The sequence below is a fragment of the Dipodomys spectabilis genome, unplaced genomic scaffold (genome assembly GCF_019054845.1).
Source record: "Dipodomys spectabilis isolate Male_0828 unplaced genomic scaffold, ASM1905484v1 ptg000016l, whole genome shotgun sequence".
In the NCBI taxonomy this organism is placed as follows: domain Eukaryota; kingdom Metazoa; phylum Chordata; class Mammalia; order Rodentia; family Heteromyidae; genus Dipodomys; species Dipodomys spectabilis.
In genome coordinates, this window is record NW_024870693.1 from 661081 (window position 1) to 805259 (window position 144179).

The window sequence follows — 144179 nt, forward strand, 5'->3', positions numbered from 1 at the left end:
ATCACTGGGAAGTAGGCCCTGAGAGGAGACTTGAGCTCATTCAGGTTCTTTCCAGACTTTGCCTTTGTTTTAGGGATTTTAGAAAATAAAAACTTTAAACAAGGTTAACTAGACCTTTGCTCCAACCAGTCCTGTTCCTGGAATTGAAAGAATGCCTCTAGGTCCCCCTCCCCTTAACAACCTAACTCACATTGATTGTTGAGTTAAAGACTGACCTATAAAACAGATGGTTGTAATCTGGCTCCAACTACCTGACACCACGGGCTTATGGTGGTAAACCCTGCCTTTCACACATGCTTACAGTAAACTCTGCCTATTGGTCACCTATGTGTGATCTGGTAGGTCCATGCAATCCTTTTGTGTGTTATGATCCCATTGGTCACCTGTGCATGACCAGACTCAACCTCATGAATTTTGCCTTTAAAAACCAAAGAATGGGGGCTTCTCAGAGTAGCAGTATCAGCTCCTGAGCCTGTGCTGTGGCCCTGGCCGGTCAGTGTAGGAACCTTCTCAATAAAGTTGCTTCTTTGTTAACAACTTTGTTGTGGTGGACTCTGTTATTCCAGACAACTAGGTGTGTTTGTCTGCCTGCATAGGGTTCTTCCTAGTACACACTGAGCTTCTGTTCTGAGCTCATGGTCAGTACTCAGGCCCTGTGTTCAACCTGGAAACCTAGCCACCCAAGGCCCAACTAGGAGAGGGCAAAGGTTTCCAAACCTGATGAGCTTCACCAGCCCTACATAACAGGGAACATTGTGATTTTGCAAATGTGCTTAGATGTAGCAAGCTTACGAAAACCTAGGTAGGCACCGATGCCAATAATGAAACATTGCATTAGGTTCAGCTCCCTAGTTGTTGTCTGCCAGAAGAAATCTTGAATTAATTGTAGCAGTTTTTTTCAACACTGGAACATAGTCTAACAAAGACAGGATAAGTGCAGGGAACTTGACCTGCCCCAGGAAGTGGCACAAATGAAGGCTTTCTGTCAAAACAGAGCATTGGGGAGAGAGATATCTTGGGGTACAACGAGGCCTTTTTCTCCTGGTCTTCAGGGCCTGCCCACACTCATCATCACTAGTTGGCCCGGATAGAGTTGTTTATTACAGAGCTGTACAGGAGTGAGGCCTTTTGTCTGCCTGTTCCAACAAAGAGGGAGACTTCTTCCAGAAGCCTGGGGTGTGGAGAAAACCCTCAGGATACACTGGGAACAGGGAGGGGAGCCCTGGAACATGCACTGTCTTGAAAGCACCCTTGTTGCTATGAAATCATTCTATTCAAAGCAAATTTCCTAGCTGGTTGCCTTTCTTCATAGTGACTCTGGATGTTCATCGATAGAAATACATTCACACATACACAGACACATGGAGTTACTGGCTCTATTTTTTTTTTTTTATTTTTAGTATAGGTTCTGAGGCTTGAACTGTGAGCTTAGACATTGTCCCTGAGCTCCTTTTGCACAAGGAAGCACTTTATTGTGCCTTAAACCATGATACATCATTAAATGAGGGCATAATTTAATACCTAATAATTATTAGTAATATATTACATGTAATTTAATGATATATAGACATCTCACATTCTATAAATATATTTATATATTTACATATACACTGGAATATACATATACATCTCTCTTTCTCTCTCACTTTCCATGCATATATATGTATTTGCAGCAATTTAGGCATCTATCTATTTATATATTGGCCACTCCTGGAGGTTAAACTTAGGTCCTGGGAACTCCCTGACAGTGAATTTGTTTGAGGCTGATGTGCTTACATTGATCCCTTGATGAATTGGGTATTCCAGGCCCTGAGTTCAAATCCCAGCATTACCAAAGACAATAGGTGGAGTAAAAAGCCAATATTGACCTATTCTGCTGTCTGTGAAAATATTGTTTCCTAGGTACAATATGTAATACCTATGCAAATACATATATATATATATATAAAATGTACATTATAAATGCATATAAATACTATTTTTCTAGTCCTGGGTCTAGAATTCATGCCCTGGGAAATGCTCTTGACTTTCTCTTATTCAAGGAGGGTGAGCTTCCACTTCACCCACAGCAAAATAGAGTTACCCAGTCCCTGATTTCAAATCCTAGGTATGGCAGATAAAATGTCCCAAATTCCAAGCCAGGACCTTAACTTTTGTGGGTGGGGAGGCAGGCACGGGGCTTGAACTTAGTTCCTCATTTGTTTTCTTTGCAAGGTGAATTTCGTGGGTCTGAATGACACTGCAGAAAAGTGTTGGAAACCTGGCATTGCTGAAGGCTGGAGGGCTACCGGGGAAGCCATAGGCCAACACGGCAACATAGGCCCTGGGTTCAAAGCCGGGTCCTGACCCCTACAAATGGCGGGAGATCCTAATAGTCTCGTTCCTATTCATAGGAATACTGATGGAAGGTTATGAATGTCAAGGTTGAATAAGTTGTTCCTGAATGAGACTATAAAATTAGAGTTATTTTAGGAGGCCGATGGATTTTAATGAATATTTTTGACACATTAAAAGAATACTATTAATTACATGGACGCAATGGTTTCTGGACAGTGGTTGATTTAATTAACAATTCATTAAGGATGAAAACAATAATATAAATTACATGGAGGCATTAAAAATACCCAAATATTGGTAGGAATGTAGCCTATTTAACTGGATAATGTATAGACATCTCTGGCACTCTATAAAGATCTATATTTATTTGTGTACTACCATCTGCATGTCAATCTGTTCTTATTTTGTCAACCCCTGGGGCTTGATCTCCGGTGCTGGAAACTGCTTGTCAGCTCAATATGCCCCAGTCTGGCGTACTGACACTCACCCATTCATGAATTAGGCCTTGTAGGTTGTGAGTTCAGATGCTAGCACTCACAAAAATTGACTCATGGAGTAAGAAGCCCATGGTGACACAGGTTTTCCTTTGCTGTGAAAGTCCTGGAAGTCAGGTATGAAGTTCCATACATAGGCAAATCTATCCTATGTAATAAACGTAATAAATAGTCCAAGTGTAAGAACAATCAATAAAATAAATGGTAAATAAATGAATAAAACAAAAAAATGAATAGCTACACTAAGCACAATATGGAGTCAATATATGGGGCTCGATCTCAGGGCCTGGTAACAACCTGGTAGCTGAATTGGCTAGAGGCTGCTGTGCTGGCAGCCACCCATAAATGAATTGAGCCTTCTAGGCCCTGAGTTTAGATCCCAGCACTGCCAAAAATGTAATCGTGGAGTGGGAAGCCGAGCGTGACACATGATTTTCTTTTCTTTGAAAGTGCTCAGTGTAAGGTAGGATATATAATTCGGATGAAAATTAATATGCTATGTAAATAGGATGTCACAAAGGTAAAAAAATGTCATAGGTGGAAGAATTGTCACTACAATAAATAATAAACAGATTGAATTAGTAATGAATCATTCTAGGATAAAATTAGATGCAGTAATTATAGGACATGGATTAAGTTTACTTAATAATTTATTAAGTATTAACAGAATAAAAATTGCATGGAGACATAAATACCTAATAATTGGTAGTAGCACATGATGCTAAATTTAATAATATATAGACATCTGTCTCATTCTATAAAATATTTAATTATATGCATAGATGTATGTACATATGTGATAAACAATAACAGGATATTGAGTATTAATTAATGCTTAATTAAATGTTAACTGGAACACATCATTAAATGGAGATATAATTTAATACCTAGTAATTGCTAATAATATTATCTATAATGTAATAATATAGACATCTCTCTTTTGTATATATATTATTTATATATACAACAATCTATCTATTTATACCTCCTTTACTTCTGGGGCTCAGTGATTGAGTTCTCGCCTAGTAAGCACGAAGTCCTGGGTTTCGTTCCTCAGTGCCACATAAGCAGAAAACCTGAAAGTTCTGCTGTCTTTCAATCAATTGAGTGCTAGCCTTGAGCACAAATGCTTAGGGACACTGTCTAAGCCCTTACTCAAGCCCCAGCACTGCCACCAAAAAAAGGTAGAATGTTCTAACTGCAATTATAGAAGGACAGGACTTCAAATACCACATCACAGAACAAGCTAGGAGTCTGGCACTGACAGTTGCCACCTAACCTGACTTAGGCATGTGTAAACAGCTGCAACCCAGTTCCACAGAAGCATATGCTGCTGGCTTATCCCCATCATCCTGGCTGCTTGGGAGCTTTAAAACCAAGCCCTGGTAGATAGTATGTGAGACTCTTGGAGATGTGGCTTTAAGTAGTAGAGCCTTAGCCTTGAGCAAATGTTATTAGAACAGTATCCCCATGCATTGAGTTCAAGCCCTATGGGTAGCCTTCCCTCCTCCCCCGCAAAAAAAAACACCCCCGCTAAACCATTAGAAGTTAACTTGTGTGATTTGTGAAATGTTCCTCAAAGAATGGTGATACTGATGAAAGCAACCTAATTCCAATGACAGCTTGTGGAATAGAGCTATGTTCTGAGTCCTTCATAGGGTGCTCTGTGCTGAGTCTGGCACAGGGTGCTGTGTTCTGAGTCCTTCACAGGGTGCAGTGTGCTGAGTCTTGCATTGGATGCTGGGTGATGAGTCTTCACATGACACTGTGTGCTGAGTCCTTCAAAGAGTGCTATCTGCTCTGTCCTTCACAGAGTGCATTCTTTCATATGGTCCTTGTAAGAGCTACACCACTGAGATGATTATGCAGACAAGAATATGGAGATGCAGATATGTCCCCATGGCAGGGACAAAATTATGTATTACTGAAGAGTGGGTGAGTTGTCTACTGCAGACAATTGTTTTGTTTTGTTTTTTTCTCAATCATGATCCTTGAACTGGCATCATAGGCACTGACCCTTACCTCTTGGGCACATGGCTAGCAATCCACCACGTGGAGACAAGGACCCCCTTGCAGTAGAGTGCCACAGCCTTGGTGTCTATAGCTGAGGTCTGCCAGCCTGCCTTTTCAGGAAGCTGAGATCTGAGGATCTGGCTTCCAAACTATGCCAGACACAAAAGGTCCCATGAGACTATTATCTCCAATTCACCACTAAGAAACCTGAAGTGGAAGCTGGATGCTTGTCACCCATGCTTGTCATCCTAGCTCCTCAGGAGGATGAGATCTGAAGATCATGGTTCAAAGCTAGCTTGGGCAGGAAAGTCTTTGAGACATTTAGCTCCAATGAACCATGAGAAAATCTGAAATGGTGCTTTGGCTCAAGTAGTAGAGGCACAAGACTTGAGGGACAGCACCCAGGCCCAGACTTCAACTCCTACAAGCAACAACAATAAAAAAGAAACAAAATAACAAACATGAAGTAGAGCGCTGGGAATGTGCCTTAGGGGTAGAGTGCTTTGCATCTATGAAACTCTGGACTTGATTTCTCAGGTACACATCACTAGAAAAAAGCCTGAAGTGGCTCTGTGGCTCAAGTGGGAGAGGGCTATTCTTGTACAAGAGAAATTAGGTACAGTGCTCAGGTTCTGAGTTCAAGCTCCAGGACTGGTGTATGTGTGAACACACGCATGCACACACACACACACACACACACACACACACACACACACAGACTAGTAGTAAAGCTGTGACACAAATTGGTAAAGCACTGGGCTCCTGCACTGAGCTCATGGTCACCACCCAAGTCCTGTGTTCATCCCCAAAACCTTGCCACCCAGAGCTCACCTTGGAGAGGTCAAAGGTTTCAAAACATGATGTGCTTCAGCAGTCCTAGATGACAAGAAGCATGGTGAGATCAGACATGTGCTTGGATTTCCAAAGCTTCAGGAAACCTAGCAGAGGCATCATAGGCCCATCAGCACCCTCAATGAAACATTTCTTGAGGTTAAGTGCCCTAGTTATCTGCCAAAAGGACTCCTGAATTATTTTGAGCACTGTATGTGAACACCAGAATATAGTCTCACAAAGGCAGGATAAGTGCTGGGAACTTGGCCTGCCACCGGAGGTGGCAAAAATGAAGGCTTCCTGTGAAAATGGACCACTGGGGAGAGAGATAGCTTGGGGTACAAAGAGGTCTTTTTGTCCTGACCTTCAGAGCCCATCCACACTCAATCCTCACTAATTGGCCCAGATGGAGTTGTTTATTACACAGCTGTACAGGACTGAGGCCTTTTGTCTGCTTGTTCAGACAATGAGAGAGCATTCTTCCAACAGGACTGGGAGGCAGAGAAACCCTCAGGCTGCACTGGGAACTGTGAGGGGAGTCCAGGAACATGCACTGTCATGAAAGCAGTCTCTGTGTTATGAAATCATTGTATTGAAAACAAAATTTCTAGCTTGATGCCTTTTATCATAGCTACTCTGGAGTTGCACCTATAGAAATACATCCACACATACACTAAGACATGGAAGTAGGTCCTGGGGTTGAACTATGAGCATAGGTGTTGTCCCTGAGTTACTTTTGCTCAAGAGTAGTGCATTAACCTTGAGCAACAGCCCCACTTCTGGGTTTTCTGTGATCTCTTAGAAATAACAGTGTCATGGACTTCCCTATGCTGGTTGGATTCAAACTCAGATTCTCTACATCTCAGGATCCTGAGGAGCTGGGATTACACTCAGCAGCCACTGGCACCGGCATTTCTTTTCTTCATTTTTTAATCTGGACAATCTGACCACTTAACAGCATCATTCCAATGTCTTGAATTTATAAGTAAACTACCCAATGTTCTTTATAGGTGCTTTCTCTGAGGAGGATTTTCTCTCCTCCTCTTCTCCTCTACTCACAGGTTTGAAGCCAAAAGTGAGAAATGAGTGTCACATGATTTTGGCAGTAAATGTCCACAGGACATGCCAGTTCAGTCACTTAGCATTGAGCTGCAGTGAATTTACTGTCTCAGCACGAGAGGACCAAAACCTGGAACGATCCTCATACTGTCTGCCTATAAAATTATCTAATAATTTTCAGTGTTTTGTGTCTCCAACCTGAAGTATCTAGAAAATAATAGAAGCATCTTCATGTTTCCTTTTTTCTCTAGTACCTCTCGAGATTTAGACTAAGGATTTGTGTGGAGCAGATCCTCGGCGAATCCCTGAGAAAAGCCACTTGAAGTCTCCTCAGGAGATCTCTGTTCAAAGCCAGCCCGAGCAGGAAAGTCTGCGAGACTCTTATTTCCAATAAACCACCAGAAAACCAGAAGTGTATCAGTGGCCCAGAGGTTAGAGCTCCAGCTTTGAGAAAGAAAGCCGAGCAGGAGATACAAGCCAGACCAGGCAGGAAAACCTGGCAGGCGCATATGTCCAATTAACCCAGATGGCTAGAAGTGGAGCTGTGGCAGTGGTAGAGTCTCAGCCTTGAGCAAAACAGCTGAGGAACACATAGGGCCCTGAGTTTAAGCCTTGATATGGCCACCAAAAAAATTCAAAAAGAGAAGGCCAAGTTTATGTATTAGTGTCCTACCTACTTATGTGTGCATATTACCTCCCTGAGTGAAAACAGATTGTATGCAATGTTTCTCCTTTTATGTACAGATTTATTTTTCAGATAGGTTTGTTGTACATACTACATCGTTCTCTTCTTTTCAGGCCCATGGCTTTTCTCTTCCATAGTTCCAGGACTGTGTCCTTATATGGTGCACACTTAAGATCTCAGCAGCTTTTGTTTACATTTTATTATGAGGCCAAGGCAGGAACAGTCACAAATTAGGCAGGGGAAGAGAAGATCAGGGTTTTTGAAATAACCAGTATTCAGAAAATTAAACTTGGGGGATGTAAAATGGTAGCATACTTATGTAGAAACTACCATTAAGAAAAAGATGAGAGGGCTGGGAATGTGGATTAATGAGAGAGTGCTTTTCCCTGCCATGCAAGAAGCCCTACAGAGGGTTTGATCCCTCTGTAGCACATGCAGAGAAAAAGCCAGAATTGATGCTGTGGCTCAAGTAGTAGAGTGCTAGAGACAGTGCCCAGGCCTTGAGTTCAACTCAAGTACAAGTAACTTCTCATCACCAAGGGAAACCCAGGAAGCTCTTGAACATCTGCCCTTTCAGAAGTGGATGTCAGAAGGTCATAGACTTTTCTGCCCTGGCTGGCTTCACCTTGTGATCCTCAGACCTCAGCCTCCTCAACAAGGGTGATGGGCCTTAGCTACTGGTGCTCTGCTAGGTCAGAAGTGTAATGACATTGACAATACAAGTCAACTGCTTATCACAAAGGGCTTGGGGAGCATATTAAGCCTTTCAACAATGGACCTTTCAGAACCCTGTAGGACACAAGGTTATAATGCTAGTGTCTGAGAGGCTGGGCATATGGATCTGCTGAACTTGAACCTTGAGCTCTGACTCCAATTCTGGTGTACATCAGCGTCAGCGTTCATTTTCCAGAGAATGTTCTCCTAATTAGCAAATAGGAAAAGTAATTTGTTTAACCCTCACTTTTTTCCCATTGTGTGTCTCGAACTGAAGCCTGGGCACTGTTCCTGAGCCCTTCATCTCAAGGTGAACTCTCTACCATTTGAGCCACAACACCACATGGGGTCTTTTGGTGGTTCATTGGTGATAAGAGTCTAACAGGCTTTCCTTGCCTAAGCTGTCTTTGAATTGTGGTCTTCAGATATCAGCCTCCTGAGCAGTAGGGTTCCACGTGTGAGAAACTGGCATCTGGCCTATTGTTTTTGCCAGTGCAGGGATTGAACTAAGGGCCTGGGTACTGTCTCCGTGCTTCTTTTTCTCAAGGCTAGCGCTCTACCACTTGAGCACTCCACAGCTTCTGGCTTTTTCTGAGTATATGGCACTCAGGATTCAAACCCTGGCATTCATGCATGCTGAGCAAGCTCTCTACCACTAAGCCACATTCCCAGTCCCACCCTTACAATATTATCCCTCAACTTGCCTATCCTCAAGGAAAGGCTTCTGAGTATAATTCATCTAAAGAAATCCCTATAGGAAGGTGTTAAAGATAAACAAGACAAAGCTCATATGTGGGAGAGACTCTAAACATGTGAAGACTGTGACAAATGCCTCCATTTGATCATGTATCATGTTTCAACACTTAATAAAGTATTAATGAAAAATGAGTCAATGACCTAAATTATTGTGTATAATTTTATAATAGATGTGCAAAATGTAATAAATATTATGTGTATAATAATACTAATACAATAAACAATAAGTAAATGAATAAAATATAGAAATACAGAAATACGAAATCAATAATAAAAAATCATAGTTTGTAATAAACATACACATGTAATACGTAGCATATATTACACATGTACATGAATATTTTTTTCCATTATAGGGATTAATTCAGGCCCTAGGAACTCTACCTTGAATTTCTTTCCCTCAAGGACAGTGAGCTTCCCCTTCACCTACGGTGCAAAAGAGTTACCCGGATGGTGAGATCAAATCCCAGCAGTGGCAGAAATACTAGCCCCAGTTCCAATACAGTGACTTAATTATTTTTAATGGAAGCAGTTATGTTTATTCAGTTCCATACTCAACATTTTAAAAACAGCAGTGTATAATTTTCTGTATCTATTCAGACATCCTTCCCTTACCTGCAAAGTGCTTCTCTGAGCTCTAAATTGTTTCCTTTTTTGTGCATTTTTTGTTGTAAAAATGTTTTATAGAGGGGTTACAGTTACATGAGCAAAGTAATGAGTACATTTACTATTGAGCATTGTTGCCTCCTCCTTTGTTTTCCCCTTGCCATCCCTTCCCTCCCACCTCCACAGCTATCCCCCCACCCTCCAGCTGAGGTCAGTGAATTAATTTTTTGTTTTTGTCTTGGCACAGGATTTGAACTCAAGTCGTACAAACTCTGCACCTTCCCTCACATTGCTACAGATTTACCAAGATCCTGAGTTCAAATCCCAGGCTAGGAAAGAAAACTGGCAGAAATTGCAAACCAGGGGGATTTTTTTCAATTTAGTTAAATAATTAATTAATTTTTAATTTATTCTATTTTTTTTTGCCAACCATGGAGCTTGAACTCAGGTTGTGGCAAATATACCTCAACTCTGATTGCCTTAGAGTGGACTACAGCCTCTCACCCATAGTCGATCCTGGGATCCTAGGCCCAGAGGGCTTACAGGAAGAAAAAAAAAAAGTGGGACAGCACAAAAAGTAGAGAGCTGCAGAGGCCTGGGTGTTTTACGTTATTTTTTTCTTTGCAGGGTGACCATCCTGAGTCTGAATGACACGGCTGCAAAGTGGATCTGAACTGCTATACTGCTATTCCTGAAGGCTTGTTGGCCACCAGGGAAGCCATAGGCCAACCTGTCAACATAGGCCCTGGGTTAAAAACCTAAGTCCTGATACCTACGAATGGCAGGACATCACAAGAGACTCGTTCCTATGCATAGGAATACTGATTGAAAGAGTAGTTCGTGCATCAGTCGAGTCTAAAAGGGGATGTAATAATCCTACGATGCTGATTGATTTTAATAGATAGTTTATTAAGGATGGAAAGAATAATATTACTTCAAAGACAGTATAATAAATACCTAGGAGTTGGTAGGAATGTAGGAGCCGTCATTCAGTCAGATAGATGGCTCTGGCACTCTTTACCAATATGTATTAATTGTATACCACCATCTGCCAATCCATGTATCACTGTTTTGGCCAAACCTGGGGCTCCATCTCAGTGCCTGGGAACCACCTCACAGCTTCATTGGCTAGAGGCTGCCATGTTCACCCTTAACCATTCATGAATTGGGCCTGCTAAGCCCGGAGTTCGGATCCCAGCACTGCCAAAAATTTAATCTTGGAGTAAGAAGCTGAGTGTGACACGTTTTCCTTTTCTGAGAGAGTCCTGGGTGTCAGGCATGATAGTGAATACATCTACAAATCTAGATGCTATGTGATAGGAAGTAAACAATGGAATAAACGGTATAGGTGTCAAAAGAGTCAATAAAATAAATGGTAAATAAATGAATAAAACAAGAAATTAAATGAATAACCATACCAAACATGATATTGTCTGACTATATGGAAGTATAAACCCTGTCTTTAAAATGTAAACAAAATGTATATAAGGAGTGTGTTTTCCAGGACTGAGGCTTGAATTCAGGCCTAGGGAACACGACTGACTTTCTTGGCTTCAAATATGGTGTGATTTCCCCTAGCCCAACAGTGCTGCTATTTACCCAGACCTTTAGTTAAAATCCCAGGCCTGGCAAAAAAATGGCACGAATTGCAAAACAGGGAGATAAATAATTGTCATTTTAATTTTTTAAATTGTTTAATTTTTTAATTGTTTTAATTTTTTCAATTTAATTTTGTTTTTGGCCATGCATGTGTCTTGAACTCAGATTGTAACAGCTTTGTCTCAGCTTCCATCACACTAGCTTGGCTGCAGCCTCCAGAACCAAAGCCAATCCTGGAATCCTAAGACCCGATGTCTGACAGGAAAACAAAATGAAAATGACACTAAAACAAGCCATGAGCCGCACATGGTAGGCGGTTTCTTGGCTTTGGTTCCTTGCACGGTGACCATCCTAGGTCTGAATGACATGGATGCCATGCACAGGTAACCTGTCATTGCTCAAGGCTAGCGGACTGTCAGGAAAGCCATAGGCCAACCCCGCAACACAGTCCCTGAGTTCAAATCCTGGTCCTAACACCTACCATGGCAGGAGATCCCAAGAGACTCCTGCCTGTGCATAGAAATTCCGATGGAATGGTATCCAACTTATGATTGAATAGTTCGTGCAGCTGTGTGGACTCAAATTAGACGCAATAATCCTAGGACGCTGATTGAACTTAATTAATGGTTAATTAGGCATGAAAAGAATAATATTCCTTCAATGGAGGCATAATAACTACCTAAGACTTGGTAGGAACATAGCAGATATCATTGAATACTAGATACACGGCTCTGGCACTCTGTACTAATATGTATTTATTGGTGTACTACCACCTGCCTATCCATGTATGGCTATTTTGGCCACACCAAAATAGAGCCTGTCAAAAATTTCATCCTGGAATAAGAAGCCAATTGTGACACCTGTTTTCCTTTTCTGTCAGAGTGCGGGGTGTCAGGCATGATGGAGAACAAGTCTACAAATCTAAATGCTATGTGATAGGGTGTAAACAATGTAATACATGGTTAGGTATCATCACAATCAATAAAATAAACAGTAAATAAATGAATAAAACAAAAAGTACAATGAATAACCACACCAAACATAATATAGACTGAGTACCTGTCTGGAATTTCAATCCTATCTTTAAAATACATGTAAGGACTATGATTCACACGGTTGGGGCCTGAATTCAGGCCTAGGGAAGAGGCCTGACTTTCTGATCTTCAAGCATAGAGAGCTTCCCCTTCCCCAGAGTGCAACAGAGTTACCCAGACCCTGAGTTCAAATCCCAGTCCTTGCAGACAAAAAATAGCACACATTCCAAGCCAGGGAGCTTCATTAGCTTTTTTCATATTTTTTAAAGTTCACTTGGCCTTTATTTGATACATTTTGATTTTATAACATGAGAGTTTTTATAAAAGAGGTTTAAATGCTTATATTTCAGCATAGCACAATGGTGTTTCCATTTTGACCATTTGCCATGAAGAGTGAGAATGAAAATGAGTACATCATTCCTCCCTAGAGGGACAGTAGATGTTATTTCTATTTAGAGTTATTTCTATAACTATAAACTCTCTGCAATTGTATCATGTGAGTTTTCCTCAGTGCCTACCACAAAATACACTAGGGAAGTCCTCATACCACAAAAGGTTGGGTTTCTGAATAAAAACTCACTTCTGTGAGGACAGTAGGTACTTGTAAGCATTTTGGGAATAAAGTGAATTGTAAAATGAAAAACAAAAACATTGGGACTGGGATGTAGCTCAGTAGTGGAGTACTTGCCTAAGGAGCATAAGACCCTGGAAGAAAAGGAAGACAAATTTCCTAAAGCTCAGAAGGTTAGAATTTTATGATCTGTATGAACAAACTTCTTTCTTTCTTTTTTTTTTTTTGTCAGAGGTGGGGCTTGAGCTCTGGACTTGGCTACCTGCCTTCAGCTCTTCAACTCATGGCAAGTGCTCTACAGCTTGAGCCACAGTGCCATTTCTGGTTTATTGGAGATAAGCCAGAGTGCCGTTTCCGGTTTATTGGAGATAAGAGTCTCATGGACTTTTCTGCCCAAGTTGGCTTTGAACCGCCATCCTCAGATATCGCCTCCTGAGTAGCTAGGATAATAGGCGTGAGCCACCAATACCCGGTGCATGAACAAACTTCTTAAAGACTGATTCTGAGGAAAGAAACTTGGAATACACTTTTAATAGAAATAATTTATAATGCCATGGTTAAAACACTAATTCAGAAGTATTTATTCATTGGCTGGTTTCTTAGTTTATTTAAAGATATATATATATATATATATATATATATACATATATACATTTTTAATATATATATATACGTATATATTATTAAAACATAACTTTGTAGTGTACCTAAAAGCATATGTGCTCATGTAAAGTTATACAACTACACAAGCTTGATTTTTTATTTTCAGTTTTTTGGTACCATAAATTAGGTGGGATGTGTATACTGTTGTTTTGTTCTCAGTTTTTGGAGGATTTCTCTCTGCTTTCTTCCCCTACCCCCCTCTCTCTGCACTTGAATTGAGCTTGCTCTTTCTTAGCTTGATTGTTCATGGTTGATTTTCTACCACTTCAGCCATACTTGTAGCCTGGCTTTTTGCCAGTTAATTGGAGATGTCGTCTCTCAGGCTTTTCTGCCTGGATTGGCTTTGAAACTTCATCTTCCAGTTCTCACCTCTTGAGTAGCTGGGATTACAGATGTGAGCCACTGGGGTGCCTAGGGATGAATTCAACTTTGGTTGGTGTATTCTTTCTGTTTTTCTAAGCATGGGATCATCTACTATAGAATTTTTGTGAATGTCCTGGGTCTGAAGTAAGATATATAATACATATGCTACTCTGTGTAGTTCTCATAAGATGTAATCAATTTAATAAATGTTATAAGTGTAATAATAGTCAATATAAGAAATAAATGAATGAATAGTGCAAAAAATAAAATAAATACAAAGTAAAATAATATGCGGTAAACATAAGTATGTAGATATTAACCGTTATTTCAAATGTGGATGAATATTACTTTAATAGGGCTGGGGATTGAATTCAGGCCTAGCGAACAGGCTTGAATTGCTTGTCTTCAAACATGTTGAGTTTCCCCATCCTCCACAGTGCATTACAGTTACCCAGATTCTGAGTTCAAATCCTAGGCCTGACAGTAAAAAAATGCACAAATGCCAAGCTGGGGAGCTTCATTAGTATTTTTACAATTTTTTTTTTCCGTGGGACTTGAGCTCTGGCCTTGGGCACTGTCCCTGCACGCTTCAGCTCAAGGCGAGCGCACTACCACTTGAGCCACAGCACCACTTCTGGTTTTATAGTGCTTTATTGGAGATAGGAGTCTCATGGGTTTTACAGCCTGGGTTGGATTTGAACCACAATCCTCAGCCTCTTGAGTAGCTAGGATTACAAATGGGAGCCACTGGTGTCTGGCTATTTTTAATATTTTAAAATTTTATTGATTGATTGATTGCCAATCACGGGGCTTGAATGAGGTTGTGGCAACACTGCCTCAGCTTCCAGCACCCTAGGCTGGGATAGTGCAGCCTCTGGACCCACAGCCGATCATGGGATGGTATGCATCAGAGGCTGACAGCAAAACAAAATGAAAAGAGCACCGAAAAAAACGGCGATCTGTTGATGGTCGGCGGTTTCTTGGTTTTCCTTCCTTGCGTGGTGACCATCCAGGGTCCAAATGACACGGCTGCAACCTGTAGGTCGCCTGGCACTGCTGAAGGCTGGCAGGCTGTCAATGAAGCCATAGGCCAACCTGGAATCCTAGTTCCTGAGTTTGAATCCCAGTCACACCACAAAGGGCTGTGGAGACTCAGAAAATATTGCCTGTCCATTGGAGCATCAGAGGAATGTGAACAATGTCATGGTTGGATGAGTAGTTCATCAATCAGTCTAGCAGAAAATTAGACCCAATAATCACAGGACACCGACTAATTTTAATTCATAGTTTATTATGCACTAAAAGAATACTATTTCTTAAATGGAGTCCTCACTAACGACCTGAGAATCCATAGGAGCGTAGTATGTGTCATTGAATACTAAATAGACATTTCTGGCAGTATGTAAATATCTAAATTTATATTTATTTGTATACCATCATCTGCATAGAACATTTTTGCTATTTTGGCCAAACCTGAAACTTGTTCCCAGTTCTTGGGATCCACTTGGCTCCTGCATGGGCTAGATGCTGCCATAATGAGACTCCTTCATGAATTGGGCCTCCTAGTCCCTCAGTCAATGTCCCATCATTGCCAAAAGTTTCTTCCTGGTGTAAGACTCCATGTGTGACATCTGTTTTCCTTTTCTGTGCAAATGCTGGGTGTCAGGTATGGTGTACATATTATGTCTGCAAAGCTACATGCTATAGAATACATTGGAACAAATGTAATAAATCTTATAGGTGTACTTACAGTCCAGAAAATAAATTCTAAATCAATCAATCAATCAATAATAATAAAATATAATGAACCACTCCAACAAACACTATTTAAAATGAATATAGAGATATAACTCAAATATTTAAAATGTCTATAAACGTTACGTTTTTCAGTACTGGTGCTTGAATACAGGCCTAGGGAAGAATTGAGAAGTTAATGCATGATTCGCATAAGAAATAATAGGCAAGATCTTATTTAAGACTGCATGAAGTGTGACAATAATACTTTCATTCAGAAAATCGAGGCATTGGGAAAGATCCAAGAATCGGTAGTCACATGAAAGATAGGGTTCCAACACAGCTCGCCACATCTCCTGCTCTAAACAAACAGGCCTTTTAGCATATTAATTTCAGCTTATGAATGGATAAATATGGTGCTCCACTCCCACCCCAGTATTAGGTCTCAGGTCCTTGGAATGGTCTAGCTCCTTAGTGGCTCACAAGCTGGTGTGCTCATGTGGACCAATTTGGCAGTTGATTCTGCCAGTCCCTGAGTTCAACTTCCAGCACTGCCAAAAGGTTCATCCTGATGTGAGATGCCAAACCTTGCAGATGTTTTCCTATCCTGTGCAAGTCCTGGGTCACAGCTAGTATCTAGAAAGCATAGGCAACTCTATACCCATGGGAATAGGTTGTCATCTATGTGAGCACAGTTATATATGTCATCCTATACTCAATAAAATACACAATACATAGATGAATAAGACACAAAATAAAAAGATTAACTATACTGAAAACAAGGTGCATACCACACTTGTATGTAAATAGAGACCCTATGTTTAAAAGGGGTGGACTTGTCCAGTACTGGGGCTTCAAATCAGACCTAGTACCAGGTCTGACCTTTTAGTCTTCAAGGACGGTGAGCTTCACCTTCCCCCACAGTGCAACAGAGTTACCCAAACCTGAGTTCAAATCTCAGCTCTCCAGTAAAATGGCAAAATTCTGAGCTAGGGTTCTTCGTTCATAATTTTTAAATTTTTTTTTTTTACCTGACCCGGGCCTTGAACTCAAGTCGTGGCAACTCTGCCTCAACTCTGATCATCCTAGGCTGCAGCCTCTGGACCCACAGCCTGTCCTCGAACCCTCTGACCCTGGGGCTTGCTGGAAGAAAAAAAAAACCACGAGAGGAAAAAAAAGCAGTGGAAGTTCCACTTGGCACTTTTATGTTTATTTTCCTTTGCATGGTGACCATTCTGGGTCAGAATATGTCTGCCTGCAGAGTGAAGTTGACCTGGCATGGCTGAAGGCCTGCTGGTTTTTGGTGGAGCCACAGGCTAAGCAGATAATGAAGGCCCCGAAGACGAAACCCAGTCAGCCCTGTTACGATGAAGTTATGGCTGGAGATCCTGGGACACTCGTTTCCGGACCTAGGAAAAGTCGTGGAATGCAGTCAATCTCATCCTTGAATGAGTAGTTCCTGCTTGATGTGAGTAGGAAATGATAGGCAAGACTCATGGGGTATCGATTATTTTTAATGAAGAATTGATGATGCATGACCATAATCATCACAGTCATGAAATGGAGGCATCGGGAAGATCCAAGAATTGGTAGTCACAAGGTAAATTCCATCACAGGTTGCCATCTCTCCTACACTTTAAAACCATGTACTTATTTGCATACTAACTTGCACTTATAAATACATGTCTATTTTCCCCCTCCTCCCAATCTCCTCTTCCCTGGGCTGTATCTCAGGTCCTGGGAGTGGCCTAAGTCCTTAGTGGCTCACAGGCTGTGTGCTCACCTTTACCCATTCACCAATTGGGCCTGCTAGGCCCTGAGTTTGTATCCCAGCACTGCCAAAAGATTATCCTGATGTGAGAAGCCCATCGATCCATCTGTTTTCCTGTCCTGAGAAAGAACTGGGTCTCAGGAAGGACAGAGATTACTACATAGGCAACCCTATACCCAAGGGAATGGGTTGCCATCCATGTCAGCACAGTTATATCTGTCATCATAATCAATAAACTACACATTGCATCCATGAATAAGACACAAAATAAAGAGAACGAGTACACTGAATGCAAGATGTCACCCATCCATGTATGATAATATAGATCCTGTATTTAAATGATGAATTCATGACTATATTGGTACCCCCCTTCCAGGGCTCAGTCTCAGGACCTGGGTAAATCCTAGCTCCGAGTGGCTCACAGGCTGGTGTGCTCAAATTGGCCCAATTGGTGAATTGAAGTCAGCTAGGCCCTGAGTTCAAATCCCAGCACTTCCAAAAGATTCACCTTGATATGTGAAGCCTATCGATCCACCTATTTTCCTGTCCTGTGAAATCCTGGGTCTCAGCGAGGATGGAGAATGCTATATAGGCAACTCTATAGCCATGGGAATAGGTTGTCATCCATGTCAGCACAGATATACCTGTCACCATACTCAATAAAATACACAATACATCCATGAATAAGACTCAAAATAAAAAAAAGATAAGTACATTGAATGCAAGATGCATACCACACTTGTATGTAAATAGAGATCCTATGTGTAAAAGAGGTGGGTTTGTTATTTTTGTCCAGTGCTTGGGCTTCAAATCAAGCCCTGGAACAGGCCTGACATTCTAGCCTTCAAGGATGGTGAGCTTCCCTTTCTCCCACAGTGCAATGGGGTTCCCCAGACCTGAGTTCAAATCCCAGCTCTAGCAGTATAACAGTGTGAGATCTTATCTAGTGTGCTTCATTCATTATTTTTTAATTTAATTTTTTTGCCAGACTTGGGGCTTGAACTCAAGTCATGGCAACTCTGCTTCAGGTCCGATCAACCTAGGCTGCAGCATCTGGACCCACAGCCCGTCCACAGACCCTCGGATCCTGGGGCTTGTTGGAAAAAAAAAAGCCACGAGGGGGAATAAAAGCGGTTGGAAGTTCCACCTGGCACTTTTGCATTTATTTTCTTTTGCATGCTGACCATGCTGGGTCCAAACACGTTGGCCTGCAGAGTGAAGATGACTTGCTGTGGCTGATGGCCTGTTGGCTATCAGAAGAGCCAGAGGCCGACCCAGAAACTGAGGCCCCGAGGTCGAATCCCAGTCAGCCCCCATACATTGAGGGAATGGCAGGAGATCCTGAGATTCTCGTTTCCGGACCTAGGAAGAGTCATGGAATTCGATGGATCTCATCTTTGAATGAGTAGTTCTTGCTTGATGCTAGTAGGAAATGATAGGCAAGACTCATGGTATATCGATTATTATTAATGAAGAGTTGATGAAACATGACCATAATCATCACAGTCATGAAATGGAGGCATTGGGGAAGATCCAAGAATCGTTAGTCACAAGGTAGATTGGATTCCATCACTGGTCACCATGCTTCTCTATACAAATATGTACTTATTTACATACTACCATCAGATTTTGAATGGATGACTATTGTGCTCCCCCTTCTCCCCCCTCCCTCCCCCACCCCGCGGGGCTCAATCTCAGGTCCTGGGAACAGCCTAGCTCTTTAGTGGCTCACAGGCTGGTGTGCTTACCTGGACCCATTCGCCTCTTGGTCCTGACAGTCCCCAAGGTCAGATCCCAGCACTGCCAAAAGATGAATCCTGATGTGGGAAGCCAATCGTTGCAACTGTTTTTCTGTCCTGTGAAAGTCCTGGGTCTCAACTAGGATGCAGTATGCTATACAGGCAACTCTATATTCATAGGAATCAGTTGTCATCCATGTCAGCACAGTTATAGCTGTCATCATATACAATAAAATACAAAATTCATCCATGACTGAGGCACACAATAAAAAGAATAACTACACTGAATGCATGATGCATTCCACATCTCTATGTAAAGAGAGATCCTATGTGTAAAATAGGTGAGTAAATGATTTTTGTAAATTCTGGGGCTTCAGTTCAAGCCCTGGGACTAGGCCTGACCTTGTAGTCTTCAAGGATGGTGAGCTTCACTTTCCCACACAGTGCAACAAAGTTACCCAGACCTGAGTTGGAATCTCAGAGGTGGCAGAAAAAATGGTGACAATTCTGAGCCACGGTGTGTTAATATTATTATTATTGCCAAGCATGGGATTTGAACTCAGTTCATGACAACTCTGCCTTAGCTTCGATCACCTCAGGCTGGCGGGCTCCCATGGGCCCATAGCCGATCCTGGGATCCTAGGCTCTGAAGCTTTGCAGGAACAAATGACAGAAAAATGACAGAAAAATGTCGCAGGATGGATTTTTTATATTTTCTTCTTTTGCATGGTGACCACCCTGGGTCTGAATTACACGACTGCAAAGTGTACTTCACCTTGCATTGGAGAAGGCTAACGGGCTATCAGAGAAGCCATAGGCCCATGCGGCAACATAGGCCCTGAGCTTGAATCCTGGTCCTGACACCTACCAGTGGAGAAGATCCCAAGATACTTGTTCCTATGCATGGGAATAACAATGAAATGTTAGCAAACTCATGATTGTATGAGAAGTTTCTGCGTGCATTGTTCTAGTCCAAAATTAGATGCAATGATCCTAGGATGATGATTCATCTTAATGAATGGTTTATTAAGCATGAAAAGAATACTATTCCTTTAATGGTGGCATAATAAATACCTAAGAGGTAGTAGGAATATAGTTGATGTCATTGAATCCTAGGTAGATGTCTCTGGCACTCTGTACAAATATATATTTATTGGTGTTCTACCACCTGTCTATCCATGTATGGCTATTTTGTCTACCCCTGTGGCTCAATCTCAGGATCTGGAAATTCCTTGGCAGCTTCATTGGCTAGAGGTTGCCATGTTGACACACCCATTCAGGGTCTGAATTGGGTCTTCCAGGCCCTAAAGTCAGATCCCAGCACTGCCAACAATTGCATCATGGAGTAAGAATCTGAGTGTGATACCTGTTTTCCTTTTCTCTGAGAGTCCTCGGTGTCAGACATGATGGAGAACACATCTACAGAAGATGGCGGAGGAGAAGCTGGAATCTGAACAAGCTCTTGCATAGAAAGCAGTTTCAGAGTTCCAGTAAACAGTCCTAAGCCAGAGAATCACACCAAGTGTGCCATCACAGGACAGAGAGTTAGTCAACAGAGGGGAAGCCAAAGAAACACATCTGAGTGCTTGCCAGCAGCTGCCGCTGCGGCGGCAGGGTCGCGGCGGCGACCACCGCCGAGGGGTCATACCTGAGACACAGAGAGTCCGGGACGAAGGAGCCAAAAGCAGCGGACGAGCGGATTCTACTCAACACCAGCAAGAACCGACAAGGAGCGGACATCTTCATCCTGCAGTTTGCAGACCAGAAATGACCCAGGATCCAAGACTCGGTGTGAGTAGAAGTCCGACATCCTCACTCCTTCTCAGGGAGCAGAGGAGGGAAGGCCACCCCTCCCCCCCCAGCACCGGTGATCTCCATCTTGGATACCGACAAAGCTCGGAGGAGCGGCTAGCTCCAGCTCAGGCTTTGGAATAAAACGAGTCAATTAGCAGGTCACAAGAACTTAACGGCCAAGTGACCTCACAGACTCAGTTCCATCCAGGGAAAAGTCACCCAGCTCAGGCCCCAGCCATTGGAGTGGCTCTCCTCACTGGGAAACCAGAGCCAGAGGCTGCCCCTCCCTCTAGCAGCCACCACAATCAATTGAAAAACAGAAACCCTGAGAATGGCTCCAGGCTGGGCGCTGTGAGTTTTTTCACAAAATAGCCCCAGGGAAAAGCTACTGTTTGTTGAAAGGCCTAAACTCTACCCAGAACCTAGCCTCATCACTGCATCCCCCTCTTTTGTGATTCTCAAAGCAGATCACCCTCTCAGTAAACTAACCTGGGAGGGGGATCTCAAAATCTTGGGTAAAGCAGAGCATTTTTCTGCCTGTTCCAACAAACTGACTTAAGAAACCAATCAAGCCACAGGACCTCAAGCTGACCAGAGACTCCAACAAGAGGCTGGTTACAGACAAAAGGGAGATACAGGATTCTTCCCACCCCTCCCCCCCCAAAAAAAAATCAAAGAACTTTTTTTCTTCTTCTTCTTCTTCCTTTTTTTTTGTTTTTTGTTTTTTGTTACCTTATATATATAAAAAAAAAATTTCCTTTTCTAAAACTTTTATTAATCTTTAATTTTTGCCTCTTCTGAAAAAATAACTGTTTTCCAATAACTTTTTTTTTCTCCTCTTATAATTTTTATTTTAGGAATACGTGAATGTGTGTTTTAATTTGTTTTCTTGTCTTCTTTCTCTTTTTCTTTCTTTCTTAATTATCTTTTTGTTTTTTGTCTAGCTCTACTGAACTTCTGATCTTTTCTTCTCACTTTCCTATCCTTTCCACCTTTTCCTCTCTTTTTTTCTTCTTTATGTGACTTAACTCTTGTCCTGCACATCCTCAGATAAACACGTAGTTAACCAGTAGACCCTATCCCCCATTGTGTACACACTTAATCCACAAATTTATTACTCAATTCAAAACCTCTGAGACTTAAATTCATTAATAGCAGTACTACCTCTTTATACCTATATAATATTTTAAGCATATTTTAAAGTTTTTCACATCTCCTCTATGTCCCTCCCTTTCTCTCAATATATTCACATTCCTCTCTAAATAGATGGTCTTTTAATCTCTATAATAACAATAATTTTTACGTTTCTATTTTTTTTCTGGTCTCTTTACATTCCCCTTTCCCTTTCTTCTTTTTCTCTCTCTCTCTACTTGCATATTACCCAACCTATTTCCTGCATTGTGATTAGGACATAGTTAACTCTCCCTGTGCCTCCCCACACCAATCTATTCCTATTTTTTACCCACATCACTCCCTAACCCTAATAATTTCTGGTTTTCCAAATTCTTCTCTGTGGTTAGAACTCCTTTAACATATAGTTGTTTGATGTCGAATAGATGTATCTGTTGAACTAGATTGTATCTGTAGACTATTGACTGTACAAATGCAAACTTTGGTTGATGGTTGCCTTAAGATAGTGTTCTAGCACAAAACTGGTGCTATCTTCATCTCAAATGGGCAGAGTAAGCAGGAAAAACACAAGAAAAATGGCAAATCTGGATATCTCAATTCCCAATCTTGATAATCAGGGGTTAGAACAGATAATGAATAATCCAGAGGAGAGTTCCCAAATAGCTCTACAAACACTGCTGGCAAACATGATAAATGAGAAGTTTGACAACATCCAAAGGACTCTGTATGAGCGTGATAGGGAGAGAGAGGAGGCATCTCAGAAGTTTATACAGGAATATCATAAGCGTGAGGAAGCTATTCAAAATCTGATACAGGATTTGCGTGAACAATTTGAGAATACTCAAAGAGAAAGGGAGGAATGGCATGAGCAGGCTGAGAACACTCAAAGAGAACTGCAGGAATCCCACAAACGGGAGGAAGCTAATCAAAGAGTAATACAGGAATTGAGAGATCAGGTAGAGAACACACAAAGATCACTAAAGGCATTCATGGAATCCATTAACAAAGAGCTGAAGGAAGTCTGGGAGACCACAAAGGGAATGCTGAATTTAACCCAACAGAAGGAATGGGATTCCGAAGAAACCATAACCAATCAACTAAGTGATTTGAGGACAAACACTGAACACCAAATTAAGGAAGTAAAGAAATACATACAAGACCTAAAACAGAGCTTCAACAAAGAACTTGAAGCCATCAAAGCTGACCAATTAGAAGGAAAAGAGATAAAAAACAATGTAGAGAGTCTTGACAGCAGGTTAGACCATGCAGAAGATTGAATCTCAGGGATTGAAGACAGCCTAGATATTATAGAGAAAGAACATACAACCATCCAAGACAAGTCCAAGAAATGTGATAGATCTATCCAACACCTGGAAGACACCATCAGAAGGCCTAATCTAAGGATAATGGGTGTAGAGGAGCACCTAGAAACAGAAGTTAATGGTCTAGGAAATTTGTTTAACAGGATCCTAACAGAGAACTTCCCAAACATGCAAAAAGATAGGCCTATTCAGATACAAGAAGCCTTTAGAACCCCAAATAGACCAGACCAGAATAGGACATCCCACCGTCACATTATAATCCACACAGGATCAACACAGAACAAGGAAAAGATCCTTAAAGCTGTCAAGGAGAAAAGGGTAATCACTTATAAAGGGAAACCAATTAGAATCACCTCAGATTTCTCAGCAGAGACAATCAAAGCAAGAAGAGCCTGGAATGATGTATGCCATGCCTTAAAAACAAACAACTATCAACCAAGAATACTGTACCCAGCTAAACTCTCCTTCATAACTGAAGGCCAAATAAAAAACTTCCATAGCAAAGAAAAATTGAAACAATACATCTCCACCAAACCAGCCCTACAAAAGATTCTTAAAGATGTCCTACACATAGAAAACCAACAAGATAGCAATAAAGGCCAAGAAACTGCACCCAAACTGAGAATCCAAGGACCATATGAAGAACCCTGTTTTCGCAGCCCCCAAGACGGTAGATAACATGGCAGGAACTCCCAAATACCTCTCAGTCCTATCTCTTGACGTTAACGGACTGAACTCTCCAATTAAGTGACATAGACTGTCTAGTTGGATTAAAAAACAAGACCCTTCTATCTGCTGCCTTCAGGAGTCACCTATTGCCCGTAAAAACAAACACATTTTCAATGTTAAAGGCTGGAACAAAATCTCCCAAGCAAACGGCCCCCATAAACAGGCGGGAGTTGCAATCCTAATATCAGATAAAATAGACTTCAAATTAAAATTCGCGAGAAGAGATAAAGAAGGTCGCTACATACTAATTAAAGGATCTCTCCTTCAGGAGGATATTACAATTCTAAATATCTATTCGCCAAACAATGGAGCACCCAAATTTGTCAAAGAAACACTACTTTCCCTCAAATCCCATATAGATCCAAAGACCCAAAGACATTAATTGTTGGGGATTTTAACACACCACTCTCCCCACTAGATAGATCAACTCGGCAAAAACTCAACAGAGAAACCGCAGATCTAAACAGCTGCATAGATCAACTAGACTTAACAGACATGTACCAAACATTTCACCCAGCAGCATCAGAATACACGTTTTTCTCAGCAGCACATGGAACGTTTTCTAAAATAGACCACATTTTAGGCCACAAAGCAAACTTGTCTAAATTCAGAAACATTGAAGTTATACCTTGCATTCTCTCTGACCACAAGAGAATAAAATTAGAACTCAACACCAAAATCCACCAAAGAAAGTCCAGTATCACATGGAGGCTGAACAACACACTGCTGAATCATGAGTGGGTCACGGAAGAGATTAGAAAGGAAATTCAAATGTTCATGCTATTCAACAAAAATGAACACACAAATTACCAGCTCCTCTGGGACACAGCAAAGGCAGTGCTCAGAGGCAAGTTTATAGCTCTGTGCTCCGACATCAACAAATTGGAGAGATCTGAAACTAACAATTTAATGACACATCTAAACCTCCTTGAAAAAGAGCAGCAACATAAACCGCAATCCAGTAGACGGAAAGAAATAATCAAAATTAAATCAGAATTAAATGAATTAGAATCCAAAAAAACTATAGAAAGGATCAACAAAACAAAGAGTTGGTTATTCGAAAAACTTAACACAATTGACAGACCCTTAGCAAATCTTATCAGGAAAAGAAGAGAACACACACAAATTAATAAACGCAGAGATGAGAATGGAAACATCACCACGGAAACAACCAAGATTCAGAACATTATAAGGGAATACTTCTCAAAACTTTATGCTAATAAGTTTGAGAACTTGACAGAAATGGACCTCTTCCTAGCAAATATTGACATGCCAAAACTAAACCAAGATGAGTTAAACTATCTTAACAGGCCCATATCAAGCATTGAAATAGAAACAGCAATAAGAGACCTCCCAGCTAAGAAAAGTCCAGGACCAGATGGTTTTACAGTGGAATTTTACAAGGCCTCCAAAGCAGAGCTCACACCAATTCTCCTCCAACTCTTCAATGAAATTGAAAGAGAAAGCTCACTACCGAACACATTCTATGAAGCCATCATAACCCTCATCCCAAAACCAGGCAGGGACTCATCAAAGAAAGAGAACTATAGACCCATTTCTTTGATGAACATTGATGCAAAACTTCTCAACAAAATTTTGGCCAACCGACTTCAACAATTCATCCAAAAATCATACACCACGATCAAACATCATTCATTTCAGGGATGCAAAGCTGGTTCAATATACGCAAATCAATTAATATTATTCATCACATCAACAGGAGCAAGAATAAGAACCACATGGTTATCTCAATAGATGCAGAAAAAGCATTCGACAAGATCCAACACCCCTTTATGATGAAGGTTTTGGAAAAATTAGGAATCCATGGAACATTCCTCAATACGATAAAGGCTGTATATGACAAACCTACAGCCAGCATTATACTCAATGGTGAAAAACTAAAGCCATTTCCTCTTAACTCAGGAACAAGACAAGGATGCCCACTCTCTCCACTTCTCTTCAATCTAGTATTGAAATGCCTAGCTACAGAGATAAGACAAGATGCAGACATAAAGGGGATCCAAATAGGGAAAGAAGAAATAAAACTCTCCCTCTTTGCAGATGACATGATCTTGTATTTAAAAAATCCCATAGACTCCACTCCCAAATTACTCAAGCTGATTCAAAACTTTGGCAAAGTAGCAGGTTATAAAAATTAACCCCCCAAAATCAATGGCTTTTCTGTATGCCAACAATGAGAAAAGTGTGGCTGAAATTAGGAAAGCAACTCCATTTGTAATAGCCCCACAAAAAATAAAATACCTAGGAATTAACTTAACTAAAGAAGTGAAGGACCTCTATGATGAAAACTTTAAAATCTTGAAAAAGGAAATCAACACAGAACTTAAAAAATGGCAAAACCTCCCATGCTCCTGGATTGGAAAGATTAACATCGGGAAAATGGCAATACTTCCCAAGGCTATCTACAAATTCAACGCAATACCTATCAAAATTCCACCCTCATTCTTCAAGGAAATAGAAGAGGCGATCCAAAAATGCATATGGAACATTAAAAGACCCAGAATAGCAAAAACGCTCCTCAACGGAAAGAACACTGCTGGAGGAATATCAATACCAAATTTCAAACTCTACTATAAAGTCAGAGTAATCAAAACAGCTTGGTATTGGCATAAGAACAGACCTCAGGACCAATGGAATAGAATTGAAAACCCAGAAATGAACCTACAGACCTATAGCCATCTAATCTTCGATAAGGGAGCTAAAACAATAGAATGGAAGAAAGACAGCCTCTTCAGTAAATGGTGCTGGCAAAATTGGTTAACTACATGTAGAAAACTAAAGCTAGATCCTTATATATCACCCTGCACCAGAATCAACTCCAAATGGATCAAAGACCTTGAACTCAAAGCAGACACTCTGAAAACTTTACAGGATGGAATAGGAGAAACCCCAGGTCTCCTTGGCTCAGGCCGAAATTTTCTGAATAGAGACCCGGAAACACAACAAATCAAAGAAAGGTTGGACAAATGGGATTGCATAAGGTTGCAGAGCTTCTGCAGGGCAAATGACATAGCTAGCAAGATCAATAGAAAGCCCACGGATTGGGAGAAGATCTTTACTAGCCATACAACAGACAAGGGTCTCATCTCATATCTAAAATATACTTGCAACTCAAAAAATTAAACCACCCAACAACAAATCCTCAAAGAAACAACTGCCCAATAAATAAGTGGGCGAAAGGCTTAAAGAGAAGCTTTTCTGAAGAAGAAAGAAGGATGGCCAATAGACACATGAAGAAATGTTCAACATCCCTAGCCATAAAAGAAATGCAAATCAAAACAACATTGAGATATCGCCTCACTCCAGTTAGAACAGCAAAAATCAAGAACTCTAACAACAACAGATGCTGGAGGGGATGTGGATAGAAAGGAACCTTACTTCATTGTTGGTGGGAATGTAAACTTGTTCAACCACTTTGGAAAGCAGTATGGAGTTTCCTCAAAAGACTTCACATAGAGCTCCTCTATGACCCAGCAATCCCACTTTTGGGCATTTACCCTAATGTTTACTAAAAAGACCACACTAAAGCTACCAGCACAACTATGTTTATTGCAGCATTATTTACCATAGCTAAGATATGGAACCAACCCAGATGCCCCTCAGTAGATGAATGGATCAAGAAAATGTGGTATGTATACACAATGGAATTCTATGCCTCCATCAGAAAGAATGACATTTCCCCATTTGTTAGGAAATGGAAATGCTTGGAAAAAATTATATTAAGTGAAGTAAGCCAGGCCCAAAGAAACATAGGTCCCATGGTTTCTCTTATTTGCAATATCTAGTATAGATGTGAGTCAAGCGGAAAAGGTCAGATAATGTTATGTTAGGAAAACGAACCCTTAAATATGTATTTTAATGTTTTTGTTTCTTTCATGCATGTGTTTCTAATGCATTTATAAGATTATTTCTTTGTTGCTTTGTATGTCCCTCCCCCACAGTGTAACCCCCGCTTTCACTATATTTGATGTCAGTATAACATGTGGAGGAGATGGGGACAAACAAGTCGTTTAAGGATTCAGGTGGACCTGTTGCAACAATGAGAAGTACAAAATGTCATGTCAAAACCAGCTTTACAATGTCGGTGTGTGGGGGGGAGGGGGGTATGTTTGAGTGGGGGGGAGGGTGGAGGCTGGGAAGGGAGGTGAAGGGTAAACAAAGGAGGAGGCTGCAATGCTTGGTTAGAAATGTATGCATTATCCTGCCCATGTAATTGTAACCCCTCTGTACAGTATGTTCTCAAATAAAATAAAATTAAATTAAAAAAAAGAACACATCTACAAATCTAGATACTATGTGATGTGTTGTCATCAATATCATAAATGGAATATGTATCATCACAGTCAATAAAAAATCTCATATCTAAAATATACTTGGAACTCAAAAAATTAAATCCCCCAACAACAAATCCTCAAAGAAACAACTGCCCAATAAATAAGTGGGCTAAAGACTTAAAGAGAAACTTCTCTGAAGAGGAAAGAAGGATAGCCAATAGACACATGAAGAAATGCTCAACCTCCCTAACCACAAAAGAAATGCAAATCAAAACAAATTGAGATACGACTACATCCCAGTTAGAATGGCTATAATCAAGAACTCTAATAACAACAGATGCTGGAGGTGATGTGGACAGAAGGGAACCTTACTGCATTGTTGGTGGGAGTGTAAACTTGTTCAGCCACTTTGGAAAGTAGTATGGAGGTTCCTCAAAAGACTCCACATAGAGCTCCCCTATGACCCAGCAATCCCACTTTTGGGAATTTACCCAAATGTTTACAAACAAGACCACACTAAAGCTACCAGCATGACTGTGTTTATTGCAGCACCATTTACTATAGCTAAGATATGGAACCAACCCAGATGCCCCTCAGTAGATGAATGGATCAAGAAAATGTGGTATATATACACAATAGAATTCTATGCCTCCATGAGAAAGAATGACATTGCCCCATTTATTAACAAATGGAAAGACTTGGGAAAAAATTATATTAAGTGAAATAAGCCAGGCCCAAAGAAACATCGATCCCATGGTTTCCTTTATTTGCAATATCTAGTATATGTCTGAGTCAAGCAGAAAAGGTCAGATAAGGTGATGTTAGGGAAATGAACCCTAAGATATGTACTCAAATATTTTTTTTCTTTCTTGCAATTGTTTCTAACACATTCATAAGATTATTTCTTTGTTGCTTTGTATGTCCCTCCCCTACAGTATAACCCTTGCTTTCACTGTATTTGATGTAGGTATATTTTGTGGAGGGGAAGGGGAAAAACAAATCGTTTAATAGTGATACAGGTGCACTCATTGCAACAATGAGATGTACTAGACGTTATGTCAAAAACGAACTTTAAACTTTAGTGCTGGGGGGGCGGGGGGGGTGGGTGGAGCAGGGAGGATTGTGGGGAGGGCTGATAGAAGGATGGGAAGGCATTGGATGGGGAAACAAAGGAGGAGGCTACAATGCTTGATAAGAAATATACTTATTATCTTGCCCATGTAATTGTAACCCATCTGTACAGTATTTTCACAATAAAAAAAATGGAAAATAAATGAATAAAACAGAAATACAATAAATAACCACAACAAACAGGATATGGACTGACCATCTATACATAAGTACAAATCCTATCTTTACAATATATATAAATAGAATGTTTCCGGGGTGGGAACTTGAATTCAGGCCTAGGGACCAGGCCTTACTTTCTTATCTTCAAGCATGGTGAGCTTCCTCTTCATCCACAGTGCTTCAGAGTTACCCAGGCCTTATGTTCAAATTCAAAGGTAGGAGAAACGGCGTGAATTGCAAGACAGGGAGCTATTTTTTTTCTGCTTTTTTGCCAAACACGGTCTTGAACTCAGGTCATGGCAACTGTGCCTCAGCTTTCATCACCATAGGCTGGGGTGCAGGCGCTGGAAACACAGCCTATCCTGGGATCCTAGAACTTCAGGCTTTGTGCATGGCAGGGGGTGCAAAGAAAAAAGTGGCAGGATGGCGTTTTTACATTTTCTTCTTTTGCACCATGGCCATCTGGGTCTGAGTGATCTGGCTCCAAAGGCTACTTCACCTTACATTGCTGAAGGCATGCAGGCTACTGGGGAAGCCATAATCCCGAACAATGATTAGCCAGGCACTAGTGGCTCTCACCAGTTCTCCTTGATACTTACGAGGCTGTGATAGAAGGATTGTGGTCAAAGTCACCCTAGGAAGGAAAGTCCTTGAGACCCCTGTCTAACCTCAATGCGAACAAAGCCAGAAGTAGAGCTGTGTGGCTCCAGTGGTAGAGGGCTAATCTTGAGCAAGAACAGCTCATGGACTGTGCCCAGATCCTGAGTTCAAGTTCCAGGACTGGCAACAAACACACATACACACAATCTGTGCAGCCATCTGGCTAAAGCAGGTCTCCCTCTTGTCCCCAACTGGAAAAGGGGCTGCTGTCATCTTGACTCCATCCATTCTGTCTGCATCCCAGGATTCTGAGCACACCCCCATTCTTTCATGGTTCTTTTTGACCAATGGGATACAAGAATAGTGGCCACGCACATATTCCATGCTTTCCAGTTACACCTGGGTTCCCTCTGTTGGTTGACACCACAACCAGCAGTTGAGGAAGGTAGAGGTGGCTGAGTGGTGAGCAAGAGACCCCAGGTGACATTGAGGTAGAGTAAGAAATGATGTCCAAGTCGGTGAGTGGGAGAATAGAGAATTTCCTAGAGCCTGAGAATGTGGCCAGCTCAACTTTCCTGATCCATCGCTCAGATGTCTGAAACAATAAGACTCAATGAGAGAACTGTGGGCAAGAAACTGCCCCAAGAACACCAGCAGTATCCTCCCGACAGACCTGAAACATTCAAGAAAACAAAGAACAGGAAAAAGAGAGGGATCCCCAAGACAAACAACACTGGGGAGGTGGATTGAATGGAGAGTCCGGCCAAAGGTGATGCCGACCGTGGGCCTACCTTGCCTTTGGACACAATCACAGCCACCAGGGTCCAGAGTGTCAAGGGTCCCAATCCCACCAAGGATCCACAGAGGTGCTCTCCGCATGTGGTACCCACCATGGACCACAGAAAAGAAGAAACCAGGCACTCTGTGCCAAGATACAAACACTGAAGCAGGGAAAGACAGACACGCAGGATCAATGGGAGTAAGAGAGGGAGAAGGTAGACCAGATACATGCAGCACCAAAAATGGAGGTAGAGATCCACAAGGCACCCATACAGCGGTTGCTTTCAGCAGAAAGCGATTTACAATGTGCACTGGCTCAAGTGCAGCAGGCAACTGATGACAGAGAAAGGGAGCACGAAGCTCTCACCAGCTGCCTGTAAGCTACCGAGTGGTGTGTGGCAGAGCTGGAGATAGCAGCTTCTGCGGTCACTGCTGCAAAGGAGGAGAACAAAATGTTCTTCGAACAGCTGAATGATGTGACCCTTCAGCTCGAGGAAAATACCAGAAACTTTGATGAATTGGATCAAGTGAACACAGAGTTGCAGTAGAAGCTGGAAGTGCTGTAGATACAGAGAAGCAACATGAAGAAGAGAATATGCAAGTTCCAACAAGCGCTGGAGGGCGTTAGGTACTGAAGATGGAGTTGAAAAACCTGGAGGAACACCTTCACATCCAGGTCCAGGAAAACCAGTCTCTGTCTTCAGAACGTGGAGCAGCAGGAGCAACTGCAGAGACTGGAGGAGAAAGCCTAGGATTGGTAGGAGATCCCTGAGACCCCACGATATGCATGTGTGTGGGATGGACAACCAGAGGAAAAGTTGGCCCTGCTGAGGGATGCTCTCCTCAGGGTGAGCAGTGAGAAGGAGGAGCTTGCCAACATCCTGGACTCAGAGCAGCAGATGAAGAAACATCTGCGGGAACTGTAGGACTGCTCAGAGGAGAAGATAGAGAAATGGATAGTGGTGCTGAGAGAGAGAGAGCCAAGCAGCTCAGGAGAAGCAGGAGCAGTCCCTGGGACAGTGCAGGAGTTCAGAGCCTCCTGTGAATGGCACATTGTCTCCAATGAGCGACTGTGCTCTGAGAAGGAGGCCTTACAGCAGCACTTAGAGAGGCAGACCCAGCTGCTGGAGCAGCTGAAGCAAGTGCAGGGCTCAACAAACTGGAGGGACCAGGTGATGTCCCGAAGTGTCAGGACACCAGATCACAGGAGTAGTGCCTGCAGGCCCAGCTGAGCTTCCTGGCTTTCCCTGGGGAAGGGGAAGGCATGAGCCCTGGAGAAGCAAAAGGTAAGGAGGCGAGTCTCCCCCCATGTGACCATCACACAGGATGGAGATGTCCCCTAGACCAAGAGTGAGATGGCTCTGAGAGTGCTCTTGGAGGATGAGATCCACAGGGAGAAACTCCTGCCACAAGAATGACGAGCCAGCTGCAGACACCCCTTGGCCAACCCAGCAGCTCAGTGCCAGACTGAGCTGGAGCCACAGACCCTCAACCCCATGAGCTGCCACCACAGCATTCGTGGGGATGGGAAGCGACACACAGGCATCTGAGAAGAAAATCTACTTCGCCCATGACCTGCCTGATGAGGTGGACTTCCAGAGTCCAGCAGGTGAGCTCCACCATTGATGCTGCCAGCTGTTGGCACATATCCAAACTATCAAGGAGTCCCTCATGGTGTGTAAAGAGCAGATGTTGGTCCTGAATGAGTTGTGTTGGGAGAAAGCCCAGTGCATGCACTGGCTTTACCAGGAGAAGATCGAGGGGAGTGTTGCGGAGCTGCTGTCACTCCTCGCCAGGGAAGGCACAGACAGCAATCTCCAGATGCCAGCACAGGCTGAGCCTCCCACCCTCCTCTCCAACACTGCTTCAGAAGCAACTTGAAGACAGCATGGAAACTGCCAGAGGAGAAGTCAGAGTTCCCGACCCCCTAGTGGACTCCTTCAAGGAGTATGTCCTGCCCCAGATGCCCCACATCCAGATCTGCCCACAGCTCCCAGGCTCAGGGGAGGAGTGCTCTCTCACTTTCTCCTGTAGATTGATGCGGATGATGACTCGCTAAGTCACATACTGACTCGTAAAAGCCTTGGCAGCCACCAAAAGTAGGTGACCAAGTGGCTTTCTCTCAGACCTCCATCTGCCGGGCAACGGGAAGGTTAAACTGGTGGTAGGGTAGGGCAGAGGCTCAAGGGAGTTGGCCCAAACTCAACGGACATCTAATGGCCCATTGGTGGCCAGGAATGAGTCCTATGTTTTGCTTATCACAAAGAATAAATTGTTTTCAAAGCAATAAAAAAAAAGTCTAAAAAGAAAGATTTGTTCTTCCAGCCCTGGGGCTTGAACTCAGGGCCTGGCCACTGTCCCTGAGCTCTTTTTGATCAAGGCTGGCCCCACCTCCCCTTCCAGCCTTTTCTGTGTGGAATAGAACCAAGAGCTTCAGGCATGCTAGGCGAACACTCTACCAGTGAGCCACATTCTCAGGTAGGATGATTTTTCCCCCTCCCAAACCCATATGGCCATTCCTCAGATGAATAGGAAGTAGGGGCTAGGATGAATATGAAGCACAAGTCTGGTTCCCCCCAAAATATTCCCCCGCCTCCTCTTCCCACATCCTGAGTTGAAATTTCTCTTCTACCATTGAGGGATGAGAGAGGGAGAGGGGAGTCCCAAGAGAACACCAAAAACCGTGGCCCCCTGAGTCCCACATCCTTCCCCACACAAGTGGTCCTCCAGATTGTGATTTTACCTGACTCAATGTAAAGTCTATACTGTCTCCCCACCACTGCAAGGCTCAGGATGAAATTAAAGTCAGCCCAGGCCTCAGGCCACACCCAAAGTGGAAGCTCCTAGTCCCAGACCTACTTCCACCTCTGACTGCCCCTAGTTAGGCCAGACCCACCATTCACCACTATGTTGGTGGTGATGACCTCATGGATGGATTCCAGGAAGAAGGTCTATGGCAAAGAGCAGAAGCAGCAGGGTGAGCAGGGCAGAAAGAAGTGGGGTGATTGCTCTGGCATCTTCCTTGGAGCCCTCCCTTCCAGCCAGACCCATGCTGACCCAAAGAACGGACAAGGCCAGGGGGTGAGACGAGATGGAGGAGCACAGGACAAAAAGAGGTACTGCTTTGTCTTGGAGGACTTGATTAATTCCAATTATAATTAATTCCAATTATAGTTGGCCCATGCCAATCCCAAAGACAGCATGCAATGCCTCTCCCTGTTGTTGTTGGCAGTGAGCATTGTCCCTGATCTCTTTTTCTCTACCACTTGAGCCACAGTGCCACTTTTGTTTTCTGATGGTTCAATGACATGTCTCATACACTGTCCTGCCCAGACTGGCTTGGCACCATGATCCTCCAGATCTCAGCTTCCTGAGTAGCTAGGATGACAGGCATGAGCCACCAGTGCCCAGTGTGTGATGCCTTTTGAAGGAATCTTGGCGAGTCTGTAAAGGAGCCCAAAGGGCCTGGATAGACCATGACCCAGTCAAGGAGCTTGGATGGGGGAAGGTTGACCTTCTAGCCATTTTGTTACCCCAAAATTGAAGATGCCAGGTGATGTTGTATGTACCAAACACTTGGCCAGCAGCCACCAGGCTTAGTGGGGGAAAAAGTAGAGAATATCCAAAGACTGCAGTGTAGAAATCTCTGATTTTGCATGCATGTGGTGTGTGTGTTTGTGTGTGTGTCTGTGTGTGTGTGTGTGTGTGTGTGTGAACTCAGGGTCTAGGCTCTATCCCTGAGTTTTCTTGCTCAAAACTAGTGCTGTGCCACTTGAGCCACAGCCCCACTTGATTTTCGATGGTTAATTGTAGGTAAGAGTCTCAAGGACTTTTTGTCCAGGGTGGCTTTGAATCATGATGGGTGCCCAATGGAAGCAAGAGTAAACACAACTCACAAGTACAATCCCTATGATGGGCTACTCCTGCCCCTTGGTGGCCACACGTGGAACATGCTGTCCCATGCCATTATCCTCTAGAGTTCAATTTGGGCAAGTTACTAGGGCCAAGCTGACTTTTGCTCACCCTGATTGCTGATGCCAGAGCAGGTCTGTTCCACCTTAGGCCAAGAGAGCTCCAGGAGGCCCAGCTTTCCAGGGACACAGGGAAGGGAGAGGTCAGCTCCAGGCTGAGCTAAGAGCCTTTGCCCACAGATACTCCAACTTGGCCTTACTTATCACCATAAGACCTGTCAAAGAACATCCCCAAAAAACAAAATTGGAGCTGTGCCTCCAAGTGGTAGAGCTCTAACATTGAACCAAAAAGCTCAGGGACAGGGCCCCCAAGCTTTGAGCTCAAGACCCCCAGCTGACTTCCCCCATAAAACACAGCTTGTCTAAATGTGAACTAGTAGGATTTGTGCAGTGTTTCTGAAGAATGGTGATACTGAAGAAAGCACCCTAATTCTAGTGACAGCTGAACTTTTGACATACAGCTATGTGCTGAGTTCTTCACAGGGCGCTATTTACTGGGACTTTTCCTCATGGGAGTTATGTTCTGAGTCCTCAAAAAGGTATTGTTTGCTGAGTCATCTCAAAGGGTGCTATGTGCTGAGTCCCTGAGAAGAGTGGGCCATCCTGGGTTTTTTAAAGGGGTCTTTGTGCTGAGTCCATTACACAACGTATTGTGTGCTGAGTCCTTCAAAAGTTGTGGTGTGCTAATGCATCCTAAAGGGTCCTGCTATGTGTGAGCCCTTGAGAAGAGAGGGATGAGGTGTATTTTGAGTGCTGTGTGCCAAGTCCTTTACATAGGGTGCTCTGTACTGTCCTTCAAATGGTGCTGTGTGCTGAGAGCTTCCACAGTGTGGTATGTGCTGAGTCCTTCAAAATTGTTCTGTGTGCTGAGTTTGTCGGAGTAAGCTGTGCACTGGGTGTTTTACACAGCGTGCTTCAACACAGAGTGTGATGAGTCCCTGGAAAATAGTGCTATGTGCCGAGTGTTTCAAAGCGTGCCATGCACTGAGTCCTTTACACTGTGGGCTATAGACTCCCTCCTTCAAACGGTGCTGTGTGCTGAGTACTCTACCCAGCATACTACATGCTGAGTCCTTCAAAGGGAACTGTGTGCTGAGTCATTTACACAGGGTGCTTTGTGCTGATTTTGGAAGTGTGTTGTGTGCTGAGTCATTCCAAAGTGTGCTATGTTCTGAGTCCATGAGAGCTGGTTATCCCCAACAATCACACAGACACAAACACAAACACACATACACATACCAATGTCACCATGCACCTGCTTGGTGTGTGAAGTGGAGGGGGATGGAGGAGAGTCTCCTCCAGGGGTGGGGCTGAGGGGAGATTCGATCCCCTGGGCCGGTACTGGGGGTGAGCTGAGGTAAGGCTGCAATTGCCATGGTCTAGAAGCCTCAGTGCCCAGTCTGGGCTGCAATTGTGGCCAGTGGTGGGGGGCGGGCCCAGGGGAGGAGGGGGCGTGGCCCAGGAGCACACTTTGGTGGCAGCAATGTCTAGGAGCCCAAGGGGACAGGGGTGTGTGTGCAGCAGGGGCGGGGTGGCCCAGGAGAGGAGTGTGGGGCCGAGAGAGAGCTGGGAGAAGAGCGAGCACGAGAACTAGCACAAGCACTAGCACCCGTGGAAACGGCTTCAGTGGCTGGCGGCTGCTCTGATCATAGTGTGGGTCCTGGGCAGGAGCCCAGAGCATGCGGAGCCTGCATGGCAGGCACATCGCCACATGCAGCCCTTCAGAGGCACCCAGCCATGGTGGCCCTGAGTCTGAGGTCCCGGTGCTGGGAGCACGGCAGAGGCAGTGGCTGCTGAGGTGGCGGCGGCCACACGTTAGGAGGCCGCTGAGGCTGTGGTGGTGGCTGAGGAGGAGCAGAGGCTGTGCACAGCTCCACCATGGGCCTGCGCTGTGTTTCAAACATGGCGCTGCTGGCTCGGACCCGCGGAGCCTCTAGCAGTCACCTGGCAGGGCTGGTGCGCCCCTGGCCTGCTTGTGGCCCTGACTTGGTTCTGGCCCTTGGTCCTCAGACTCCCGGCACGCACCTGAAGTCGCAGCCTACAGCTTCTCCCAGAAGCACAGGTGAGTGGCCCACCTGAGCTCCCGCATCCCACAACCCCCCCTGTAAACCCCGTCCCCCAGTCTACCCTTCCTCCCCACCCTTGCAGACCCAGCCCAGATCCTTGCCTCTTGCCTCCCCCTCCCTTCCTGCCTGCGCCTCCCCCCCCCGTGCCCCACAGTCTGTCCTGGCTCTGCCACAAATGCACCCCAGGGGTGGGGGGTGGAGGTGGGTGTCCACCCGGGGATCCCACCCTCATCCCTAGTGGCCAGTGTTCGAGGAAAAGGGGAGCTGCAGGGATGGGGCGTTGGAGGCACCACAGAGCCCCTGGCCTGGAGCAGTGGGAGCCACACAGCCTTGCATCTGCATCCTTTCTCTCCCTTGTGGGAACCTGGTGGCTTTAGTCAGAGGTGGGGAGCAGCACCCCACACCTGCCTTCTTAGGTCTTTTCTTTTTTGATGGGAAGGGAGGTGTAGGATACAGAAGATATGCCCCCCTTGCTGTGTGAGCCCTTGTCTTCTGTGCTCAGTCACACTTTCACCTGAGGACATTCTCAGAAGAGCCCAGTAGAGAGGTGAGGGCACTGGGGTCAGATAGAATATGGGTATTTGGGAGAAAAACACACTCCCTCTGACACACATACAACCAGCCTGTATCCCCAACCCCAGCATTCAACAGTTCTTACTGGGTGATCACATTTCCCAGTTCTGCCAGCTTCTGCTAGTACTCTCAGTCCATCTGGTCTCCTAGTCCTCCCCAAGAATTTGCTAAGTTGCCCAGAAGTATGTAGGAGGGAAGTAGGGAGTCCAACCATGCATATAGCCATTAGGACCCCATCAAAGTCCCCAACTACACACCCAACCCAGGTCAGACACCTCTCTGGAGGCACCTGCTTTGTTTTCTGTCCAGGCTCTGAGAAGCCACGTGTCTTGGGACTCCTTCACCCAGCTTCCTGGCCTAGGGTTTTGGTGAATGGGGAGTCAAGGCTGGTTGTTCCCAATGGGAAGGGTCTGGCCCTGAAGAAAGGGAGAGTCAGGGTGGTTCTGCATTATTAGAGCATTGTTCCCCTTGAGTGGTTGCCCCTGGTTCTGACAAGAGAACCCCTGTGCTCCAGCTAGTACATTGCCCAGATGAGAAACCAACAAATTCAGGAGAGGCACTGCTCTCAATCTGTGTGTTTGTGTATGTGCAAGAGAGAGAGAGAGAGAGAGAGAGAGAGAGAGAGAGAGAGACAGAGAGAGAGACAGAAAGAGAGACAGAGAGAGAGACAGAGAGAGACACAGAGAGAGAGACAGAGAGAGAGAGAGAGAGAGCATCTTTCTCTCTCATTGTACAGTCACCATGTCTAAAAAGAGCAAAAGCATTTTATTTGTGTGTATGTGTGTATTTGTTATTCTTTTTCAATTAATGCCTAGTATGAGTCCAGCCATAATTTTTGTTTTCTCTTTCACCTTTTCATGGCTCCTTTAGAGAAGGTTTCAGTAGATGTTCCTTTCCACCACTTTCTTCCCCTTTCCTGCATCCCACAGTAGCTGCTGGACCTGCGTGGGTCTCCCCTAGGAGGCCTGTGTGAACCGCAGACCAGAGTGGACACCTGCCCTTCTGTCTTTAGCCAGAAAGCTCATGAGGCTACTGTGATCACAGCCGCACTCTTCCAGCCAGACGGTCTGCTCTGGTGTGTATAGTTCGAGCTAATTCAAGGTTGGGAATGTGTCTGCCAAACATAAATAGGGAACGAGATGGGAGGTAGCAGTAAGGCAGGAGCTGTGAATGTAGGAGAGTCTGGGAAGTGACAAACGCTGTGATATAGCAGATGGTTCACCACGACTGAGGATGAGAGGGGAATCTTACCCAGGGTATTGACGGTGTCAGTGGGCATCTGGGCAGGGGTGTCGGGGCCCCCAATGGTGGCGTGGATTCCCTGTAGGGGCAGTGCACTGGTGGGTAGTCCTCCCTGGAGTCCTGCAGACTCCAATCTGTGTCCCTCCCGGGCTGTTTCTAGCTGGGCAATGGTAGGCAAGTGTGTTCCCCCTGCTAGAGCCTACTTGGGATCAGGACATGGCAGTTAGCTAGGGCTCTCTGAATGCCATATTTTGTAACCTGCTGTAGGCTGTCTGGAAGGAAAAGGAGACCACTGACTTTGGAACCCTTTAAGTTTCATTGGGACAAGTTAAAATGCCAGCTTTTCCAGGGTTTTTTTCCTTGAAGCTGGCAATTTCTTCTAATGCTTGGGATAGTGGGTCAAATGAGATGAACCATTTCAGCCACCAAACAATTACATTCAAGCAGCACAAGCAGAGTTGCCGAGTCAAATGGTCTCCTGGTATGAACATCGTGCCTTGACTGCCTTTCTCCGACAGCTGCCGATTCTCCGTCTCTCTTGAGGGTGATCACTACTGTCGAGAATGTTGTGGGGAGCAGAAATTGTGACCTTGCCATCTGCAGCCTGATCGCTGTGAGCAGAGACAATTCCCAGGACCTGTACTGGACTCTGTGAGATTCAGAGACCCAGGATGCCTCAGGGATCCTTTTCTGCAACATGAAAATTGGGGTCCGGATATGGTGGACCACCCTGTCTGGCCCTAGGGAGTGCAGAGGAGGCCCCTTGAGCCAGGCTTTCACCTCAGGACAACCTTGTTCACAGCTGAGTGGGGAATTGAGTGCCATACAGCTGGTCAATGGCTGGACAGAGATCTTTGAGAAGATAGGCATCCCAGAGGCCCCAGAATACAGTGAAGACATCATGGCTCATGTCCTTGGAACCAAAACAGTTAAGTGTGGTTGCACCAGGAGGGTGGGAAGAGGGAGAAGGGAGAACTTTGGGAGAGCTACATCAGGCTTTACCCCCACCCAGGATGCTTACCTGAGTTGGATGGGACTTTTCTGTAGTATTGTCATAGACAGATGCTCATCTATTTATCTAACAAACCGTTACAGTGTGTGCCAGTTCCTGGGGGGTGGAGAGAGTAGGGGTCATACACGATGAAAGGTTCCAGTGCTGGTTCCACAGCACATGAAGAAATCTTGGTTTGAGCTGGATACCATTGCTTCACTCCTGTCATCCTAGCCTCTTAGGAGGCTGAGATAGAAGGATTGAGGCTTAATGCCCAGGCAGAAAAGCCTATAAGACTCTTATCTCCAACTGACTACCAAAAAGAAAATGCCAGAAGTGAATGAGTAGCTCAAGCTGTAGACTGTTGGCCTTGAGTAAAAAGGCTCAGGGACAGCACCCAAGCTCTGAGTTCATGCCCAGGAGTGACACAAAGAAAGGAAAGAGAAAGAGAGTAGGGAAGGATGTAGGGAGAAAAGGAGGAAAGGAAGGAAGAAGGGAGCATCAAGTCTTGGTTTGGAGTCTCTGGATCAAGGGAGCCAACCATTTACAATCTCTGTGGGGACAGTTTCAGAGCCTAAAGCTAGTGTGTAGGACCAAGCCACTGACCCATTCATGACATCAGCAACTTCATGACATCTCAATCTGAGTGGTCGCTGACTGCAGAGGGAAACAGCCTCGGGTAGACCCTAGGGCTCAGGGTGGGTCACAGATTTTCAATCTCCCCTGGCTCACTGAGTTTATTTTCTGGTCAGATAAGAAGAAACTTTCCAAGGGCTAGGGAGGTATAGGGTGAGAGAGTGGCAAGACGGGGGTGGCAAGGGATTAGCAGGAAGATGAAGAGGGAGGACAATCCCAGCTCCAGTGTGTCAGGCCATGGGAGCCATGACCTCAACTGACAACCTAGACCATCAGTGATAGAATCTTCAACAAAGCCACACGGCTATTAAAAGTCCTGGCACTCTCGGTTCACCGTTGACAACCTGGCTGTCATCCACTGCAGGATGCCTGTGCAGTACATCCTTGGGGACTGGCACTTTTGCTGGCTCAAGCTGAAGATGACACCCCCAGTGTTCATTCTTCAACCAGAGACAGAGGTAAGCGTGCCACTGGAACAGGACACCCAGGGACTGAGGGCGAGGGTCAGACACGTGTTGCCCCCAGACTTGTTCTAGGGGACTCTAGGCCCCTTGACTGCCATCCTCAGAGGTAGAGATGGGTCTCTTTGCTGGCTCAGCCTTTAGTCTAGATGGCAGATGTGGGAGGGGCCGACGGAAGGTACAGGCTAGTGGGAAAACAGGAGGCACTGGGCTGGGATCAGGGTTGTTTCTTTGAGGATACTCACAACCCAGGAACATTCCTGAGATGGATCAGCCATTTTCTCCTCCCTGAGAGAGAGGGACCTAGAGCCCTCCAGTCTGCATCTTTTGGCTGAGAAATTCATTCATTCCCATATCCTTTGTTTGGATAACTAGATCTCACCTGACTGCCCAGTGTCAAGGCAGGACAGTGAGAGATCTTGAGTCCTTGATGAGGTCACAGGATCCTCAGTATGAGATTGTACTTGATTGTCTTGACTTGGTGCATGGTCAGTCCCATCTCAGCCTGCTATGGTCTGCGACATAGAATCTAGAGAATCAGAGCAGAATGGGGTCTATTCTGTGAGTCTTGAGTATTATGTGTGAGCTTTGAACTCCCGTGTGCTCACCTGCTTCCTTTTCTTGGGTGGGTCTATGCTAGAAAAAGCTTAAAACTAGGGCCTGGGTCCCATCCCTTATTTCATGCTCAAAGCTAGCACTCTACCACTTGAGCCACAGTGCCACTTCCGGTTTTTTTCTTTTTGCTTATGTGGTGCTGAGGAATCGAACCCAGGGCCTCATGCATGCAAGGCAAGCACTCTACCACTGAGCTACCTTCCCAGCCCAACAGCATTCAATTCTTGACCACAGTTGAAGCTCTGGATTGGATGTCAACTATCGGACCTCAATCTCCTCCTGGGACAGTTGTGAGTAAATAAGGGACTAATACAGAAGGATCTCTGGAGCAGAGCCAGGCACAGAAGGAGCAGGTATCAGATACAGTTCTCAACAATTCTGTGAGCATATGACAGGAAGTTGCCGGGAAAAGGCTCAGATGGGGTCTGTTATTAATCATGCAACAGGTGTGGGATTGTGGAACAAAACATGGCTGTCTTTCATCATTACCCTGTCCCCATGAGGAAGGGATCCTTCACAGTATTCATTTTTCCAGCTGGGGAAAATGAGTCATGGAGAAGCCAGGTGACCTACTCATGACCTCCAGCTGACAGGAATCTTGACCTGATTTCTCTGCCATGCTTCCTAGGACAGTGGGTGTTATTCAGTCCACTTCATGTGGCGGGAAGTCCACTTCTTGTCATTTGTGGGGATTGAATTCTGGGCCTGGATGCTATCCCTGAGCTCCTCAGAACAAGGCTAGTACTCTACCCCCTGAGGCACAGCATCACTTCCGGTTTTCTGTTGGTTTTTTGAGGATAAGAGTCTCACAGACATTCCTCCTGAGCCAGCTATGAACCATGATCTTCACATCTCAGCCTCCTGTGTAGGTAGGATTATAGGCCTGAGCCACCCGCAACTGGCTTAAGTGTAATTCTGGCCCTCTGTCTCTGTCTCTCTCTCTCCCTCTCTCTCTCTCTCTTTCTCTCTCCCCCTCTCTCTTTCTCTCTCTCAGGAATTGGTTGAAGGATTGTTGGAGGAGGTGGCCCAGCATCCCCATGTGGCTGGAACCCAAGGTGGCCCTCTCATTCTGGAGGTGGGCTGTGGGTCAGGAGCTGTTTTGCTCAGCCTGTTGAAGCAGCTTCATGAGGTAAGCCCCTCTGTGCCCTGGCTAGGCAGTGATGGTTATTCATTGTCCATCCAATGAGTCCTTGCCTACATCCCTCTGCTACACCGTTGAAGGAAAGTGGATGAGGAGATGTTGCCTTGTCCCCCTGCCCAGCACAATCCCGGGCCTCTGACATATACCCCCACCTATCTGACAAGACCCTGGCTATAAGACAATAAAAACACACTGTGTGTACTACGCTTTGTTTGGGAGTGTCATTTGGTTAGGGGGGCGGGATTCAGAGGAAAGACCCCAGACCTGACACCTCCTGGGGGTCATTTGTTCTTGTGACAGAGCCATGTCATTGCTGTGCATAAGGATGAAGCCTCCATCAGACTGACCCAGAACAATGCTCAAAGATAGGTAGGCTGTTGAAGTATCAAACCCACTCATGTCTGCTTCCTACTCCCAACAAGGAGGTGTAGTATGGGTGGCCCGGCCCTGGGCCTAAGGGATTATAAATGGATGGTGGCGGTCAGGAGCTCATGGCTCCCACTCATCATCCTGGATCTTTGGGAGGCTGAGGTCTGATGGTTGTGACTCAAAGCAGCCCGGGCAGGAAATTCCAGCAGATTCTTATCTCCCATAAACTGTCTTCCTCCCCAAACCCACACACAAAAATCCAGATGTGGTGCTGTGGCTCAACTGGTAGAGCCTCAGCCTTGAACAAAAGAAGTGAAGGGATAACACCCAGGCCCTGAATCCAAACCCTAGGACTAGCACAATCATAAAATAAATGAACAGTGTACACTTTTTATATGACTACCAAGAAAGATGTATTCAGTTTTCTCGCTGGTACATGTAGGCAAATGTAAGGGGCTCCTTTTGATGTTCCCCCACCCCTCGCCTTCTCTCCTTTATCTGTCCAGGCTTACGTTGCAGGACAGAATTCAGATCATCCCCCTGGATGTGACCTTAGGTACCCTCCCCCATCCACCTCCCTTGGGGTCAAGATCCTGGATGTGCTCCCTGCTGGGAGGATGAGGCACCACAGAGATGAGGGTAGGTATCCCCAACACTCACACACATACACACACACAAGCACACAAACACCCCTAAGCCAACTTAGAGTAGCCTTTTCCAAAGACACTTTATCTCCTTAGATTAACTGACCTAGGAGAAGAATTTGATCCTCTGTAACTGATTATTTTAACTTGGGCTTGCTAGTTGACAGGAGATAAATGGGAGCAAATAAAAACCGAAAAGCCTTTGGTGCCCGACACCTCTGGCTCAGGGTCAAGCCTGACATCCTGGCTACTCAGGAGGTGGAGATCTGAGGGTCACAGTTTGAAGCCAGCCATAGGATCGAAAGACCGTGAGACTCTACTCACCAAGGAACCACCAAAAAGCCAGAAGTGGCATTTTTGCTCAAATGGTAGAGAACCAGCCTTGAGCAATAAAACTCCTAGATCCCAAATCCTCAGTTGAAGCCCACAAAAAGAAATGGCCCTGTCTTGTTGTCCAAAGATTGCCCAGGCCTGGAGCCCCTTCTCACGGAGTGTTATACAACACCTGTCTCTGTGTGGTGTATCAGGGCCTTCAGAAATCCGGTGGTGGAATCCAGGCCTTCCCCTTCATGCATTCTCAACCCACACTGGCTGGAAGGCGGAGCCTGACAAGGGTGGCAGCCTGCACAGCGGAGAGGCTCCAGCTTTGCCAAAGTGATTGGAAAGGGCTTCTTGGAGACAGCACTTGAAAAGGGGGTCTTGTTTAACAAGAAGGATCTGAAGGAAGCACAGAGAACAGAGGTGCTACAGATGATGGGCAACATAGCAGAGCGTGTTCATTTCCAGCCAGGGCTGCTGGTGAGAGACTTGGTATAGATGTACGAGACTGTCTCAAGACAGGCCTGAGGGGTCATAGAAGAACAGCTATCCAGGGCTGGGATTGGGTCCTAGAGGTAGAGGGCTCACCTAGCACACAGGAAAGCATGGTTTTGATTCCTAGGTCCTGCATACACAGAAAAAGCTGGAAGTGGCACCGTGGCTCAGGTGAAAGAGCTCTCCCCTGCAGACACAGAAAGTCAGGGACAGTGCTGGACCATGAGGTCAGGCCCCAGGGCTGTCACTTAAAACAGTTCTCTCAGGGACCTTTGTGACAGGTAGATGGCTATGCCCTGAAGCTCTTAGTAGATCCATCTGTGCTTTGTGTCTCCTTTGACAGAGGGGAGCTAGACACTCCTTCTGCCCTGGGCACCCCTGGGCCTGGTTACCAGCAACCCCCCCAACGTCTTCCACCGGGACATGGAGCAGCTGGCTCCAGAAGTCCTCAGGTATCGGTTGGGTGGGGCATGGGGACATAGGGCAAGCCCCAGAACTCCGAGTGGGTCTGATCCACCCCGGAAGACCAGGCTATCCGGAGGAGGTAGATGGGAGCTTAGAGGGGGTTAGTGATGTGGAGGGGGCCCTTTAATCCCCATGGCCCCACCCAGATTCTAGCCTCCCTTTGCTTTCCCTGAAGGAGGTAGAGGGGTGTCTAGGTGGTAGTGTCTAGAGAAGGACTAGGTGGAAATTCTGAAGGACTAGACACCTTAAGCTATGAGCCGGTGGCTCACACCTGTCATACCACACCTGTCATCCTTGCCACTCAGGAGACTGAGATCCAGAGGATCTCATTTCCCAGTGAGGCAGGAAAGTCCCACGAGAGCCTCATCTCCAATCTCCAACCAGAACTGGCACTGTGGCTCAAGTGGTAGAGCACTGACCTTGAGGAAAATTAGACATCAGGGACAGTACCCAAGCCCTGAGTTCAAGCCCCTCAACCAAATAAAAAAAACCCCCAAAAAAAAAACAAATAAGAAAGAAAGACACCCCTTCCTTGCTTGCAAGAGATGGTGAAGTAGTAGGGTTTCTGTGGTTGTGAGAAAAGATGCTGACCTCACAGTACAGACATTTCTAAGAAGTCCCCAGGTTTACCCCAGTGTGAAGCCAAAGCAGGGTAGGTGGTGCCTTACAAGAACTCCAGAGGTCGTGGCCTGTGGCAGGCAGGGAGTGGGTGAATGGGAGCTGGAGTGGAATGGTAGTGTCAATTATATGCTCTCTATCCATGGAAGAATGGTTTTGGATGCTGTTGACCAAGTCTGAAGTGCAGGGTTACATTTGGTTTGTGTCTTGATGAGTTGGGTTTTCCCTTGGTATAAGCAGGTGGCTGCAGAGGAGGCTACAATGCTTGATAAGAAATGGACTCCTTTTAGGGGGTTGAGCATTTCTTCATGTGTCTATTGGCCATACTTCTTTCTTCTTCAGAGAAGTTTCTCTTTAAGACGTTAGCCCACTTTTTTATTGGGCAGTTGTTTCTTTGAGGATTTCTTGTTGGGGGATCTAATTTTTTGAGTTCCAAGTACATTTGAGATGAGACCCTTGTCCATTTTATGGCTAGTGAAGATCTTCTCCCAATCCATAGGCTTCCTATTGATCTTGCTAGCTATGTCCTTTGCCATGCAGAAGGTCTGCAACTTCATGCAATCTCATTTCTCCAACCTTTCTTTGATTTGTTGTGTTTCTGGGTCTCTATTAAGAACATTTTGGCCTGCGCCAAGGAGACCTAGGGTTTCTCCTATTCCATCCTGTAATGTTTTCAGAGTGTCTGCTTTGACTCCGAGGTCTTTGATCCATTTGGTGTTGGTTCTGGTGCAGGGTGATATATAGGGATCTAGTTTTAGTTTTCTTCAAGGTAATAACCAATTTTGCCAGCACCATTTACTGAAGAGGATGTCTTTCTTCCATTCTATTTTTTTTATCTCCCTTATCAAAGATTAGATGGCTATAGGTCTTTAGGTTCATTTCTGGGTTTTCAATTCTATTCCATTGTTCCTGAGGTCTGTTCTTGTGCCAGTACCAAGCTGTTTTGATTACTATTGCTTTATAGTAGAGTTTGAAATTTGGTATTGATATTCCTCCAGCAGTATTCTTTCCGTTGAGGAGCGTTTTTGCTATTTGGGGTCTTTTATTGTTCCATATGAGTTTTTGGATTGCCTCTTCTAGTTCCTTGAAGAATGAGGTTGGAATTTTGATAGGTATCACATTGAATTTGTAGATAGCCTTGGGAAGTATTGCCATTTTCACAATGTTAATCTTTCCAATCCAAGAGCATGGGAGTTTTTGCCATTTTTGGCTTAAGGTGTCTAGTCCTTCAGACACCTTAAGCCATGAGCCGGTTGCTCACACCAGTCATCTCACACGTGTCATCCTGGCCACTCGGGAGGCTGAGATCCAGAGGATCTCATTTCCCAGCCAGGCAGGAAAGTCCCTCCAGAGCCTCATTTCAAATCTCTAACTGGAAGTGGCACTGTGACTCAAATGGTAGAGCACTGGCCTTGAGGAAAATTAGACATCAGGGACAGTACCCAAGCCCTGAGTTCAAGCCCCTCAACCAAAACAAAAAACAAAAAACCAAACAAGAAAGAAAGATACCTCTTCCTTGCTTGCAAGAGATGGTGAAGTAGTAGAGTTGCAAATCAAAACAACATTAAGATACTACCTCACCCCAGTTAGAATGGCAAAAATCAAGAACTCTAATAACAACAGATGCTGGAGGGGATGTGGACAGAAGGGAACCTTACTTCATTGTTGGTGGGAGTGTAAACTTGTTCAACCACTTTGGAAAGTAGTATGGAGGTTCTTCAAAAACTCCACATAGAGTGCCCTTGTGACCCAGCAATCCCACTTTTGGGCATGTATCCAAATGTTTACAAACAAGACCACAGTAAAGCTACCAGCACAACTATGTTTATTGCACCATTATTTATCATAGCTAAGATATGGAACCAACCCAGATGCCCCTCAGTAGATGAATGGATCAAAAAAATGTGGTATATATACACCATGGAATTCTATGCCTCCATCAGAAAGAATGACATTGCCCCAATTGTTAGGAAATTGAAAGACCTTGAAAAAATTATATTAAGTGAATTAAGCCAAGCCCAAAGAAACTTAGGACCCATGGTTTCCCTTATTTGCAATATTTAGTATATATATGAGTCAAGCAGAAAAGGTTAGATAAGGTGATGTTAGGAAAATAAACCGTAAGGTATATATTTAATTTTTTTCATGCACTTGTTTCTAATGCATTTATGAGATTATTTCTTTTTTGCTTTGTATGTCCCTCCCCCACAGTACAACCCCTGCTTTCACTGTATTTAATTATGGTATAATTTGTGGAGGGGAAGGGGAAAAACAAGTCGTTTAAATAAGGATACAGGCTGACCCTTGCATCAATGAGAAGTTCAAGTTGTCATATCGAAAACGAACTTTACAACTTTGGTGGCGGGGGGCGGGTGGGGGGCGGGGAGGGTTGGTTGGGGGGCGCGGGGAAGCTGGGAAGGGATGGGAAGGGGCAACAAAGGAGGAGGTTACAATGCTTGATAAGAAATGTACTCCTTATCTTGCCCATGTGATTGTAACCCCTCTGTACAGTATTTTCAGAATAAAAAAAGAAAGAAAGAAAAGAACTGAAGAAAAAAAAAAAGAAGTTGGGTGTAGCTGGGCGCTGCTGGTGGCTCACAACTGTCATCCTAGCTACTCCGGAGGCTGATATCTAAGGATCACGGTTCAAAGCCAGCTTGGGCATGAAAGTCTGTGAGACTTTATCTCCAATGAACCACCAGAAAATTGGATGTGGTGCTGTGGCTCCAGTGGTAGAGCACACAACTTCATCTGAAGAGCTGAGGGCCTGCTGGCAGGCCCAAAGTTCAAACCACATAACCTACAACCAAACAAAAGGTAGCTGAATTTTCTGCATATCTGTGTACAGTAGAAATGCCATGATGTGTTCTGAATCATTCCAGATATGTGAGAAGCTCTGGGTTTTGTCTACAGTTGGTCTGATGATGGCAGTGCCATCATCTCTGGGGTGGAATATTCAGGGTGCTCAGGGACTGCTGAGGGTTTGGGCTACCAGTGTGTGTGTCTGTGTGTTCATGTGTGTGTCTGTGTGTGTCTGTGTGTTTGGATGTAGAGGACTTGGGCCTTGAACTCAGGGTCTTGGTGAAGTTCCTATGCTTCTGTGCTCAAAGCTAGTGCTCTAACACTTGAGGTACAGCTCCATTTCTGGCTATTTGGTGGTTCATTGAAGATAGGAGCCTCACAGACATTTCTGTGCTGGCAGGCTTTGACCTCAGCCTCCTGAGTAGCTAGGATGACAGGTGTGAGACACCAGTGCCATATTTGTATGTGTGTGTGTGTCTGTGTGTGCGTGTGTGTGTGTTATCCTCATCTTTCTCTGTCCCCTTCCTGGGTGCCTGTCTGTCTCTTTCTGACCTGGGATGGTGCCCCTCCTCCACACCGACCTTGCCTTTAGCCTCTTATCAGGGTCTACAATGAGTCCTAAATTGCCAGAGACCTGAGTTCAAGCTTTTCTTTGGGGCCCAAGTCCAGCTGTCCAAGTCTTTGCCTGCATGCATGGGATTCTGGATCAGCCGGGCCAGCTGCAATAGAGTCTTGCCTGTCTCTGGGTGGGGAACTGAGACATGGGATGTCCTGCCCTTTTCCTCAGCTAGACCCCTGGCTGCATGTCCCTCTCTGCAGGCTGGCAGTGAGTGGGGGAAGGGGGTTGCCTGTGGCTCTGGCCAACTTCAGCTTGATAGTGGACTGAAGGCCACCCAAGCAAGGAGGATTCCGGGCTGCATTGGAGGTGAGGCCAAGGTGGCTTGGAAGTGTTTGTTGGTGTCTAGGAAATGTCAACATACTTTATCGCAGGCAAGTCTATCTTCCAGCCCCATCTGGGCCTCTCAAATCCTTCTAGAGAATTCTGGATGCCCAGAATACAGAGGCACAGACTTCAGATTCCAGGGCCAGGGAATTTGGGGATGAGAGACTGGTATGGCCAATACCTCAATGTTCTGGGGCATTAGCCTTGACCTGGGTATGCCCCCCTCGTGTACATTCACTTCTTAACCCAGAGCTGGCCAGAAACAGGCCACTTTTGGTGCTGTGGAAGTGGCAGGAGTGGAAGTGAGATCTAGGATGATCAAAATCTGGAATTATGGCCTGAGGGAGCTGGGGCAAAAAGTGTCTTTAAAAAAAAAAAAAAACTCATAGAGCTGGATCTCAGGGCCAAGGCACTGAGCTTCCTTTGCTCAAATCTAACACTCTACCACTTGAACCACAGCTCACATTTCTTCTTTTTTAGTAGTTTAGTGGAGATAAGAGTCTCACAAACTTTCCTGCCTGGGCTGGCTTCAAGCTGCCATCTTAATAGCTCAGCCTCTTGAGTAGCTAGAATTGCTGGTATGAGCCTCTGGTACCTGCTAAAGATTTTACTGTGTGTGTGTGGGGGGGGTATGTGTGTGTGTGTGTGTGTGTGTGTCTGTGTGTGTCTGTGTGTGTGTGTATTTACCAAGGCTTGTACTCAGAGCCTAGGTGGTATCCTTTAGCTTGTTTGCACAAGGCTCGTGCTCTACCACTTGAACTACCGTAGCTCTGCTTCCCAGCTTTTTGGTGATTCATTGGAGATAAGAGTCTCCCCACCCAGGCTAGCTTTGAATCTTGATTGATCCTCATGTGTCAGCCTTGAGTAGCTCGGATTATGGGCATGAGCCACTGGCATCCAGCTGCAAGGATGTCTCTTCATACTGTCTTCTGTTCTAACAGCTGTCTACTTGACCTGGCCTAGATCTCTGATCTGCACATCAGCTCCCAGCAGCCCTTGACTGTGTGGAGAACATAAAGCTCAAACCTGTCAAACATCCAATTTCTATGTCCTCAGGGGAGGGTACGGTTCCTCTGAAACCTGGAGGAGTAGGGGGAGGGGGAGGAAGGTTAGCTATAGAGGGCTGCTAGGCTGGGAGAGAGGTACTCTGTCTTAGCCAAGAAGGAAAGTGTGGCCAGATGTTAATAGCTCATGCTCTCATATTCCTAGTTCCTCAGGAGTCTGAGATCTAAGGATTGGCATTCAGAGGCAGCCCAGCTCACTTTTCTTTCTGTCTTTCTTTCTTTTTTTTATATCAGTAGGATCTTTTTTTGTGAAAATACTGTACAGAGGGGTTACAATTACATGGGCAAAATAATGAGTACATTTCTTATCACCAGCTCACTTTTCTAAAGTGCGTGAGAATTTCCTTTCCCAATAACCACCTGAAAGCTGGAAGAAAAACTGTGGCTCAAGTGGTAGAATTGCTAGCCTTGAATGAAAATAGTGAGGAATACAGCCCGGGTTCTTAGTTCAAGCCCTAGTACCAAGATGTGCCCATGCACACACACACACACACACACACACACACACATACACACACACAGGAAGGTGGTAATGATAAGCTGAGCTAGAACTGGGTCAGTCCAGAGGCACAGTCATAGTAAACTCTCGACACATAAGTTATTTCTCCCCAACTCCTTCTTGGGCTGAGGGGTCTGGGCCATGACAATAAGTCCCATGGAACCTGCACCTCCATCCATGCATAGGGTACAGGACCAAGGGAAGAAAACGATGGATGCTCGTTTATACCCAGTGCATGATTGCAGACCTTCATCTGCCACTGAACACTGGTGAGCAAAGCAGGGCTCTGAGCTCTGGGACTCCTGGGATAGCCACTGCTACAAGCAGCAGCCAGCCAGCTGTGGATTCCTGAGCCTACAAGTCTTTCATGAGCCCAACTCACTCCCACCCAAGGTGTGCCTGACAAATTTGCCCCCGTGAGTAGGCATTACCTGCTGTGCCATCTTGAAGCTCTTGCCCCTCCTGGTCCAGAAACCTGGTCTGAAATGCTGATTTACCGCTCAGATCCACACTGCACCCAAGAGAGATGCTATTCTGATGCCATTCTGGCCAATGTCCTCCATGCCCCAAGGCTAGACCCTTCTCTGATACTTTGGCCTGCTCTATAGGCAAAGGCTCCCAAAGAGGCTGCTTTCAAGACTTGTAGGACACGTATATATTGGGAGACTCTTAGGAGCCCACTGGAAATTACTCTGCCTAGAGCCACAGAGTGAGGTTCAAGCATGCCAGCTATTGGTCATGGGGCTAGAACTGTGGGCCTGGGCACTGTCCCTTCAGCTCTTCAGCTTACCACTTGAGCCACAGTACCACTTCCAGTTTTCCTGGGGTTAATTGGAGATCAGAGTTTCCCGGACTTTCTTGCCCAGGCTGGCTTTGAACCATGATCCTCAGATCTCAGCCTCCTGAGGATCTAGGAGGATAAGCATGAGCCAGCAGCACCCAACTGATTTGGACTTCCACCACAGTGGACTAGGAACTCCTGAAAGCTTTTCTCTTTATTTTTTATGTGCCAGTACTGGGGATTGAACTTAGGGTCTGGGCTCGTCTCTTTAATATTTGCCTCAAGGCTGTCACTCAACCACTTGAGCCACAGCTCTATTTCTGGCTTTTGGTAGTTCATTGGCAAGAAGAGTCTCACTAACTTTCCTACCCTGAGCTGGCTTTGACCCACGACTTCTAATTTCAGTCTTTTCAGTAGCTAGGATTTACAGTGGTGCCCAATGCCACCACTGGCATTGGGCTAGAAGCTTTTCTTAAGCAAGTGTTCTTCCCTGCATTTGCCCTGACTCCTCCATGTAAAGGAGGCCTGAGGGTCAGGAGCTGTGAAAAATAGACTTGCAGCCACAGGAAATGGCTGGGGTCCATGGTGAAAAGCCAAGCTAATCTTCCCCCTGAGCCCCATTCTGGGACCTCCACACTCTGCCTTCCCTGTGGCTCAAGTACAAACCTTGACCCAGCCTTGAATGTCCTGCCAGACTTGTCTGAAGCCACAGAACCTGCATCCTCCCACAACAACTATTCTACACAACACCTCAGGAAACTTTGTGCATTGTTGTACCTTCTGCCTGAGGCTCTCTATCTTGTTCCACATCTTAGAACTCCTGTGGAATTTTGGCACTGGTTATATCACCTCCAGGAGCAAGTCTTTCCTTCCCTTCTTCTTCTTTCTTTTTTTACTATTGAGTTGCTAGAGATGAACTTGTGCAGGCTGACTGGCAAATGCTCTAGCTTGGTGTGTGTGTGTGTGTGTGTGTGTGTGTGTGTGTGTGTGTGAATGAGTGTTTGTGCCAGTCCTGGGGTTTGAATTCATGGCCTTGATGCTATCCCTGAGGTTTTGTGCTCAAGGCTAGCACTCTATTACTTGAACCACAGCTCTACGTCTGACTTTTGGGGTGTTTATTTGGAGAAAAGTGTCTCATATAGACTTTCCTGCTTGCAATTGTGATCCTCAGATCTCAGCCTCATGAGTAGCTAAGAGGACAGGGTCGAGCCACCAGCAACTGTCCTCTACCCTACTTCTTACCTCTCACCTTGGCCCTCCTATGAGTACCAGAAGAATATGTCTCACCAGGCTCACTTTTTTGCCAGTCTTGGGGCTTGAACTCAGAGTCTGGGCATGTTCCTGAGTTTCTTTTGGTCAAGGCTAACACTCTTATCACTTAAGCCACAGTGCCACTTTTGGCTTTTTCTGTTTCTGTGATACTGAAGAATGGAACCCAGGGCTTTGTGCGTGCTAGGTAAACATTCTACCACTAAGCCACATTTGCAGCCCAAGGCTCACTTCTGACAGGAACTATGAGAGTGGGATTTATTGGCTTACCCTTTTGCTGTGGAAATCGCTGGCTATTCCATATCTTTGCCAAGATTTGGGACCAGCCTGTGACTCAGCAATGAGGAATGGTGAATGAGGGACAGCCACCATGCCCCAGAGGAGTAGACTCACATATCCTACAGAGGGATAGAGAATATGGAGCCAGAACCTTTGACAACTCCTACAGCGTAGGAACTGTGGTCTCCCTGGAGGCAGTGGCTGGCTGCTAGGTGTCCCGATGGGACATCTCAGCCAGAACATAAGGCACTTGTACAGCCCAGGCAAACCCAGTGGGGCATCAGTTATTAAATGGCAGAGAAGGATGCTTTGTTCAAGTTGCTGTCTCAGACTTAGAACTCTCTGAGGACTTGCCCAGGTTGGAGGGATGGACATGGGCAACCTGCTGAATGCCCATCTTCCATACAGCATCCATCCATAACAGAGACATGGAGTGATTGCCTCCTTTTTTGGGAGGGGGGGGTGAGGCAGGTCCAGGGTTGTACTATGAGCATAGGCCCTGTCCCTCAGCTCCTTTTGCTCAAGGATAGCACTCTGCCCTTGAGCCACAGCCCCACTCATGTTTTATTTTCCCCCTGTGATCTCTTAGTTTTTTTTTTTTTTTTTTTTTGAGGTCTGGTCGCGGGGCCTGAACTCTGGGCCTGGGCGCTGTCCCTCAGCTCTTCAGCTCAAGGCTAGCGCTCTACCACTTGAGCCACAGCGCCATTACTGGCTTTTTTCTTTTTGCTTATGTGGTGCTGAGGAATCGAACCCAGGGCCTCAGGCCTGCAAGGCAAGCGCTTTACCACTGAGCCAACTTCCCAGCCCCCCTGTGATCTCTTAGAAAGAAGAGTGTTGTGGACTTTCCTGCCCCGGATGAATTCAAATTGGCATTCTCTACATCTCAGCCACAGGAGGAGCTAGGGTTATAGGCAGGAGCCACTGACACCTGGCTTTCTTTTCTTCTTGTTGTTCTCTTTTTTAATCATGACAATCTGAAATCTTCACGGTGTCATTCCAATTTTTTGCATTCAAAGTAATCTACCCATGCCTGGAATTAGAATGCTATGACTACCACCCACAAACGGAGGGAGATCCTGATGAAATCATTCCTGTTCATGTGAACGCTAATGGAATATTATAAAAGTAATAATTAAATTTGCAGTTAATTCATGATTCTATTTTAGAATGCCACACAAAATTATTGGATTTATATCTTCATTCTAACACCATGGTATGATTAAGGATATTGACTAATTTTTAATTAATGCTTTTATAAGTATTCAACCATGATATTTCATTAAATGGAGTCATAATTTAGTAACTAATAATTGGTAATAACATATGTAATTTCATAATATCCTCACATTCCCTCTTTGTATGTGTGTGTATATATATATATATACATATATATGTATATGTGTATATATGTATATATATATATATATATATATATATATATAATATGAATCTACACATCTATCTATTGGATACTACTGTGGCTTGATCACAGGTCCTCAGAATTTCCTGGATGCTCAGTTTACCAGAAGTTGGTGTGCTAAGACTGTACCCAATTTATGGATTGGGCATTGTAGTCTGAGTTGAAATCCCAGCATGGCCAAAAATTTATTTATGGAGTAAGAAGCCAATTTGACACATTTTTTTCCTTCTCTGTGAAAGTCCTCGGTCTCAATATGATGTATAATCCATATGCTAATAAATCCTATGTGATATGATATAATAAAGGAAATGTTATATGTGTAATAATACTAAATAAATAAGGGTAATAAATGTCATATGCAGTAGAACCCATGTATGTAAATATATCTCATATATATGAATATTATTTTTTCCATAGTTGGGGCTTCAATTCAGGCCCTGGGAACTGGTCTGAAGTCTTTTTTCTTTCTTTCTTTCTTTATTTTTTTGCCAGTCATGGTGCCTGAAATCTGGTCGTGGGCACTGTCCCTCAGCTCTTCAGTTCAAGGTGAGCGCTCTACCACTTGAGCTACGGCACCACTTCCAGCTTTTTCTGCTTATGTGCTGCTGAGGAACTGAACCCAGGGCCTCAAGCATGCAAGGAAAGCACTCTACCACTGAGCCACCTTCCCAGCCCCATGAATTTCTTGTCTTCAAGGACGGTGAGCTTTCCCCTTCACATACAGTGTCACAGAGTTACCCAGACCCTGAGTTCAAATCCCAGGCTTTGTAGAAAAATGGCGCAATTTCCTAGCCAGGGTCTTATTGTTATTAGTACTTTGTTTTTGGCCTAGCACAGGGCTTGAACTCAGGTCTTTGCGTCTCTGCCAGAGCAGAGACCCTACTTCAAATTTCGAGGCTGGCAAAAAAATAAAAAATAAAAAGGAAAAGGATAAAACTGAGAAGTTCAAGAAGGTGGTTTTACTTTTTTTCCTTTGTATTGTGACCACCCTGGGATTAACGACATGCCCCAGAATGTGGACATGACATTGCATTGCTAATGTTTGTTGGGCTATTAGGGAAGCCAAAGCTGAAACCAGCAACTTAGGCCTGGAGGTCAAATCTTAGAACTGCCACTAATAAATGGTGGGATGTTCTAAGAAACGCATTCTGATATACATCCATACAAATGGAATGTTATAAAAGTAACATTTAAATTAGTAGTTAGTATATAATTATATTATAAAATTATACACAATTATTCTACATTGACTAATTTTCAATTAATACTTTATTATGTATTCAATCATGATACTTAAAAAAGGAAGGAATAATTTAATTGCCAATAATTGGTAGTAATGTCATATATGCAGTTTCATAATATACAGACATCTCTTTTGTTTTATACATATACATCTATCTATCTATCTATATCTATCTATCTGTCTATCTATCTATCTATCTATCTATCTATCTATCTATCTATCTCTATCTACAAATCTCTATCTACACATTTATCTGTTTATACACTTGTCACTCCTGGGGCTCAGTGTTAGAGTGCTCACCGAGTATGTACAAAGCCCTGGGTTCCATTCCTCAATACCAGTTGCACAGAAAAATCCAGAAGTCATGTTGTTGCTCAAGCAGTCGAGTACTAACTTTGAGCATAGAAGTTTAAGGACTGTGTCTAGACACTTACGCAAGATGCAGAACTGGCACCAAAACAAAATGATAGGATGTTCTGACTGCAAAGATTTAAGGATAGGACTGCAAATACATCATTGTAGAGCAAGCTAAGAGTCTGGTGCTGAGAGCTGCCATCTAACCTGACTTAGCCAGAGGTAAACTGCTGCAACCCAGCTACAGGGAACCAGATGCTTCTGGCTCGCTTAGCCCTGTCATGCAAGATACTGGGAGGATGAGATCAGAAACTGGTGGTTTTTTTTTTTTTAATTTAATTTTATTTTATTTGAGAACATACTGTACAGAGGGGTTACAATTACATGGGCAGGATAATGCATACATTTCTTACCAAGCATTGCACCTTCCTCCTTTGTTTACCCTTCACCTCCCTTCCCAGCCTCCCCCCTCCCCCCCACCCAATCATACCCTCCCTCCCCCCCCACCAACATTGTAAAGCTGGTTTTGACATGACATTTTGTACTTCTCATTGTTGCAACAGGTCCACCTGAATCCTTAAACGACTTGTTTGTCCAGGTCTCCTCCACATGTTATACTGATATCAAATATAGTGACAGCGGGGGTTACACTGTGGGAGAGGGACATACAAAGCAACAAAGAAATAATCTTATAAATGCGTTAGAAACACATGCATGAAAGAAACAAAAACATTAAAATACATATTTGAGGGTTCGTTTTCCTAACATCACATTCTCTGACTTTTTCCGCTTGACTCATACCTGTACTAGATATTGCAAATAAGGGAAACCATGGGACCTATGTTTCTTTGGGCCTGGCTTACTTCACTTAATATAATTTTTTCCAAGCCTTTCCATTTCCTAACAAATGGGGAAATGTCATTCTTTCTGATGGAGGCATAGAATTCCATTGTGTATATATACCACATCTTCTTGATCCATTCATCTACTGAGGGGCATCTGGGTTGGTTCCATATCTTAGCTATGGTAAATAATGCTGCAATAAACATACTTGTGCTGGTAGCTTTAGTGTGGCCTTGTTTGTGATCATTTGGGTAAATGCCCAAAAGTGGGATTGCTGGGTCATTGGGGAGCTCTATGTGGAGTCTTTTGAGGAACCTCCATACTGCTTTCCAAAGTGGTTGAACAAGTTTACATTCCCACCAACAATGAAGTAAGGTTCCTTTCTGTCCACATCCCCTCCAGCATCTGTTGTTGTTAGAGTTCTTGATTTTTGCTGTTCTAACTGGAGTGAGGTGATATCTCAATGTTGTTTTGATTTGCATTTCTTTTATGGCTAGGGATGTTGAACATTTCTTCATGTGTCTATTGGCCATCCTTCTTTCTTCTTCAGAGAAGCTTCTCTTTAAGTCTTTCGCCCACTTACTTATTGGGCAGTTGTTTCTTTGAGGATTTGTTGTTGGGTAGTTTAATTTTTTGAGTTCCAAGTATATTTTAGATATGAGACCCTTGTCCGTTGTATGGCTAGTAAAGATCTTCTCCCAATCCGTGGGCTTTCTATTGATCTTGCTAGCTATGTCATTTGCCCTGCAGAAGCTCTGCAACCTTATACAATCCCATTTTTGGCTTTTCTGTATGCCAACAAAGCGAAAAGTGTGGCTGAAATTAGGAAAGCAACTCCATTTGTAGTAGCCCCACAAAAAATAAAATACCTAGGAATTAACTTAACTAAAGAAGTGAAGGACCTCTATGATGAAAACTTTAAAATCTTGAAAAAGGAAATCAACACAGAACTTAAAAAATGGCAAAACCTCCCATGCTCCTGGATTGGAAAGATTAACATCGGGAAAATGGCAATACTTCCCAAGGCTATCTACAAATTCAACGCAATACCTATCAAAATTCCACCCTCATTCTTCAAGGAAATAGAAGAGGCAATCCAAAAATGCATATGGAACAATAAAAGACCCCGAATAGCAAAAACACTCCTCAACGGAAAGAACACTGCTGGAGGAATATCAATACCAAATTTCAAACTCTACTATAAAGCCATAGTAATCAAAACAGCTTGGTATTGGCATAAGAACAGACCTCAGGACCAATGGAATAGAATTGAAAACCCAGAATGAATGCATAGACCTATAGCCATCTAATCTTTGATAAGGGAGCTAAAACAATAGAATGGAAGAAAGACAGCCTCTTCAGTAAATGGTGCTGGCAAAACTGGTTAACTACATGTAGAAAACTAAAGCTAGATCCTTATATACCACCCTGCACCAGAATCAACTCCAAATGGATCAAAGACCTTGAACTCAAAGCAGACACTCTGAAAACATTACAGGATGGAATAGGAGAAACCCTGGGTCTCCTTGGCTCAGGCCGAAATTTTCTGAATAGAGACCCGGAAACACAACACTGGTGGTTTTAAAACCAGCCCTGACAGGAAGTCTGCAAAACTCTGAGCTGTGGCTCAAAGTGGTAGAGCTCTAGTCTTGAGCAAAAGATCCTAGGACAGTAACCCCAAACTTTCAGTGGAATCCCCGTGGCTGAATCCCCGCCTCCCAAAAAAAAAACCCACCCCTCTAAATCATTAGATGTGAACTTCGTGTAGTTTGGTGACACTGATGAAAGCACCCTAATTCTAATGACAGTGTGTGGATACAGCTATGTCATGAGTCTTATATGAGGAATGCTGTACTGAGTGCATTCTTGCATCTGGTTCTTGTAAGAGCTCCACAGATTATTGTGCAGATGAGAACCTTGAGGCTCAGATATGTCCCCATGTCAGGGCCAAAATGATGTATGTACTGAACTCTAGTGAGTTCTCTCCTGCAGAGAATTGTTTTGGTTTATTTTTCTCGGTCATGAACCTTGAACTCTAGCCACTAGCCACTGACCCTTCCCTGTTGGGCTCATGGCTAGCACCCTACCAAGGGGACCCAAGGACACCCGTACAAAAGTGTTACAGTCTAGGCATCTGTGGCTGATATCTGTCATCCTGCTTACTTTGACACATTTTTTTCCTTCTCTGTAAAAATCCTGGGTCTCAGTATGAAGTATAATCCATATGCAAATATGTCCATGTGATAAAATGTAACAAATGAAATAAATGTTATATATGTAATAATACTAAATGAAATAAACAGTGAATAAATAAGGGTAATAAATGTCATATGGAGTAAGCCCATGTATGTAACAAGACTTTTTCCAGTGCTGGCATTTAAATTCAGCCTGGAAACTGGCCTGAAATTCTTGTCTTCAACAACAGTGAGCTTCCTCTCCCCCACAGTGTCACAGAGTTATCGAGACCCTGAGTTCAAATCCCAGGCCTGCCAGAAAAAATGAAGCAAATTCCAAGTCACAGCCTTAATTTATTTTGTCCAGGCCCCGTGCTTGAACTCAGCTTGTGGCAATTCTGCCTCTGCTTCGATCACCCTAGGCTGGAGTGCAGCCAATGGACCCACAGCCCATTCTGAGATCCTAGGTCCTGAGTTCAAATCTCGGGACTGATAAAAGAAAAAGGAGAAGGGCAGGGAAGGTGGCTCAGTAGTAGAGTGCTTGCCTTGAGTGCATAAGGCTTTGGGCTCGATTCCTTAGCACCACATAAGCAGAAAAAAGTTGTAAGTGGTGCTATGGCTCAAGTGGTAGAACACTAGTCTTGAGTGAATAGTTGAGGAACAGTGTCCAGATCCAGATTTCTGTCCCCACAACCAACAAAAAAGAAAAAAGAAGAGAGGAGGGAAAAGAATAAGGATAAAACTGGGAAGTTCCAGAAGTCAGTTTTACTTTGTTTTTTCCTTTGCATTGTTACCACCCTGGGTCTAAATGAAAGGGCCCGGAAAGAGGATGTGACCTTACACTGCTGAAGTTTGGTGGGTTATCAGGCAAGCCATAGCCAAAACCAGCAACGTATGCCCAGGGTTCAAATCCTGGGACCGCCACCTACGAATGGCTGAAGATCCTAAGAAACGCATTATGACATACATCATATGAATGGAATGTTGTAAAACTAACCATTACCTTAGTAGTTAGTATATAATTATATTTTAAAATTAAAAACAATAATCATAGTTTATTGACTAATTTTCAATTAATACTTTATTATATTTTCAACAATGAGAAACAAAGGAAGGAATAATTTAAGTATGGATAATTGGTAGTAATATAGTATATGTAATTTAATAATATACAGATATCTTTCTTATTTATCTTATCTTATCTTATATATACACACATATACATGTGTGTATATATATAAGCTATCTATATATCTATTTCTACACTTGTCACTCCTGGGTCTCAGTGGTAGAGTGCTTGCCTACTATGTATGAAGCCCTGGGTTCATTTCCACACTATCACATGCACAGAAAAAGCCGGAAGTGGTGCTGTCACTCAAGCACCAAAGAAAAGTTAGAATGTTCGAACTGCAACTGTACAAGGCCAGGACTTTAAATACTTCATGACAGAGCAAGCTGGGAATCTGAAGATGATGGCTGCCATCTATCCTGACAGCCAGAGGTTAACAGCTGCAAACCAACTCCATCGAACCAGACACTGCTGGCTCACCCCTAGCTGCTCAGGGGATGTGATCTGACACTGGTGGGTTGAAAACTCAACCCTGGCAGGAAGTCTGTGAAACTCTGAGCTGTGGCTCAAAGTGGTAGAGCTCTAGCCTTGAGGAAAAGATCTTAGGACAGTACCCACAACCTATGAGTGCAACCCCTGAGTCTGATGACTCTCCACCCCCCCAACCCCCCCCCCCCCTTGACTAACCACCCGTCTAAACCGTTGGATGTGAACTTGTTTGGTTCGTGACATGTTTCTAAAGAAATGGTGATACTGATGAAAGTATCCTAATTCTAATGACAGCTTGTGGGATACAGCTATATGAAGAGTCCTTCACGGGGTGCTGTGTGCTGAGTCCTTCACAAGGTGCTATGTGCTGAGTCCTTCACGGGGTATATTCTTTCATCTGATCCTTGTTAGAGCTCCAAAAGTAAGATGATTGTGCAGATGAGAAACTTGAGGCACAGATATTTCCCAAGGCAAGTCCAAATTTATGTATGTACTGAACTCTATTGAGTTGTCTCCTGCAGACAATTGTTTTGGTTTAGTCTTCTCCATCATGAACCTTGAACTCAGAGCCTAGACTCTAATTTTCCTCTTATGCTCATGGCTAACACTCTAATACGTGGAGCCAAGGACCCCCTTGCAGCAAAGTGTCACGGGTTAGGTGTCTTTAGCTGAGGTCTATCATCCTGCCTGCTCAGGAAGCTGAGGATCTGGGTTTAAAACTATCCCACACACAAAAGGTTCCATGACATTATCATCTCCTATTCACAACTTAGAAACTTGAAGTGGAAGCTGGGTGCCGGTGACTCATGCCTGTCATCCTAGCTACTTACTCAGCAGGCTGAGAGCTCAGGCTCACGGTCCAAAGCCAGCCTGAGCAGGAGATTCCCTGAGATGGTTATCTCCAATGAACCACCAGAAAACCTGAATGTGCTCTGTAGCTCAAGTGGAGCTGAGTGACAGCACCCAGGCCCAGACTTCAACTCTTCCAACTTACAAGAAAAGAAAGAAAGAAACCTGAAGAGCAGTGCTGGGAATGGGTCTTAGGGGTAGAGTGCTTTGCTTGTATGAAACCCTGGCTTTGAATCCTCAGTGGCACATCACTAGAAAAAAAGCCAGAAGTGGATCTGTGGCTCAAGTGGTAAAGTGCTATCCTTGTACAGGAGAAACTCAGGTACAGTGCACAGGTCCTGAGTTCAAGCTCCAGGACTGGTATATGCACACAAATTAACCCTTTCCCCCCCCCCCCCCCCACAGATACCAGAAGTGAAACTGTGACATCAAAGGGTAAAGCACTGGGAAGTAGGCCCTGAGAGGAGACTTGTTCTGGTACAGCTTCTTTCAAGGCTTTGCCTTTGTTTTAGGGATTTTAGAAAAACAACTTTAAACAAGGTTAACTAGACCTTGGCTCCAACCAGCCCTGTTCTTGGAATGGAAAGAATCCCTATAGGTCCCCCTCCCCTTAACAAACTAACTCACCTTGATTGTTGAGTTAAAGACTGACCTATAAAACAGATAGGTTGTAATTGGCTCCAACTACAAGTTTATGGGGTAAACCCTGCCTTTCACACATGCTTACAGTAAACTCTGCCTATTGGCCACCTGTGTGTGGTCTTGTATGACCATGCAATCCTTTTGTGTGGTATGATCCCATTGGTCACCTGTGCATGACCAGGCCCGACCTCATGGATTTTGCCTTTAAAAACCAAAGAATTGGGGCTGCTCAGGGTAGCATTATCAGCTCCTGAGCCTGTGCTGTGGCCCTGTCCGGTCAGTGTAGGAACCTTCTCAATAAAGTTGCTTCTTTGTTAACAACTTTGTTGCGGTGGGCTCTGTCACTCCAGACGACTAGGTGGGTTTGCCTGCTTGAGTAGGGGTCTTCCTATTACACATTGAGCTTCTATTCTGACCTCATAGTCAGTACTCAGACCCTGTGTTCAACCTGGAAACCTAGCCACCCAAGCCCAACTAGGAGAGGTCAAAGGTTTCCAAACCTGATGAGCTTCACCAGCCCTACATAACAGGGAACATTGTCATTTTGCACATGTGCTTAGATGTAGCAAGCTTCCGAAAACCTAGGGAGACCCCGTTGGCAATAATGAATCATTGCATTAGGTTCAGCTCCCTAGTTGTTGTCTGCCAGAGGAATCTTGAATTAATTGTAGCAGTTTGTTTCAACACTGGAACATAGTCTAACGAAGACAGGATAAGTGCAGGGAACTTGGCCTGCCCCGGGAGGTGGCACAAATGAAGGCTTTCTGTCAAAACAGCACTGGGGAGAGAGATATCTTGGGGTACAAAGATGCCTTTTTCTCCTGTTCTTCAGAGCCTGCACACACTCATCATCACTAGTTTGCCTGGATAGAGTTGTTTGTTACAGTGCTGAACATGAGTGAGGCCTTTTGTCTGCCTGTTCCAACAATAAGGCAGACTTCCTCCAGCAGCCTGGGGTGTGGAGAAACCCTCAGGCTACACTTTGAACAGGGAGGGGAGCCCTGGAACATGCACTGTCTTGAAAGCACCCTCTGTGCTATGAAATCATTCTATTCAAAGCAAATTTCCTAGCTGGGTGCCTTTCTTCATAGCGACTCTGGATGTTCACCTTTAGAAATACTTTCACACATACACAGACACATGGAGTTACTGGCTGTATGTTTCTTTTTTTTTGGTGCAGGTCATGAGGCTTGAACTGTGAGCTTAGACATTGTCCCTGAGCTCCTTTTGCACAAGGATCACTTTATTGTGCCTTAAACCATGATACATCATTAAATGAAGGCATAATTTAATACCTAATAATTATTAGTAATATATTACATGTAATTTAATGATATATAGACATCTCACATTCTATAAATATATTTATATGTTTAAATATACACTGGAATATACATATACATCTCTCTCTCTTTCTCTCTCACTCTCTATGCCTATATATGTATTTGCAGCAATTTACACATCTATTATATATTGGCCACTCCTGGAGGTTAAACTTAGGTCCTGGGAACTCCCTGGCAGTGAATTTGTTTGAGGCTGCTGGGCTTACATTGGTCCCTTGATGATTTGGGCATTCCAGGCCCTGATTTCAAATCCCAGCAGTGCCTAAGACAATAGGTGGAGTAAAAAGCCAATGTTGACCTGTTCTGCTGTCTGTGAGAATATTGTTTCCTAGTTACAGTATGTAATATGTATGCAAATACATATATATGATGTACATTATAAATGTATATAAATATTATTTTGCCAGTCCTGTGGCTAGAATTCATGCCCTGGGAAATGCTCTTGACTTTCTTTTATTCAAGGAGGGTGAGCTTCCACTCTACCCACAGCAAAATAGAGTTACCCAGGCCTTGATTTCAAATCCAAGGTATGGCAGATAAAATGTCCCATCAAGCCAGGACATTAAATTTTTTTGTGGGGGGCAGGCACGAGACTTGAACTCAGGTCGTCACAACTCTTCCTCAGACTTGGTTACCCTAGGCTGGGGTGTAACTTTTACACCCACAGATGATCCAGGGATCCTAGGACCCAATTTCAACTCCCAGCACTGGCCAAAAAACAAACAAACAAACAAACCAAAATGGAAGAGGAAAAACCAGAAAGTTTTACACAACAGTTTTACCTTTGTTTCTTTTGCACAGTGACCATCCTGGGTCTCACTCACTTGTCTTGAAAATTGTACATGTCTTTGCATGGCTGAGGCTGGTGGGCTATGAGTGAAGCCTGAGGTTAACCCAGACACCTGTGCCCTGAGTTCGATCCTGGGACTGCCACATACACATGGCTGAAGGTCCTAGGAAACTGGTTCCTATCTCTAGGAACACTAATAGAATGTTTGAAATGTACTAATTGAATTACTAATTAACTAGTCTTTCTAATGTAAGATTGTATGCATTAAATATAGGTCATTAATTTAATTAATACTTTATTAAGTCTTCTACCATGATTAATTAAAGGAGGAATAATTTTAGACCAAATAATTAGTAGTAATAAAATAAATAAAAGTAAGATATAGACATCACTCTTTATATAGAGTTATATACTAGAATCTACATAAATGTCTATCTGTCTCTCTCTGTATAGGTTTATAGATGTATATATATGTAAATACACACACACTGCATTTTACACTTCTATGTGTTTATATATTGGACACTCCTAGGGCCAAATTTGCCCAGCAACTTCATTTGCATCAGACTGATGTGCTAACATTGACCCACTCCCCATTCATGAAGTGGGCTTTCTAGGCCCTGAGTTCAAATCACAGAACTGCCAAAAACTTAAGTAATCCTGGTGGAAGAAGCCAAATGTCCCATTTGTTTTTCTTATCAATGAAAGTCCTGGGTCTCAGGAATGATGTATAGTACATTGGCAAATATATGTCCTATGTAATAAGATGTAAAAAAGGTTATGCGTGTAGTCATACTCACTAAAATACATAAGAAATAAATGAAATAAAATGAATAACCACACTAACTGCAATATGCAGCAAAGATGTGTATGTAAATATGAATCCTGTATTTAAAATGCATACGAATATTATTTTTGCAAGAGCTAGGACTTGAATTCAGGCCCTGGGAACAGGCCTGACTTTCTTGTCTACCAGTATAGTGAGCTTCTCCTTCTCCCACAGTGCTGTATGTGTACCTAGGCCCTGAGTTCAAATCCCAGGACTGGCAAAAAAAATTGGCATGAATTCAAGCCAAGCAACCTCATAATTTTTAAAATATTTTAATGTATTTATTTATTTATTTATTTTTATGTTGTCAAGCACTGAGTTTGAACTCAAGCCATGGAAACTCTACCTCAGCTTCTATCATTCCAGGCTGGGGTGCAGCCACTAGACTCACAGCCAAACCTGGGTTCCTGGGGCCCAAATGCTGAAAGGAATAATAAATAAAGAAAACAACACAGGAACAAAGAAGAAAAACCGTCAACTTGCAGAAGGCTGCCGGTTTTACATTTGTTTTCTTTGCAAGGTGACCTTCTTGGGTCTGAATGACATGGCTGAAAAGTGTTGGACACCTGGCATTGCCAAAGGCTGGAGGGCTACCAGGGAAGCCATAGGCCAACACGGCAACATAGGCCCTGGGTTCAAAGCCTAGTCCTGACCCCTACAAATGGCGGGAGATCCTAATAGTTTCATTCCTATTCATAGGAATACTAATGGAAGGTTATGAATGTCAAGGTTGAATTAGTTGGTCTTGAATGATACTACTATAAAATTAGAGTTATTTTAGGAGGCCGATGGATTTTAATGAATATTTTTGACACATTAAAAGAATACTATTAATTACATGGATGCAGTAGTTTCGGGAGGTGGTTGATTTAATTAATAATTCATTAAGGATGAAAACAATAATATAAATTACATGGAGGCATTAAAAATACCCAAATATTGGTAGGAATGTAGCCTATTTAATTGAATAATGCATAGACATCTGTGGCACTCTATAAAGATCTATATTTATTTGTGTACTGTACTACCATCTGCATGTCAATCTGTTCTTATTTTGTCAATCCCTGGGGCTTGATCTCAGGTGCTGGAAACTGCTTGTCAGCTCAATATGCCCCAGGCTGGCGTACTGACACTCACCCATTCGTGAATTGGGCCTTGAAGGTTGTGAGTTCAGATGCCAGTACTCACAAAAATTGACTCATGGAGTAAGAAGCCCATGGTGACACAAGTTTTCCTTTGTTGTGAAAGTCCTGGATGTCAGGTGTGAAGTTTCATACATAGGCAAATTTATCCTATGTAATAAACGTATTAAATAGTCCATGTGTAAGAACAGCCAATAAAATAACTGTAAATAAATTAGTAAAACAAAAAATGAATAGCTACACTAAGCACAATATGGAGTCAATATATGGGGCTCGATCTCAGGGCCTGGGAACAACCTGGCAGCTGAATTGGCTAGAGGCTGCTGTGCTGGCAGCCACCCATAAATGAATTGAGCCTTCTAGGCTCTGAGTTTAGATCCCAGCACTGCCAAAAATATAATTGTGGAGTGGGAAGCCGAGCGTGACACATGAGTTTCTTTTCTTTGAAAGTGCTCAGTGTCAGGTAGGATGTATAATTAGGATGCAAATCAATATGCTATGTAAATAGGATGTCACAAAGGTAAAAAAAAAGTCATAGGTGGAAGAATTTTCACTACAATAAATGATAACAGATTGAATTAGTAATGAATCATTCTAGGATAAAATTAGATGCAGTAATTATAGGACGTGGATTAAGTTCAATTAATATTTTATTAATTATTAACAGAATAAAAATTGCATGGAGACATAAATACCTAATAATTGGTAGTAGCATATGATACATAATTTAATAATATATAGACATCTGTCTCATTCTATAAAATATTTAATTATATGTATGGATATATGTACATATATAATAAACAATAACAGGATATTGAGTATTAATTAATGCTTAATTAAATGTTAACTGGAACACATCATTAAATGGAGATATAATTTAATACCTAGTAATTGCTAATAATATTATCTATAATGTAATAATATAGACATCTCTCTTTTGTGTATATATTATTTATATATACAACAATCTATCTATTTATACCTCCTTTACTCCTGGGGCTCAGTGTTTGAGTGCTCCCCTAGTAAGCATGAAGCCCGAAGCCCTAGGTTCGATTCCTCAGTGCCACATAAGCAGAAAACCTGAACGTTCTGCTGTCTTTCAATCAATTGAGTGCTAGCCTTAAGCACAAATGCTTAGGGACAGTGTCTCAGCCCTTACTCAAGCCCCAGCACTGCCACCAAAAAAAGGTAGAATGTTCTAACTGCAATTATAGTAGGACAGGACTTCAAATACCACATCACAGAACAAGCTAGGAGTCTGGCACTGACAGTTGCCACCTAACCTGACTTAGACATATGTAAACAGCTGCAACCCAGTTCCACAGAAGCAGATGCTGCTGGCTTACCCCCATCATCCTGGCTGCTTGGGAGCTTTAAAACCAAGCCCTGGTAGGAAGTATGTGAGACTCTTGAAGATGTGGCTCTAAGTATTAGAGCATTAGCCTTGAGCAAATGTTATTAGAACAGTATCCCCAAGTGTTGAGTTCAAGTCCTATGGGTAGCCTGCCCGCCCCCAAAAAAACCCCACTAAACCATTAGATGTGAACTTGGGTGATTTGTGAAATGTTCCTCAAAGAATGGTGATACTGATGAAAGCAACCTAATTCTAATGACAGCTTGTGGAATAGAGCTATGTGCTGAGTCCTTCATAGGGTGCTCTGTGGTGAGTTTGGCACAGGGTGCTGTGTACTGAGTCCTTCACAGGGTTCAGTGTGCTGAGTCTTGCATTGGGTGCTGGGTGCTGAGTCTTCACATCATGTTGTGTGCTGAGTCCTTCAAAGAGTGCCATCTGCTGTGTCCTTCACAGAGTGCCTTCTTTCATATGGTCCTTGTAAGAGATACACAACTAAGACGATTATGCAAAAAAGAATATTGAGACGCAGATATGTCCCCATGGCAGGGACAAAATTATGCATTACTTAAGAGTGGGTGAGTTGTCTACTGCAGACAATTGTTTTGTTTTGTTTTTTTCTCAATCATGATCCTTGAACTGGCATCATAGGCACTGACCCTTACCTCTTGGGCACATGGCTAGCACTCCACCACGTGGAGCCAAGGACCCCCTTGCAGTAGCCTAGGGGTCTATAGCTGAGGTCTGTCAGCCTGCCTTCTTAGGAAGCTGAGATCTGAGGATCTGGCTTCAAAACTATGCCAGACACAAAAGGTCCCATGAGACTATTATCTCCAATTCACCACTAAGAAACCTGAAGTGGAAGCTGGATGCTTGTCACTCATGCTTGTCATCCTAGCTCCTCAGGAGGATGAGATCTGAGGATCATGGTTCAAAGCTAGCCTGGGCAGGAAAGTCCTCGGGACATTTAGCTCCAATGAACCATAAGAAAACCTGAAATGGTGCTTTGGCTCAAGTGGTAGAGCACAAGACTTGAGGGACAGCACCCAGGCCCAGACTTCAACTGCTACAACCAACAACAAAAAATAAACAAAAATAACAAACATGAAGTAGAGGGCTGGGAATGTGCCTTAGAGGTAGAGTGCTTTGTATCTGTGGAACTCTGGACTTGATTTCTCAGGAACACCTCACTAGAAAAAAGCCTGAAGTGGCTCTGTGGCTCAAGTGGGAGAGGGCTATTCTTGTACAAGAGAAATTAGGTACAGTGCTCATGTCCTGAGTTCAAGCTCCAGGACTGGTGTATGTGTGCACATGCACGCACACACACACACACAGACCAGAATTAAAGCTGTGACACAAAATGGTAAAGCAATGGGCTCCTGCACTGAGCTCATGGTCAGCACCCAGGCCCTCTCTTCAACCCCCAAACCTTGCCACCCAGGGCTCAACTAGGAGAGGTCAAAGGTTTCAAAACCTAATGTGCTTCAGCAGTCCTAGATGACAGGAAGCATGGTGAGATCAGACATGTGCTTGGATTTCCAAAACTTCCGGAAAGCTTGCAGAGGTATCATAGGCCCATCATCGCCCTCAATGAAACATTTCTTGAGGTTAAGTGCCATAGTTGTCTGCCAGAAGGACTCCTGAATTATACTGAGCACTGTGTGTGAACACCAGAATATAGTCTCACAAAGGCAGGATAAGTGCTGGGAACCTGGCCTGCCACAGGAGGTGGCACAAATGAAGGCTTCCTGTCAAAACAGAGCACTGGGGAGAGAGATAGCTTGGGGTACAAGGAGGCCTTTTTGTCCTGACCTTCAGAGCCCATCCACACTCATCCTCACTAATTGGCCCAGATGGAGTTGTTTGTTGCACAGCTGTACAGGACTGAGGCCTTTTGTCTGCCTGTCCAGAGAATGAGAGAGACTTCTTACAGCAGGCCTAGGAGGCAGAGAAACCCTCAGGCTGTACTGAGAACTGTGAGGGGAGCCCAGGAACATGCACGGCCATGAAAGCAGTCTCTGTGTTATGAAATCATTGTATTGAAAACAAATTTTCTAGCTTGGTGCCTTTCATCATAGCTACTCTGGAGTTTCCCCTATAGAAATATATCCACACATACTCAAAGACATGGAAGCAGGTCCTGAGGTTGAACTATGAGCATAGGCTTGTCCCTGAGTTACTTTTGCTCAAGAGAAATGCATTAACCTTGAGCCACAGCCCCACTTCTGGTTTTCTGTGATCTCTTAGAAATAACAGTGTCATGAACTTTCCTATGCTGGCTGGATTCAAACTCAGATTCTCTATATCTCAGATTCTCTACATCTCACCCTCCTGAGGAGCAAGGATTATAGTCAGCAGCCACTGGCACCTGCCTTTCTTTTCTTCTTCATTTGTTAATCTGGACAATCTGACTACTTAACAACATCATTCCAATGCTTTGAATTTATAAGTAAACTACCCAATGTTCTTTATAGGTGCTTTCTCTGAGAAGGATTTTCTCTCCTCCTCTTCTCCTCTACTCACAGGTTTGAAGCCAAAAGTGAGAAATGAGTGTCACATGATTTTGGCAGCAATTGTCCACAGAACATGCCAGTTCAGTCATTTTGCATTGAGCTGCAGTGCATTTACTGTCTCAGGACAAGAGGACCAAAAGCTGGAGTGATCCTCATACTGTCTGCATTGCTCCTTAGGCCTATAAAATTATATAATAATTATGAGTGTTTTGTGTTTCCAACCTTAAGTATCTAGAACACACTAGAAGCATCATCAAGTTTCCGTTTTTCTCTAGTACCTCTCGAGATTTAAACTAAGGGTTTATGTGGAGCAGATCCTCGGTGAATCCCTGAGGAAAGACACTTGAAGTCTCCTCAGGAGATCTCTGTTCAAAGCCAGCCCGAGCAGGAAAGTCTGTGAGACTCTTATTTCCAATAAACCACCAGAAAACCAGAAGGGAATCAGAGGCCCAGAGGGTAGAGCTCCAGCTTTGAGAAAGAAAGCCGAGCAGGAGATACAAGCCAGATCAGGCCTGAAAGCCTGGCAGGCGCTTATGTCCAATTAAGCCAGATGGCTAGAAGTGGAGCTGTGGCAGTGGTAGAGTCTCAGCCTTGAGCAAAACAGCTGAGGAACACATAGGGCGCTGAGTTTAAGCCCTGGGATGGTCACCAAAAAATTCAAAAAGAAAATGCCTAGTTTATGTATCAGTGTCATACCTACTTATGTGTGTATATTACCTCCCTGAGTGCAAACAGATTGTATGCAATGCATCTTCTTTTATGTACAGATTTATTTTTCAGATAGGCTTGTTGCACATTCTGCATCATTCTCTTCTTTTCAGGCCCATGGCTTTTCTCTTCCAGAGTTCCAGCCCTGTGTCCTTATATGATGCACACTTAAGATCTCAGCATCCTTAATTTACATTTTATTATGTGACCAAGGAAGGAACAGTCACAAATCAAGCAGGGGAAGAGAAGATCAGGGTTTTTGAAATAACCGGTATTCAGAATATTAAACTTGGGGGATGTAAAATAGTAGTATACTTATGTAGAAACTACCATTAGGAAAAACATGAGAGGGCTGGGAAAGTGGATTAGTGCCTAGCATGCAAGAAGCCCTGGGTTCCATCCTTCTGTAGCACATGCACAGAAAAAGCCAGAATTGGTGCTGTGGCTCAAGTAGTAGAGCGCTAGAGACAGTGCCCAGGCCTTGAGTTCAACTCAAGTACAAGTAAATTCTCATCACCAAGGGAAACCCAGGAAGCTCTTGAACATCTGCCCTTTCAGAAGTGGAAGTCAGAGTGTCATAGACTTTCCTGCCCTGGCTGGCTTCACCCTGAGATCCTCAGACCTCAGCCTCCTGAGCTAGGGTGATGGGTCTTAGCTACTGGTGTTCTACTAGGTCAGAACTGTAATGACATTGACAATACAAGTCAACTGCTTATCACAAAGGGCTTGGGGAGCATATTAAACCTTTCAACAATGGACCTTTCAGAACCCTGTAGGACACAAGGTTGTAATGCTAGGGTCTGAGAGGCTGGGCATATGGATCTGCTAAACTTGAACCTTGAGCTCTGACTCCAATTCTGGTGTACATCATTGTTCATTTTCCAGAGAATGTTCTCCTAATTAGCAAGTAGGAATAAATTTTTTTAATTTTTTAAATTGTTTTAATTTTTTAATTGTTTTACTCTTTTAATTTAATTTTTTTGTTTGTTTTTGACCATGCAAGTGGCTTGAACTCAGATCGTGACAGCTCTGTCTCAGCTTCCATCACACTAGCCTCGGGTGCAGCCTCCAGAACCAAAGACGATTCTGGAATCCTAAGACCCGATGTCTGACAGGAAAACAAAATGAAAATGACACTAAAACAAGCCACGAGCCGTACATGGTAGGCGGTTTCTTGGCTTTGGTTCCTTGCACAGTGACCATCCTAGGTCTGAATGACATGGATGCCACGCACAGGTGACCTGTCATTGTTGAAGGCTGGCGGACTGTCAGGAAAGCCATAGGCCAACCCCGCAACACAGTCCCTGAGTTCAAATCCTGGTCCTAACACCTACCATGGCAGGAGATCCCAAGGGACTCCTGCCAGTGCATAGAAATTCCCATGGAATGGTATCCAACTTATGACTGAATAGTTCGTGCAGCTGTGTGGACTCAAATTAGACGCAATAATCCTAGGACGCTGATTGAACTTAGTTAATGGTTAATTAGGCATGAAAAGAATAATATTCCTTCAATGGAAGCATAATAACTACCTAAGACTTGGTAGGAATGTAGCAGATGTCATTGAATACTAGATACACAGCTCTGGCACTCTGTACTAATATGTATTTATTTGTGTACTACCACCTGCCTATCCATGTATGGCTATTTTGGCCACCCCTGGGGCTCGATCTCAGAGCAAGCCAAAAATTTCATCCTGGAGTAAGAAGCCAATTGTGACACCTGTTTTCCTTTTCTGTGAGAGTGCGGGGTGTCAGGCATGATGGAGAACAACTCTACAAATCTAAATGCTATGTGATAGGGTGTAAACAATGTAATACATGGTTAGGTGTCATCACAATCAACAAAATAATCGGTAAATAAATGAATAAAACAAAAAGTACAATGAATAACCACACCAAACATGATACAGACTGAACACCCGTCTGGAAGTTCAAATCTATCTTTAAAATACATGTAAGGACTATGTTTTCCAGGGTTGGGGCCTAAATTCAGGCCTAGGGAAGAGGCCCGACTTTCTGATCTTCAAGCATAGAGAGCTTCCCCTTCCCCCATAGTGCAACAGTTACCCAGATCCTAAGTTCAAATCCCAGGCCTTGCAGACAAAAAAATAGCACACATTCCAAGCCAGGGAGCTTTATTAGCATTTTTCATATTTTTTAAAGTTCACTTGGCCTTTATTTGATACATTTTGATTTTATAACATGAGAGTTTTTAAAAAAGGGGTTTAAACGTTTTACATTTCAGCATAGCACATTGGTGTTTCCATTTTGACCATCTGCAATGAAGAGTGAAAGTGAAAATGAGTACATCATTCCTCCCTAGAGGGACGGTTGATGTTATTTCTATTTAGAGTTATTTCTATAAGTATAAACTCTCTGGAATTGTATCATGTGAGTTTTCCTCAGTGCCTACCACAAAATACACTAGGGGATTCCTCATATCGCAAAACTCACTTCTGTGAGGACAGTAGGTACTTGTAAGCATTTTGAGAATAAAGTGAATTGTAAAATGAAAAACAAAAACATGGACTCGGATGTAGCTCAGTAGTGAAGTACTTGCCTAAAGAGCATAAGACCTTGGAAGAAAAAGAAGGCAAGTTTCCTAAAGCTCAGAAGGTTAGAATTTTATGATCTGTATGAACAAACTTCTTTCTTTTTTTTTTGTCAGTGGTGGGGCTTGAACTCTGGACTTGGCTGCCCACCTTGAACTCTTCAACTCATGGCAAGTGTTCTACCGTTTGAGCCACAGTGCCATTTCTGGTTTATTGGAGATAAGCCATAGTGCCATTTCCAGTTTATTGGAGATAAGAATGTCATGGACTTTCCTGCCCAGGCTGGCTTTGAATTGCCATCCTCAGATCTCAGCCTCCTCAGTGGCTAGGATTATAGGCGTGAGCCACTGACACCCGGTGCATGAACAAACTTCTTAAAGATTGATTCTGAGGAAAGAAACTTGGAATACATTTTAATAGAAATAATTTATAATGGCATGTTTAAGGCACTAACTCAGTCGTATTTATTCATTGGCTGGTTTCTTAGTTTATTTAAAGATATCTATCTATCTATCTATATATATATACACACATTTTTAATATATATACATATATATTATTAAAACATAGCTTTGAAGTGTACCTAAAAGCATATGTGCTCATGTAAAGTTATACAACTGTACCAGCTTGATTTTTTATTTTCAGTTTTTTAGTACCATAAATTATGTAGGATGTGTGTACTGTTGTTTTGTTCTCTGTTTTGGAGGATTTCTCTCTGCTTTCTTCCCCTACCCCCCTCTCTCTCTGCACTTGAATTCAGCTTGCTGTTTCTTGGCTTGATTGTTCATAGCTGATTTTCTACCAATTCAGCCATACCTGTAGCCTAGCATTTTGCCAGTTAATTGGAGATGTCGTCTCTCAGGCTTTTCTGCCTGGATTGGCTTTGAAACCTCATCTTCTAGCTCTCACGTCTTGAGTAGCTGGGATTACAGATGTGAGCCACTGGGGTGCTAGGGATGAATTCGACTTTGGTTGGTGTATTTTTTCTGTTTTTCTAAGCCTGGGATCATCTACTATAGAATTTCTGTGAATGTCCTAGGTCTGAAGTAAGATATATAATTCATATGCTAATCTGTATAGTTCTCATAAGATGTAATCAATTTAATACATGTTGTAAGTGTAATAATAGTCAATATAAATAATGAATGAATAGTGCAAAAAATAAAATAAATACACAGTAAAATAATATGCGGTAAACATAAGTATGTAGAGATTAATCATTATTTCAAATGTGGATGAATATTACTTTAACAGGGCTGGAGATTGAATTCAGGCCTAGGGAACAGGACTGAATTGCTTGTCTTCAAACACGTTGAGATTCCCCATCCTTCATAGTGCTTTAGAGTTACCCAGATTCTGAGTTCAAATCCCCGGCCTGAAGGAAAAAAAAAGCCACGAATGCCAAGCTGGGGAGCTTCATTAGTGTTTTTACAATTTTTGTTTTTCCCATGGGGCTTGAGCTCTGGCCTTGGGCTCTGTCTCTGCGCTCATCAGCTCAAGGCGAGCACACTACTGCTTAAGCCACAGCACCACTTCTGGTTTTCTAGTGCTTTATTGGAAATAAGATTCTCATGGAATTTGCAGCCTGGGTTGGATTGAACCACAATCCTCAGCCTCTTGAGTAGCTAGGATTACAGATGTGAGCCACTGGCGCCAGGCTATTTTTAATATTTTAAACTTTTATTGATTGATTGATTGATTGCCAATCACGGGGTTTGAATTGAGGTTGTGGCAACACTGCCTCAGCTTCCATCACCCTAGGCTGGGAAGGTGCAGCCTCTGGACCCACAGCCGATCATGGGATGGTACGCCTCGGGGGCTGACAGGAAAACAAAATGAAAACAGCACTGAAAAAACCCCCGATCTGTGGATGGTCGGCGGTTTCTTGGTTTTCCTTCCTTGCATGGTGACCATCCCGGGTACAAATGACATGGCTGCAACCTGTAGGTCACCTGGCACTGCTGAATGCTTTCAGGCTGTCAGTGAAGCCATACGCCAACCTGGACAACTAGGTCCTGAGTTTGAATCCCGGTCACGCAACTTACAAAGGGCTGGGGAGCCTAAGAAACTATTGCCTGTCCATAGGAGCACCAGAGGAATGTGAACAATGTCATGGTTCCATGAGTAGTTCATCAATCAGTCTAGCAGAAAATTAGACCCAATAATCACAGGACATGGACTGATTTTAATTCATAGTTTATTATGCAGTAAAAGAATACTGTTGATTAAATGGAGTCCTCACTAAAGACCTGAGAATCTGTAGGAGCGTAGTATGTGTAATTGAATACTAAATAGACATTTCTGGCAGTATGTAAATATCTAAGTTTATATTTATTTGAATACCATCATCTGCATAGAACATTTTTGTTATTTTGGCTAAACCTGGAACTCGATCCCAGGTCTTGGGATCCACTTGCATGGGCTAGATGCTGCCATGCTGACACTCACCCCTTCATGAATTGGGCCTTCTAATCCATCAGTCAAGTTCCCATCATTGCCAAAAGCTTCTTCCTTGTGTAAGATTCCATGTGTGACACCTGTTTTCCTTTTCTGTGCAAGTGCTGGGTGTCAGGTATGCTGTACATATTATGTCTGCAAAGCTACATGGTATGGAATAGATTGGAACAAATGTAATACATGTTATAGGTGTACTCACAGTCCATAAAATAAATGCTAAGTCAATCAATCAATAATAATAAAATATAATGAATCATTCCAACAAACACTATTTAAAATGAATATAGAGATATAACTCAAATATTTAAAATGTCTATAAATGTTATGGTTTTCAATACTGGTGCTTGATTTCAGGCCTAGGGAAGAGTTGAGAAGTTCATGCATGATTCACATAGGAAATGATAGACAAGATCTTAATTAAGACTGCATGAAGTGTGACAATAATAATTACATTCAGGAAATGGAGGCATTGGGAAAGATCCAAGAATCGGTAGTCACATGGAAGATAGGATTCCAACACAGCTCACCACATCTCCTACTCTATACAAACAGGCCTTTATTAGCATATTAATTTCAGCTCATGAATGGATGAATATGGTGCTCCACCCCCACCCCGGGGCTAGATCTCAGGTCCTCGGTATGGCACAGCTCCTTAGTGGCTCACAAGCTCCTGTGCTCATATGGACACATTTGGCAGTTGGTTCTGCTAGGCCCTGAGTTCAACTTCCAGCACTGCCAAAAGGTTCATCTTGATGTGAGATGCCAAACCTTGCAGATGTTTTCCTATCCTGTGCAAGTCCTGGGTCACAGCTAGGATCTAGAGAGCATAGGCAAATCTATAGCCATGGGAATAGGTTGTCATGCATGTCAGCACAGATATACCTGTCACCATACTCAATAAAATACACAATACATCCATGAATAAGACTCAAAATTTAAAAAAAGATAACTACATTGAATGCAAGATGCATACCACACCTGTATGTAAATAGAGTTCCTATGTGTGAAAGAGTTGGGCTTGTTATTTTATCCCGTGCTTGGGCTTCAAATCAAGCCCTGGACCAGGCCTGACAGTCTAGTCTTCAAGAATGGTGAGCTTCCCCTTCTCCCACAGTGCAATGGGGTTACCCAGACCTGAGTTCAAATCCCAGCTCTAGCAATATAATGGTGTGAGTTCTTAGCTAGGGTGCTTCATTCATAATTTTTTATTTTTATTTTTTTGCCAGACCCGGGGCTTGAACTCAAGTCATGGCAACTCTGCATCAGCTCTGATCATCCTAGGCTGCAGCCTCTGGACCCTCAGCCCATCCTCGGACCCTAGGATCACCGGGCTTGCTGGAAAAAAAAAAGCCGCGAGGGGGAATAAAAGCGGTGGGAAGTTCCACCTGGTGCTTTTATATTTATTTTCCTTTGCATGGTGACCATGCTGGGACCAAACACGGTGGCCTGCAGAGTGAAGGTGAACTGGGGTGGCAGATAGCCTGTTAGCTATCAGAAGAGCCAGAGGCCGACCCAGCAACAGAGGCCTGAGGTCGAACCCTGTTCAGCCCCCATACATTAAGGGAATGGCAGGAGATCCTGAGATACTCGTTTCTGAACCTAGGAAGAGTCATGGAATTCGATGGATCTCATCTTTGAATGAGTAGTTCCTGCTTGATGCGAGTAGGAAATGATAGGCAAGACTCATGGGGTATCAATTATTTGTAATGAAGAGCTGATGACACATGACCATATCATCACAGTCATGAAATAGAGGCATTAGGGAAGATCCAAGAATCGTTAGTCACAGGTAGATTGGATTCCATCACTGGTCACCATCCCACTCCATACAAATATGTACTTATTTACATACTACCTTCAGATTATGAATGTATGACTATTGTGCTCCCCCCTCTCCCGCCTTGCGGGGCTCAATCTCAGGTCCTGGTAACGGCCTAGCTCCTTAGTGGCTCACAGGCTGGTGTGCTTACCTGGACCCATTCCCCTATTGGGCCTGCAGTCCCCGAGGTCAGATCCCAGCACTGCCAATAGATGAATCCTGATGTGAGAAGCCAATCGTTGCACCTGTTTTTCTGTCCTGTGAAAGTCCTGGGTCTCAGCTAGGATGCAGTATGCTATGTAGGCAACTCTATATTCATGGGAATCAATTGCCATCCATGTCAGCACAGTTATAGCTGTCATCGTATGCAATAAAATACAAAATGCATCCATGACTAAGACACACAATAAAAAGAATAACTATACTGAATGCATGATGCATTCCACATCTCCATGTAAAGAGAGAACCTATGTGTAAAATACATGAGCATATGATTTTTGCCAGTGCTGGGCCTTCAGTTCAGGCCCTGGGAATAGGCCTGACCTTGTAGTCTTCAAGGATGGTGAGCTTCACTTTCCCCCACAGTGCAACAAAGTTACCCAGACCGGAGTTGGAATCTCAGAGGTGGCAGAAAAATGGTGAGAATTCTGAGCCAGGGTGTGTTATTATTATTATTACTATTATTGCCAAGCATGGGATTTGAACTCAGTTCATGACAACTCTGCCTCAGCTTCGATCACCTCAGGCTGGCAGGTTCCCATGGGCCCGTAGCCGATGCTAGCATCCTAGGCTCTGAAGCTTTGCAGGAAAAAATGAGAGAAAAATGACAGGAAAAAATGACAGAATAATGACAGAAAAAATGTCGCAGGATGGATTTTTTATATTTTGTTCTTTTGCACGGTGACCATCCTGGGTCTGAATTACATGGCTGCAAAGGGTACTTCACCTTGCATTGGCGAAGGCTAATGGGCTATCAGGGAAGCCATAGTACCATTTGTCAACGTAGGCACTGAGCTTAAATCCTGGTCCTGACACCTACCAGTGGAGAAGATCCCAAGATACTTGTTCCTATGCATGAGAATAACAATGAAATGTTAGCAAACTCATGATTGAATGAGAAGTTTCTGCGTGTATTGGTCTAGTCCAAAATTAGACGCAATGATCCTAGGACAATGATTCAGCTTAATGAATGGTTTATTAAGCATGAAAAGAATACTATTCCTTCAATGGTGGTATAATAAAGACCTAAGAGTTAGTAGGAACGTAATTGATGCCATTGAATCCTACGTAGATGTCTCTGGCACTCTGTACAAATATATATTTATTGTTGTTCTACCACCTGTCTATCCATGTATGGCTATTTTGTCCACCCCTGTGGCTCAATCTCAGGGTCTGGGAATTCCCTGGCAGCTTCATTGGCTAGAGGTTGCCGTGTTGTCATACCCATTCAGGGTCTGAGTTGGCTCTGCCAGACCCTGAGTTCAGATCCCAGCACTGGCAACAATTGGATCATGGAATAAGAAGCTGAGTGTGATACCTGTTTACCTTTTCTCTGAGAGTCCTGGGTGTCAGACATGATGGAGAACATATCTACAAATCTAGATACTATGTGATGGGTTGTCATCTATATCATAAATGGAATGTGTGTCATCACAGTCAATAAAAAAATCTCATATCTAAAATATACTTGGAACTCAAAAAATAAATCACCCAACAACAAATCCTCAAAGAAACAACTGCCCAATAAATAAGTGGGCAAAAGACTTAAAGAGAAACTTCTCTGAAGAGGAAAGAAGCATGGCCAATAGACACATGAAGAAATGCTCAACCTCCTTAGCCATAAAGGAAATGCAAATCAAAACAACATTGAGATACCACCTCACCCCAGTTAGAATGGCTATAATCAAGAACTCTAATAACAATAGATGGAGGGGATGTGGACAGAAGGCAATCTTACTTCATTGTTGGTGAGAGTGTAAACTTGTTCAATCACTTTGGAAAGTAGTAAGGAGGTTCCGCAAAAGACTCCATATAGAGCTCCCTTATGACCCAGCAATCCCACTTTTGGGCATTTACCCATATGTTTACAAACAAGACCACACTTAAGCTACCAGCATGACTATGTTCATTGCAGCACTATTTACTATAACTAAGATATGGAACCAACCCAGATGCCCCTCAGTGGATGAATGGATCAAGAAAATATGGTATATATACACAATAGAATTCTATGCCTCCATCAGAAAGAATGACATTGCCCCATTTATTAGGAAAGGGAAAGACTTGGAAAAATTATATTAAGTGAAGTAAGCCAGGCCCAAAGAAATATAGGTCTCATGGTTTCCCTTATTTGCAATATCTAGTATATGTCTGAGTCAAGCAGAAAAGGTCAGATAAGGTGATGTTAGGGAAATGTTCCCTAAGATATGTACTCAAATGTTTTGTTTCTTTCTTGCGATTGTTTCTAACACATTTATAAGATTATTTCTTTATTGCTTTGTATGTCCCTCCCCCACAGTATAACCCCTGTTTTCACTGTATTTGATGTCATATAATTTGTGGAGGGGAAGGGGAAAAACAAATCGTTTAAATAGGGATACAGGTGGACACATTGCAACAATGAGATGTATAAGTCGTCGAAAAGGAACCTTACAACTTTGGTGCAAGGGTGTGGTGGGGGCGGGTAGGATTGGGTGGGGGTGTGGGGAGGAGGATGGGAAGAGATAGGAAGGGGAAACAAAGGAGGAGGCTACAATGCTTGATAAGAAATGTACTCATTATCTTGCCCATGTAATTGTAACCCCTCTGTACAGTATTTTCACAATGAAAAAATGGAAAATAAATGAATAAAGCAAAAGTACAATAGATAACCACAACAAACAGGATATGGACTGAACATCTATGCATAAGTACAAATCCTACCTTTACAATGTATATAAATAGAATATTTCCGGGGTGGGTACTTGAATTCAGACCTAGGGACCAGGCCTTACTTTCTTGTCTTCAAGCATGGTGAGCTTCCCCATCATCCACAGTGCTTCAGAGTTACCCAGGCCTTAAGTTCAAATTCAAAGGTAGGAGAAACGGTGGGAATTGCAAGCCAGAGAGCTTTTTTTTTTTTTTTTTGCTTTTTTTGCGAAGTACAGTCTTGAACTCAGGTCATGGCAACTGTGCCTCAGCTTTCATCACCATAGGCAGGGGTGCAGCCGCTGGAAATGCAGCCCATCCTGGGATACTAGAACTTCAGGGCTTGTGCAGGGAGTGCGGGTGGGAGATGCACAGAAAAAACGTGGCGGGATGGCGTTTTTACATTTTCTTCCTTTGTTCTGTGGCCATCTGGGTCTGAGTGATCTGGATCCAAAGGATACTTCACCTTGCAATTGCTGAAGGCTTGCAAGCTACTGGGGAATCTCTAATCCCGAACAATGATTAGCCAGGTACCAGTGGCTCTCACCAGTCCTCCTTGATACTTAAAAGGCTGTGATAAGAGGATCATGGTCAAAGTCACCCTAGGCAGGAAAGTTCTTGAGACCCCTGTCCCAACTCAATGCCAACAAAGCCAGAAGTAAAGCTGTGTGGCTCCAGTGGTAGGGGGCTAATCTTGAGCAAGAACAGCTCATGGACGGTGTCCAGATCCTGAGTTCAAGGTCCAGGACTGGCAACAAACAACATACACACAATCTGTGCAGCTATCTGGCTAAAGCAGGTCTCCCTCTTGTCCCCAACTGGATTTGACAGAGTTTCCTAGTAAAGGGGCTGCTATCATCTTGACTCTGTCCATTCTGTCTGCATCACAGGATTCCAGGCACACCCTCATTCTTTCATGGTTCTTTTTAACCAATGGGATACAAGAATAGTGGCCACACACATATTCCATGCTTCCCAGTTACACCTGGATTCCCTCTGTTGGTTGACACCACAACCAGCAGTTGAGGAAGGTAGAGGTGGCTGAGTGGTGAGCAAGAGACTCCAGGTGACTTTGAGGTAGAGTAGGAAATGATGTCCTAGTCGGTGAGTGGGAGAATAGAGGATTTCCTAGAGCCTGAGAATGTGGCCAGCCCAACTTTCCCGTCCCAGCACTCGGATGTCTGAAACAATAAGACTCAATGAGAGAACTGTGGGCAAGAAACTGCCACAAGAACACCAGCAGTATCCTCCCGACAGACCTGAAACATTCAAGAAAACAAAGAACACGAAAAAGAGAGGGATCCCCAAGACAAACAACACTGGGGAGGTGGATTGAATGGAGAGTCCGGCCAAAGGTGATGCTGACCGTGGGCCTACCTTGCCTTTGGACACAGTCACAGCCACCAGGGTCCAGAGTGTCAAGGGTCCCAATCCCACCAAGGATCCACAGAGGTGCTCTCCGCATGTGGTGGCCACCCTGGACCGCAGAAAAGTAGAAACCAGGCACTCTGTGCCAAAATCCAATCACTGAAGCTGGGAAAGACAGACCTGCAGGATCAATGGGAGTAAGAGAGGGAGAAGATAGCCTAGATAAATGCAGCACCAAAAATGGAGGTAGAGATCCACAAGGCACCCATACAGCGGTTGGTTTCAGCAGAAAGCAATTTACAATGTGCACTGGCCCAAGTGCAGCAGGCCACTGATGACAGAGAAAGGGAGCACGAAGCTCTCACCAGCTGCCTGCAAGCTACAGAGTGGCGCGTGGCAGAGCTGGAGATAGCAGCTTCTGCGGTCACTGCTGCAAAGAAGGAGACCAAAATGTTCTTCGAACAGTTGAATGATGTGACCCTTCAGCTGGAGGAAAATACCAGAAGCTTAAATGACCTGGATCAAGTGAACACAGAGTTGCAGGAGAAGCTGGAAGTGCTGTGGATACAGAGGAGCAACATGAAGAAGAGAATATGCAAGTTCCAACAAGCCCTGGAGGGGCATGAGGTACTGAAGAGACTACTGGACAACCTGAGCTGGCTGGTGACAACAACGAATCTGGAGAGAGACACCTTAAAGGAGGACGTGAGCATTGAGAGATCCGCATGGAAAGAGGAGGCATGGCAGCTGACCCAATGGCTGAACCAACTTACAGAGGAGAAGGAATGAGGGGCAAGGCATGTGTTGGACCTAGGGAATGAGCTGTGGGAACTAAGAAGGAAGCTGGTAAAGCCACGGCCCCCCTCAGGACCATCTCAGGCCAAGCGGCAGCTGCAAGCCCAGGCCGACAGCAAGAAGATGGAATTGAAAAACCTGGAGGAACAACTTCACATCCAGGTCCAGGAAAGCCAGTCTCCATCTTGAGAACGTGGAGCAGCAGGAGCAACTGCAGAGACTGGAGGAGAAAGCCTAGGATCGGCAGGAGATCCCTGAGACCCTACGATGAGCATGTGTGTGGGATGGACAACCGAAGGAAAAGCTGGCCATGCTGTGGGACGCTCTCCACAGTGTGAGCAGTGAGAAGGAGGAGCTTGCCAGCATCCTGGACTCAGAGCAGCAGATGAAGAAACATCTGCGGGAACAGTAGGATTGTTCAGAGAAGAAGATAGAGAAATGGATAGTGGTGGCTGAGAGAGAGAGAGCCAAGTGACTCAGGAGCAGCAGGAGCAGTCCCTGGGCCAGTGCAGGAGTTCAGAGTCTCCCGTGAATGGAACACTGTCTCCAATGAGCAACTGTGCTCTAAGAAGGAGGCCTTACAGCAGCAGTTAGTGAGGCAGACCCAGCTGCTGGAGCAGCTGAAGCAAGTGCAGGGCTTAACAAACTGGAGGGACCAGGTGATGTCCCCAAAGTGGCAGGACACTCTCAAGTGCCTGGATGCCACCAGATCACAGGAGGAGTGCCTGCAGGTCCAGCTGAGCTTCATGGCTTTCCCTGGGGAAGGGGAAGGCATGAGCCCTGGAGAAGTAAAAGATAAGGAGGCAAATCTCCTCCCCCCCCATGTGACCATTACAGAGAATGGAGATGTCCCCCAGACCAAGAGTGACATGGCTCTGGGAGTGCTCTTGGAGGATGAGATGCACAGGGGGAAACTCCTGCCACAAGAATGGCGGGCCAGCTGCAGGCACCCCCTGGCCAACCCAGCAGCTCAGTGCCAGACTGAGTTGGAGCCACAAGCCCTCAACCCATGAGTTGCCACCACAGCATGTGTGGGGATGGGAAGCGGGACAAGGGCATCTGAGAAGAAAATCTGCTTCGTCCATGATCTGCCTGGTGAGGCGTACTTCCAGAGTCCAGCAGGTGAGCTCCACCATTGATGCAGCTAGCTCTCGGCACACATCAATACTATCAAGGAGTCCCTCATGGTGTGTAAAGAGCAGATGTTGGTCCTGAATGAGCTGTTTTGGGAGAAAGCCCAGTGCATGCACTGGCTGTCCCAGGAGAAGATGGAGAAGAGGAGAGTGTTGCGGAGCTGCTGTCACTCCTCGCCAGGGAAGGCACAGACAGCAATCTCCAGATGCCAGCTCAGACCTCCATCTGCCGGGCAACGGAAAGGTTAAACTTGTGGTAGAGTAGGGTAGAGGCTCAAGGGAGTTGGCCCAAACTCAAGGGACATCTAATGTCCCATTGGTGGCCAGGAATGAGTCCTATGTTTTGCTTATCACAAAGAATAAATTGTTTTCAAAGCAATAAAAAAAAAGTCTAAAAAGAAAGATTTGTTCTTCCAGCCCTGGGGCTTGAACTCAGGGCCTGGCCACTGTCCCTGAGCTCTTTTTGATCAAGGCTGGCCCCACCTCCCCTTCCAGCCTTTTCTGTGTGGAATAGAACCAAGAGCTTCAGGCATGCTAGGCGAACACTCTACTAGTGAGCCACATTCTCAGGTAAGATGATTTTTCCCCCTCCCAAACCCATATGGCCATTCCTCAGATAAATAGGCAGTAGGGGCTAGGATGATATGAAGCACAAGTCTGGTTCCCCCCAAAATATTCCCCCGCCCCCTCTTCCCACACCCTGAGTTGAAGTTTCTCTTCTACCATTGAGGGATGAGAGGGAGAGGGGAGTCCCAAGAGAACAGCAAAAACCGTGGCCCCCTGAGTCCCACATCCTTCCCCACACAAGTGGTCCACCAGATTGTGATTTTACCTGACTCAATGTGAAGTCTACACTGTCTCCCCACCACTGCAAGGCTCAGGATGAAATTAAAGTCAGCCCAGGCCTCAGGCCACACCCAAAGTGGAAGCTCCTAGTCCCAGACCTACTTCCACCTCTGACTGCCCCTAGTTAGGCCAGACCCACCATTCACCACTATGTTGGTGGTGATGACCTCATGGATGGATTCCAGGAAGAAGGTCTATGGCAAAGAGCAGAAGCAGCAGGGTGAGCAGGGCAGAAAGAAGTGGGGTGATTGCTCTGGCATCTTCCTTGGAGCCCTCCCTTCCAGCCAGACCCATGCTGACCCAAAGAATGGACAAGGCCAGGGGGTGAGACGAGATGGAGGAGCACAGGACAAAAAGAGGTACTGCTTTGTCTTGGAGGACTTGATTAATTCCAATTATAATTAATTCCAATTATAGTTGGCCCATGCCAATCCCAAAGACAGCATGCAATGCCTCTCCCTGTTGTTGTTGGCAGTGAGCATTGTCCCTGATCTCTTTTTCTCTACCACTTGAGCCACAGTGCCACTTTTGTTTTCTGATGGTTCAACGACATGTCTCATACACTGTCCTGCCCAGACTGGCTTGGCACTATGATCCTCCAGATCTCAGCTTCCTGAGTAGCTAGGATGACAGGCATGAGCCACCAGTGCCCAGTATGTGATGCCTTTTGAAGGAATCTTGGCGAGTCTGTAAAGGAGCCTCAAAGGGCCTGGATATACCATGACCCAGTCAAGGAGCTTGGATGGGGGCAGGTTGACCTTCTAGCTATTCTGTTCCCCAAAATTGAAGGTGCCAGGTGATGTGGATGCACCAAACACCTAGGCCAGCAGCCACCAGCCTTAGTGGGGGAAAAAGTAGAGAATACCCAAAGACTGCAGTGTAGAAATCTCTGATTTTGCATGCATGTAGTGTGTGTGTGTGTGTGTGTGTGTGTGTGTGTGTGTGTGTGTGTGTGTGTGTGTGTGTGTGTGTTTGAACTCAGGGCCTAGGCTCTATCCCTGAGTTTTCTTGCTCAAAACTAGTGCTGTGCCACTTGAGCCACAGCCCCACTTGATTTTCAATGGTTAATTGTAGGTAAGAGTCTCAATGACTTTCCTGTCCAGCGTGGCTCTGAATCATGATGGGTGCCCAATGGAAGCAAGAGTAAACACAACTCGCAAGTACAATCCCTATGGTGGGCCACTCCTGACCCCTGGTGGCCACACGGGGAACATGCGATCCCATGCCATTTTCCTCTAGAGTTCAATTTCGGCAAGTTACTAGGGCCAAGGTGACTTTTGCTCACCCTGATTGCTGATGCCAGAGCAGGTCTGTTCCACCCTAGGCCAAGAGAACTCCAGGAGGCCCATCTTTCCAGGGACAAAGGGAAGGGATAGGTCAGTTCCAGGCTGAGCTAAGAGCCTTTGCCCACAGATACCCCAACTTGGCCTTACTTATCACCATAAGACCTGTCAAAGAACAACCCCAAAAAACAAAATTGGAGCTGTGCCTCCAAGTGGTAGAGCTCTAGCATTGAACCAAAGAGTTCAGGGACAGGGCCCCCAAGCTTTGAGTTCAAGACCCCCAGCTGACTTCCCCATAAAACACAGCTTGTCTAAATGTGAACTAGTAGGATTTGTGCAGTGTTTCTGAAGAATGGTGATACTGAAGAAAGCACCCTAATTCTAGTGACAGCTGAACTTGTGACATACAGCTATGTGCTGAGTCCTTCACAGGGCGCTATTACTGGGTTCTTCCCTCATGGGAGTTATGTGCTGAGTCCTCAAAAAGGTGCTGTTTGCTGAGTCATCCCAAAGGGTGCTATGTGCTGAGTCCCTGAGAAGAGTGGGCCATCCTAGGTTTTTTAAAGGGGGCTTTGTTACACAACGTATTGTATGCTGAGTCCTTCAAAAGGTTTGGTGTGCTAATGCATCCTAAAGGGTCCTGCTATGTGTGAGCCCTTGAGAAGAGAGGGATGAGGTATATTTTGAGTGCTGTGTGCCAAGTCCTTTACATAGCCTGCTCTGTACTGTCCTTCAAATGGTGCTGTGTGCTGAGTGCTTCCACAGTGTGGTATGTGCTGAGTCCTTCAAAATTGTTCTGTGTGCTGAATTTATTGAAGGGAGCTGTGCACTGGGTGTTTTACACAGTGTGCTTCAACACAGAGTGTGATGAGTCCCTGGAAAAGAGTGCTATGTGCTGTGTGTTTCAAAGTCCTTTACTGAGTCCTTTAAACTGTGGGCTATAGACTCCCTCCTTCAAACGTTGCTGTGTGCTGAGTACTCTACCCAGCATACTACATGCTGAATCCTTCAAAAGGAGCTGTGTGCTGACTCATTTACACAGGGTGCTTTGTGCTGATTTTGGAAGTGTGCTGTGTGCTGAGTCATTCCAAAGGGTGCTATGTTCTGAGTCCTTGAGAGGTGGTTATCCCCAACACACACACACACAAACACACACAAACACACATACACACACGAGAGTCACAATGCACCTGCTTGGTGTGTGGAGTGGAGGGGGATGGAGGGGTGGGGCTGAGGTGAGATTGGATCCACTGAGCCGGTACTAGGGTTGGGGGTTAGTGCTGAGCTGAGGTAAGGCTGTAATTGCCATCTTCTAGAAGCCTCAGGGCCCAGTCAGGGTTGCAATTGTGGCCAGGGGTGGGAGGCGGGGCCCAGGGGAAGTGGGGGCGGGGCCCAGGAGCGCACTTTGGTGGCAGCAATGGCCAGGGGCCCAAGGGGGCAGGGGTGTGTGCACAGAAGGGGCGGGGTGACCCAGGAGAGGAGTTTGGGGCCAAGAGAGAGCTGGGAGAAGAGCGAGCATGAGCACAAGCACCAGTGGAAATGGCTTCAGTGGCTGGAGGCTGCTCCTACCATAGTGTCGTCCTGGTCGGGAGTGCAAAGCATGCGGAGCCTGCATGGCAGGCACATTGCCACATGCAGCCCCTTGGAGGCACCCAGGCATGGTGGCCCTGAGTCTGAGGTCCCGGTGCAGGGAGCACGGTAGAGGCAGTGGCTGCTGATTCAGCAGCGGCCTCAGATTAGGAGGCCACTGAGGCTGCGGTGGTGCCTGTGGAGGAGCAGAAGCTGTGTGCAGCCCCACCAAGTGCCCACGCTGCTTTTCAAACATGGCGCTGCTGGCTCAGACCTGAGGAGCCTTTAGTGGTCACCTGGCAGAGCTGGTGCGCCCTTGACCTGCTTGTGGCCCTGATTTGGTTCCGGCCCTCGGTCCTCAGACTCCCGACCCACACCCCGAATCCCAGCCTACAGCTTCTCCCAGCAGCTCACGTGTGTGGCCGACCTGCGCTCCCACACTCCACGATCACCCCGCTGTAAACCCTGCCCCCCACTCTACCCTTCCTTCCCACCCTCGGGGACCCGGACCCTTGCCTCTCCCCTCCAAGTCCAGTCCTGCCTGCACCTCCCCCATGCCCCACAGTCTGTCCTGGCTCTGCCACAAATCCACCCCAAGGTGGTGTTTGGAGGTGGGTGTCCACCCCGGGATCCCACCCTCATCCTTAGTGGCCAGTGTCCCAGGAAAAGGGGAGCTGCAGGGATGGGAAGGAGGGGGCACCACAGAGCCCCTGGCCTGGAGCAGTGGGAGCCACACAGCCTTGCATCTGCATCCTTTCTCTCCCTTGTGGGAACCTGGTGGCTTTAGTCAGAGGTGGGGAACAGCACCCCACACCTGCCTTCTTAGGTCTTTTCCTTTTTGATGGGGAGGGAGGTGTAGGATACAGAAGATAGGCCCCCCTTGCTGTGTGAGCCCTTGTCTTCTGTGCTCAGTCACACTTTCACCTGAGGACATTCCCAGAAGAGCCCAGTAGAGAGGTGAGGGCACTGGGGTAAGATAGAATGTGGGTATTTGGGAGAAAAACACACCCCGTCTGACAGACATACAATCGGCCTGTACCCCCAACCCCAGCTGTCAACAGTTCTGACTGTGTGATCACATTTCCCAGTTCTGCCAGCTTCTGCTAGTACTCCCAGTCCATCTGGTCTCCTTGTCCTCCCCAAGAATCTGTCAAGTCGCCCAGAAGTATGTAGGCTGGAAGTAGGGATTCCATCCATGTATATAGCCTTTAGGACCTCATCAAAGTCCCCAACAACGCCCCCACCCCAGGTCAGACACCTCTCTGGAGGCACCATAACCCCCTGCTTTGTTTTCCTTCACCCAGAGTCCTAGCCTAGGATTTTGGTGAATGGGGAGTCAAGGCTGGTTGTTCCCAAGGGGCAGGGTCTGGCCCTGGAGAACCAGGGAGGGACGGTGGTTTTGCATTATTAGAGCATTGTTCCCCTTGGCTGGTTGCCCCTGGTTCTGATAAGGGAACTCCAGTGTTTGAGCTGGTACATTGCCTAGATGAGAAATCAACAAATTCAGGAGATGCACTGCTCTGTGTCTGTGTGTTTAGGTGTGTATGAGAGACAGAGAGACAGAGACAGAAAGAGAGAGAGAGAGAGAGAGAGAGAGAGAGAGAGAGAGAGAGAGAGAGATCATCTTTCTCATTGTACAGTTAGCATGTCTAAAAAGAGCAAAAGCATTTTTTTGGGGGGGGTACCGGTTGTAGGGCCTGAACTCTGGGCCTGTGCCCTGTCCCTCAGCTCCTCAGTTCAAGGCTAGCACTCTAGCACTTGAGCCACAGCGCAAATTCTGACTTTTTTGTTTTTGTTTACGTGGTGCTGAGGAATCAAACCCAGGGCCTCGTGCATGCAAGGAAAGGGCTTTACCACTGAGCCACCTTCCTAGCATGAGCAAAAGCATTTTATTTGTGTGCACGTGTGTATTTGTTGTTCTTTTTTCGTTAATGTCCAGTATGAGCCCAGCCACAATTTTTGTTTTCTCTTTCACAGTGTCATGGCTCCTTTAGAGAAGGTTTCATTACATCTTCCTTCCCATCATTTTCTCCCCCTTTCCTGCAGCCCGCAATAACTGCTGGGCCAGCGTAGGTCTCACCTAGGAGGCCTGTGTGCACCGCAGACCAGCGTGGATACCTGCCCTTCTGTCTTTAGCCAGAAGGCTCATGAGGCTACTGTGACCACAGCCGCACTCTTCCAGCCAGACATTCTGTTCTCATGTGTATAGTTGGAGCTAATTCAAAGTTGGGAATGTGTCTGCCAAACATAATTAGGGAAGGAGATAGGGCGTGTAGGGCAGGGGCTGTGAAGCTAGGAGGGACTGGGAAGTGATGAACGGTGTGACATGGCAGATGGTTCACCATAACCGAGGATGAGAGGGGAATCTTACCCAGGGCATTGACGGTGTCCATGGGCATCTGAGCAGGGGGCTCCCTGCCCCCAATGTTGCCATGGATTTCCTCCCAGGGCAGTGCACTGGTGGGCAGTCCTCCCTGGAGTCCTGCAGACTCCAATCTGTGTCCCTCTTGGTCTGTTTCCAGCTGGACAATGGTAGGCAAGTGTGTTCCCCCTGCTAGAGCCTGCTTGGCATCAGGACATGGCAGTTACCTGAGGCTCTCTGAATGCCATTTTCTGTAACCTGCTGTAGGCTGTCTGGAAGGAAAAGGGAACTACTGATTTTGGAACCCATTAAGTTTGATTGGGACAAGTGAAATGCCAGCTTTTACAAGGTTTTTTCTTGAAGCTGGCAATTTCTACTAACGTCTGGGATTCTGGGTCATATTAGATGGACCATTTCAGCCACCAAACAATGATGTTCAAAGCGGCACAGGCAGAGTTCCCAATCCAGATGGTTTCCTACTACGAATGTCGTGCCTTGACTGCCTTTCTCTGGCAGCTGCTGATTCTCCTGCGGCTCTCTCTAGGGTGACCACCACAGTTGAGAATGTCTTGGGGAGCAGAGATTGTGACCTCGCCATCCGCAGCCTGCCAGCTGTGAGCAGAGACAATTCCCAGCACCTGCACTGGAATCTGGGAGATTCAGAGACCCGGGATGCCTCAAGGATCCTTTCTCTGCAACATGAAACTTGGGAGCCAGATATAGTGGACCATCCTGTCTGTCCCAGGGAGTGGAGAGAAGGCCCCATGAGCCTGGCATTCACCTCACAGCAACCTTGTTCACACCTGAGTGGGGAATGGAGTGCCACAGAGCTGGTCAGTGGCTGGACAGCAGTTTTTGAGAAGATAGGCTTCCCAGAGGCCCTGGAATCCAGTGAGTACACCATGGCTCACATCCTTGCAACCAAAACAGTTAAGTGCGGTGGGTCCAGGAGGGTGGGAAGAGGGAGGAGGGAGAACTGTGGGAGAGCTACATCAGGCTTTGCCCCCACCCAGGATGCTTACCTGAATTAGATGGGACTTTTCTGTAGTATTGTCATAGACAGATGCTCATTTATTTATCCAATAAACCATTACAGTGTGTGTCAAGCCCCGGGGGAAGGGGGAGGGTCATACACGATGAAAGGTTCCAGTGCTGGTTCCACAGCACATGAAGAAATCTTGGTTTGAGCTGGATACCATTGCTTCACTCCTGTCATCCTAGCTACTTAGGAGGCTGAGATGGGAGGATTGAGGCTTAAGGCCCATGCAGGAAAGCCTATAAGACTCTTATCTACAACTAACTACCAAAAAATAGTGGATGAGTGGCTCAAGCCATAGACTGTTGGCCTTGAGTAAAAAGGCTCAGAGACAGCACCCAGTCTCTGATTTTAAGGCCTAGGAGTGACACAAAGAGAGGAAAGAGAAAGAGAGGAGGGAAGGATGGAGGGAGAAAAGGAGGAAAGGAAGGAAGAAGGGATCATGCAGGCCTTGGTTTGGAGTTCCTGCATCAAGGGAGCCAACCATTCACAATCTCTGTGGGGACAGTTTCAGAGCCTAAAGACAATATGTAGGACCAAGCCACTGTCCCCTCAGCAACTTCATGACATCCAGGATCTGAGTGGTCGCCAACTGCAGAGGGAAACAGCCTCGGGTAGACCCTAGGGCTCAGGGTGGGTCATGGAATTTCAATGTCCCCTGGCTCACCGAGTTTATTTTCTGGTCAGATAAGAAGAAAGTGTCCAAAGTCTAGGGAGGATAGGGAGAGGGAGTGTCCAGAGGGGGGTGGCAAGGGATAAGCAGGAAGATGAAGAGGGAGGATGATCCCAGATCAGGTGTGTCAGGCCATTGAAGCCATGACCTCACCTGACAACCTAGACCATCAGTTATAGAGCCTTTGACCCAGACACATGGCCATTAAAAGTCCTGGCACTCTGGGTTCACCATTGACGACCTCGCTGTCGTCCACTGCAGGATGCCTGTGCAGTACATCCTTGGGTACTGGAACTTTTGCTGGCTCAATCTGAAGATGACACCGCCAGTGTTCATTCCTCGAGTAGAGACAGAGGTAAGACAGCCTGGGAATGATGGCAGGAGTCAGACCCGTGTTGCTCCCAGACTTCCTCTAGGGGACTCTAGGACACCGTGACTGCCATTCTCAGAGGTAGAGGTGGGTCTCCTTGCTGGCTCAGCCTTTAGTCTAGATGGCAGATGTGGGATTTAGAGAGGGCAGACTGAAGTTCGAGGCTGGTGAGAAAACCAGAGGCACTGGGCTCTGAGCAGGGTTGTTTCTTTGAGGATACACAAACACAGGAATATTACTGAGATGGATCAGCCCTTTTCTCCTTCCCAAGAGAGAGGCACCGAGAGCCCTCCAGTCTGCATCCCTTGGCTGAGAAATTCACTCATTCTCATATCCTTTGGTTGTATAACTAGATCTCACTTGACTGCCCAGTATCAAGGCAGGACAGTGAGAGATCTTGAGTCCTTGATGAGATCACAGGATTCTCAGTATGAGATTGTACTTGAATGTCCTGACTTGGTGCATGGTCAGTCCCATCTAAGACTGCCATGACCTAGGACATAGAATCTAGAGACTCAGAGCAGGATGGGGTCTATTCTGTTATTCTTGAGTATTATGTGTGAGCTTTGAGCTCCCGTGTGCTCACCTGCTTCCCTTTTTTGGGTGGGCCTATGATAGAAAAAGCTTAAAACTAGGGCCTGGGTCCCATCCCTTTTTTCATGCTCAAAGCTAGCACTCTACCATTTGAGCCATAGCTCAACTTGCAATGTTTTTGGGTGTTTAATTGGAGATAAGAGTTCTCAATGACTTTGTTGCCAAGAGTGGCATTCAATTGCAGTCGTCAGATCTCAGTTTCCTGAGGGGATAGTATGACAGGCATGGAAAAGCACCTTTGGCCAGGTGCCAATGGCTCATGGCTGTCATCCTAAGTATTCAGGAGCTGAATCTTAGGATCAGGTTTCAAAACCAGCTTGGGCAGGAAAGACCCTCAGACTCTTCTCTCCAATAAAGCACCAGGAAACTGGAAGTGGTGCTGTGGCTCAAGTAGTACAGTGCTGGACTTGAGCTGAAGAGCTCAGGGATAGCACCCAGGCCCAGAGTTCAAGCCCCACAACCAACAAAAAGAAAGAAAGTAAAACATCTTTGCCTGCAAAGGACGGTGGAGGTGTGTTTGTGTGTATGTGTGTGTGTGGGGGGGGGTGTGGTAGACATTTAGCGCCTGTTCAGTCATCATTTTAGATGGATTGTCCCAAACTCTTAGTTCACAGCAGCGGATTCTTCACTACAGGTGAAGCTCTGGGTTGGATGTCGACAATCGAACCTCAGTCTCCTCATGGGACAGTTGTGAGGAAATAAGGGACTAATACAGAGGGATCTTTGGAGCAGTGCCAGGCACAGAGGGAGCAGGTGTCAGATACAGTTCTCAACAATTCTGTGATTATATGACAGGAAGTTACCAGAAAGGGCTCAGATGGGGTCTGTTATTAATAGTGCAACAGGTGTGGGAATATGAAACAAAACATGTCTGTCTTTCATCATTACCCTATTCCCATGAGGAAGGGGATCCTTCACTGTATACAGTCTTGCAGCTGGGGAAAATGAGTCATGGTGAAGCCAGGTGAACTACTCATGACCCCCAGCTGACAGGAAGCTAGGCCTGATTTCTCTGACATGCTTCCTAGGACAGTGGGTGTTATTCAGTCCACTTCTTGTGGTGGGAAGTCCACTTCTTGTCATTTGTGGGGTTTGAATTCTGGATCTGGATACTGTCCCTGAGCTACTCAGATCAAGGCTAGGACTCTACCACATGAGCCACCACATCACTTCCGGTTTTCTGTTGGTTCTTTGAGGATAAGAGTCTCACATATCTTCCTGCCAGGGCCAGCTATGAGCCATGATCTTCACATCTCAGCCTCCTGTGTAGTTAGGATTATAGGCCTGAGCCACCGGCACCTGGCTTAAGTGTAATTCTGGTCTTCTCTCTCTCTCTCTCTCCCTCTCCCTCTCCCTCTCTCTTCCCCCCTCGTTCTCCCTCTCCTTCTCTTTCTCTCTCCCTCTCTCTTTCTCTCTCTCAGGAACTGGTTGAATGGGTGCTGGAGGAGGTAGCCCAGCATCCCCATGTGGCTGGAACCCAAGGTGGCCCTCTCATTCTGAAGGTGGGCTGTGGGTCAGGAGTTGTTTTGCTCAGCCTGTTGAAGCAGCTTCATGAGGTAAGCCCCTCTGTGCCCTGGCTAGACTGTGATGGCTATTCATTGTCCATCCCATGAGTCCTTCCCCACATCCCTCTGCTACACCATTGAAGGAAAGTGGATGAGAAGGTGTCGCCTTTTCCCCCTGCCCAGCACAATCCTGGGCCTCTGACCTATATCCCCACCTATCTGACAAGACCCTGGCTATAAGACAATAAAAACACTCTGTGTGTACTACCCTTTGCTGGGGAGTGTCATTTTGGTTAGGGGGGTGGGGTTCAGAGGAAAGACTCCAGACCTGACACCTTCCAGGGGACATTTGTTCTTGTGACAGAGCCAAGTCATTGCTGTGGATAAGAACGAAGCCTCCATCAGACTGACCCAGAACAATGCTCAAAGCTAGGTAGGCTGTTGAAGTATCAAACCCACTCATGTCTGCTTCCTACTCCCAACAAGTAGGTGTAGTGTGGGTGGCCCGGCGCTGGGCCTAAGGGATTATGAATGGATGGTGGCAGTCAGGAGCTCATGGCTCCGACCCATCACCCTGGCTCTTTGGGAGGCTGAGGTCTGATGATTGTGACTCAGAGCAGCCTGGGCAGAAAAGTCCAGGAGATTCTTATCTCCCATAAACCACCTCCCTCCCCAAACCCACACATAAGCCAGATGTGCTGTGGCTCAAGTGGTAGAGCCTCAGCCTTGAACAAAAGAAGCTCAGGGATAACACCCAGGCCTTGAATCCAAGTCCTAGGACACAATCATAAAATAAATGAATAATGTACACATTTTATCTGACTACCAAGAAAGATGGATACAGTCTTCTGCTGGTACTTGTAGCCAATGGTAAGGGGCTGCCCTAGATGTTCCCCTAAACCTCTCCTTCTCTCCTTTATCTGTCCAGGCTTAGGCTGCAGGACAGAATTCGGATCATCCCCCTGGATGTGACCTTTGGTACCCTCCCCTCCCCCACCTTCCTTGGGGTTAGGATCCTGGATGCACTCCCTGCTGGGACGATGAGGCACCGCAGAGATGAGGGTAGGTATCCTGGACACTTTTACACACACACACACACACACACACACACACACACACACACACGAACACACAAACACCCCTAAGTCAACTCAGACTAGCCTTTTCCAAAGACACATTATCTCCTTGGATTAACTGACCTAGGAGAGAATTTTGATCCCCTGTAATGATTATTTTAAATTGGGCTTGCTAGTTGACAGGAGATAAACAGGAGCAAAAAAAAAAAAGCCTTTGGTGCCCATCACCTCAGGCTGAGGCTCATGCCTGTCATCCTGGCTACTCCGGAGGCTGAGATCTGAGGATCACAGCTTGAAGCCAGCCGTAAGCTGGAAAGTCCGTGAGATTCTACTCTCCATGGAACCACCAAAAAGCTAGAAGTGGAGCTGTGACTCATGTGATAGAGCACCAGCCTTGAACAATAAAACTCAGAAAGACAGCTCCCAGATCCTCAGTGATCCTCCAGTGATGGAATCCAGGCCTTTCCCTTTGTGCACTGTCAACCCACATTGGCTGGAAGGCAGAGCCTTTCAAGGCTGGAAGACTGTAGAGTGGAGAGGCTCCAGCTCTGCCAAGGTGATCGGAATGGTCTTCTTGGAGGCAGCACTTGAAAAGGGGGTCTTGCTTAAGATTGAGGATCTGACAGGAAGCACAGAGAGCAAAGGTGCTGAATATGATGGACAACACATCAGAGCATGTTCATTTCCAGCCAGGGCTGCTGGTGAGAGACTCAGTATAGATGTGCGACTTGGTATAGATGTGCAAGACTGTCCCGAGACAGGTCTGAGGGGTCATAGAAGAACAGCTATCCAGGGCTGGAATTGTGTCTTAGAGGTAAAGGGCTCATCAAGCTCGCAGGAAAGCACAGGTTGGATTCCTAGGTCCTGCATACACAGAAAAAGCTGGAAGTGGCACTGTGGCTCAGGTGAAAGAGCCCTCCCCTGGAGACAAAGAAAGTCGGGGACAGCATCGGGGTCCCAATGTCAGGCCCCAGGGTTGTCACCACAAAACAGTTCTCCCAGGGACCTTGGTGACAGGTGGATGGCTGTGCCCTGAAGCTCTCAGTAGATCCATCCGTGCTTTGTGTCTCCTTTGACAGAGGGGAGCTGGACACTCCTTTTGCCCTGGGCACCCGTGGATCCAGTTATCAGCAACCCTCCCAACGTCTTCCACCGGGACATGGAGCAGCTGGACCCAGAAATCCTCAGGTATCAGTTGGGTGGGGCAAGAGGATATAGGGCAGGCTCCAGAACTCCTTGTGGGTCTGATCTGCCCTGGAAGACCAGGCAATCAGAAGGAGGCAGATGGTAGCTTAGAGAGGGCTAGTGATGTGGAGGGGGCCCTCTAATCCCCATGGCCCCACTCAGATTCTGAGCCTCCCTTTGCTGTCACTGAGGGAGGTAGAGGGGTGTCTACGTGGTAGCTTCTAGAGGAGGACTAGGTGGAAATTCTGAAGGACTAGACACCTTAAGCCAGTCGCTCACCCCTCTCATCCCACACCTGTCATCCTGGCCACTCGGGAGGCTTAGATCCAGAGGATCTCATTTCCCAGCCCAGGCAGGATAGTACCACGAGAGGCTCATCTCCAATCCAACTGGAAGTGGCACTGTGGCTCAAGTGGTAGAGCACTGGCCTTGAAGAAAAATCGACATCACGGACAGTACCCAAGCCCTGAGTTCAAGCCCCTCAACAAAAAAAGAAGAAAAATAAAAAATAAAAAAAAAACAGGAAAGAAAGAAAGGCATCCCTTCCTTGCTTGCAAGAGATTTTGAAGCAGTATGGTTGCTATGGTTGGGAGACCAGATGCTGGCCTCCCCGGGTTTGCCCCAGTATGAAGCCGTAACAGGGTAGGTGATGCCTTACCAAGAACTCCAGAGGTCGTGGCCTGTGGTAGGCAGGGAGTGGGTGAATGGGAGCAAGGGTAGGATGGCAGTGTCAATTATATGCTCTCCACTCATGGAAGAATGGTTTTGGATGCTGGTGACAAAGTCTGAAGTGTAGGGTTACATGTGGTTTGTGTCTTGATGAGTTGGGTTTTCCCTTGGTATTAGAAGGTGGCTGAAGCCGATTGTTGCCGGTGGCTCACAACTGTCATCCTAGCTACTCAGGAGGCTGAGATCTGAGGATCGTGGTTCAAAGCCAGCTTGGGCAGGAAAATCTGTGAGACTTTATCTCCAGTGAACAACTAGAAAGCCAGAAGTGGTACTGTGGCTTCAGTGGTAGAGCGCCCACCTTCAGCTCAAGAGCTAAGGGATTGCGTGCAGGCCCAGAGTTCAAACCCCATAACTGAAAACCAAAAATAAAGTAGCTGAGTTTTCTGCATAGTTGTATGTACATTTAGGAAATGTCAAGATGTGTTATGAGCCATTCCAGATGTGTGAGATGTCCTAAGTTTTGTCTACACTTGGTCTGAGAATGGTAGTGCCATCTTCTTGGGTGTGGGATGTTCAGGGTGCTCAGGGACTGCTGAGGCCTTGGGCTACCGTGTGTGTGTGTGTGTGTGTGTGTGTGTTTCCTTCGTCTCTCTCTGTCTCCTTCCTGGGTGCCTGTCTGCCTCTTTCTGACCTTGGATGGTGCCCCTCCTCCACACTGACCTTGCCCTTTAGCCCCCTGTCAGGGTCTACAATGAGTCCTAAATTGCCAGAGGCCTGCATTCCAGTTTTTCTTTGGGGCCCAAGTCTGGCCTGTCCAAATCTTTGGGCGCCTCCAGGGGATTCTGGATTCTGGGGCAGCATGGCCAGCTAGCATAGGGTCTCCCATGCCTCTGGGGGGCTTCAGTCATGCGATGTCCTGTCCTTTTCCTTAGCTAGGTCTCTGGCTGCACGTCCCTCCCTGCACGCTGGCAGTGGAGTGGGGGATGGAAGTTTTCTGGTGGCTCTGGACAACTCGAGCTTGATAGCTGACCAAAGGCCGCTCAAGCAAGGAGGATCCGGGGCTACATGTGTGGTGAGGCCAAGGTGGCTTGGAAATATCCGTCAGTGTCTAGGAAATGTCAACATACCTTGTTGCAGGAAAGTCTATCTCACCCCCCGCCCCAGCTTGGCCGCTCAGGCCCTTCTAGACAATTTGGATGCCCAGAATACAGATGCACACACTTTAGATTCTAAGTCCAGGCAACTGGGAGATGAGAGACCAGTATGGCCAATACCTCAATGTTCTGGGGCATTAGCCTTGACCTGGCTATGCTCCCCTTGTTGTACGTTCACTTCTTAATCCAGTGCTGGCCCCACACCGGCCACTTGTGGCAGTGCTGTGAAAGTGGCAGGAGTGGAAGTGAGATCCAGGGTGACCAAAATCTGGATTTATGGCCTAATTGGGGGTGGAGTGGGGGCAAAGGGTGTCTTAAAAAAATCTTAGAGCTGGAACTCAGGGCCTAGGCACTGTCCCTGAGCTTCCATTGCTCAAAGCTAACACTCTACCACTTGAACCACAGCTCACCTTTCATCTTTTTTAGTAGTTTAGTGGAGAGATGAGTCTCACGGACTTTCCTGCCTGGGCTGGCTTCTTATGTAGCTAGGATTGCTGGTATAAGCCATTGGGATCTGTTAAGGATGTTTTTGTGTGTGCTTTGTGTGTGTGTGTGTGTGTGTGTGTGTGTGTGTGTGTGTGTGTGTGTGTGTGTGTTTGTGTTTGTGTTTGTGTTTGTGAATTTACCGGGGCTTGAACTCAAAGCCTAGGTGGTATTCTTTAGCTTCGTTACATAAGATTGGTGCTCTACCTCTTGAACTACAGTACACTTCATCTCCCAGAAGCCCCTGACTATGTGGAGAACATAAAGCTCAAACCTGATCATATTTCTTTGTCCTCAGGGAAGGGTATGATCCCTCTGAAGCCTGGAGGAGTAGGGGTGGAGTAGGAGGGGTAACTGTAGATAGGTGCTAGGCTGGTAGAGAGGTACTCTGGTTTTAGCCAAGAAGGATAGTGATAGCTCAAGCTCTCATATTCCTAGCTACTCAGGAGGCTGAGATCTGGGCAAGGAGGGGCAGAAGCTGCAAGATGGCAGGGTAGGTAATGCCCACTCATCTAAGGATCACAAGAGTGCAAATCTGTCAGGCACACCTCGGGTGGGTGTTGAGTTGGGCTCATGAAAGACTTGTGTGTTCACAAATCCACAGCTGGCTGACTGCTGCTTCTAGCAGCACGTGGAGTCCCAGGGCTCAGAGCCCTTTTTTCCTCACCAGTGCTTGGGGGCAAATGAAGGTCTGCAATCATGGGCCAACTACAAAGGCACATCCGTAGTGTTCTTTCCCTAGGTCCTGTGGCCCCATGCACGGATGGAGGGGCAGGTTCCCTGGAACTTACTACCATGGCCCAGACCCCTCAGCCCAAGAAGGACTTAGGGAGAAACCACATGATCTGGCTTGAGAGTTTACTATGACTATGCCTCAGGACTGCCCCCAGTTCTGGCTCAGCTCATCATTACCACCTTCCTGTGTGTGTGGGTGCATCTTGGTACTAGGGCTTGAACTCAGGTCCTGGGCTCTGTCCCTCAGTTTTTTTCATTCAAGGCTAGCACTCTACCACTTGAGTCCCAGAAGAATATGTCTCACCAGGCTCACTTTTTTTTTTTTTTTTGCCAGTCTTGGGGCTTGAACTCAGGGTCTGGGCTTGCTCCTCAGCTTCTTTTGCTCAAGGCTAGCCACAGTGCCACTTTTGGCTTTCTCGGTTTCTATGGTACTGAGGAATAGAACCCAAGGCTTTGTGCGTGCTAGGTAAGCACTCTACCGCTAAGCCACATTCGCAGCCCAAGGCTGAATTGTAACAGGAGTTATGAGGGTGGGATTTATTGGCTTACCCCATTCAGCATAGAAATCGCTGACTATGTCATATCTTTGCCGAGATTTGGGACCAGTCTGTGACTCGGCAATGAGGAATGATGAATGAGTGAGAGCCACCAGGCCCCAGAGGTCTAGGCTCACATACTATGGAGGGATAGAGAATATGGATCCAAAACCTTCGACCACTCCTACAGCCTAGGAACTCTGAGGGCTTGTCCCAGCTTGCCCAGCTTGGGTGGGCTGAGCATGGACAACCTGCTGAATGCCCATCATTCATATATCATCCATCCATAAACAGAGACATGGAGTTACTGCTACCTTTTTTTTTGGAGGGGGGGGGCAGGTCTGGGGTTGAACTATGAACCTAGGCCCTGTCCCTGAGCTCCTTTTGCTTAAGGGCAGTACTCTGCAACTTGAGTCAAGATCCCACTCATATTTTTTTTGTTTTTGTTTTTGTTTTTTTCCTGTGATCTCTTAGAAATAAATGTCACCTACTTTCCTGCCCTGGCTGAATTCAAATTGGCATTCTCTACATCTCAGCCTCCTGAGGAGCTAGGATTACAGGCAGGAGCCGCTGACACCTAGCTTTCTTTTCTTATTCTTTTTTTAACCATGACAATCTGAAATCTTCACCGTGTCATTCCAATGGTTTGCATTTGAAGTAAACTACCCTGGAGTTTGATTACTAGGACTGTCACCCACAAATGGAGGGAGATCCTGACAAACTCATTCCTATTTGTGTGAATGTTAATGAAATAATAATTAAATTTGCAGTTAATTCATGATTCTATTTTAGAATGCCACACAAATATTATTGGATTTATATCTTCCATTCTAGCACTATGGTATGATTTCCCTAATTGAAGGATATTGACTAATTTTTAATTAATGCTTGTATAAGTATCCAACCATGATACTTCATTAAATGGTGGCATAATGTAATAACTAATAATTGGTAATTATATATATATAATTTAATATCCTCACATTCCCTCTCTTTCAGTATATATATATATGTATATATATATACACACATATATATACACACACACACACACACACATATACATATCTATCAATGTATATATTGGGCACTACTGTGGCTTGATCGAAGGTCTTCAGAACTTCCTGGCAGCTCAGTTTTCTGGAGGCTGGTGTGCTAAGACTGTGACCCCTATTTATGGATTGGGCATTGTAGGCCATGAGTTGAAATCCCAGCATGGCCAAAAACTTATTCGTGGAGTATGAAGCCAACTTTGACACATTTTTTTTTCCTTCTGCGTGAAAGTCCTGGGTCTCAGTATAATGTATAATCCATATGCAAATATAATCTAGGTGATATGATGTAATAAATGTGTTACATGTGTAACAATACTAAATAAATAAGGGTAGTAAACGTCATACACAATAAACCCATGTATGTAAATAGATCTCATATGTGAATATTATTTTTTCCAGTGCTGAGGCTTGAATTCAGGCCCTGGGACCTGATCTGAATTTCTTGTCTTAAGGACAATGCCACAGAATTTCCCAGACCCTGAGTTCAAATCCCAGGCCTGCCAGAAAAATGGTGCAAATTCCAAGCCAGGGCCTTATTATTTATTTATTTTTTGGCCAAGCATTTAGGTCTTGGCACCTCTGCCACAGCTGACCCTGGGATCCTAGGACCCGAGTTCAAATCTTGGGGTTGGCAAAAAAAAAAAAAAAAATAAGGAGAAGGATAAAACTGAGAAGTTCAAGGAGGTGGTTTTACTATTTTTTTTCCTTTGTGTTGTGACCATCCTAGGTCTAAATGACAAGGCCCAGAAAGTGCACCTTGCATTGCTGATGTTTGGTGGGCTATTAGGGAAGCCATAGCCAAAACTGGCAACTTAGGCCTGGAGGTCAAATCCCAGGACTACCACTAATGAATGGTGGGAGGTTCTAAGAAACCCATTCTGATGATACATCCCTAAAAATGGAATGTTATAAAAGTAACAATTAAATTAGTAGTTAGTGTATGATTTTCATATTATAAAATTATACACAATTATACTACATTAACTAATTTTCAATTACTACTTTATTATGTATTCAATCATGATACTTAAAAAAGGAAGGAATAATTTAGTTGCCAATTGTAGTACTATCGTATATGCAATTTCATAATATATAGACATCTCTCTTGTTTTATACATATACATCTATCTGTCTATCTATCTATCTATCTACCAATCTACACATTTATTTGTATATATACTTGTCACTCCTGGGGCTCAGTGTAGAGTGCTCCCCTAATACATACAAAGCCCTGGTTTCTATTCCTCACTACCACATGCACAGAAAAATTCGGAAGTCGTGCTGTCTGGCATCAAAAAAAAAAAAAAAAAGAATGTTCTGAGCACAATGATATAAGGATAGGATTGCAAATACCTCATCACAGAGCAAGCTGGGAGTCTGGTCCTGACAACTGCCATCTAACCTGACTTAGCCAGAAGTAAACCACTGCCACCCAGCTAGCTCCATGGAACCAGATGCTGCTGGCTCATTCACCCCTGTCATCTAAGATACCTGGGGGCTGAGATCTGACACTGGTGGGTTTAAAACCCAGCCCTGGCAGGAAGTCTGCAAAAGTCTGAGCTGTGGCTCAAAGTTTTAGAGCTCTAGCCTTGAGCTAAAGATCTTAGGACAGTAGCCCCAACCCTTGAGTGCAATACCCATGGCTAACTCCCCCCCAAAAAAAACCCACCCTCTAAACCATTAGATGTGAACTTTGTGCAGTTTGTGACATGTTTCTGAAAGAATGGTGATACTGATGAAAACACCCTAATTCTAATGACAGCTTGTGGGATACAGCTATGTGATGAGACCTTCATGAGGTGTTTTGTGCTGTCTTTCACAGGGTGCATTCTTTCATCTGGTCCACAAATAAGATGATTGTGCACATAAGAAAGTTGAAGCTCAAATATGTCCCCATATCAGGGCCAAAATTATGTATGTATTGAACTCTAATGAGTTGTCTCCTGGCTTATTTTTCTCGGTTGTGACCCTTCCCTGTTGGGCTCATGGCTAGTGCCCTATCACGTGGAACCAAGGACCCTAGGCATCTGTAGTTGAGGTCTGTCATCCTGCCTACTCAGGAAGCTGAGATCTGAGGATCTGGGTTCAAAACTATCCGGGACAAAAAAGGTCCCATGAGACTATTATCTCCTACTCACCACTTAGCAACTTGAAGTGGAAGCCAGCGCTGCTGACTCGTGCCTGTCATCCTAGCTACTCAGGAGGCAGAGAGCTGAGGATCACATTCTAAACCAGCCTGGGCAGGAAATTCCTTGAGATGGTTATCTCCAGTGAACCACCAGAAAGCCTGAAGGAGTGCTGTAGCTTAAGTGGTAGAGCTTGAGCTGAAGAGCTTGGAGACATCACCCAGGCCTGACATGGGAGGTGGCACAAATGAAGGCTTCTTGTCAAAACAGAGCACTGGGGAGAGAAAGAGCTTGGGGTACAAAGAGGCCTTTTTCTCCTGGACTTCAGAGCCCACCCACATTCATCCTCACCAATTGCCCCCAGATGAATTGCTACAACGCTGTACAGGAGTGAGGCTTTTTGTCTGCCTGTTCCAACAATGAAGCAGACTTCCTCCAGCTGCCTGGGGTGCACAGAAACACTCAGGCTACACTGGGAACAGTGAGGGGAGCCCTGGAACATGCACTGTCTTGAAAGCACTCTCTGTGCTATGAAATCATTTTATTCAAAGCAAATTTCCTAGCTGGGTGCTTTTCTTCATAGAGAATCTGGATGTTCACCAATAGAAATACATGCATAGATACACAGACACATGGAGTTACTGGCTCTTTTTTTGTGTGGCAGGTCCTGCGGTTTGAACTGTGAACCTAGACATTTTCCCTGTGCTCTTTTTGCTCAAGGAAGCATTTTATTGTGTCTTAAACCATGATTACTCTAGGCTGGGGTGCAGCTTTTACAACCACAGATGATCCAGGGATCCTAGGATCCGAGTTCAACTCCCAGCAGTGGCAAAAAAAAATCAAACCAACACAAATGGAGGAGGAAAAAACCAGGAAGTTTTACATAACTGTTTTACCTTTGTTTCCTTTGCACTGTGACCATCCTGGGTCTCAATGACTTGGCTTGAAAATTGAACTTGACCTTGCATGGCTGAAAGCTGGTGGGCTATTAGTGAAGCTCAATTCACACATCTAGGCCCTGAGTTGGATTCTGGGACTGGCACCTACACACTGCTGAAGATCCTAGGAAACTTGTTCCTATATATAGGAACACTAATAGGATGTTTGAAATGTGCTAATTGAATTGCTAATTAGCTTATCATTCTATAAGTTTGTATGCAATAAATACAGCTCATTGATAATTTAATATTTATTAAGTCTTGTACTGTGATTAATTAATGGAGGCATAATTTTAGACCAAATAGTTGGTAGTATTAGAATATATAAAAGGAAGATATAGACATCACTCTTTATATAGAGTTATACACTAAAATCTACATAAATGTCTATCTGTCTCTGTATACATTTATGGATGCATATACATACGTAAATACACACACACACTGAAATCTACACATCTATGTGTTTATATATTGGCCACCCCTAGGGCTTGATCTCAGGTCCTCAAAGTTGCCCGACAGCTTCACTTGCATCAGACTGGTGTGCTAACATTGACTCATTCATGAAGTGGGCCTTCTAGGTCCGGAGTTCAAATAACAGAACTGCCAAAAACTTAATCCTGGTGGAAGAAGCCAATTGTCACACTTATTTTCCTTATCGGTGAAAGTCCTGGGTCTCAGGAATGATGTACAATACATAGGCAAATCTATGTCCTACGAAATAGGATGCAAAAAATGTTATATGTGTAATCATACTCACTAAAATATATAATAAATAAATAAAACAGAATAAAATGAATAACTACACTAGCTGCAATATGCAGTAAACGTGTATGTAAATATAAACCATGGATTTAAAATGTATATGAGTGCTAGGACTTGAATTCCGGCCCTGGAGACAGGTCTGACTTTCTTGTCTTCCAGCATGGTGAGCTTCCCCTTCCCCACAATGCTGCAGATTTACCCAGACCCTGAGTTCAAACCCCAGGCCTGGCAGAAAAAATGGCCTGAATTCCAAGCCAAGGAGCCTCAAAATATTTTATATATTTTTAATGTATGTATGTATGCATATATGTATGTATGTATGTATGTATGTATGCATTTTTATTTTGTCAAGCACAAGGCTTGAACTCAGGTCCGGCAACTCTGCCTCAGCTTCTTTCACTGTAGCTACTGGACCCACAGCTGAACCTAGGTTCCTGGGCCCCAAAGGCTGACAGGAAAAAAAATAACACAAGAAAAAAAACCCTGGCACCTTGCATATGGCTGAAAGTTTTACATTTGTTTTCTTTGCAAGGTGACCTTCCTGGGTCGGAATGACACAGTTGAAAAGTGTTGGTAACCTAGCATTGCTGAAGGCTGGCAGACTATCAGGGAAGCCATAGGCCAACATGGCAACATAGGCCCTGGGTGGGAAGCCCGGTCCTGACCTTACCAATGGCAGGAGATCCTAAGAGTCTCGTTCCTATTCATAGGAATACCGATGGAAGGTTATGAATGTCAAGGTTGAATTGGTTGTTCCTGAATGATACTACTATAAAATTAGAGTGATTTTAGGAGGCCGATGGAGTTTAATGAATATTTTTGGCACACTAAATGAATACTATTAATTACATGGACGCAATTATTTTGGGACAGTGGTTGATTTAATTAAAAATTCATTAAGGATGAAAACAATATTAATTACATGGAGGCATAATAAGTACCCAATAATTGGTAGGAATGTAGCATATATAACTGAATATTATATAGACATCTCTGGCACTCTATAAAGATCTATATTTATTTGTGTACTACCATCTGCATGTCAATCTGTTCTTATTTTGTCAAACCCTGGGGCTTGATCTCAGGTGCTGGGAACTACTTGTGGGCTCAATATGCACCAGGCTGGCGTGCTGACATTCACCCATTCATGCATTGGACCTTGTAGGCTGTGAGTTCAGATGCCAGCACTCACAAAAATTGAATCATGGAGTAAGAAGCCCATGGTGACACATGTTTTCCTTTTCTGTGAAAGTCTTGGATGTCAGGTGTGAAGTTTCATACATAGGCAAATCTATATCCTCTGTAATAAATGTAATAAATATTCCATGTGTAATAACAGTCAATAAAATAAATGGCAAATAGATGCATAAAAGAAAAAATTTAGTGAATAGATACACTAAGCACAATATGGAGTCAACATATGGGGCTTGATTTCAGGGCCTGGGAATTGCCTAGGAGCTGAATTGGCTGCTGTGCTTACAATCACTCATTCATGAACTTCTAGGCCCTGAATTTAGATCCCAGCACTGCCAAAAGTATAATCTTGGAGTGAGAAGCTGAGCATGACACGTTTTCTTTTTCTTTGAAAGTGCTCAGTGTCAGGTAGGATGTATAATTTGGATGCAAATCTATATGCTATGTAATAGGATGTCATAAATGTAATAAATGTCATAGGTGGAATAATTGTGACTACAATAAATGATAAAGGGTTGAATTAGTGAATCATTCTAGATTAAATTAGATGCAACAATTATAGGAAGTGTGTTAAGTTTTATTAATATTTTATTAAGCATTACCAGAATAAAAATTACATGGAGACATAATTAAATACCTAATAATAGGTAGTGACACATGATGCATAATTTAATTATATATAGACATCTGTCTCATTCTATAAAATATGTAAATATATGTATATATGTACATATATAATAAACAATAACAGGATATTGAGTAATTATTAATTAATGCTTTATTAATTGCTCAACTGGGATGCATCATTAAATGGAGACATAATTTATTTATTTATTTATTTATTTATTTTTATTTATTTTTTTTTTTTGGTCGGTCGTGGGGCTTGAACTCTGGGTCTGGGCGCTGTCCCTCAGCTCTTCAGCTCAAGGCGAGCGCTCTACCACTTGAGCTACAGCTCCACTTCCGGTTTTCTGGTGGTTTATTGGAGATAGGAGTCTCACGGTCTTTCCTGCCTGGGCTGGCTTTGAACCACGATCCTCAGATCTCAGCCTCCTGAGTAGCTAGGATTACAGGCGTGAGCCACCAGCACCCGGCTGGAGACATAATTTAATATCTAATAATTGGCAGTAATCCCTGCAACTACTGCTGCCTCCTTCTTGCCCTCATCACTGGCCTGTCAGTGCCAAAAAAGACCTCCAGGAGAACCCCTCCACCCCTGCACCAAATGTATCCTGTACTTCCTGGTGGTCAGTATGATCTACATGACCACAGAAGAGCATGAGGATAAAGGTTACACACAGACATGAAGAACTAGTATGATGGCTTGACCTTCATGGCCTCTGAAAATGAAGGTTTAACCTGCATAAATTTTGCTTCACTATGAATTTTCTATTTTCACACTGAACACCATATACTTTCCTTGTGCTTCCTTTATTGGTTTTTGTCTTATTCTTTCCAAACAAGTATATTATCATGGGTTGATACCACGTCTCTGGTGATGACACCAGCAGATCCAAGTGGAAAAGGAAGTGGGACATAGAGTACCCATCCTTTTCACAAGAGTCCACCACAGGTCAGAAGAGCAAGTCTTAGGAGAGTGGGCACAGATGCTGCTTCCCTTTCTGAAGCATGGCTCAAGTTTGGAGAGGGATTTCAGGACATCTGAAATATTGAATTATTGAAATATTGAATTATCTCCAAGACCAAAGAAACAACCACATCTAGTAATTGAGCTCACAAGTATACCATGGAGATCCAGTGAAAATGATCAATCAGATGAAGATAGGACACTGTTTAAAATACAGAGAAACAATAGGATTGGCACTGTTGGCAGGAACAATTTGTGTGCAGAAGATAGAGCCAAGGAAGATGAACTGTAGTTGATTGACTAGAAAATGGTGACAGAGAAGAAACCAGTAAAGGCAATGAATGTGAAGATGGACAGGGTGCCATGGAAATCTCAGATGGTGCTTCTAGTGCAAGTAGTTATTCTTTGGCAAGTGATAGTAGGAAACCTGAGCTTCCTAAGGCAAGACCTGGCTTTATTGCCTAGCTGGACTAAAAGTCAAGATCCTCCTGCCTCACATTGCAGAGTTCTAGGATTACAGTCATGCATAACCACATTTCTGTTTGAAACATTTAACTTTCATGTTAGATTATTTCTTTTTCACCTGTGGCCTTTATAAGCCTGACTTGGACATTTTTGGACCTTGGCATGAACATTTGTCTGGATTATGAGGAAAGAATAATTATTCCAACAGTTTCCCATATTGAAACACCCACTCCTTGGGTACTTGTCAACTCACTGTGTTCATCTGGCCTGTGTGGAGATTGTCCATTCTGCTCTGGTCCTTAAGAGGTCTGCTAGATTCTCAGCTGTGTACCAGAAGAACACAGAGATGGAGGGTTTTAGATAGCAATGAGAAAAAAGAAATTTACTTCACTGAAACTCGGTTATTTGCCTTATTTTTGCCTGTCATATTTACCTTGCTCACAGTTTACATTCTTTTATGGTATAATGAAGTAATAACATTTATTTTCCCCAGCATTTAAGTTTAATTCTTTGTTTTCATTGAGACAAACTTCTGAGAAAGAACAACTAACCTCATGCTCATTTCCACAAATGGATGTTTTTATTTTCATATTCCCTTGTAAGACAATAATTCTTGGTGTGGAAAGTTAGGAAATAGAAATAGATTAAAATTTTAAACATGATACATTTATTTGTGATGTCAGTAGGCTTTGGAATTTTAGTCACTAAAATGTGTGTGACTACTACGCTTACTCTTGCCCACTCTGGTGAGAGCATCCTTAATTACTAAGTTATTAACAAGTGAATGGATTGCCAGGCAAATTTTGAGAGTTTTTGTTTTCTTGGCAAACCATTAAACATTTCTTTAGAGGAAAAAATACCACACTATTTCTTCTCTTCATAGAGTCTACTATACTTCAGTTAATTCATCTGTAACTATTAGTATACAACTGAGTGTATTTGCTTTTGGGTTTATTGGAGCATTCTAGCAGCCACAAATAAGGGAAACCATGAAGCTTGTGTTCTCTGGGTCTGGATTACTTCCCATAATATAATGCTTTCCCAGTCTTTCCACATTATTACAAATGGTAGTGTATCATGCTCTCTGATGGATGAGTGGGATTTCTCTCTGTTTTTGTGTGTGCTTATACACACATTTATATATATGTATATATATGTACATATACACACATATATGTATATATTTATATCTATATATACATATATGTATATAAAATGTGGTATACATGTATGTAACCTCATACATACATACATATATATATATATATATATATATATATATATATATATATATATATGTGTGTGTGTGTGTAACCTCATACATGTATACCACATTTTATTGATCCATTCACCATATGAGGGTTTTCTGGGTACTGGAAAGTGAGACATGAGCCTTATCCCTCTGTTTGTGAGAAGACATGAGCTCTTGTAGCAGCAGTACTGAGCCTTGTTACCCTTTTTTATGGCCTGAAGTGGTAAAAGCTGATCAACAATTTGTTCATTTTTGCAATTCCTGGGGCCTGAACTCAGTGCCTGTGCACTGTCCCTAAGCATTTTTTGCTTAAAGCTAACATACTAACCTTTGAGCCACAGCAACACTTCCGGCTTTTTCTGGGTATGTGGTTACTGAAGAATCAAACTCAGGGCTTCATGCATGCTAGGCAAGCACTCTACCACTAAGCCACCTTCCCAGCCCAAGATTTTATTTTTTAAAAGCTAACATGTAAAAGAACCAACTACATGAACAACTGTATTACAGGAGGCGAGCTCCATGACTTCCCTGGCCAGAAACCTGGGAGACCAGGCCTTTGCCACAAGTCTCCTGTGTGGTCAGCTTTCAACCACTGAGCATCGTTTCATTGGCCTGAAAGGAAGGAGAGTTTTGAGATGTGAAACATGATGCAAGCAGACAGAGGGGGCCTCATCCCCCACTGTCAACCCTGAGGATGGGTACTCACAAACCCCAGACCCTGTGGCACACATGCTAGTAGACACTAATTATGAATTGTGTGGAGTCATGATCCAATGGGCAGATGGGCTGGGCTATTATGAGAAAGGCATAATCTCCTTCAGAATCATATGGACTCCAAAAATGTGAACTAGAAAAGGTCTACTTTGTGTTTGAGATTATTGTTTTAACTTCCTTTATCTGCACTCTGTCCTTGAAAGCCAGCTCCCATGTGTGAACTCTTCATATGCAAGAAAATGAGCCATAAATAAGGCCAAGTAATTGTTAATCTTATGGAAGTCAGGGAGGCATAGAATGGCTGTCTGGGGTTTCTTTTCCTCTCTGAGTTACAAAAAGTGACTTGTTCCTGAGACACAGAGCCCATGTTCTAATGGCTGAGCTATTACTGCTGGATATCACATTTCACCATGTGGATATAACTATAAGAGACAAAGCAGCCAGGACTTTGATGTTCCCAAAATTATTGCCATGCTGAGTGAGTCTGACACATGACTTCGAATGACTGCATGAAGGAAGTGGACATTCTTTTGTTTTTACAATATGTAATAGTGTATACATCGATACATGCTTATTCACTTTACACTGACTTTAATTTTGTCCCAGGTTTTCATTTTGGTTTCAGAGGAAAGTGTCTGGATTTACCATTCCAGCAACAGGCTCCCAGATGCTCATGCAGGGTGAAGAGGGGAGAATGGGTTGAAATGATGACTTCTTTCCGTGTTTCCCTGGCGGTGCTGAAAACCAGACCCAGAGCTTCTGGGCTTCAGGTAAACAAGCAGTGGATAGAGTCTCCCTTTTCAAGAGATGAAATCTTCATGAAAAGTGCCCAGAGGACACTACAGTTTCCACTGCTTTTTTACTTCCACGCAGTGCACAGAGCACACGAGCAAATGCTGGAGGGCACAGGTATGGCTGACTCACCACCCTTCAAGAGAGTCAAAAAAGATGAACACAGTGGCAGGGGACCTGTTCCTCAGCAGAAAGCCTTGCAAGGTTCTGAACATCACCCTAAGTGAGGCTGGCATTTGAGCACAGTCTTGGACAGGTCATGAGCATCTGAAGTGGAATGTTCTGCTAATCCACAGGTTGACTAAGCAGCCTCTCCTTGGGGGAAAAGGATCTACTATAAGTAAACACTTATCAGAAATCTCACTAAACCTTGTTCTTTATATTAAGTCAGTTCTTCAAGGCAGACAAGTGAGAATGGATAAAGGAGAAGGGCCCTGGGACCACTGAATTTTCCCATCTTAGAGCATCATTTTCTTTCTCAACATACAGTAGGGAAGCCACAGCCTAGTCCTGCTAGCCAATAGAAATATATTCTCAATAGTGTATGCCAACATGTTGAGGTCCAGAGAACTCAGCGATAGTGGTTCCACTCTGTTCTCTCAGTAACTTCTCTTCTCTTTTTTGAGATAGGGTCTAATCTAAGTAGGACTTTGGGCTAAGCTACCTTTGCATGCAGATCATAGGCATGTACCACCATGACTAGCCTCATTACTTCTTTTTGTTTTCTTCCCTTTGAAAGTCAGCCAATAGCTCTAACATCGCTCTCTTCCATTTACATTCTATTCACGCCTTTATCTGGTTCTCTCCATCTGGTCTAAGTGGAGCCATCTGTCTCTAGCCAGCACACTGTCATGGTGGTCCATCTTCCTTCTTCCCAGCTAGCTCCATACACATCTGTTTGTTACTAGGGAGTCTTTCCTGACTTGTGCTTTTCACTTTTCCAAATGACTGGATGTTCAAGACAATAAAAGGAGTTCCTGAATTTTGCCAAGAGTGTGAATGACATGGCTGATTCAAGGCTGTTAACCATTTTCCACTTAAACACAAGCAGTGGGCCAGGATTGGTGGCTCACACCTGTGATCTTAGCTAATCAGTAGGCTTAAATCTGGAGGATGGTGGCTCCGAGATCAGCCTAAGCAGAAAAGTCTTGAGATCCCACCTTCAAAATAATCGCAAAAGAAGGGCTGGAAGTATGGCTTACGGTGAGCATACAATCTGAGCAAGAGCTATCATAGTGTAGGTCACCTTATGCTGCTGGTAGCACAGGCCCTTTAGTCCCAGGTCTGTACTAATAACATCTCTTCAATTCCAACTTTGTGTATGTGTGTGTATGTGTACAACTTCACATACTCATGCACTTGTTGTGTACACTGATAATATTAAGTTGCACATGCTTATGTTGCAGAGACTTCAAACCAATTTGAATCTTTCCAAACACAATGAACCATCAAGAATTCTACCACTGAAACATTCAGTACAAAGATTCCACTTCCAAAATGCCATTTGGTTAGATGGTGTTTACCTATCCATATTTACTTAGTCTTTCCTCTAGTTGACCCTCATCCTCCCATACCATTGCACCTCCACACATTCCCCCAGATTATTGTTTACAATGATCTTAACATTTTCCTGGAAATAAGGATTCTTTAGTGGTAGAATTAGCATTTAATTGTAAGCAAGTCACCTTCTTCAGTAATAACTCACAATGAGCTTAAAGATCTACCCTTAATCAAGTAGGGATAGGTGGACACAGCATAGTAAAATGGACAAAACAGCATTTCAATGCCAGGTGGAGCACTATGGGACCTGACCCGATACCATCATGTGCTGAACATGGACCTCCAAGGTGAGGGCAGAATACCCTCTTGTACTTATGGGACTCCTGGATATCAGGAAAGTAGGAGGCTGAGACCTGAGTCCAACCCTTACTCTTCTCAAATTGCTGGCGAAGTTTCAGAAAAACTCAGTAATCTGCCCAAGGAAGGTATGCTAGGCTACAGGTGAAGAAAGACAGGAGCCTAAAACGTGGCATGCAATTTCTGAGAAGACACCTTCATACTTACTAAGAACTTATGAGCTTATAGAAATGGATTGGTTGTGGTCAGACAGTGTGGGTATGCAAGCCAAGGAGGGGAATGACCACTTCCTTACAGTATCATCCTATAGTGACAAGAAGAGGAAAATAACCCCAAATGGGACTGCACTGGTCATCTACTTGATGTCAAAGTATTAGGGCTGAACAATACTGAGTGTTAACCTGGACTGCTGGTCAGAGAGCTGGAAAAGTAGGGAGTAGGATGTGAATTGAATGATAAATAGAGGGATGAGTTGATGGAAAGAATTGTCAACTGCAACATCACATTCAGATCTACCAGAGATCTCTCATAAAGGGCCAATACAGTCAACCATGTGAACCCATTAGCACTGGTCATTCTTGTTTGGTAGCCAATCACTTTCTGACTTATCAGACATACACACACACCCCAAATGGCCATGGTTTGGTGGACACAGAGGGCTAGAATATAAATGTCAGTAAATGCCTGACATGTTAGCAGAGAGTATCAAGGTTTAGCCACCCTGCACTGTTCATTCCCAAGATTCTCAGCCTGTTAGGTCCTTGTGGCAAACTCAGTGCTCCAATGGGAATAGATGCTGCCTCCAGGCCTCCCTTTCGTATTCTCCAGGTCTCAGAAGTCCCCAAAAGGCTGGTCTGGAGGTGTGGGGGAATAATGCAGGCAAAGCCCAAGTGTTGGAGGCTCCAATTCATAGCAATGATAGGGTGCTGCAGAGCTCTGGATTGTGTTGTGCCTCCAAGGGAAGGAAGCACTGTTGGCACATGAGTGCATCAGGGCTTCCTGATCCTCCCTGCCCAACAGCAGCTGTTCTGGATTGAGCAGCACACTGGGATGGGGTATGAGGCACCCTGGGGACAAGTACCCACCAGTAGAGGGATGGATAGGGCAGGTAAATCTACAGAGAACAGTGCCAGTACTGGGGAGCTGTGCTCTTTTATCAACTTCTCCACATTTCAGTTTTCAAAAACAACTTAGACTTTAGAGTAAGTTTCAACCTATGGAAAATTTACACAAGTGTGTTTCCCTCACTGCCCTAGCTCTCCCTTGATTCACATGTCATAAAACATATTATTCAAAGTCAGAACATTTCCACTGAAGCCATATTAGCCATTAAACACAAACCTCATACCAACCTCAACATTGCCTCCTTCTGCCCTTCTCTCACTCAGGAGTCCATCTGGTCCTGCAGATCATTGCTCTCCTCCCCTTTGAGGAGCCAAAGTTCCAACCAAACCTCCATCCTTGGCCATTGTGAGGGGTTCTGCTCAGCATTTGCTGTCTTGGTAGACATAGATTGAGGGATGTCGACGGACTGTTCCTCTTTGGTAGGAGCCTACAGAGCAACAGATGCTGCAGCCATCTCAGTGAATCACACTGGGGCACCGAGGTCACCATGCTTACCCTTGTTCATGGTACTCGTGTTAGAACTCAGAGTACTGTACTTGCTAGGTAGGTGAGCTATATGCCTATTTTGTGCTGGTCATTTTTTAGTTATGGTCTTGCTTCCTATCCAGGTACATGTCTGGGCCTGGACTCACCTATTTTAAGCTTCCTGTTGTAGTGAAGTTGATATTCATTGCTAGCTTAAGAGGAGATTTCACCCAGTTTTTGGCCTGGGCTGGCCCTGAATAATGATCATCCAAATCTCAGCATCTTAAATAGTTAGGAATACACATGTGACTTCCAGCTCCAATGTGCCTTCCTTCTCAACCCTACCAACTCAGCAGTGACTGACAGCTTGCTCTCCTCAGTTACTCTTACCCTCTGTAATTTCAGAGAGGAGTCACGCATTTTCTTTTTCATTGTACTCTAATTGCTCCCAAGATTGCCTGAAATTGTACTATCTCCCCTCATTGTAGTCTCCCCAAGGAAGTGATACCTTTGGATACTGGATATTTCTACATGAGGAGGTAAACTTAGCTGTGAACCCCAAAGGGAGATCCTGTTATTTCAGCTGTGGGCTGTCAGTTCCTTCCGCAACTCCCTCAGCTACAGTCATTTTCCATGACACAATGGTCTTCCTACACTCCCCACACTGATGGGTACAAAGACAGCATCATGCCAATTGGCCAGGTCAAACTATGGGACACTCAGTGGTGGAGCTGGAGGAGTTGCACTTGTCCCCTATCCAATCTGACATCCAGTCCCTCCCTTCAACAGAATTCAATCTCTGTGCATTCTCCTCTCTGCCAACACTCTCAGTCTGTCTCTAGAACTAAGGAACAAGGTATATGTAATTGAGAAAACACAAACACAATCTCTCATCATGAATGGACCAATTTAAATAGTGAAAAAAATGAACCACAAAATTATACTGATCCCCTCTCCCCGCTTCTTTTATTTGTGCAAGTTTGCTCCCTAATTGCTCTTGTGTGTTTGTTGGGGAAGGTGTGTGGGTATGGGTGTGGGGGACATTGTGTATAATAGGATTGAACTCAGGGCCTTTGGCTCTTAACCTGGCTCTTTTTGTTCAAAGCTGGCACTCTACCATTCCAGCCACTGATCCCTAGTGGCTTTTTCCTGGCTAATTGCAATAAGAATCTCTTGGGTTTCTCTGCCTACACTGGCTTCAAACTGCAATTCTGGTATCAGCCTCCCAAAAGGCTAGTATTACAGGTGTGTGTGAGCAACTAGTGCATGGCCTCCCACTGCCACTTTAAAAGGGCAGCTTTTAAAGTGAAGTAAAAGAAAATTCTTGATTGAAAACTGGGTATCAGTGTGATTTAGGTAAATCTGGAGGCTCCTCATGGGAGGAAAGGCCTTCTCCTTGGAAGTATTACAGCACTACATGAACCAAGTAGGTTTGATGAAATGTCCCCAGAGAACACACAAGATACCCTGAGTGGAACAACACCCAAAGCACAGGTTCTTAGGACATTGTCTAAAATAAGTTTTTAACCAAGGTACTCACAGATGTGCCTCCTATATCCTTGGGAAAGATACCAGTAGAGCAGCCATCTGAATCCTGTCCTACGGGGGTACAGGATGTTTGGAACCAAGCCTTTTCCTTGGTCCAAACCACATCACAAAGAGACAATATGGATGCTTCTAGTCCAATGGCTGGGCCCTTTACTGCTACAAAATTAGGCTTCTTAGACTGGATGAAAGTATTCACTAAGTTTCTAAAGTTAAAAAAAATACACAGGGAACAAGTAAAAACATTGCATATGTGAGCAGATGACAAAAATATATTCTAGATTGGAAGTTGCCAAGCAGAAACTGTGCAAATCATAAAAACTAAGATTTCTTAAAAAGCCTCCTCCCAGAAAAGGTAGACTGTGGATCTACCTGCTGCAGGTTGTAAAGGCTTACATACAGCCTGGATATTACACAGGTGTGGCTGCTGCCACCGGTTGTAGGTGACATAGCCAGAACGGCTTTTGTATTTACAGTGGCTCTTGGCCACTCTGACTATTGCATATAGCATTTCCAACTTTTTCTCTTTGAAGACCCAAAGATCATACTGATTTTAGGGAGTTCTTTTTTTTTTTTTTTAGGGAGTTCTTGTATCCAAGAAAAAGGAAAATTCAGAGTGAACTTGGCACTAAGATTGTCTGGTACTGACTGAAGGGTTATTGACCAAGGGATATAACCTGCCCCTGCAAGGAGACTTTACACATTGAATTGGAAACACGTATTTTCTAAGGTCTTATAAACTGGACTAAATTAACTTATGGACATGGAGATAAGCTAATTTAAGACATAAGGTTGGAAAGAAAGATCAGCAAGCATCTCAATGCCTGTATCCCATTATGTGTTGGTGGATGCTACTGCCACAGGAAATTGGAGAGCAAAGCAGACATAGGAGAGGGTGGCCTTTGCAGGGGACAAGAACTTGCCATAAAACACAGCCAATGCTGTGCTGGAATTTGTTTTATAGGCTTTGTAGTTCCAGGGAGGTTGATGCTATACTATATAGGGAATCTGCTTCTTCCTCCCTACCATACAGCTGATTCTGTTTTCAGAGGTAGTTTCTTGTTCTGATTTCACACAGTAGATCAAAGCATAAACTTATATCTACATACATATAAAGTTATTCTTTATAGGTAGTTTGAGCCTGACAATTGAAGAATAACTACAACTTTTCATATGCAGAGTTCTAAGCCAGGGCTTGACTGACAACAGCTATTGAAGCACTTGCTACTAGTTCCTCATCCTCTGAATACTATCAGATGGAATATAGTGCTGCATCTCCCCTCCCCCTCTCCCCCCCCCCCCCACCCCTCTGCAAGTCCTGCAGTTGAACTCAGGGTCTTCTGTTTAGTTGGCTGGCACTTGACTACTTGAATCACACTTTCAGTTCTGTTTGTACTAATCATTGGAGGCTCAATTTTAACAGACTTTTCTAATTGATCTGGTCTTAACACAAATCCTCTGGATGTATCTCAGACTTTTGAGTAGCTAGAATTACAAGTGTGATTCAATGCTTCCAGCTAGATTATATTGGAAGGAGGGAGGTTGGGAGGTTTGTAAGGAACAAAAGAGAACAGGGCTTACAGATGCAGATTCCAGCAATTGGTGTGAGGTGTTGTCTGTTAGGTGAGGCCGACCTCATCTCAGCCTTGCCAATTGCCCCCAAGGTAAGTAATGTTTTGCATTATGCAAGAATTGATCTTTTAAAAGAACAAGCTGCACTAATATCTAAGGTTTCTAAATGAGATGGCCCAAGGCATTATTCGAAAGCTCACAATGGAGTTTAACGATAAAGCTCTGGTACATGAACACATAAGAATCAAAAACTGTCCACGATTCCATGCTTCTCCCATGATATATTTGTACATATATAAAAAATTCTCATCTCAAGCCCAAAGAAACACAGGTCCCATGGTTTCCCTTATTTGCAATGACTAGTATATGTCTGAGACAAGCAGAAATGTTCAGAGGTGAAATGAACCCCAAGATAAGGACTCACATTTTTTTTTCTTTCTTGCTATTGTTTTAAACATATTTATAAGATGATTGCTTTGTGGTTTTTTATGTCCCTCCTCCTCAGTATAAACCCTGTTTTCACTGTATTTGATGTTGCTATAATTTGTGGAGGGGAAGGGAAAAAACAAATTGTTTAAACAGGGATACAGGTGGACCCATTGCAACAATGAGATGTACAAGACGTTATGTCGAAAAACGAACTTTACAACTCTGGTGTGGTATGGGGAGGGAGATGGGAAGGGATGGTAAGGGGAAACAAAGGAGGAGGGAACAATGCTTGATAAGAAATGTACTCATTTGGGCTGGGAAGGTGGCTCAGTGGTACAGTGCTTGCCTTGCATGCATGAGGCCCTGGGTTTGATTCCTCAGCACCACAGAAGCAGAAATAAAAAGCTGGAAGTGGTGCTGTGGCTCAAGAGGTTGAGCGCTAGCCTTGAGGTGAAGAGCTGAGGGACAGTGACCAGGCCCAGAGTTCAGGCCCACGACCGGACTCCCCAAACCCCAAAAAAGAAATGTACTCATTACCTTGCTCATGTAATTGTAACCCCTCTGTACTACATTTTCAAGATTAAAAAAAAATTCTGGTTTCAAAGTCTTTGAGGAAAATCAATACCAGGATTTCAATAGGATTGATATATTGTTTTATAACTGGAATTTCAATTTTTGCCTGGAATGGTAATAATGTCAAATGAAATTATGTCACTATTTCAGAGGTCCATGCTAAATTCACCAGCAGCCCTGCTCAGAGGAAGGGTGCAATGATGATGTGTAAACTCATTTGTAAACATGAGTTGAACAGAAACTCAGTTTGTTAAAACACAGCCACCCACCAAATCTTTGTAGAAATGACCTGTCAGGAGAGACCTCTCCGGTCCACAAAGCTGTACGATCATGTACTACAAAAATCCAGCGGCAGTGTGGCTAGTGGTAGGAGATCATGATGGACCTAAAGAGGAAATGTGTACAGTTTTGTTAAATAAGTATACATGTGGTTGTGTTTGCTAGCCATGGGGCTTGAACATAGGGCCTGTGCACTGTCTCTGAGCCTCTTTGTGCTCAAGGCTAGTGTTCTACCAACTAAATCCCAACACTACTTCCAGCTTTTTCTTAGTAGTTTATTGGAGATAAGAGTCTCATGGACTTTCTTGTCTCAGCTGGCTTCAAACTGCAATCCTCAGATTTCAGCCCCCTGAGTAGCTGGGATTACAGGCATGAACCAGCAGGCTCCTGGTTTTTATACTTATCCTTTAAAACTTAAAATGAAAGCCCATAAACATTAAGAGGTGTACAATGCAGCATGCTCAATTTGTATTTGTTCCCACTGGATCATCTGTGAACTGAGTTAAAGGCTGTCTTAGATATGGAAGGGAAGGAAAAATTTTCCACAAAGTTAGTTTTTGAAGACATTATTATTCAATAGAATTCCTTCTGAGAAGACACTTGACAAGATCAGATGTTAGGTCAAACCCTCATGGAATGGTGTAGGAATTGTCTGGGGAAACCAGGCAACAAAATTTGAATTAGGAGGTAGTGTGCTTCCTTCCTCAGCTTACTCAGCTTTATTATCTGAAGAAGAAAGGAATGAGTAGGAAGAGGTCAAGTTCTAGGGCCAGTTTATGGGTTTGTTTTGTTCTCTCTCCAAATCCTGTAAGATAGGAGTGCTGAGTAATAGCCTCTTCCTTTGGAAAGTCCCCACATTATCTCACTCTATCATGAGAGGAGACCTCACTTCTGTGGAGATAAGCTTGCTCTTGGGTCCTTCAGACACATAGTATGCAGACATCAAAAGTCCAATGCTATAAAGGGAACCCAAGATACTCAGTTTTATCAATGATGTAAGGGCCATTTCATGACAATGAATCTGCAAACTGGGTATCATCAATTCCAATAGTGGAAATAGCAGCCCTGGACAGTGGATGATGTAAGATGTTAATTGATCTCCATTCTCACTTCCCTTTCCTTCCATTCTGAATATTTGCCACAATGAAGAGTTTTGCCTCAAAAAGTTTAAGGAATTTGAGTCATGATACCACAGAAACAAGCAAAAATATAATACATAGAAAGATTGTTTTGTGTAATGTCCCTCATAGGCATATGAAGTTAATTTAAATAAACTGAGTAAGAGAAAGGTTAAGTGAAACAGCTTTAAATAAGTAGTTTTTTCTGATTCTCCCATATTCCATTAGGCAAAATTATCACTGATAAAAATACATTTACTCAAAGCAGCAGCAATGCAGGTTTCACAGAAGCACAATGTTTCGGTTTCCTATAATATCAGTTGAGCCTTCTGTGGGATCTAGGAGAAGGACATGGCATTGTGAGGCTGGGAGAAATAATAGGAGTGAGGATCTGATGAAAACAAGCATCTAAAATCACCTAAAAGTGCAAGAGATGAGGTTTCTACTTAAATATCTGTATCTATCTTTTCTCTTTCTCTAATACTAGTACTACAAGCCTCAGCCACTGTCAAGGGCAGAGACTGGATACCTGAGGAGGGAGCAGACTGGAGAGCAGCAAGATTGGTAACAAAAAGCTCTAAGATGCACAGGAGAGGACTCAGGTGGTCTCACAGAAGATGTACAAAGTCACCACTGAAGACAATGGTATGTGTGTGTGTTTGTATATGTGTGTGTGTGTGTGTGTGTGTGTGTGTGTAAAAAGTGAGGCTTAAAGTCATGCAACATATCCTGAACTATGATTTAACAATGAGCAGTGTCACACATTGATATGAGGTTCTGATAATCTAGAGCAGAATTATGTCCACTGATGGTTTGTAATTTCAAGTCAAGTAAGAAAGCAGTGCCTTCTAGCACCACAAAACTCCAATCTGAGAACTCAGAATAATAATTGGATTATAATATTTCAAACCATAGGTATGTTATTCTGGGGAATAACAGAGATGGGGGGTATTGAAATCCAAGGCTAGTCTAGGCAAAGTGTTAGCAAGCAGACCTTATCTCAACAAATTCTTCTGGCTAGGTGGTTCATTCCTGAAATCCCAGCTCTGTGGGAGGTGTACGTGAGGGAAGAGCAAAGCCCAAAAATTACTTAAAATACTTAAAGCAAGAAGGGGGCAGGAGGTGGTAGAATGCATGCTAGCATGTATGAGGCTTTGAGTCCAATCAAACGATAATACTATTAAAACAACCCAACAGATGTAAGATGTGCTCATTAGCTGGATTCAGCTTTTTTCCTCTCTACTAGAAATATTTAGAATTCGGGGAAGCATAGGAGAAGTGTACAGCACAAGTACCATGCAGCTGTACATTTTCTATACAGCACTCTTAGCCAACATGCTGAGCACTTGCTGGGTTTCAGTTGTTGGCCTCTGATAAGCAGTCATTAATATCAGACTCACAGAAAGAGCAGATGAGTTAATCGAGTCAACTGACTTAAATGACTGACATTGAAGCCTATGCAGGGCTGTGATCTTCAGTTCTAGTACTTGTAAAACTAACCCCAACCCTGATGCAAACACATTGGCTCTGCAAACCTGATTGCATCTGCCATCTTGGTGCCTTTTCTCTTTCTATCATCTGTGAGATGGTCTATGAAGTAAGTTAAATCCAGGCCACAATAGAAGATGCTGCCCAGTGCACTGAGATACACCTGCTGTCATCGGCAGTGGCTGTTTTCAGGGCACTCTGGACTTCTTTTATCACCTGGAAGTCACCATAAGTTCCAATGATAAGAACCACTTTGGGTACAGACTACTATAAGCATTTTACTAGTCGACAAACTAGACTACAGAAAACTCATGCCCAGACTGATGTGCTTTGCTTTGCATAGAACAGCAATAAACAGTCTGTACATTGCTTATTTTCTGGAAGGAGAGACATATGTGCTGGGGACAAAATACACTGTAACTATGAAACAAGAGGAATAGCATAGGAAAAGAAAGACCCATCTGTACGGTATTTTCACAATAATAATAATAAGAAGAAGAATGAGAAGAATGAGAAGAAGGAGAAGAAGGAGAAGAAGGAGAAGAAGGAGAAGAAGGAGAAGAAGGAGGAGAAGAAGAAGAAGAAGAAGAAGAAGAAGAAGAAGAAGAAGAAGAAGAAGAAGAAGAAGAAGAAGAAGAAGAAGAAGAAGAAGAAGAAGAAGAAGAAGAAGAAGAAGAAGAAGAAGAAGAAGAAGAAGAAGAAGAAGAAGAAGAAGAAGAAGAAGAAGAAGAAGAAGAAGAAGAAGAAGAAGAAGAAAGCCTTTGTTTCTCTGAAGGTTACAAGAAATGGGTATTTCTGCAGTTTGAACAGCAGGTGGCACTTTTAACTACTTTACAAGTGAGCCCAGTCTGTTTGTTGTTGTTTTTGTTATTGTTGTTGCTGATTTAGCTTAGGATAGAAACCTAAGTGATATGGTGAGAGGGCACAAAATCATTTAAAATGATCTTGGAAACATTAAAAAACCTCACCAGTGAACAGATTGCAGTCTAAAAATGTACCAAAAATCAAGCCCTGAACTTGTTCTGTATGAGTGTAGCTAGCACACAGACCTTCTGTAGGTAGCTTTCCTTGTCTGGAACAACCTACTCAAGCTGTGTACAAAGGAAAAGAAACAACACTAGAACTTAAAATTTGGAAATGCCCAGTGCAAGTTGAGATGTATGCATTTCTAGAGTCTTCCTAGCACTAGGGGCTTTTGAACAACAATCTCTCCAACAACAATCTCCTTGGCCTTTGCAAGCTGCCTTTTCAGGTATTAGTCAATATGCATGCATAGAAAGCCCCCTTGCTGTGTGCTCTGCCACAACACTAAGACCATCAGTGTTGTAGGATGATGGGGAAACTTCTCCCAGGACAGAATGTGGCCATTGTTATGTTTAGCAAATAATTAACCTGTCAAACTGGGCACCAGTGGCCCTTGACTGTAAACCTAGCTACTCAGTAGGCAGAGATATGAGTATGCCAGTAAAAAACCAGCTTGGGCAGGAAAGGCCTTGAGACACTTATCTCCAAGAAACCACCACAAAACTGGAAGTGGCACTGTGGCTCAAGTGATAGAGAGCTAGACTTGAGCTGAAGAACAGAGAGACAGCCCCTAGGCCTAGAGTTCAAGTCCCATGACCGACAAAATATAGGAAAAAAAAGTAAAAGAAAGAAAGAAAGAAAGGGAAAAAGGAAAGAGAGAAAGAGAGAGAGAGAGAGAAAGAAAGAAAGAAAGAAAGAAAGAAAGAAAGAAAGAAAGAAAGAAAGAAAGAAAGAAAGAAAGAAAGAAAGAAAGAAAGAAAGAAAGAAAGAAAGGAAAGAAAGAAAGGAAGAAAGAAAGGAAGAAAGAAAGGAAGAAAGAAAGAAAGAAAGAAAGAAAGAAAGAAAGAAAGAAAGAAAGAAAGAAAGAAAGAAAGAAAGAAAGAAAGAAAGAAAGAAAGAAAGAAAGAAAGAAAGAAAGAAAGAAAGAAAAAAGAAAAAGTCGAAAGAAAAAAACCTGTCATGATGAGAGATATGGCAAAGCTCCAGCCTCTGCAGATAAAGACATCCTGACCTGGGAGATGGATCAAAAGCAGAGGCAGTATTACCTTCTCCTGGTAAGAACCAAAGCTCCCACTGGAGCCCATACCATTAGAATGGAGCAGATTCCCAGCACATGCCTACAGCCCCAAGTCAGTGTGGCCAGAGTGATTAGCAGCCAAGCTTCCAAGTCCCCTTTGATTCCTGCCTCCTGGGCACATTGTGGGCCAGCTCAGAAGGAGGTTTCAGAAGAGCATAAAGAGCCATGAAGCAAAGCAGTCGTGTAGAAACACAAAGCACATGACTCTCACCCCTGGTCTTCCAGAGTTATTCTCAGATTATTTTGTGGATAAGAAGATGTGAGTGAATCATCTTGCTTCCTGAAAAATATCTCTGTATAGGTAGGCATTCTTTGCCTCACACTGAAAGGCAACCACTTGTCCAAAGGCTGGTCTCATCTGTGGCCAATAAATTTCCTTTTCCCGGCCATCATCCCTTTAACAGACATCTGTATGTTGGCTGATAGCACATCCATGAATTGAGATGTACCTGCGAAGGTTTTGAAACCATAGTGGTCCATGATGTCCTATCACCATTTCTCTCCCACTGTCATCTCAGAATTAGACCAGAAGCTGGTTGCAATCACAGCACATATCAACACAAGACTGTCAATACCTGAACCTTGTCAAAGTGTACTTCAAAGATACCTTTCAGTTTCAATCTATGTCTGACAGAGTATCTACCCCCTACTTTTTTGGTCTAGGATATATGGAGCTATAAACTGGGAGACTTAGAGAATAAGATTAGAGAGAATGGGTCTCCTGGACAGGATCTGCTATAGGTATGACAAGTTGGAAGGAAAAAGAAACAGCATAAGGAAATATTAACATGGCCAAAGTGGTCAAAAGACATCTCTCCAATGCAAGAATGTGTTTCTGACAAACCTGTTCTTGTTGGGCCATGACCTGGTATGGTGGTGCCACTTTACACTCTGGTCCCAATAGAGTAACATACATGTCATGGCTTCTTCCTTCCACGACCTAGGCTGACTACCAGAGGTTCATTCCCTGTTTTTACCTCTGCTTTCTAAAAGGGTACACACATCAAGGGGCTCTCTTCTTTCCCCCTACAAATATTCTACCAATGTTCCCTCATTTCACAACTCCTCATTGCCAATCTAGGTGCTGCTGTTCTATGAGTCCTAATGTATCCTCTCCTGAGCCTAACATTTGTTGTCTTTCCTCCTTTTGGTGCTGGGGACTGAACTGAGAGTCATGTGCATGCCAGGGATGTACTCTACTACTGAGCTAAATCTTCACCTCTGAACTTTGTTTATCATACTTGTCAAGAACTCTATTAAGTATTTGATACAATTACTAAGGTACATGAGTATAAGGGAGATGCTGCACTTAGCGATTGGACAAAAAAATCACCGATCTATAGGAATCACCTCCACATTAGCTTGTGTGGCAATGAATGCAGAGCTCTGGCTAGGAGAAAACAAAAGTCATGCCTGAGAAATAGATGGTGGTCTACTGGTAAAATTATCAACAGGAGTTTTCTAAGGAGTGAGGCATGAGTCATTAATTATGAACCAAGAACTACTTCTTCAAAAGTGTAAAGAAATAAGCCAAAGCCACCAGAAAAGACTCATGAAAAGACTCATAAATGGGTACTTAAGAGAAAACAAAAATGTTCTTAGTCAAACACTGGTAGATAGGATGGGTGGTGCCTCCATCACAGCTTGGCCTCAATCCTTAACCCACTGAGGAATGAGAGTGCCTTGGCCAGGCCTGCCTTCAGTTCTGACCCAGCAGCCTTAGAAGATTTGGGTTCATCCAACCTGGTCAGTTCTAGGACTAGAGACCCAGGGGTATCAACACTTACTCCGTAGGACTCCCACAATGGAAGCTATTTGCACTTTGATCTCCCTGGGGCAAGGACACAAAATAACCTGCTTCTAGTCACAGATCACTCTCTGGGACAGTTTACTTTCTAATGAGTGAGAACAGCTTGGCTTAAAGATCTCTATCCCACCCCTCCCTACCCTACCCCAACCCCAGGCCTGGTAGAGGAAAACTTACGGAACTTACCATCTTTACTAGCAACTTTACTACTTTACCAACTTTACTACTTTACCAACTTTACTACTTTACCAACTTTACTAGCAACAAGGTACTTGCACCTCACCCAGAAGTACCTTTTCCTTAGAGCTTTCTATAAGTTGCAGTATTCCCATAGCCCTTTTTCTGAAGAAAAAGTACTCTTACAGGTTGGCACAGACAACCTGCCGGGAGCCTCACTGAAAGAAGAGTGAAAGATTCTGGCAAAAAGAACCAGTGACTGATTTGGCCTCCAGTGAAAACAGAAGTGTTCACCCTCTTCCTGGCCATTGTAGGTTCTAAGCAATTGAGATTTCTGTTTCACTCATGTAAAGTAAACATACCCAACAGGCTAGATCCATCCATCCCTTATATCCTTACAACACCCTGTGGGCCTCAGACAGCTTTGACTGCTGGAAAAATGAACATGAGAATGGGTCATTGGGACAGGCCATGTCTCCCCTCCTCTCCTTGACTTGGAAGTACTGTGTCAAGCAGTTCTTGATACACTATGGGACTGGTCAGCTTCTCAGCCTCTCACTCCCTCAAACAGCTAGAATCACTTCTGTACTTAAAGCTGCCAGACACCTTGAGAAACTACCCTGGCAACCAGGAACTTGCACTCATCCTGTGAGTGCTGCTTCATTGCCAACTGAACTCTAAACACAGGGATCAGTGTTCCTGATACTGTTTCTGGGGAATGTGACTGAAATCCCTCTGATGGGACATGAGACAAGAACCTGTGGTTGTCTGAAGGAGAAGTAGCATCTGGATCTAGTTTTCTTTCTCTTCAAACTGCTTTTTTGCTACCTGCATGCTTTTGAGAGATTGAAAACTATAAAACTGGTCCAGGGGGAAAAACAACAACATTGGCACTTGTCATCCTCCTCTTCAAAATAGCAGAAAAACCATGAATTTAATACTCCTCTTGAGCACCATTCCTATATTGCTAAGATTAAATCCTTCTGGCCAAATTTATATTTCAAATACACTGAAAGAATAAAAAGGATTCTAAAGAAGAATAAGGGCTCAGGGTATAAAATGTATACTTCTTTATTTATACAAATAGGATTTTAAAACAATCATATTTAAAAGAAATCTGCATTTTTACATTCACTGTCAGTGAGTTCCTGACAGAGAAGGCTGAGCATGATGATACATAGAAAGGTCCCACTGCAAGACAACAGTAGCTCAGGAAAGCACCATTTATTTGAGAAGCAATAGGCAGGCTCTGGCATTCCTGTTGCACTGCTAGCAATGGGAAGTCTTAAACCTCTTCTTCCACAAGACTTCTTCAAATTCCCCCTGTTCATCAGCAGTGGCATCTTTGATTTGCTGGTACTTGGACACCGGGTCATTGATGTTGCTTTCAGCCTCAGTGAACTACATCTCATGCATGCCCTCGCCTGTATACCAGTGCAAGAATGCCTTGTGCTGCAACATGGCACTGAACTGCTCTGAGGTGTGCTTGAAGGGTTCCTGGATGGCCGTGCTGTTGCCAATGAATGTGGCCAACATCGTGAGGCCATGTGTGGGGATGTCACACACAAGTGTCTTCACGTTGTTGGGGATCCATTCTGCAAAGTAGCTGCTGTTCTTGTTCTGCAAGTTGAGCATCTGCTCATCCACCTCCTTCATGGACATGCGGTCTCGGAAGATGGCAGCCGCTGTCAGGTAGAAGCCATGGTGGGGATCACAGGTGACCATCGTGTTCTTGGTGTAAACATCTGCTGGGTGAGCTTGGGCACTGAGAGAGCATTGTACTGCTGGCTGGCACGGCTCGTCAGGGGTGCAAGGCCAGGCATGAAGAAGCGCAGGCAGGGCAAGGACACCGTGTTCACGGCCAGCTTGCGCAGGTCTGCATTCAGCTGGGCAGGGAAGTGCAGGCAGGTGGTGACCTTGATCATGGTAGCCAACACCAGGTGGTTCAGGTCTCCATAGGTGGGCATGGGCAGCTTCAGGGTGCAAAAGCAGATGTCATACAGGGCCTTGTTGTCAATGCAGAACGTTTCATCTGCATTTTCCACCAACTGGTGGACAGACAAGATGGTGTTGTAGGGTTAGGTGAGGATGATAGGGTTAGGTGGATAAAGGCTCAGCCCAGCACTGGGAACTAGAGTGTCTGGATGTTAGGGAGGAGGGGTGCCCGTTAGCCATCTCCCATGGACTATGATGACATATCAAATATGAAGTTGTCTGGTCTGAAACTCTGGCCAAATGGTTCCAATCTCACTGAGTCTAAGGTGCCAGTGTCCAACATCTTGGGCAAGGACATGACACTGAAGGTGTTCATGATGCTGTCTGGGAACTCCTCTCGGATCTTGTTGAGAATCAGGGTGCCCATGCCTGACCTGGTGCCACCTCCCAGGGAGTAGGACAGCTAGAAACCCTGGAGACAGACACACTTTTCTGCTCACCACTTCCAGCACTGACTCCACCAGCTCGGTTCCCTCTGTGTAGTGGCCCTTTGCCCAGTTATTGCCTGCTCTGTTCTGGCCTATCAGACACAAAGACATGATGAGACACATACTCCAGGAATAATGACTTTGCTATATGCATTGTGAAGACTATAGGCTCCTCTGAGCAACTTTGGCTATTATTTTAGATACACTGGTGAAATAAAGGAAATGTTTTCTTTTTTGGGGTCCAGTCGTGGGCCTGAACTCTGGGCCTGGGCGCTGTCCCTCAGCTCTTCAGCTCAAGGCTAGTGCTCTACCACTTGAGCCACAGCGCCACTTCTGGCTTTTTTCTTTTTTCTTATGTGGTGCTGAGGAATTGAACCCAGGGCTTCATGCATGCAAGGCAAGCGCTCTACCTCTGAGCCATCTTCCCAACCCCTGAGGATCAACTTTCAAGGCCAGGTCAAGAAGCAAAATCCAGGAAACTTTGGGTGTATGTGTGTGTGTGTGTGTGTGTATGTTTGTGTGTGTGTGTGTGTGTGTTTGTATTTGTGATGTGTGTGTTTGTGTACCATACTTTGCTAGTACCCTAGCATTACCAGATTTTGCGTGGTGAATTGGAGATAAGAGTGTCATCGATTTTCTGCCCAGGCTAGCTTTGAAACATGGTCCTCATATTTCAGCCACCTAATTCAGTTGGAATTTGAGCTATGACTTAAGTGGCAGAACTGGGCAAATATTTTCTGGGACTCCACCTAAACCCTGAGTTGAAGCCCCAGGACATGCACAGAAGAAATAAAGAAGAGTAGAAGTAACCAAGGAAGAGTGAGTGACAAAGGCTTAAATGAATCAAGCATTGGTGGCTCATACATGTTCTACTAGCTATTCAAGTGGCTAAAATCTGAGGATGATGGTTTATGTCCAGCCCTGGCAGGAGAGTCCATGAAAATCTTGTCTGTAATTAATCACCCTCCCCAAAAAAGGGCCAAAAAGTTATAGTGTGTCTCATGTAATAGAGGATAGCCTTGAATAAAAACTTCTGGGACAGAATATGAGCCCCAATTTGTAGACCCAGTAACAACACACACATGCAAAAAAAGAGTAAACAACAGTAGATAGTGGCAAGCACATATTAAAGTTTTAAAATGACACAAGGGTTGTTGGTCCTGTGTATAATCCTAACTACACAAGAGGCTGACATCTGAGGATTGTGATATCAAGTCAGCCTGGGCATAAACGTGCTTGAGATGCTTATCCAAGCTACCTAGCACAAAGCCCTGAGCTGAAGCTGAGGTGATAAAGTAGCAACCTTTGTTTAAAAAGCTAAGAAATAGTCCCCAGAGCCAGAGGTCAAGCTGCAGGACCACTAAAAATTACAAATAAATAAAAAGGACAGTGGAAGAAGAGAGACTGAAATCTGAGGATCAGAGTTCAAAGCTAACACAAGCAAGAAAATCCATGAGACTTTGTGTGTGTGCATCTCTGTGCCATCCTGAAGCTTGTGTGTGCCATCCTTGAACTTGTGCTGGTTTGTTCAAGGATAGAGTTCTACCACTCCCAACTATTCAGTGGTTAATTGGAGGTCATAGTCTCATGGACTTTCCTTCCCAGGCTAGCTTGATTTATGCTAGGCTTTGTCTCAGACTCTTATCTCCAATTAATTGTCAAAAATAAAAGAAAAAAAAACCTGGGAATTGAGTTATGGCTCAAGTGGCAGAATTGGGCAATCAGTTTCTGGGACAGCAACAAAGCACTGAGTTCAAGCCCCAGGACAATCACAGAAGAATTAAAGGAGGGTAGAAGTGCAGAAGGAAGATCCAATGACAGAGTTCAATGACAGATCCAATGACATTGGTAGCTCACTGATGTTCTATCAGCTACTCAGGAGAATGAAAACTTAGGATCACAGTTGAAGGCTAGCCCAGGTAGGAGAATCCCTGAGACTCTTATGTCTCACTTGTCACCAAAAATATGCCACTAGCTGTGCTCTAGCACATGTGGTAGAGTGCTAGTCTTAAACAGAAAGCTCTGGGACAGCACACAGACCCTGGTGCTGATGCCCTAGCACAGACACTTACAAAGAAAAGAAAAAAAAGCACAAATTATAAAAGATGGGAGAATGAGAAAATTATAGTTTCAAAATGAGTCATGAGTTATTGGTTTATGTGTGTATTCTTAGCTACTCAGAAAGATGAAATATGAGGATCACCGCTAAAAGCCAGCCTGGGCAGGAAAGTGATTGAAATTCTTTTCTCCAACTACCCAGTAAAAGCTGGAAATGAAGGTGTGATAGTAGTTGTAAAGTACTGAAATTTCATGAAAAAAAACTGGGAAACAGTTCCCTGGTCCATAATTCAGCCCAAAGTCGACCAAAAACAAAACTGAAAGAAGAGGAGAAATGACCATTTGAGATTTGAAAATAAGCCTGGGGCTGGTGGTTCCTGCTTATTATTTTAGCTATTCATGGAGCTGAAGTCTGAAGATACATTTTAAGACCAGTCCAAACAGGAAAGTCCATGGGGCTTTTTTACTGTGTGCCTAGGGCTTGAATTTGAGTATTTAGTTGATGCAAATAGTCTCATGGACTTTCCTATCCAGGATAGCTTCAACTTCAATCCTCAGATTTCTGCCTCCTGTGTCTTGCTGGGCTTTACATGAGACTCTTATCTCCAATTAACCACCAAAAGGAAGAAAAATAAAACCTGGTGATTGAGCTGTGGCTTCAATGGCAGAAATGAGAAAATAATTTCTGGGACAGCACCCAGATCTTGATATTAACTTCAGGACCAACATACACACAACCAATAAAATAAATAATTGCACAAAAGTTAGGAGAATAAATGACTAATTCCAGAGCTTATAATGAGCCAAGCATAGGTGGCACACATCTGTGACAGTAGCCACTCGGGAGGCTCAAATCTGAGGATCACAGTTGAAAGCCAGCCCCGGTAGGAGAATTCATTGACTCAAATCTAAGTAGCTACTTAAAACAAAACAAAAACTAATAGCCACAAGTTATGCTGTGGTTCATGTCTTAGTGTGCTAGTCTTGAATAAAAACTTCTGGGACTGCAACTGGGCTGATTTTTAGACCCAGGACCAGCATACACAAGAAAATAAAAATACAAATAGAAAGGTGTAAGAATGGCTGGGAATGTGGCTTAGTGACAGAGTGCTTGCCTACCATGTTTTAATCCCTGGATTTGTATCCTCAGTACCTCATAAATAAAAAAGGCTAGCAGTGGCACAGTGGCTCAAGTAGTAGAGTTCTTACCTTGAGTAACAGAAGTTCAAGGACAGTGCCCAAGGCTTGAGTTCAAGCCCCAGGATTAGGAAAAAGAACCCTCCCTCCCTGTGAGAAAATCCAATTAAATTTTCAAAATGATCCATGCATGAATGTTTGGTCGATATGTGTAATCCTACTGACTCACAAGAATGAAATCTGAAGGTTGTTGTTCATAGCCAGCCTGGACAGGGAAGTGCATAAGCCTCCAACTAACCAGCAAAAAACGCCAGAAATAAAGCTGTGGTTGTAGTTGTAAAGCACCAGCCTTGAAAGAATAGCTTATTGAAACAGTGCCCTGGCTCAGAGATACAGCCTCAGGATCACAATAAGAAAATTAAATTCTTGGAAGTAGAGAACCAAGAACTGTTGGCTCATGTCTGTAATTCTAGAAATGCAGGAGACTGAAATATAAGATCCTGTGTAAAGGCAAACCCAATCAAGAAATTACAGTAGACTGTTTTGTGTGTGGTGGCCACATTGGGGATAGGTTTTTGTTGATTGAAGGGAGATAAGAGTTTCATGGACTTTCCTGCTCAGGCTGCTTTCAAACCATGATGGACAGATTTCAGCCTTCTGAATTAGGCCAGGCCTTGCATGAGATCGAGCTCCAGCACCAACACACACAAAAGGAGTGAAATAAATGAAAAGAAGGGTAGAAGAAGAGAAGAAAGACCAAGTAACAGAGGTTTTGATGAGACAATCATTGGTGGCTCATGTCTGTAATTCTATATACTCAAGCTGACATATGAGGGTACTCTTTAAAGCGCAGCTCAGGGATAGGTGTTCATAAGACACGTGTGTGTGTGTGTGTGTGTGTGTGTGTGTGTGTGTGTGTGTGTGTTTGCCAGTCCTGGTGCTTGAACTTGCACTATTTTGCTCAATGGTCTACAACTCTCAGACTTTAGTGGTTAGTTGGAGATAGGAGTGTCATGAACTCTCCTAAATTTTCAGCCTCCTGAAATTGGCCTAGCTCTATTTGATTCTTTTCTCTCCAATTAACCTCCCCTCAAAAGCCAAATGTTATGGTTGGTCCCATGTATGCCATGAGACAACATCTGAGCTTCAATTTCTACTCCCAGGACAAGCAAAAATGGAAAAAGAAAAAGAAAAAAAGGTGGAAGCAAGCACATATTAAAGTTTTAAAATGACCCAAATGTTGATGGCCATGTGTGTAATCCTTACTACACAAGAGGCTGACAACTGAGCATTGCAGAGTCAAGTCAGCTTAGGAAGGAACGTGCTTGACATTCTTATCTCTAGCCACATGGCACAAAGCCTTGAGCTGTGAATGAGGTGGTAAAGCACCAGCCTTGAGTTTAAAAGCTAACATATAGGCCTTAGAGTCAGAGGTCAAGCTACAGGACCAATAAAATTTTCAAAGGAGAGAGGATGAAGAGAGGCTGAAATCTGAGAGCATGGGTCAAAGCTGGCCCATGCAAGAAAGTCCATGAAGCTTTCTCTGTATGTGCATTTGTGTGCTATCTTGTGGCTTGAACTTATGTTGTTTTGTTCAAGGACAGAGCTCTACCACTCTCAGGTTTTCATTGATTAATTGGAGCTAAGAGTCTCATGGGCTTTCCTGCCCTGGTTGGCTTTGAACCATGATTCTCAGAATTCAGCCCACTGATTCATGCTAGGCTTTGCATAAAACTCATCTCCTATTAACTACCAAGAAGTAAAAACAAAAACAAAAACCTGGAGTTGAGCTGTGACCAAAGATGCAAACTGGGCAATCACTTTCTAGTACAGCACCCAGGGCTTTAGTTCAAGCATGAAGACAAAACAAGTATAGCCACAAATTATACTTTGGAGCATGTGGTAAGCTACTAGTCTTGAAATAAATCTCTGGCATTGTATCAGGCCCTGATTTGTAGTCCCAGGACTAGAACATATACAACAATAAAAGCAAGGAAAATTTTAAAAATAAAAGTGAATAAAACATATTAATATTTTTAAATGATCAATGGATTTGTGGTTCATATGTATAATCAGAGCACCTCAGGAAGCTGAAATCTGAGGATCATGGTTTGAAGCCAGACTACCCAGAAAAGTACATTGGAAATTATGTCCAATAAACCAAAAAAAGCTAGAAGTGGAGCTGTAGTTGAAGTTGTAAAACATCATCCTTGAGTCAGAAAGCTAAGAAACAGAAGGGCACTGCTGGTTCTAGCCTGTAATCCTACTACACAGGAGGCTGAGATATGAAGATCATGGGTCAAAGCCAGCCTGGTCAGGAAAGTTCATGAGACTCTTATCTGCAATTAAACACCAGAAAACCTGAAGTGACTCTGTGGGTAAACTGGTAGAGCATTTGCCTTAAGCTGAAGAGCAAAAAGACAGCACCCAAGCTGAGAGTTCAACCCCTATCCCCCTTCAAAATAACTAAGAAACAGCAATGTGGCACAAAGATCAAGTCTACTGGACAAAATTTAAAAAAGTATTGAGGTTGAAGGCAAGAAAGAGATGGTTAAAAATAGTAAAATAAGCCGGGTACCAGTGGCACACGCCTGTAATCCTAGCTACTCAGGAGGTTGATATTTGAGGAACACAGTTCCAAGCCACCCCGGGCAGGAAAGTCCGTGAGACTCTTAACTCCAATAAACCACCAGAAAACTGGAAGTTGTTCTATGGCTCAAGCGGTAGAGTGCTTGACTTGAGCTGAAGTTCACTGGGACAGCACCTAAGCCCAGAGTTTAAGCCCCATGAACGACCAAAAAAAATTAATATAAGTCAGCAGTTGGTTTCTCATGCCTGTTAATTCTAACTACCCAGGAGGCTGAAATCTAAGGGCTGCAGTTCAAAGCCAGCCCAAGCAAGAAAGTCCATGAGACTTGTTTGTGTAATTACCAGTATTAGGGCTTGAACTTGCCCTGTTTTACTCAAGGCTAGAGTTCTACTACCCACCGCTTTTTGGTGATTAATTGGAGATAAGAATCTCAGACTTTGCTGCTCAGACTGACTTCAAACCAAGATCCTCAGATTTCAGCCTCCTTAGTTGTGCTGGGCTTTGCATGAGACTTTTCAAAGAATGAATCTGGAAGTTGATCTGTGGTTCAATTGGCAGAACTGAGAAAAATCTCTGAGAGAGTGGCCACTCCCTATATGCAGAAAAAAAATGCTAAAAGCTTTCAAAAATAAATAAAAGTAGTTGTAATATAGAAAAAATAAAAAAAAATGTTTAATATGATATAAAAAAAAAACTATGTTTTTTTTTAATGTGGCAAATGAGAACATAGTACAAAGTTTCAAAATGACATACTGAGAGTAAGGGAAAAAGGAAAAATTTTAAAAATCATGTAAATATTAAATACAAGCTGACATGACCAAAATATAATGTGATCAAAAGCTTATCTCTCTCTTATCTCTCACTTGTAATTGCTTACAAATAATTGTCCCTCCAGTTTCAGCAGATACCACAGTGATTTAGACATGACCTCTCTATGAAGCCTTAACTGTGTAAGGATCTTCCTGCTTTAGCCTCTTGAGTTAATACTGCAAGCATTGCTCTCATTTAAATATATGAGGTTTCCTTTAAAACTCAGAATTAATATTCAAATAATGGATTTTCTGTAATGCATGACTAAACATCAGAGATCCACCAGAGATCCTCTGAGGAATACAATCAAAACAGTAGAAAAGCACCTACCACTCAAGGTAGGTAACAGAAGGAAGATTTAGCATTTTTTTTGGATGTGCTGGGGGTTGAACGCAGGGCTTCATGCTTGCTAGGCAGGTATAAAATTCAGTGACATTAATTATATCCACACTGCTTTGTAATCATTACCTCTATTTGTGAACTATCTTTTCGATACTGATGGAATCCACACAATCATTGAGTAATAATCACCCCAATGACCTGCCCCAGAAATTTTAATCTTCCAGTTTCTCTTATGAAATGGTTTAGTCAATATGTTTCACATAAATAGTAGATTATTTTTGGTGTCCATCCATGACAGACATATATTAAATTGCAGCTTTTCTGTGGATAAGTCATAATCCATTTATGCATACCTCATATTTTATAAACCTGTTCATCTGATAGACACTCCAGGTTTTTCCAACTTCTGACTATTGTAAATGTTGCTGTTATCATTGGCATATGAGCTATTAGTTTTTTCTTTTCAGTTCTTTTGGTTATGCAATGAGCAATGGGATTGCTGGGTAATGTGGTCATGCTATGTTTAGTTAGAAAAATGTGTCAAATTCTACCATAATTGTTATATCACTTTTCATTACCACAGAAATGTAAAAATGGTCAATAAAATACACAAGAGTATTTCAAATCTTCCACAGCTGTGCCCTACAGGATCATTTTTCTTACTTTTTACTTGTTTTTATTTAGGTCATGCAGGCCTGGAACTGTGAAGCATTGTCTAGAGCTGAAGTGAGAACAATACCAAATGCCACTTACCTAGCCTCCAAAAAAATTTAATCTGGTAGTCATTTTTTCTAGAGATAAATTTTAGTGATTATTTGCATTTTTACTCTTTTAAAATAAGATTTTGAATTTTAAAATGACTTATATAAATGTAACACCTCTGTGTACCTTCTCTTCTTTTTAATAAGAAGAAAAATTATATTTACAAAAAATATAAAAGGACAAAATAAGCTTCCCAGCAGGAAAATACATTACAATCACAGTCTGATTCTGACCCAAGCAAAATAATACAATAAGAACTCATCTAAAGTAAAATGAAGTACAGGGGCTGGGGACAGGGGTCAAAGGGTAGAGCACTTGCTTGCCCAGCACCAGCCTCTGAATCAAAACCACAGTACTGCCAAGGGATAAAATAAAGTATTAAAACTTAAGGGAACATGCAAATAATAGTATGATGGATAACATAGATGTACACACCTGTAAACCCAACACTTGGGATACTAGGCAGGAGAATTATGAAGTTAAGATCAGACTTGGCTATATAATGAGACTGCAAAGAATAAAATAAATCAAACTATATTTTTAAAGACTAGGGTGTATTTCAAGTGTAATTCAAGTAGTTTTGAATGTGCAAGGAACTGATACAATGCACAAAAATTACATGCTTTGATAACTACAACGTTCAGTTACACTGCAGTATAAGGTACCCCTTGGCTGGAATCTCTCCTAAGGGTGTTGCTGGGCAAAATGTTTTGATCTCCATTCTTGAATCCCACTTACAACTCTTTTTTAGTAGACCACCTACAAATCTCTCCCATCTCAATAACAGGGTCTTCTGTGTTTCAAGTGAAGTTATCTTTGATATCTCTTAGGGCTCTCCTCCCCTTTGTCTGGAACTGCTCTGTTCTTAGGCCCACATTCAATAGCTTGTTCTGAGAAGAGTGGTAGCTATTTTGCTAGCCTCCTCTATCCACTGCCATTTCCTCCTCAAATTAGTCTTTGGTATCAGTATGAGTCTGCTCAGAGGGTAGAGCCAGTCTGGGCTGGCTTTGAACCGTGATCCTCAGATCTCAGCCTCCTGAATAGCTAGGTGTGAGCCACTGGCACCCAGCCATCATTTCTTTTTTCCAGGAAAATTTAGAGGGATTGAATAGCGCAGCAGCACATATATTCGATAGCAACTGCCCCAGGGTGAACCAGATGCTCAGACCAAACCGCTGACCTTGATATTACCTTTGGTATCCAACAAGATGTTGTTGGACTTAAGGTCTTGGTGTGTGATTCTATTCTAGTGTGGGTAGTGAACAGCACTTATAATTTGTGTGAAGAGCCTCTTGGTTTCATCCTCATATAGGTTGCAGAATTTTCAGATCCAACCCAGGTGGTATCCTCTACTGACCAGTTCCATGATGAAATACACATACTCTTCCTTCTCCATCACCTGGTACAACCTCATGATGTGTTTGTGCCATACCATCTTAAAAATGTCCACCTCATTCTTTAACTGATGACTAGAGAACTCTCCTTTCAGGAGTATTTTAACTGCCACTGCCATGTGTGTGAGGTGAGGATGGGCCAGCTTCACTTGTCCATTAGTACCATGGTCAATGAGCTCTTTCATCTGGTATTGTTTGATGATCTCCTCCTTCAAAGATCTGGAGGATGATTCTTTGTATTCTTCCATGCTTCTGCTATGGTGGCAGGCAGCAAGTCTACCTAAAATTAACTAAATAAAATAATGAAAAACCCAGAAAAAGTAAAAATAAATACTAAAATCCAAATAACAACTCACCCCCCAGTCAAAAAAATCATGAATTTAGCTTTGAGACAGTCCAGTGGGTCACCAATCAAGAGCTCCTAAAGGTGTTAACTGACATAGGTTGGAGTATAGTGGCTTCCTATATATCCTGCATGACCTCTCAAAATGGAGCTATCACAGCCCAGCATAGTGACATCATAGAGGAAATAGACCAATCAGAGTCTGGGCCAGTGAGGTCAGAGAAAAAGTGGACCAATCATAGTTTGCCAGCATTGCTACTGTAGCTCATAGGCTTCAAAGACTGTGGCTAAGGACTCCATGTGGGCTTGAGGTTGCTCTGGTCACTATTATGCCATTCCTGAAACCACTAGGACAGTACTCAAAGTCCTCTGACCTTATAGAAGACTCCTGAATCTCATAAATTGCTTCTGTGGAGACACTAACCAATAGCCTCCATTCTTGATGCCCACCTTATCCTATATCTTGTTCCACCAATGAAATGGCAAAAAGGCCTCTGCCTTCTCAAGGACAGCTGTCCTACAACTTGCTCCTGAGGGGACAAGGTCCAGAATATCTGAGCCACAATCCTCACAACTCACCTTCCTGAGCAGTTAGGATTATATGCCTGAGCCATCATTAGGTACTTAGCTCATCGCTCACATTTGGAGGAAGTATATATATTTGTTAGAAAGGTTGGTATTAGATATGTCCTTTAGCACCTTAAATTTGTTGCCCTTGCTGTCTAATAGTTAATCTAGTGTCTGATGAGAAATTTGTCATAATATCATTGAAGATCACTTGTGTGTGATGAGTTGTGTCTCTGTGCTTTGGGAGATATTCTGTCTTTGACTGTTTAATTAGAATGTGTCTTAGTGTGGACCTGTGTAATTATGTTAATTGACTTCTTTAAGCTGCTAGATTCCTGCATAGAAGGGTTCATGCTTTCAATCAAATTTGGGAAGGTTTTGGTAATTATTCCTTCAAATACTATGTATTTTGTTCTCCCTGTATGTTATATATATATATATATGTTATATATATATAACATATATATATGTTATATATATAACATATATATATATATGTTATATATATATATATACACACACACACACACACACACACACACACACACACACACACACATTATACATACAATACATATTCACATTGCATATGTGAATACACATATATATGCCTACATATTTATATTATATATACATTTATATACATATTTTTTTTCACATGACATCCTCTTTTGTGATTGTTTATGGAGGAAGTCTAGATTGATCCCAGCTACTCCATCAGAGTTAGAGTTAGAAGTTTTCCATTTTATTTCTTGGTGAAAATTTTCTCGGCAAGGATATTTAAACTGGTACAAGTCAGAGCTAGCCTCTCTCTCTCTTTCTCTCTCTCTCTGATTTCCTGCCTGTCAGGTCTCTGAGCACAGGACCATGGCTTACCAAGTTCTTCTAGTGTGTGCTATGATCTTCTAGTGTGTGCACTGTCATGTTGTGCTTCAAAGGCCACCACGCCTGCACCTGGAAGAGGAGCTGCTCCAAAGTCAGCTTACACAGGTGTGCCTGCCTCTTTCTTTATGTCAAAGCCCCCATAGCTACTGGGGTGGACTTAGTAGATGCCAATGTGCCAGGACTGCTGACTGCTGACTGTGGGCGACTCAAACACAGCCTTTTTTACCCAAGTCAGAGGTCTGCGTTGGATCCTGGGGGCATTGCCCTTTTAGTGACTGTGCTAGGAGCAAGGCTGTGCACTGCAGAAGCCTCACTGTGGCCTGACTTCTGGGGAACAACATATGTCAAAGGCTTCTCTGGGCTCTTTTCAGAATACATGGGCATGTTCAGGAAGCAGAAGCTGAGCTCAAGGGGCCCCTAAACACAGGGTGGGCAATGGACCTTGGAGGAACAGGGCTGTCCAGTATGGAAGGGGGACAGGTGATGAGCCTGTATTAGTAGACTGCCGGCTTCCTAATGAAAAGTTAGACTTTCTTGCTACCCAGAAATATCCCCCTAAAACTGGATGCACCAGAGAGTCCCATGTTGGTGAGGGGCAAAATCCCAAAGACCAAAGTAGACAGACCAGGAGTACTTGGCGCTCTTGGTGGGCAATTCAACGCTGGCACTGGCAGGAGGAGCTGCGGGTTCCCTAACACTGCATGTCCAGGGAAGCCAGAGCTCAAGCAGGCACCAGGATTGGCTAGCTGTACACTAGACAGGCTGAAAGGTGAAACCTTGCTGGATAGCTTTGCAGAGTCTGCAACTTGAGGCACCTGAAGGCACAAGAAGCTGCCTAGCATCTACTCAGACAAAGAACTTGGGGACAGCAGCTTTCCCAACTTGGAAATGAGTGTTCAGCTCACTAGAGGATGCTGTGGTCAGTTTGGGTCTGGGAGGAATGGCAGGACTGCTGCTGGAGGGAGCAGATGCCCCTTCCAAGGCTTCTGGGGAAAGGGGAGCTCCTCAAAATGGGCTCATGGGAAGGCTGGTGTGTCTTTCCCAAAGAGAGCACCTCCAGCTTGTTTGGCTGTTTGCTTGGGTAGGGAGTCGCCCCTCGGGGACAGTGATATTAGGAGACAGTGTTTGTGAGATTATCCCCAAATGAAACAAACCCCTGAGGGAGCAAAAGAGTAAGGATTGCTGAACTGCCCACAGAAGGTGGAGTTGAGGTCATGGCTGCTTCTGTCTTGAAGGACCCCGAGGCTTTGTCACCAGAGGACAAATGAGTGGACACTGGCATGGAGCCTGATAATTTTAGGAAAATTATCAGAGAGCCCTACTTAGCTTGCATGCCACTCAGCAGGACTAATACTGGGTGGGGAGTTTGGGCTGTTGTCGGGAGCCCTAAAGGGAGTCTCTCTGCATGATAGGCTTGACTATCTCACTGGAACATCTCGAGGCTGTTTACAGAATCTGTTCTTTTCATCCTGCCCCAAACAAACACCAGGTAGCTGCTAACGACCACCTTTTCACACTGCCCTAAGCAAACATCCTGCAGCTGCTACCGCCAATGAAAAAGCTTCCTTATTCTAAGCATATAAATACCCCTGTGTGAAAAGTAAAAATTTGCATCTTGATCAGAATCCTTGTCTTGCTGTCATTCTTCGTGTCTCTTGTCCCTTCAATCCTTCTTGCTTAGGTTCATTGCCCTCCTTGAAGTCCTGCGGGTGGGGATAGGCTGTAAAACTGGGTATTACAGCTTGATCTTTTTGAAAGGCTGAGGACACCTTCTGGCAGCGGTTAGAACTTTATGAGGTCTGAGAACATTATGTGATTAGATGTGGTCCTCTGAGCTTCATCTTTGGGCTGTTATAGGGCTGAGCCCTCCCTCCCTGCTGTCCTGGTGCTCTCAGGATGTGGGCTGGTGTCTGGCGGGTAGAAAAGGGCAGTGTGTTTACCCCTGACACTCACTGTGAAGAACTATAGTTGGCAGGGAGGATTGTGCCATTGGGAGGTCTGTATGTTCTTTGAGTAAGGGAATCTACACACCTCAGAGCACATCTTGACTTTCTCTCTGAACATTTGTTTTTTTTTTTTTTTGGAATAGTAGTCTCTGAAAGGCCTAAGAGTTCTAAGGCTCCAGAGGCTTTCTTGATTTCCAGACATGTCCCGGGCTTGTTCTTTTTCATCTTACACAGCTCTAACTTCCTCCTTTAGTCGTGGTCTACTGAGCCCTTTGGCTCTGGCATAAATGAGAAAAGCCCTGCCTGAGCTGTCTTGTTGCTAAGGAAAAACAGATAGGGCTGTCTTGTTACATAGTTTCATTTTATTCTCCAATGTTGGTAAATAAAGCCATCAGATTGGACTTCAGGAGCTGCCCAAGATCCATGCTCCATCCTTTTTCCCTGCTCTTACCATACTGCCTTTCCATTTAAATTTATTTTCATTTTCAATTTTTGTATTGGTGATTGAATTTAGGGCTTCAATAAGCCGAGCATAGTGATGTGAACCTAAAAGCTTAGCTTTTGGGGAGGCTGAGACTGCAAAAGTTGTGTTTTCAGATCAACCCAGGCAGAATTCTTTGAGACCTCATCTGAACAGAAGAAGCTGTGCACAGGGGTGTGCACCTCTCATCCCAGCAGTGATGGGAGAGGAAAGTGGGAGGACTGAAATCCAGTTGCACACCTGAGCAGGTAATGAGACCCTGTCTCAAAAACAGCAAAAATTATACAAGTGTGGCTCAATACTACAGTGTGTATCTGGAAAACATGAGGCCCTGAGTTCAAACCTCAGTACCATAAAAGGAAGACAACCAGTTATGTTTGGAAAGCTTATTAAAAGTAGTCTTTTTAAAAAAAAATGTATTTTGATATTGGGTTTGAACTCTGGGCATTGACATTTTACCTTAGTGAAAATTTTCACATAAGACTGAACTTTGTTTTTTGGGGATACAGTTGACCCAGTGTAACAATAAGATGTACAAAACACTAAGTTGAAAATGAACTTTACAACTTTGGTGGGGGTGGGATGGGAAGGGTATTTTGTGGAGGTGGGAGGGAAGGTAGGGTAGGGAGAAAACTAAGGAGGAGGTAACAATGATCAATAGGAAATGTACTCAGTACCTTGCTCATGTAACTGTAACCCCTCTCTCCAGCATTTTTACAATAAAAATGTACAAAAAGAGACTAATCTTATACTATTGAGCCACAGCTCCACTTCTAGCTTTTCGTGTGTGTGTGTGTGTGTGTGTGTGTGTGTGTGTGTGTATGTGTGTGTGTGTGTGTCTGACACATAAGGTTGGCTCCATAGAATTTCCAGAGGACAGCAGGAAGATATTTAGAAGATACATTAACTGAGGTCAAAAGGTCAAAGACTTACTGTAGGTCTCACATTTGGTTAATAGTGGGGGTTTTTGACTCCTTGATTCTCACAATGCTCCCTTAGAAAAATAATCTTGTAGATTAGAAAACAAAGAGGCAATTTAAAAAATCTATATGTAATGTTAATTTTTATTCTTGAATTACTAAAATGCATGCAGAACCTGTCAATTCAAGAAACACAAAATGGCAGATAGTGTAAGCTTTACCCCTGTCCCTCTACTGTGGCTCTCTTGTTCCAACCTGGGGTCACCACTGCTACTAGTTAGTTATGAATTCCTACATCTAAAGTAAATGTTCACAAAAGGAGACTTATTGTCCACAGCTACCAGAGGTCCACCAAACTGCTAGCTTAGAACAAGGCCAAATTTCCTTTCACACTATAGAGTTTGAAACTTCTACACTCAGGTTCATAGCCCTGAGCCAAGTCTGTGCTGGAACCACATGACTGAAGGTGATAGCTCCTAATTCACCAAGGAAGAAATCTTCAATAGCTGGAAGTCCGCTCTCTGCCTTTCCCAACAGGTCACAGTATCAGCTATGAGGACTAAGGAGTTACACAGGCTTTACAGAGATTACTAGACATTGGGGCTTAACTTTTGTAATGGCAAGTTTTGCTTCAGATCAAATACTGGGCCTGCACAACAGCAGCAGCTCAAGTGGAAGTGATGTCCAGAACTTGTGTAAATGTCTCAGAACATTTGAATTTTTTTTTTTTTTACAGAATTGTCTTTTTTCCTACAATCCACAACTGTGGCCAACTGGGGGCTTTCTTACAGATAGCTGACAGAAGATACAACACTGGATCTAGTTTATACCTCTTTCTACAGACTTGTTCTGGAATATGACTGCTGCAGTCTTAGATTTACAAGTCCACTTTCTATCCCTCTCTATTTCCCCACACTCTCTGTCCTTCAGTGGACAATTCAAATGTAACTTGTTGAAAAAGAATCTTGGAAAATTGTCTTAACGTTAAACAGTAGTGTCCACCTTTCAAGTCTGCCAATATTGTTAACCCAGCTGGAGAATAAGCAAGATAAAAAGTAAATGCACAAACAGATGCATACACCGACACACACACCTACAGCAGATAGACACATACATACACAGAGGCACAAAAATACCCCACAGGACATATAAACTTTGTTCTCTTAATAATTTAAATAGACAAAAATATGTGATTCAGGTAGGAAATCACTAGGGTGGGTGTACACCTGTGTGCACGCGCGAGCACACACTCTCTCATACACACACATACACCCCCCCACACACACACTGGAGCTTGAACACAGGATATGTGTAATGTCCCTGAGATTTTGTAATGTAAGCTGCCACTTTACCAATTTGAATCACAGCTCTACTTTAGCTTTTTGATGGCCAATTGGATATAAGAAACACACTGACTTTTCTGCCCAAGTTGGCTTCAAACCACAATACTCACATCTCAGCCTCCAGACTGGTTGAACAATTTATATTCTCACTAACAGTGATAGAGCTCCCTTTGGCCACATCCATGATATCATTTGTTGCTAATCACTTTAAAAAACATTTTTATTGGCCTTCCTTACTGGGGTGAGGTGGAATTACAGTGTTGTTTTGGTTTACATTACTTATATGTTCAGATTTGTTAAACATTTCTTCATGTATCAATTGGCTGTTCTTACTTCTTCTGAGAAGTCTCTCTTTAGGGCATTACTTCATTTAGTAATGGGGTGTAATTGGGGTGTTATTTGAGGGTTTCTTGGGGGCTAATTTTTTGTGCTCTATGTATATTTTTTCTATTAGGCCTGTGTCTGATGCAAAGCTCAGAAAATTCTCCCATTCAGTGGGTTTTCTATTTAGCTTGTTATGTCCTTTACCAGGCAGAAACGTTTAAGTTTCATCCAATACTATTTATCTAGTCTTTCTTTGATTTGTTGTAATTCTGGATCTTTACTTAGAAAGTTTGGACCTGTGTTCTAGGAGCCATGGTGTTTCCCCTGCCACTTCTTGTAATTGTTTCATGGTGTCTGGCCTTATATTGATGGCTTGGGATATATGGACAGCATTAATTTGATCTTC

At 43.9% G+C, this 144179-nt stretch overlaps 1 pseudogene; it reads right to left on the reverse strand.

Annotated features, from left to right (window-relative positions):
• Nucleotides 1–126717: 126717 nt before the first annotated feature.
• On the reverse strand, nt 126718–127963 carry LOC122096605 (annotated as a pseudogene).
• Between the last annotated feature and the right edge of the window lie 16216 nt (nt 127964–144179).